This window comes from Urocitellus parryii, chromosome 15 (genome assembly GCF_045843805.1).
Source record: "Urocitellus parryii isolate mUroPar1 chromosome 15, mUroPar1.hap1, whole genome shotgun sequence".
NCBI lineage: Eukaryota > Metazoa > Chordata > Mammalia > Rodentia > Sciuridae > Urocitellus > Urocitellus parryii.
In genome coordinates, this window is record NC_135545.1 from 9,040,425 (window position 1) to 9,143,924 (window position 103,500).

Below are 103,500 nucleotides of genomic sequence, written 5' to 3' on the forward strand. Positions count from 1 at the left end.
GGACACTTACAAATGGTCAATATGTTCAGTTGTGCGTTATGTACATTTTACTACAATTTTTTTTAAAAGCAAAAATTTTTAAAAATGGATGGAGGTGACAGCCAGTGTGTCTGGATTTTAGTGGCTGAAGTACGGGTGCTGTTTCTCTTGGTTCAGACCCTGCCCTGCGTCCCTATTACTGGGCCATGTCGTGGGGCCTCCTGATTGACCCGGATGGTTCCTGTGGGAAGGGGAAACCCACAGACCACCACCAAGCTGCAGCTGCGACCCGCCAGCAAAGCTTATTTTGTGTGTTCATGGAATGGCAGCCGTTGCCTTCCTCTGCCCTGCGGCACGCAGTCACCCTTTCAGAACGGAGGCCCTGGAAATCACGGCCACCCTCTGAGTGTGGCCACCAGGGATCAGAGTCCTGTGATCCAAAACCAGAAGAGAGCCCTTCTCTCACAGAGCTTTATTCGGTCTAGAGCCAGGAAGGGAGCTAGCCCATCCCTCTGAGCCCCCATTTATCAGCTACCCACCCACAAACAACCCCACGGGCCTCTAGAGAAGATGGGCGTGTCTGACAGGTCCAGCCGCCACTGCCTCGGTCGCCTAGGCTGGCACAGTGGGCTTGGTTGCCACTCCCCCACCGCCCTTCCCCACTTGGCCGTCAGAGGGCGCCAGTGAGCCTCATCAGCTCACAGTCCTCCAAGGCTTAGAAGCTGGCTGTGGTCCCCTCTTAGAGGGAGAGCCAAGTCACCCCCTGGAGCACAAGATCCTATAGGATTAGGCTTCCTTTGTTCCCTCCTGACCTTACCTCTGTCTTCTGCCACTTACTTCCTGCGTTCCAACCCCACTGGTCACCTTGCTGTTGGCTGTTCCTTGAGTCTTAGATGCTCTTGGCCCAGAGATCCCTGATGTTTCCTGCTATATTTCATGCATGACTCTGCTTATATGTAACCTCCCTTGCCACCTGATCCTGAGACATGTCATGTGCAGTTGAACAGGCTGTTCATTGTACAAGTCACTGTGAATGGATGAGAGGGGGCTAGAATCCAGCTCACCTCCAAAATCCAGGAGGCTGCAGGAGAAAGGGGCACCATTTTCTAGTTTACAAAAAGGGGACTAGCGCCTCCCTTGAGAATGTCTGTTGTTGTAGGCCACCCAGTTTGTGGCATTTTGTTACAGAAGTCCAAGGAGACCAACACACTTTGATTTGACTCATCACTGTTTGGTAGCCAATCCTCAAGATGTGCGTCAGCCATATTGGTGAATCTGTCTACTCACCAAAATTTCTTTGAACACCTTAAATCAATACCCCTGGTACTTCCACGGGCATGCACAATAGGACAGCAAAATAGCAAGTCACCCCCACACGTGTTCCCAGGCAACGTGGAAGAGGAACAGGCGCCTCTGTGCGTTCCATTTCAGTGCTCATATTGCAAGCAAGTCCCTTTTATGTGGCACCACATTTTCCACATTCAGGAGCTTCTTGAGTGATTCACTGTTTAAAATGGCCCCTAGTGGAGACTGGAGAGCTGCCTTGGTCACCAAGCGCAAGGCTGTGTTGCGCCTCACGCGGGGGGATATGGATAAGCTGTGGCCAGGCACAAGTTCCATGCTGTTGGCTGAATTCTGAGCCAGGGAGCCAGTGGCACAAGGGTCCCTGGCTATCCTGGGAGACTGGCCCCAGGCCCCACCGTGGATACCTACATCCTTGCCTACTCAAGCCCTGATACAAAATGGCATAGTGTCTGCATATAATTATGCACATCCTGCTGTATGCTTCAAATCATCTCTAGGTGACTTGTCATATCTAATGCAATGTAAAGGCTAGATTATGGTTGTCATGCTGTATTGTTTAGGGAACTGTGACAGTCAAAAAACTCTGTACATGTTTAGTACAGATGCAGTTTTTACAGAAGCATTTTTGATCCTGTTGGCTGAACCCATAGATGGGGAACCCAGGGATGTGGAGAGCTGATTATATATATTAAAAAAGGTAATTTTAAACAGCAACATATGTTGGGTGCAGTGGTGCACACCTGTAATTCCAGAGACTCAGGAGCCTGAGGCAGGAGAATGGAAAGCTCCAGGCCAGGGACCTGGGGATATAGCTCAGGTGGTATAGTGCTCACCTCCTTTGCACAAGGTCCTGGGTTCAATGTCCAGACCAAAAAAAAAAAAAAAGAAAGAAAAAGAAAAAAGAAAGTTCAAGGCCAGCCTCAGTAATTTAGCAAGGCTCAAAACAACTTAGCGAGACCCTGTCTCATAATAAAAAGGGCTGGGGATGTGGCTCAGTGGTTAAGCACCCTGGGTTCAATCTCGGGTACTAAATAAAACAGCAATGAACATAAAACGAGCTGACATATGGATCAGCTGATGACAGCATCGTGGCCAGAGGCTGCCAGGACTCTTCTCCCACGGAGTGTTTCTGAGGATCATAGAATCTTACCCAGAATATTTAGAACGGCCTGCCTTGGGCTCAAAAACTGGTACGTGGTTAGTCCCTCCCGCCCTCGCATGCAGGCATGCAGGCCTAGCTCTTAAACCCCAACTCCAACCCCACCAAAGCAACAGGGCCAAAGGGGCTTGAGTACAGTTTTAAAAAAAAGGATCAGTTTTTAATTTACAAGAGTTCTAAATGTACAGAATTCTCCTTTAAAAAAATCGTTATACACAATAAATACAGTACAAAAAAATTTATCTTACAGTACTAGTTTTGTCTCCGAGATTTCAAAACGTGGCGCGGGCAGCTGGAGGCAGGAAGAGCAGAGGGAAGACCTTGGGGGAAGGGGGAGGCGCCCCCAGTTTTCTGTTGCTCAGATTTCAAAGTGGAGGGGTGGGAGCATGTGGGAACCTCTCTCACCTGCACGCGCGCCCACGCACGCGTACGCACGCGTACATACATACACACACACACACACACACACACACACACACACACACACACACCCCGAGACCAGGCACAGGGCTGGACACGCACACGCACGTCTGCGAGCCAGGCCATCTGGGACACTGGCTCCTGGCCTCTTCTCCGGTTTCCTTTTACAGCCAGTGGGGGGCGCTGGGGAGACGCTGCGCGAACCCGGGAGGACACCCCCAGCTCCAGCGCCCTGGGCCATGATCTGTGGATCCACACATTCAGGTACCTAGAGGTGAGCAGTGGGAGCCACCAGGTACCCCCATCCCAGGCAAACACTCGCACATGTCCCCAGACAGGGGCGGGCGGTGGCAGAAAGTGGGAAGAAACAAGAACTGACATACCAGGACGCCCCTCCTTTGGCTGGGGCCATTCTCCATTGCAGCCCCCTCCCCTAAGCCCACGCCCACTCTGCCCACTCTGCAGAGGCAGGAGGCGGGGAGGAGGCCTTTGTGACTCAAATAACTTAGGCAAAAAGAACTGTCAGGGGATCCCCGGCTCGGCTGTGTCCCCCAGGAGGCTATGGTCGGATGCCCAGCGGACGCCCTGGTGGCCGCGACAGGGAAGGGAAGACCAGCCGGTGTTATCTGTTCAACGTCCTGGCGCCGAGGCCGCCGTTGTGACTGGAGGGTGGGTAGGCCTCGGGCCTGTGCAGGGGCGACGGCGAGGTGGGCGTGACGGCCGCGGGGCCGGCGTGAGGGTACGGGGGTGCGGGCGTCCTGCCGGGGGCCTGCTGGAGGTTCAGGATGCTGTCGATGGCGCTCTGAAGGTGTTCGGTGAGCGTGTCGTCCTGCGGGCTGTCGCTGGAGAAGCTGGCCTGGTCCACATCGGGGGACTCGGACTTGCGCCGCTTGGCAGGTGGCAGCGGGGGCGCCTCCCAGGCGGCCTCCCCGCTGCCCCCGCCCTGCCCGGCGCTGGCTGTGGGCTCGGGCGGGGCCCCCTTCAGCATGCGCTGGTACAGCTCGTCCTCCACGGCTGCCAGCTCGCGGATGAGCCCGCTGGTGGCTTCGTCCACTTTGGTGGGCAGCGGGGCGGGACTGCCGCCCCGGGCCCTGCCTGTGCTCTCCGCGGCGCAGGGCGCCTCCACGTTCTCACGGTAGGTCTTCCGGAGCGGCAGGCGCGGGCAGTGCGCGGCGGGCACTGCGGCCTTGCGGTCGGTGGGCGGCGGGTGGTCCACAGTGCCGTTCATCTGGCCCGTGGGCGGCGGGGGCGGTGGGGGCCGTGGCGGGGGCTCGGCCACCTTGAGGGCGGCAGGGGGCGGCGGCGGGGGCTGGTGCACAGGGTCCAGGGCCGTGTTGTGCACGACCTTGCTGAGCCCGGCCTCCTGCTTGATCTTGAGCTTGAGGCCGATGCGGCTCCGGGCTTCATAGGTCTTGATAGGTGGGCGGTTGCGGGAGGGCATTGGGCCATCCTCGTCGGCATCCAGGGATGAGGCCGCAGAGGAGGAGGACGAGGAGGACAGGGAGGACGATGCCCTGGCCCAGGTCACCGACGGGGAGCCACCCGCTCCACCGTGGCGGATCACGAGCTTGGTGGGCAGGTGTGGAGGGGGCTGGGCTGAGGCCCCGGAAGCTGAGGACGATGGTGGGCCGTGGCCAGTCAGCCGATGACCCTCAGAAGAGGCTGAGACAGGGAGGCCAAGGGAGCGTGAGGAAGACACATACTCGTCTGCAAAATCAGAGGACAAAGAAAACCCACAGGAGTTAGGAGAGCGCGGAGGCCCCAGAGCAGAGCTAAGACTTGGTGTCACTGAGCACCTGCCCCAGGCAGGCTTCAGGCTGAGGCCTTGATTCTGCACATCCTCAGGGCACAAGGGCGGATGTGACCTATCAGCCATCCCAAGCCCTTCCTAAACTAAACCACACTTTCCCACAGGGCCACAGGGGCTGTTCAAGAGGTGAAAGAACTAACTAAAAGAATATAAAACAAAAGGCGCAGTTTCTCGGTCACACTGGCCACACCCGCCACACTGGCCAGCACCTATACAGCAGCGTCACCACCGCAGGTAGCTCTACTGGCCGCACTGTTCCGTTTGTGTATTTAATGTGGAGGGAGGAGGGTATTTCATTTGGTGGAGAAATCTGGTCTGAGGTGATGTGAGGGTATTTGTGGTCTTGACTACACAGTCCGCAAGCCCATCTCGTCCACTGCAGAAATCCTCACGTGTGTGTGCTCACAGGCTGCTTCCCAGAGACACTGTCCATGTACCGTGTCACAGGGTTTAGGATAAAGGACTGTATACCACTACTGGAACCTCCCACTTTACAGATGAAAGAGAGGTCCTGCGAGGGCAAGTACCTCGCCAAGGTCCCACGGCCAGTCAGTGCCAGAGCTGGTGTTGGAACCAGGGAGTTACGGTCTGCTTAGGGAAGCACCTCACCACCACGAGCTCCTGCCCCACTTCACCACAGCCACACCTCGCACCCATTTAGGTACCAGCTGCTACTTTTTTAAAAACTAAGGTTCATCACAACCCTCTGAGTTTGATTCCCAGCACCACACACACAAAAAGTAAATAACTAAAAATAAAAACAAGATCCAATCTAGCAGAATGAAAGCCCATGTTGGTGGCAGGTACAGGGACAGTGCTTTTCTCCAGGGAAGCACTGGAGGGGGTTAGACTAGAAGGTGGGTGAGGGCTAAGGGAACACTTTGGAAAACCATGGCTGGATTTGACTGTACCCTTTCCTGCATCGACTAGGGAGAGGCTTGTGAGAAGCAGTAAAAAGGCAAAAAAAAAGGGCCACTGGCTCTCCAGCAGGCACGGGACTGGCACCTGAGTGGGCACGGTCACTGCATGTTTTGTAATCCTGGAGCCCCAGTGTTTGCCTCTGGGTTCTCCTGCTCTCCTGGGGATGGCAGGATACTCCCTCACCCCAGGATCCAGGGGAGAAACCGACATAGGCATGAACAGTGTGAGGACAGCAGCGCCAGAGAGCCTGCCGGCCAGGGCGGACGCCACCTGGTGGTGGATTCAGGCAGGGGCCAGGTCAACGTAATCCTAAATCGCAGGTGGGTTGGGAGCGCCACTCCCTCCCCTCCTCTCTCACCTGGCTTCTCCTTGGCAAGCTGTTTATCCAAGGCAAGGGTGGTCTTCTCCTCCTGAATGAACATTCGGTCGATCATTACCATCTCAGCCGAGGGGCTCACCCTCTGGTGGGGTTGAGAAGAGAACACAGGTTAAGAAGCAAGACGGGGAGGGGGGGTGTCTTGTGATCTGACCTCCTGCCAACCTCTCTTCCCGCTAAGGGGCAGGAAGCCCTTCCCTTCTCAGAGAGGGGAAGGGAAAGGCTAGGGTCATAGGCGGGAGGGAGGGCAGGGAGGGGTGGCAGGGGGGTGTGGCCCTTACCCGGGACTCTTCCAGGAGCAGGAGCCTGTATTTATTAAGCATGGCCTGGGTGCGCTTCAGCAGCTGCGTGGAGACCGTCTCAAACTCCTCGTCCACTGCCAGGAAGACAAGCGACGGGGCCAGAAATGAGGGCTCAGACTGTGCTGGGACCGCAGGTCAAGTGCACATGCGCTGACCCGTCTCTATCCTTTGGGCCTCCTGCCCCTACCAGGGCCTGGGGGTCAGGGGACCATGGGGAGGCCTCACCTCTGTGGTAGTCGTTGGGGGAGGGGAGGGCGCCCTGGTAGACGTGGTAGGGCAGGAGGCGATGCAGGGCGTCCTCGAAGGAGGGGAAGGCCGTCTTGTAGTCGGGGTGCAGGACCGAGCCCTGGTGTCTGTGCAAATGCTCTAGGAAACTGGGGCAGGGAGGGGTGGGAGAGACCACACAGAGCAGGGTGAGGGCCAGGAGGGAGATGAAGGGCAAGGGCCCTGCATCGGGAGGCTATGGGCACACGTACCCAGCCTGGGCCCTGTTCCACTGACTCCCTGCCACCAGCCAAAGGCAGCAGTGCGACCATCTCCCCATTTTACAGTAGAGCAAACCGAGGCTGCGAAAGGTAAGGGAGTCGCTCCTGCCCCAAGTACACAGAGCAGAGCGCCAAGGAGTGCTGGACTGCAAGCTCACGCTCTGTGCTGTTCGGTCTCCTGCCACCTGGCAGCAGTGTCCCCCTGTTCCTGGCCCCACAGCCTCTGGGGAGCAGGGTGTTGTGGTGGGTAGGTGGCAAGATCCTGTTCCCTCCCTGGGCTGCCGCCTCCTCACAGCGCCTGCTACAGCGGTTAGGTCTCCATTATTAGGGACCGACCGCCTCCTGCCACTGGCCGGACTCCCAGCACACCTGGGGGCAGGGGCTCTGGTCTTGTCACTTTGGGGCTGCCAGCATGTACACACTCAGCACCTCATACACACTCGGTGGGAGGAGGACCAGCATCAGCGCCCACCACCCGAGCGCCCGCCTCTCCACCAAGTCTTTTCTGCCTCTCAAAACACGTCTACCCATGCAGCCAGGCACCCTCACCTGTACCCTTGGCTCTAACACCCACCTGCCCACAGGTTCCATTCCCTTCACCCCACCCTGTGCCAGCATGTCTGAGGCACTGAGGGAGACCCAGCTGCTGCCCCCCAGAAGCCAAGGCCTACTTGTCCCAGCCAACCCTCACCCCACTCTTGTCAGCACTGCATTCTCGGGAGGGGGAAACTGGGGGCCTGGAGGGTGCTGGGGGGGCAGAGACACTGCTGAGGAACACAGCCTTGGGGTGCAGGGGCAGGGCACAGGGCAGGCGGCACCCACTCACCAGGCCTCCTTGCTGGGCTGCAGCGTGGGGGGCTTCTTGAGGCTGCTCAGCTTGCTTTCGTACTAGGGGGGAAAGGAGGTGAGTGACAGCGTGATGGGGACCTTCCCAGGTGTCTGGACCTGCTCCCCTCCAGCCTGGGGCACAGGGAGGCAGGGGTCCTGGCCCCAGCTGCAGGGGAAATGTGGTCTGGGCTGCGCTGGGGACAGGGGAGAGGGTGACAAGCAGGCCCGAACCCTGTCCCCTGCCCAGGCTGGTCTCTGGGTCTGTCTGACTCAGGTCTCATGTCTCGTCCCTTCACCAGATGGCCCTGTACCCGAGCCACTGTCTGACATGTGGCCCCTCCATCTGCATGCTGTGTCTCCACCCACGTCACCCTCTTTCCCCTGCCTTGTCCTGTCTCCCTTCTGCCTCTGGCAAATCGGTCATCTCCACCTACTCTGGGGCCCTGGTCCCTCTGACCGCCCTCTCCCCAGCGTCTGAAGGCCAGTCTGCCTTACTTTGTCTTGGTGTCGCTGGCACCACCTGACCTTTGGGTCTGTCTGGAGTCCTGACCCTGTCCCTCCTGTCCATGTCAACTCCCATCTGGGACTGGCTCTCATATGTCACCGGCTGTCCTGGCACCTGTCTGTCCGTCTGGGTTTTGACCTCTAAATCTTGGTCAGTGGGTCCCATCTGCCCCTTCCTGCCCATCTGGCTGTTTCCAGTGTCCTAGTTCAGCCTGCCCCGCTGGCCCTGTCTCCCAGTTCCCTGATGACGCCCGGTCCTGCACTGACTCTGCTCTGAGGACCTCTTACCTGCAGCCCGGAGGACTTCCCTGGCCCGGATACAGTGGCCTTGGCCACACTCAGGGTTGGGAGGTTGCTGGCAAAAGTTTTGCTCTCGGCAGGAAGCAGAGGAGGGAGGCCTGGGCAGGGCAGGGAGACAGGTCCGGGGTCACTGGCACGAAGGCCAGCCGCACACATGTGCTCCCCTCTGTGCCCGCCACTCTCCTCCTGGTCCTCTGGCCTTGACAGACACAAGCCCTGGGTAGCCCTGGGCCAGGGCAACAAGCCCTGTCCCCTGCCTGCCTGTGGCCTGATGTCCGGGTATCGTCCTGGGCTGGCAACCCCACAGCTCTGCCCCAGCCCACCCCTTTGAATCTCAGCCCCCACCCCCCCTTCAGCCCGGGTCTCTCCTGTGTGGGCTCCTCCCCCTACCTGTGGTGGCCATGGGTGCCTGGGCAGGGGGATGGCTGGAGGCGGTGGGGGTCCCGGATGGGGCCTGCCCACTGACCAGCACAGAGGCAGTGGGGTTGGCGAGGGGCCCCAGGCTGGTGGAGGTCTGCGGGACGGTGGGGGCCCCCCCAGCCTTGTTCTGGAGAATGATTCCGGACGGCACCTGAAGAGGGGACAGGTGGTTGAGGGGCAGCGGCACGGGCTAGGCATGAGGGTGGCCAAATGCACCAGGGCCAGGGATGAAGAGCCGGGAAGCAGAAGGGATGGGCTGGGTGGGGCGGCAGTGTCCCTGTGGTCCATTACCTGGTGGAATCTCTCCAGAAGAGCCTTCGGCTGGGGCAGCGCTGGAAAGGGGGTGGTCACCATCTGGAAGGTCCGAGGAGGCGGTAGGGGGGGCGCCGTGGGCTCGGGGACCAGGTGGAGGGTTGGTGGGGGGGTGGGGGACTTGTGGGGTCCCTGGCCAGGCGGGAACTGGAGCTGGAAGTCGGGCGGCGTGGGGGCTGGCAACCTGGTGGGCATCTCGGAGGAGGCCGCCCCCGAAGAGGTGGAGGTAGGAGGGAGGTGGGGGGCTGGGGGCAGTGGACCCTCAGGTGGCTGGGACGGGGGGCGTACGGGGGGCTGGGGGGGGCCAGGGGCAGTGGGGGCTGGGGTGCTGGCTGGTGGGGGTACACCCAGCTGGTTCTGGATAACAAAGATGCCGGGCAGAGTGGGGGGCGCCTGGGGTGGGGGGCACGGGTGCAGGGCTGGCTCTGAGGGCGGGCGGGACAAGCTCTGGGGCTGGGAGGGGGGGCGGGAGTGGGGGCGGGAAGGGGGGCGTGACGGGGGCCGGGCGGGGTGCGGGGAGGGCAGGTGGGGGCTGTCTCCCAGAGGGGCCTGGTGAGGTAGTGAGGGGGACGAGGAGGGGCCCGGGCCCTTCAGTGGAGCTGCTGCTGGGATCTGGGCGGGGGAGGGAGGGAGAGGGAGGGGCGGGGTCAGAACAGCCTGGGTCCCACTGCTCCCAGAACTGAGGACCCAGCCACCCCAGCCCGAGCCCCACTCTGAGCCTACCTGAGTCCTGAGGAAGGACCCCACGTGGCTACCCTTCCCCTTCCACTCCGCCTTCTCCCTGTGCCACCTCATCCCCACTGCCCCCCACCTCCGCCTGTCCCCACCGTCTCCCCCACATTTCCCTGCCCTCTGACCTCCCTCTGCCTCCCCCGCCCTGGCCAGGTGAAGGCAGGTCCTGCAGGTTGCAGGTGGGCAGCAGCAGGGGAGCAGCGGCAGGCGGGGCAGCCCGGGCCCAGGGAGGCCAGGAGCAGGGAGCAGGGGGCAGAGCGGAGCATCCCGGCACAGCCAGGGCACAGCCAAGGGACAGCACAGGCACGGCTCTGTGGCCAGGGTGTGGGCGCGGAGGCTGGGGCCATGGAGCTGAGGGCAAGAAGCAGCTGTGGGAGCCTGGCCAGGCCTGTTCACAGCCACATGGGTGGGGAGATGCTGGCAGGTGAGTCCTGGGCCCCTGTCCAGGTGTCCTGAGCCCTGTCTGTCCACCTGCAGGGCCATGGCCGTGCGCCTAGCCGCACAGCCCTGATGAGGTGCCTGCACCCTTATCAGGCAGAGCCTGAGTCTGAGGACACAGGCAGCCCAGCACGTTCTGAATGCCACACAGCGACCTCCCCAAGCTGGCCTCTGCCAGAGCACCTCACCCCTCTGAAATCTCTTGCCCAAGAAGTCACCTGCCACCAACCCTGACATAGCAGCCACTATGCAGCTAGAGAGTGCCAGCCAGGAACCCAACACTGGCCCCACACCCTGACACCTGCAGATCTAGTGCACATGGCTGGGCACCCACACCGACACTGCCACCCCTCCCCCCGCCCCATGGCCATGAGAGCAGGGACAACTGGACACATTTCACAGAAGAGAAACAGGCCGGAGAGCCCCGGAACCACTGCCCAGTCTCCTGACGAGGACGGGTCAGGCTCGGAGGCCCTGACGGCGGCTCAGCACCTCTGCCTGACACCACTTGGCCACTGCCGAGCCATCTTCCAAAGCTGGCTGAGGAGGACCCAGGACCAGGGAGCTCAAGGGACCTGCCAAAGGCCACCCGATGTTGCCGTGCTCCAACGCTGGGCCTCGGCCATGGGCCTCCCATGTGGGGACAACGTGGATGCAAAAGCTCATGTTCCAGTGGCCTTGTCGGCTGAGAATCCTCCTCAGCATCACGGCAACTGTTTTGGAGTCACCACTAGCCCTGTCCTCCAAATCTGCGACCCTTCCAGCTCCGTACAAAACCTGGCCCTGAACCACTTCAGGGCAACTCAGAGACAAAACAATGAAAATAACCACACAAACACCTCCCTAAAGGATTACCACCCCTAGGAGAGGTCAGAGGGCCAGCCCCGCTCTCCACAGGACGAGGGGACAGTCCCCTAGGAAACCCTCCAGAAGGCAGCTTGGTCTGGGCCTTTGAAGGGTCATGACGGAACCTGGTCGATCTCGCTCCAGGATCTATGGTAAAGCACACTCAGCCGGAGCTCGGGTGGGAGGCAGAGGGGACAGGAACCGGCAAGGCAGGGGTGGGTCAGTGCCCTCTAGGGACGTTTATGACCTTGTGTGTCACTTTTAAAATTTGAGAAAGAGGAAGAAGGGCTAGGAGCGTAGCTAATGACGGCAGGGAACTTGCCTAGCATGCCTGAGGCCCTGGGTGGGACCCCAGTACCGCAAAAAAGAGGACAAGAAAGAACATCTGGCGCGGGCTTGCAGGCCTCCCACCGGGGACAACCCAGAGGACTGGGGACAACCCAGAGGACCAGCAGCCGGGAGGAGACCGGTGGGGAGGGACCACAGTGCCGCCCACTTACCACCCCAAATGCCTTCCCAGGGGATCAACAAACGGCCACACGGAAGTGCTGGAGAGCTATGTGGACAGGGAGGACGCCGCTGGCCATGGTGAGGGGGCAGCAGGTGAAACCAGACTGTGGCCAGCAGACTGGGTCCTGCAGTACATGCTAAGCTCACTGACTTGGATGACAGTCCAACAGGTGAGTACGAGAGTGCTCCTGTCCCCCAAGGCTGACCTATCACACTGAGATGTCCAGGAGTAAAGAGGTGTTGTTGGCGATGGGGTCTCAAGTGACTCCAAGGGGAGACGTGCCTACGGGTGAGAGCTCCGGATATGGCTAACAATGCAGAAGATTCACGGTGGGCGACAGGGTAGGCAACCAGCCTCCAAGTGGCCCCTGACGATCCCCTCCTCCTGGTGTTCAGTCACCTCCCACAAGGGACCAAGGCTGGTCTGTGACCAGTGCAATTTGGAATGGCAGGTGTGGTCAACCGTAGGTCACTTCCCAGATTCGGTTATAAAACAAGACTGCAAATGTCACTCTGAGCAGCCCCACCCGGCTCTCCTTCCACTGGGGAAGCCAGATGTGGCCTGTGCGGACCTGACCTTTACAGACCCCCCTCGGGGAGGCACTGAGGCCTCTGGCCAACAGCCACAGGAGAGCTGGAAGCAGACTCCCCAGCCTAGTGGGGCCCAGTGACTGCAACCCCAGCTGACACCTCGATCATGACCTCACGAGGGACGCAGAGGCAGACCCCCCAGCCCGCTGCTTCCAGGCCCTGACTCACACTGAGAGACACACTGACGCTTGCTGCTTTAAGCTGCTAAGTTTTAGGGGTCACTTATCACACAGCAACAGATAACTAACAAATGTGGTTAAAGAATAAAGAACTTTTCGGGTGCCCTGGCGCACACATGCCTGTAATCCCAGCAGCTCTGGAGGCTGAGGCAGGAAGATCCTGAGTTCAAAGCCAGCCTCAGCAAAAGTGAGGTGCTAAGAAGCAACTCAGTGAGACGCTGTCTCCAAATTAAATACAGAATAGAGCTGGGGATGTGGCTCAGTGGTCGAGTGCCCCTGAGTTCGATCCCCAGTACCAAAGAGAGAGAGAGAGAGAGAGAGAGAGAGAGAGAGAGAGAGAGAGAGAGAAATGCACATCAAAAGCAGCCCAGAGTGTCATGTTTTAACTCATCACTTTGAGAATAAGTCAAGTGTCCAGTAAAGACTTTCATGCACATTGTCCTCACTGGACAGTTGGCTATGACTCCAGAGGGGTGCAGTTCGCCCGCAGCGACTAGATCGCGAGTGCACATCCGCTTATTGCAGCAAACAAGCTCCCAGGAAGTGAACAGACTGCCGCGGGGGGAATGTGGCAGGGACTGGGGCTTCCTGCGGCGCCATGTGGAGCCTAATGCCCATCAGTAGCCACGTACCAGGGAGATGAACACCACTGTCCCCAGAGGAAGGCTTCCAACTATACTCGGGAATGAGGACACGTGCCCCAGGCCACCTAAACATATAATGCACAGTCTGGGAGCCAACGGGACAGAACGGAAAGCCGCCTTTCAGCACCCACACGAGGACCTGGAAGGGTGTACAAAACAAGTTGCCGTGGTTATCTGGAGGGGGACAGGTGGCAGTAGGCTGGGGAGGCAGGGCCAGGGTGACACACTGTGCCCTGACACAGAAGAAACCCACGATATTACCAACTGCACCCACAGGGTGCCATTACAGGGGATTTTTTTCCCTGTATCTTCTAAATTTTCTAAATAAGCATTAAATTCTTATGTGTATACATGTGTGTATATGTACATGTGTATACACACACCACACACACGTCCCTCATGGTGCTGGGGAGTGAGCCGCGGGCCTCGTGCATGCTCAGCAAGTGCTCTACTAGGCTGCACTCCAGCCCGATCAGTTTTGAAATCACTGCCACAGGAATATTTGTCAAGAGATTCTGGCCTGGGGACAGAGCTCAGTTGGTAGAGTGCTTGCTCTCTACATGTATAAGGCCCTGGGTTCAGTCCCCAGCACACACACACACACACACACACACACACACACACACACACACACACACAAAAGATTTCAGCTGTCCATGTGGATGGCAAGATGCTCGGCCTCGTGTATGATTAGAGAAAAGGACAGGGAACTGATGTTCTGTGGCCCAGGGAAGAGCAGGCTAGCTATGACCTGGTGCTGGTGGCCTGTGGGAGGAAGCCCTCGGTGGCCCAGCACCGTGCAGGGCAACCAGGTGACATTTATATAAAATGTTTGGGAAGCACTTTGCTCTGGAGCCCACGGTTCTCCTTCTAGAAATCTACCCTGCAGGTGTGTTCAACACGGACTCCAGTGTTTTAAGTGCTGTTGTTAGCCGTGACAAGGGACCACCTTGAGTATTCCTGAAGAGGGAACTGAATACATACTTCAAGGTGACTTCAAACAGCTGGCCCTGTGACGGCTGAATGGGGAAAGAGGTATATAAAGGAATTATGTCTGCACTGAGCACGTTCAGACATTTTTTTCTTACTATTCCCTGAGGAATACAGCGTGACAACACTCACATAGCACATTGTCTCAGGCACTGTAAGTCACCTATGAACAACCTAAAGCCCAGGGGAGCAGGTGCTGTCAGGGTGGGGCACTGCTGGACAGAGCCCTCGCCCAGCTCACACAGCCCTGGGTTCCAGCCCCAGCACTGTGAGAATCAACACTGGAAAATCCACGTGAGTTTACGGAGAGGCTCCGCAGCTACAGAGCCTCGGTGTCTGCGCGGGGGTCTTGGAACCAACCCCCCTGCAGGGAGGGAGGGATAACGATCATGAGCCACAACAGATAGACCTCAAAGGAGAGCACACCAAGGCCACAGGCCAGATCTGCCCACTGCCTGGCCTGGCCTACCGTCTTCTATGTCCCACAAGATAAGAAATGTTTTTACATTTTTAAATGATTGGGGGAAATTTTAAAGTAGAATAGTATTTTGTGACTCATGAAAATCATATGACATTCCAAATTTCAGCGTCTTGGAGTTTTACTGGAACATTCCAAGCTTGTTTGCTGTGGTTTATGCTGCTTCTCCACTACATGAGAGCTTAGGACCGGCACGCTGCTCATTATGGCGAGCTTGCCTGGAGAAACACATAACTAAACAATGGAGAAGGACAGAAGACTTGGCTCGGTTATTTTTGTTCCACAGTAAAACATACATTCTTTCCAGGCTCCCAACCCTGACCTAAGGACATTACATACATCGATTTATTTAGTCCTTGTAACTATAAAGTAGCTGCTATTATCCTTATTTTTACAGATAAGGAACCTGAGGCCCAGAGAGGCCAGCAACTTGCCCAAAGTCACAGAGCCAGGGGCCCAAGCACCCTTCCTCACAGTCCTCCCAGGCGTGAGTGCCAAATGCTCCCCGTGCCCATTCGCAATGACTCAAGTCACCCCATGGGCTGTGATCAGATTTACGAAGAACACAAGAGAGAGAATAGGAAACACTGGTGTGCATCATGCAGGGCACCGGGGAAGCTCTGTGTTCAGTGACACATACACACAGGTGTTCCCTGGGTGGTGACATTAAGAGGCACTCTGATCCAAGGTGGGTAGGGAAGTTGTCTGAGAGGCAGACTCCAACACTGTTGCTAAAGAAGCAAAGCTGGATGCACAACGCGGTTTGGGGGCTTCTGTCTGCACAGACATGAGAGGAAAATGCACATGTACACAAACACACACGCACACACACACGCATGCAAACGCATATGCTCGCATGCACAGTCAAGTCTACCTGGGTCAGAGCTCAGAGGCTGACAGCAAGGAATTACTGCTTGGATCTCATATGCTTCTCAAAGTGAGTGACCACATCGCTCCAGGGCACCCTTGGTGACCACTGACCCCCTCACTGCTCACTGACCACCACTGGAGAGCCTCCCACACTTCAGGCGTCATGGTAGGCAACCACTGCAAAGGGCCAAACCTGTGCACTGTCCCAGGCGGCCTGTGTGTGATGGAATCAGCTCACATCCCTACCTGCCGGTCCAAGTGCCCACAGGGTCACTACCATCCCTGGGCGCTAGCCTGTGCACAGCCACCGCGTGGTCAGTCGGGGGCCTCACTCCATTCTGCAGGTGAGGAAACTGTACTTCTGAGAGCTGACTACACAGAGCGGGATTCACACCCGGGCCTGTCTCTTGCCACAAATTGCCAGGGTTTGGATCCAGGCTCTGCCCTGACCAGCTGGGCAGCCTGGGCAAGCAAATTCATCTCTCTGGGCCTCAACTTCCTCATCTGTAAATGGGGGATGAACACCACCCACCTGAAGGAGGCGCCATAGGGTTTCGATGAGAGGCTGGCTGTGAAGTGTGCGGCTTGCACCGAGAGACGACAGAAAGGGCTGCCATCTGTGGAGTGATTGCCACACACCCTCTTCCTCAAGCCTCCAGCCCTTCAGCCATTTCCAAACCGTCCCCCAAACCCTTGCACTCCTCTCCCTCGTCTCTGCTAGCTCCCAGCCTGAGACACTGCCCCCTTTCCCTGGAGACCCCCCCAGCCACCTCAAGGTCTCCACTTCCACTCTCGTCTTCCGACAAACCATCTTCCAATAGCAAGTAACGGGAGCATGCCGCGGCCTGGCTGGGGACTGTACACCCCTTCTAGATCCAAACTTCTCGATGGCCCATGGGAGCTGCGGCTTCTGCGACCCATTCTTGCTCCGCCACTCCTCCCCACTGCCTCATCCCAGCCTGGGGCTCTGCAAATGCAGGGTCCCCTCAGGGCATAGGCCCTCCTGCACAGGGAGCGGTGCCCCTGCTGCATTCGCTGCTGCCACCACCGCCAATGCCCTCTCAGGGCTGGCTGCAGGACGGTGACGGGCCTGAGTCTCCCTCCACTTCACTGTGGTGGGCTCGACACAGAGCCGGCAACGGAGTGCTCCTGAGGCTAGGTGTCCCTCCATCCTGTGTTCCCATCCGCTAGGCACCCTCTACCTGCCAGGCACTTCTGGGCACAGGGGACTCATCCCCTGCCCTCCTAGAGCCTGGATTATGGCAGAGAGTGCGAGTTACTCAACAGAGACCGTGCCCTTTGGTCAGGAGGACACGAGCACTTTGGAGAAGGCAGGAGCAGGCTGGGCTGCAGTCTCTGAAGTGCCTGGGGAGGAGCAGATAGGGCCCTCGACCTGGGCTGTCTGGGACTTCGTTTTGCTTTTTGGTACCAGAGACTGAACCAAGGGGTGCTTAGCCACTAGCCACATCCCCAGCTCTTTCTATTTTATTTGAGACAAGGTCTCGCTAAGTTGCTGAGGCTGGCCCTGAACTTAAGATCCTCCTGCCTCAGCCTCCCAAATTGATCCAGGACTCTGTTTTAAAAGTGAAACTTTTTTTCTGCCATCGAGAGCTGAAGGCTGTACTGGTGAACAGGGAGGGCCTATTGCCTCAGGACGAGCAGGAGAGCTAGCACTCAGCACGCATCTTCTCATCCACAACCACCAAGGCGCAAGAGTGCACAGGTCTCCACAGTGCCCTCAGGAGGGCTCCCACACCCTAGAGGGGTGGCCTGGAGAGGAAGTCACCAGCCAGGCAGCTTCAGCTCATGCATTTTCAAAACAGGACCCCTCATCCCCCTGCCCCTTCCTGCCTTTCTCCCTGGGTGCCATCCTAACCCTGTGTCTCTTTGATGACTGTCACAGGCCCCAGGCCTCCTCCCATAATGACAGCTAGCAGCAATAATGACCTAACCATTTCTGGCGGATTCCCTCCTTCACTGCCTACAGCTGCTGCCCCTCCACCATCCAAGGGAGGCCTGAAGAAGCAGGTGGCTCAATGTCACATGGCAAAACCACAGCTGTCCAAGGCCAAAGGCCATGCTGATCTCTGCCACCTGGCCCATGCTGAGGCCACTCCCTCTTCTCTCCACCTGTCCCTTGTCCTTTTCAAAGACTGCACCATCCACTCCTGCAGAGCAAAGTGGCCCTCCATGACTTCTTATGTTTACATGACAATGACTCATATGAGATAGGAGCTCATTTTCCCTACAGGTAGAGTTTCTATAAATCAATAATAAAATGACCAGTGACCCAAACTTTAAAGCAATTTCGTAGAACAGAACTTACAAATAATCCTTCCTCTGAAAACTTGCCTGACCTTATTCATAATAAAAGAAATACGTATGGAAACAACATACGGTAGTTGTCGTCACCTATCAGCTTGACCAAGTTCAATGCCAGCGAGACTTCAGGAAAACAGGTACAAATCACATACTGATAATGAAGATCAAGCCGATTTAGACCCACAGAGGGCAATCTGGCCAAGGGCAACCCCCTGTAAGAACTCAGCCCACAGAATCATGGACACATTCATTCTCTACAGCTAACGACCAAGCCTGGCCGAGCACGCCACCACACAGCTGTAGAAAAGAAGAATGTCTCTAAGGTCACTGGAAATGATAAGATGCGACCAGTAGGCAGAGTACGTTGTGTTTGTAAAAATGGAAAGAATGCACGTGTGACTTTCCTCTAAGTACAGAAAAGAACTGCAAGACGCCACCCCAGGGAGCTTCAGAGGCTGAGGAGGGGGCTTTTCACCACCCCTTTTGGCATCTCCTGGGATGTGAACCCTCGGGGGCGTCACTTACTCCAGCGTGAGCCTGGCAACTTTAGGAATAACTCATTTCCCACTGGAGGCATCCTGTGTCCCTACCTAGAGTGTGGGCTCCCAGGGCTGGACCTGGTCTCACCGGTCCCCGCTCTCTGGAGACACTCACAAAATATGGACAGCTGGCGGCGGGGGGGGGGGGGGGGGGGGGCAGGGGGCCAGGGGGCACACCGAGTCAGCAAGACAGAGGCAGGCAGGGCAGAGCGGGGAGGAGAGCAGGAGCAGGGGCGAGGCTGGGTCTCAGCCAAGGACAGAGGCTGCTGGGGTTCATCTACCTGGGGGGCTGGAGCCGGGGAAGCCTGGCTGTCGGGGGCCTGAGGGCCGAGGCCAGCTCCTTTGGCGGTGGGGGTGGCCAAGGCTGGGTCTTGGGCGGGAGGCGGGGCGCTGACTATGACCGAGGCAGGCACGGAGAGGTGGGGGCCCTCTGTGGAGAGGGGCTGCTGGCTCCTCTCCTGCAACGGGCAGCCCGCACAGGGTCAGAAGACACCCCACGGACCCCCGCCCCCCCACCAGAGACCGCTGCTCCTCTGGGTCCAGAGAACGTGTGGTGGGCAGCCAGCGTTCGGGGCCAGGGAAGCTGCAACCCGGGCCCTGGCACCAGTCCATTGGGTGTCTTCCAGCCCCACCCACTCCCCCCTTCTGCTGTCTGTCTGTCTGTCCGTCGCCCGGTCTTGCCCACTGAGAGGTCCTCCTCCTTGTCTGTCAGTTGGCTAGCAGGTCCCTTCCCCTGCCTGTCCGTCCTTCCCCTGATCTGTCTGTCAGTCAGTCCTGCTCTCTGCACACCCGCTGGCCAATCTGCCAGTCTGCCCCTGCTGTCTCAGCCAGGTCCTTCACCCTGACCTCCTGGGGGTCAGCTGTGCCCACGGTACCTGTGCTGAGACACTCCCCCCTCCGCCGCTGGCTGCCTTTTCCACATCTGGTTTCGGCTGGGGGGCAATCCTCAACTCCCCCGCTTGGCCCAGTCCCCCCGCCTGGCCCAGCCCTGGTACCTGGGGCAGGAACATCTGCAGGGAGTCCTGAGTGAGGATGGCCGTGGCGGCTGCAGAGGGTGGCTGCCCCAGGACGATCTTCTCCGGGCTGGATGCCAGTCCTGGGCTGGGCTGGGGGGTGGTAGCCTGAGGTGGGGCAGCAGCCTGAGGGGTGGGGGCCTGTGGGGGTTGCTGCACTTGAGGCTGTTGGAGGCCCAGAGGCAGTGGCGTGCTGACCGCTGGGGGGACTGGGGGAGCGGGCTGCACCGTGAGGACCGGTGTGGCCTCCCCGGTGGTGGCAGCGGGGGTAGCCGGCTGCACCAGCCCATCGGGAGTATTGAGCATGGCCACGGCACTAGGGGGCAGCGTGACCCCCTGGAGGACGGTGGTGGCAGCAGGGCCAGCGGGTGCCGGCTGGCTCTGTGTGGGCAGGCTGCCGGCAGCGAGTGACACGGGCATCTGGAAGAGTGCGGGCTGGCCCACCTGGATGGGGGCGGCCGAGAGGATGTGGGCAGCACTGTGGGCCCCTGAGTGCGGGGCCAGCACAGGGCCCAGGCTCAGCGGGCCTGCCAGGTTCTGGTTGGTGAGGATGGGGTTGGCGATGAGTTGTCCACCTGCATGGGGGGCGGTGGCGGTCAGGATCTGTCCCCCCACGTTGGCCGGCAGGGCTGAGAGTGACTGGGGGAGCTGGACGGCAGGCGTGCCGGGCAGCAGGAACTGGTTCTGGCCGGGCAGCATGTGCTGGGCTGGGATGACGATGCTGCTGCCTTGGTTCAGGAGGTGGAGGCTCATGGACTTGTTCAGGGTCCCGGGGGCCGGGGATGGGGCTGCACCCGTGGTGGTGACAGGGGGCTGCTTGAAGACGTTGGCCTGCAGGGCGGGCGCCGGGAAGCCCGAGAGCACCACGTTCTGGCCTGCCTTGCTCGCTGCCATGAAAGTCAGGTTCTGGGGGGCCTTGGGCGGCTGCTGCAGGGTCCCTGGCTCGCCCTGGATGGTGAGCGTGGCGCCCGTGGGGGCGAACGGCTTGGGCGTCAGCTGGTAGAGCTTGGGGGGCAGCACGCCTGCAGGCTTGGGCTGGATGGGTGTGGGGGTGCGGTGCAGAATCACATTGGGTGCTGGCACCAGTGGCGACGTGCCGAGGCCGGGGGCCACTGCCAGGGGCTGTCCTGAGGGTGCCCCGCTGGCTGCTGCCGTGGCTGCCCCCGCCCCCGCAAACACAGAGTTCCCGTTGAGTGTAGTGGCTACGGCCGCCGGGAGGCTCTTCTGGATGACCAGGCCAGCCCCCTGGGGGGACACACCAGCTGAAGCCAGGGTCACTGGCTCTGAGGGCCCAGCTGCTGAGGCCAGGTAGCCGCTGACAGGCACCTGCTTGGCCAGCAGCTGGGAAGTGGGTGGGTTGAGCGCCATGACGGGCTGCCCCACCACCTGGATGGGTGCCAGGCCAAGGGTGGCCGCTGTGGTCCCCCCAGGGCTGCCATTGGGCAGGCCCTGGAGGCCTGGGATGGGCTGCAGGGTCACATTGCCCAGGCCTACGGGCTGCAAGAAGGGCTGGACACTCAGGGCCTTGTTGACCATGTCCTGGGGGGGGACCAAGGCCTGGTGGGTCAGCACAGTGGGTGGGGCCTGCAGCCCCAGAAGGTCGGCACTGCCTGGGAAGAGGGCCTGGGGTCCTGCCGCCACAGCGGCTGCCCCTGCAGCACCCGTGGGACCGGCCCCACCATCCGCGGGCTGCAGGGTGGGCAGTTGGAAGGGACCCAGGTCCAGCTCAGCCTCGGCCTCGAGCGTCTGCTCGGTGATGTTGGCTTCCTGGAGACTCTGCTGCAGGATGTCGCAGGGCTGGTCGGCGCCCCCGCCGCCCCCGCCGCCCCCTGTGGCGGGCGAGCCCAGAATGTCATCTTCCAGGAAGTCCAGGTCCACGCTAGGCGCCGGCTGGCTGGGCTCTGGGTTCAGGTGGTTGCCAGGAGCTTCTTGCACATGGAGCTGGGGTGAGGGAGGGGAAGGGGGAGAGCTGAGGTTAGTGAAGAGCACACCCGGCGTCACTGTCACTGAAGCCTGTTCAGGAAACTCCACGGGGCTGGGCTGCGGCTCAGCGTCAGAGCGCTTGTCTGGCACTTGCGAGTCCCTGGGTTCGATCCCCGGCACCACATAGAAATAAATTAATAAAACAAAGTATCATGTCCAACTACAACTAAAAAATAAATATTAAAACAAAAAAACGGAAAGAACACTCCAGCCAGAATGCAGTGGCCCTGCGATGTGACCCCAGCTCTGCCAGTGCCTGGGTGGCAACCTGGGGCTTGCTTAGTCTGACTTCAGTTTCTCACGGGTCCCATCAGCAGATGGTAATAAAAATGAATTTTTAAATAGTTCCTTTTTATTTTTTATTTTGAGTCAGGGTCTCACTAAGTTGCTTAGGGCCCCCCTGAATTGCTGAGGTTGGCCTCAAATTGCAATCCTCCTGCCTTGGTCTCCTGAGGTGCCAGGATTATCCGCGTGCGCCACCATTCCTTGTGAGTTCAACATTTCCAAAGCCCTTTTCAGCCTGAGGGGGACACAATCCAGGCTGCGCGTGTGTGAGCTGGAGCCCCACGGGCAGTACTTGGGCTTGGAATATGTCATCTTCACTAATCTTAGACCAGATAATGGATCAAAACCTGTAACTTGAAAGTTCTGAATGAACCCACGGAGGGCTTAGAGCAACGCCCAGAACAGCACGCGTGTGAGAAACAGAGCGGTTATTATTGTCCCTGTTTTTAGTAAAAGCCCAGCAAGAGGTGCTGCTACATCCTCCTTCCAAGCAGGGAGGCCACCTGGGCCCCAGCTGGTGAGGAGAGAGGAGGGGGCACCGCAGGACAGGGCTCTGTTTGGCCAAACTGAATGAGCACCTGGGAGGCCGCTGTGCCCCGGGGTTCTGAGGCCAAATGGTACGAAGTGCCAGCCTTAGGGACAGTGTGAGAACTCACCGACACCAGGTGTGAAATGTGCTAGGAACCCAGCCGGGGACCTCACAGGTGAAAGAGTGACAGTTACGATGGGAATAACGATCACAAAATAATAAAAGTACAGGGTTATCATCGTCTCAGGTCTATACACGTAACAACTCTGCCGGGACATGTTGTAGTTGTTTCTAAATGTAAACATTTATGTCATGAAAGGCAGATTACTCGGAATATAATATTATAGTCGCTGGAAGAACTAAATGGAAATTAGCATCCCCACCATTTGTACCTTAAGATACCGAGAGCCGGGCGCAGGGAACGAGGCCAGGGCAGGGGCCCGGCTGGTGCTCCAGTGCATCCCAACTTCCCCACTCCGAACTTTGTGGTCACCACACCTTCATCCCCCAGGCAGAGGCATGTCTGTGTGAGGAGGCCCCTCCCCAGGCCACCCAGGGCAGGACCCCTGCCTTCCCCCACCCCTCTCTCCAGAGCAGTGTCCCAGGGTGAGCCCAGCTCCCAGAACTGCTCTGCACCAGCTGGCTCAAGGACACGCTGGCCTCACACACGGTCAGGGAAGTCCAACCGCGTGGACTGCCCCACCTTGTTCCTGGTGACTGTCCCCTGCATTGGCTCGTCAAAGCCTCCAGGGCATACACCCAGGCTTTCCCTCTGGCCTTTGGGGCCTCCTCCCACTGCCTGCTTTTTGAGCAACTCGAGCGTGGACACTTACCCCAGGACCTTCATAGAAGGCACTTTGGGACTCCCCAGGGGCATCCAGGAGGTCATCGCTGTCCAGCTGCAACAAGACCCGTCCCCACCTGAAGTTAAAGGTCAGCAGGGCAGGCCCAAATTCTAGAGCAGTAACCCTGAAGGCAATCTGGGGTTATTCTAGACAAAAAGAGGAGGGTGAGGTGGAGGGTATAGGAACCTTGGCCCCAGAGAAAATGGGCCTGGTGGCCCACTCAGAACCCAAGGCAACCCAGGCCCAGGCCAAGCCCCAGGCTGGCCTTCAGGGCTCTTCTGGTGTGTCTTCCTTGGACTTGAGACTTCTGCCTCGGTGCCTGTGGCCAAACCCTGCCCCTGTCTTTGGCCCTCAGTCTCGGCAGCGCGTCCTTCGGGTGCTACCTGCTCCCGACCACTGCCCTTCCCTCTCACCAGGTCACCCCTTCTCCACACAGCTCACTACCTAACACACCACAGGGGCCTGTTTCTGAGAGGGTGAGGCCCGGTTCTGAGTTCCAGGAGCATCTCTGGTGCCTAGAACAGGCTCTGGCATCCATACTTAAGGGCCCAGTGTGGGTCTGTCCATGGCTGAGGACTTCTAAAATTTTCTCTCAGCTGAAGGTCTCTCCAGAACCCCAACTTGTATATCCAACATCCCACCAGGACTTCTGGAATCTGCCCTGAATTTCAATTCTTAGAAACACAGCACTACAATCCATTTAGTTGCTCAAGTCAAAATCTGGAAGTTGCTCGAGGCCCTCTCAATCCCCTGACATTAAATCCACTAGCAGTTCTATTAGTTCCACCTTCCAAACAGATCCTGAGCCAGCACTTCCCACCCCCCACTGCCTGAGTCGCAGCCAGGCCAGTGTCCCCCACTGCCTGAGTCGCAGCCAGGCCAGTGTCTCCCGCTGCATTTGCGCCAGCTCCAAGACTTACTCGGTACCTCTCCTCTCTAGCACGGAGCTCATCCCCTCCCTCTGAGCGTGGGCCAGGACTCTCTGCTGTGAATACAACATGACAGAAGCGACCATGCAGGACTCTGGAGACTGGGTCATAAAAGGTCCTGTGGCTTCCTCCTTGTTCTTTCAGATCATTCCTCCGGGGGAACCCTGCTGCCATGTCCTGAGGACACTCCAGCAGTGCCACGAAGAGGCCCACTTGATGAGGAACTCAGGCCTCCTACAAGCAGCCATAGGCAGGAGTCATGGCAAAAGGACATTTTCTAGCCCCAGAGAGCCCTCAGATGACACAGCCCCCGTCAATGTTTTGATTGTGCCATCATAAGAGTCCCTGAGCCAGAAACATCCACTTAAGCTGCCTGCAAGTTCCTAAGTATCACAAACTGTAACAGATGTCTCAAGTCATATGGAGATGATTTGTTGCAAGGCCAGAGAAAACTAATAGAGCTGCTCATAGCCTCACCCTTGCTCCAATCTCTAGGGTGAAAACTGAATCTCGGATTCTCTTGCTCAATAACCCATGAGGGCTGCTGTCACGTTCTGAATGAAGAATCTAAACTCCTTTGTCAGGGCCTCCCAGGCCCTCATAACCTGGTGACTTCTGTCCACTCCATCTTACGTCCTACTAGTTTCCACTTCAGTTTGGCCCAATCAGCTTTCTTTCTGTTCCTTGAACATGCCACTCCCTTTCCTACCTTTGTATCTGCCAGGAGCACTGTGGCTACCTTCAACGTCATCCTCTCTGACCACAGCAGCTAATGGAAACTCTTATCCCTTTCATTTTCTTTTAATTGTGTGTGTGTGTGTGTGTGTGTTTGTATGTGTACGCACACACACATGCAACACATTGCCAGGGAATGAATGAGGGCCTTGTGTGTGCTGGGCAGGTGTTATACCACTGAGCTACACTCCAGCCCAAACCTCTTTCTTGCGCAGAAGACATCATTATTTCTCACCATATTGTGCACAGTGGTTTCATATTACCTTTATTAATTATCATCTTCTTTGCTTAGCAAAGAGATACATGTGGTGTAAGGGCAAGAATTTATCATTTTGCTCATCAATATAACCCCAGTACCTGGCTTACACAAAGCACAGAGCAGACATCTATTGAATCAAGGGGACACATTTCACTGCCAATTAATTCCATAGCTCTCTATCTAGGAATGCCTCTCTCTGACCCATATTTACCTTCTCGGATCCATGCAAGAAGTCATTGAGGGCCTGAGGGTCACTGAAAGAGAGAAAAGGAAGAGTCACTGAGGAGGTGAGCTGGGAGGGGGAAGGGGAGTGGGGTGCTTGAGAGAGAGGGCGGGTGGGGAACCCATTACTCACCAAATCACGTCTAGTAAGCATCTCCCATCCTCATCATCCATCGCCACTGGATGGGGTGGGGTCAGGAAGAGGGCGAGGGAGACAAGGTTAGATCGTGACAGTTTGCTCAGTCCCCTCCCTTCAGGGGAGCCCCCTGGAGGGGTCAGAGTTTCTGCTTCCTTGAGTTTGTGGGGACAGATGAGAGCGGGTGCCCTCCCAGGCAGAAACTCCTGACCAAAGACAGCTCCCTTTCCTCATCCCCAAACTCCCCCAAACACCTGAGGATGACAATGACAGTGACATCAGCTGGGACCACACAGGCCCTGTGCTAAGTGCTTCAGATGCATTTAGCTAAATGAGTCCTCTAGGAAGCCTGTGTGTTGTGGGGGGGAGTGCTGCCACCTCTACTCTGCAGATGAGGAGCTGGCGGTGCCAAGATGGCTGCTCTCTATTGTGCAGCAAGCAGGTGGCAGAGCCAGGCCCTGAACCCAGGGCGCCCCAGGCCTGCTCTTCACCTGTGTGCTGCCTGCTCCCTGGAGAAGGGCCTGGCTCAGAGTGGCACGTGGTAGGGGTCTGCCCCGTGAAGGAGCAGATCAGGGAGGGAATTGGGGTGGGGCCTATGGTCCCAGGTCCCAGGCCCCCTGAAGGCCATGCGGTGTGGTTCTCAAGGAAGGGAAGGAGATGGGGGAACCAAGGTAGAGGAAGGGGAGAGGGGCCCATGGGGTGGGCTACCCTCGCTGTCGGAGTGATGAGGATGGCGAGGGCTAACATTTGCTGAGCGCCTGCCTCATGCCAGGCCTGGGCAGGTCACAAATGTTTGCCTGTCACCCCCGTGAGGAAGGGGTGTTCCTCCCCTGTCCCTCCAGACTGCCATCTTCCCATCTCTAAAGTTCATCCAGCCGCACCCCTCCCCCTAGACAGTGGACCCGCCCACCCATCCCTTCCTGCCCCCCCCCCCCCCCCCCGGGGTTCCTTCTACCATCTCCCTTCCCTAGGGACACAGCAAGGGAGACAGAGTCCTCGAGCAGTGGGGGCTCACAGTCAGGCCTGGGGGGCTCTCACCTGCTGGTGTGTGCACGTAGGGGAGGGCCCTGAGCCCACTGAGGGCTTGGTGACTGCACAGGCAAAGCCCCGTGCGTTCATGATCCTGCATGCTCTTTGTGGGTTCGCAGCCCCTCACCCCAGTACACCCTCTGGACGTGCCTAACAGCGACCTCCTCTGGGCACCCTGACCCACCAGCCTCGAGTGCTCTGGGATGGAAAGGAAGAGTGTGGGCCAGGGCCTCCAGTGGAGGCTAGGGCTTCTCTGAGAAGTGCTAGCGGAGGCTGATGAAACCCAAAGGCCTCTGGCCAGAAACATGCCCCAGCGACACACTGCATGTGCTCAGGGGTCACAGATGGCCCTCCTGCCACACAGCGCAGAGAGCCGCATAGCTGGGGCACTCCTGGGCTCTGCACATGGGTGGGGACACACGTTCTCCTGCCCCACCGCCAGCCCCCCGCTGTGCTTCCTTCTGCCACAAGCCCTGCCCTCCCCAACTAGCCAGGGCGGCCCACCAAGGCCAGAGCTGCGAAGGATCTGGAGGAAGGGGAAAAGGGGCAGTAAGGTCCTGTCTGCAACTGGCACGAGGCAGGGGGATGGCCCAAGTGACCTAGGCTGGAGCAGGAAGAGCGGAAGGAGGTCGCTAAGATAGATTTTGCCAAGTGGGAAAGTTCCTTCCTCATCCCACAGCCATGGTGGACCCAGGGAGGGGCACGGAGGGATTCTTCCCTGGTTACCTGCGCTACAAACGAATCATGAAGGGAAGGAGGGGGTGTCCGCTCCAGGTCTACGCGGGGCCCCCCGCTGGGGACTTGGAGAGTGTCCTTTCAGGGGCCAGCTGCAGAGAGAGAATGAGAGAGGTTGTGAGTGAGACAGAGGCGCAGGGTCAGGGATGGGTCAGCAGACAGAGGAGATGGCGAGGGCTGAAAGGGCAAGGCTAAAGGGGTCGCAAGGACAGCGGGGACGAGCATGAGCTGAGGCCATGCGGTTCCCAGCACACAACACCACGTGCCCGCCGCCATGGCGTGCACCAGGCTGCAGTGCGTGCACCAGAGGTGGTCCCGGGCAGGGCCAGTTCTCCTTCCTTAAGGCCACTGAGTCCCACAGAGTTGTCACAAGCACTGAACTAGTGAACATGGAGCCACTGCTCCTGGAGACGAGGGCAGGTTTCTGTCAACCAGCCCAACGTCCCCCAGGTTTCCCCGTTTCAGGACACCCCTCAGCAGAAGCTGTGGACACACCACAGGGAGCCGCGGCCTCCATGGTGCTTTAGCACAGGGCTTGGGGGCCATTCTAACTGGCAAAATTGTCACCAAAAAGCATAATGACATGAAAACATGGCACTAAAAGACTGAAAAGAGGCTACTATGAGCTGAAATGAAAAGGCCGGACACTGGGAACTCCAATTTTTCATCACGCTAGACCCTTTTGCACGTGACCAGGAAGGTACCATTTTTGCAAGTCAGTGAACTGCCCACAGGGAATCTGTGAGGGGCGAGGATGGACTGCAGCGATGACCGTAAGAGCGGGCCTACTGTGCGCCAGCCCCTGGTGTGGGCATCGGGGTGTTCACTCATCTCTCCATCTCAGTCCCTACGAGGCGGGTGCTTACCACCCCTATGTGTCGATGAGGAAACGGAGGCTCAGGGAGGGTGGCTCTCTGGTGAGCGGCCAGGGTGGACACCAGACAGCCCCCTCCAAACGCTGATTATCAGACTAGAAGCAAATACACGATTAGGAGGCGGCAGCGTGTGTCTGCGTCACTTGTGGAGGCCTGAGACACTCAGGGTTTGGAAAGCAATGGTGGTGCAGCAGAGAGGGACCACAGGCGCAGCCGGACGCTTACCCTCTTTAGATCCCAGGCCTCAGAAAGACGTAGAGAGCTCTGTCAAAGACCATGGAGCATGGCCCCTTGGCATCTGGAACCCAGGCACGCTGCCTGTGGCTGGAGGTGCTCCCCAGCTTCAGAGGGCTTGCAGACCTTCTCCCTCCCTCTGCCGCTGGTTTCCAGCCGGGACCAAGCTCTGTGGGCTTCCTGCCAGCAGAGTCAGGGGCAGAAGAGCATCCTGTGGGTGATCTCCAAATGGGAACTCCAAGTGATCTATGGGAGTTTTCTTTTTGAGATGGGGTCATGCTGTTGCCCAGGCTGGCCTTGAACTGCTGGGCCCAAGGGATCCTCCTGCCTCAGCCTGAGTGGCTGACACTACAGGTGTGTCCACTGTGCCTGCTTCTGAGAATTTTTTATTCATGTGTTTTTATTCCAATGGTAATATTAAAGAAAAGAACAGGGAATTTTCTGGACTGAGGAAAACATTCTGCATTGTGACTGGGCTGGGGATTAAGACAAACACCAGGGGTTGAAGGAGACAATCAATCTATGTGTCCCCTGGGTTTATGATGAAAATGAGGAATTGCGATGGAGATTCTAGGTGTCATTATGGCTTCGTGTTTTCCCTTTTGCCTTCCCTTTAAGAGACACCCCTCCAGCATCTGGTGGGGGCGGTGACAGCACCACCTAGTTTACTGTACACCTATGAGCTGTGGGGGCTCAGGGCCTACTGTCCAGGACTGGGCTGCCAGCCACCAAGGCTCCACGTGAGAAAGTCCAAGTTAGTTAAAGTCAAATGAAACCAGAGCAAAGGAATGAACAGGAACTCTCCAAAGAAAATACACAAGGTCAATAAACATAAAAAGATGCTTAGCATGATGGATCCTTAGGGAAAGGCAATCAAAACCACCAGGAGACCACCTCACACCCACGAGGGTGGCCACTTTCAAAAAAAAAAAATGCAGAAAGTAACAAGGGATGGCCAGGACGCAGCGGCGGAGCTCAGCGCCAGCACGAGTGGCAGGAATGTGGCAGAGTCCGGCAGCCCGGCAGCCCCTGCACGCGCTCAGGTTAGAATGACCACGTGATCCTGCAGCCCCGCCTCAGGACACACCTGCAAAGAGCTACCCGTGCACCCATGTCCACAACACCATTCACACACGGCAGCAACCAGCGGCCACCACGGAGGAATGGACACGCAGAACGCGGCACAGGCGCGCGGCTGGGCCGATGCTGGAGGAGGGAATCCCGCACCACCTGCAGGAGCCCGCGCGCATTGTGTTAAGTGAAACAAGCCGTGGGGAGCCCGGAGTGGTCACAGCGGTCAGAGGGGTTAGGGTGGTTGAAGCTTTCCACTGGAAGGCTGCAAGGCCTGGGGAGATGCGGCAGCAGCTGCGCGGTGCAAACACACTCGACGCCACTCTAATGCACACTTCTGACGGCAAGTCTGGGAAAGCTGGTGGTATGTGCACCTTTACCACCACAAAAAACTCTTAAGGAAAGGCAATCAGGAACATGAGTTCTAAATAAATAATATTTAAATAAAAAAGTTAAACAGAATTAAGCACAGTCCTCAGTTAAGCCAGGCACAGGGCAAGTGCCTAACTGCCACTGGTGGCTGGTGGCCTCCCCAGGGCAGGGCCCAGGGTTGGACACCACCCTTAGCAAGAAGCTCACCCATGAATGTGGTGGATGGAGCTGGCTGCTGGCCCTGGGGCTCTGCCTTTTATTATTCTATGTGGTATATATCTGAAGAGGTCCATCATGAAAAATTTTTAATTAAAATATACTTTAGCCAGGTGTGGGGTGCACACCTATAATCCCAGTTATGCCGGAGGCTGAGCCAGGAGGATGGCAAATTTGAGGCCAGCCTCAGCAACTTAGCAAGGCCCTGTCTCAAATTTAAAAACGGGACTGGGGTGGGGGTGAATCTCAGTGATGGAGCAGCTGCTGGGGCTTAATTCTCAGCACATAAATAAATAAATAAAAGAAACTTTGCTACCTAACATACTACGTGTGGTTGTTTACTGTCACTCCTACCAAAACATCAAGGAGAGGCTGTTGCCTGTTAAGTTTCCTGCATAGCAGTGGCACACAGTAGGGCCATAATAAATACTTATGGAATGAAAGTGTGAGCTCATGGGGGAGTTCAACAAAACCGTTCATTTATTTAAAGAGCAGCCTGGTAAAAACACATTCACTAAGCACCTACTGTGTGTCTGGCACGGGGAAGAGCTACGGACATCTTGAAGAGCTAATGCAGACCTAGTCCTTGGCTTTGGCAGCGTAGTCAGTAGTTGTGTACTGAAGATGGCTCTGGACAACCCCTGCCACGCCACCCTCCTGTACCCAGAAGCTTTTGCAAAGCAACGGGGCGGGGCAAGCTGCTTGCGTGCAGAGCTGCCACCCAGCACTGCCAGCGCATGGGGGCGGGGGCTGCTGTGCAAGACTGGCCCTCGACGGCCTGCTCCTGCAGGCATGGCCACATGACTTGAAATGAAATGCAGCATCCCTTGAGAGCAGAAGCTTTAAGAGTTATCCCGTGGTTCTGCTGACTCCCAGGACAGAGTGGAGAAGACTGGACGTGGGCAGAGGAGGTCTACCCGCAGCAGGCAGGCACACAGGTGAGCCAAGCCTTTGCCAAAGTAAGTCTCAGAGAGCCAGGGCTCACCTGTGGCCCAACCTCGAGCTGCGTAAGCCCAGGCACAGGGCACATGGGGCACCTGGGCATGTGGGGCCTCGTACCAACAATGTGCCCAACACTCCACTGTGAGGGAGGAATGGGGCTGACTCACACTTTATGGAAAACAGACTCAGAAGGGGTCAGGACTGGCTCCAAATCATACCGTGGGGCCAGAATTTGAACTCAGACCCTATGATTCAGAAAACCTCCTCCTTCACCACCACACTATAAAAAGCAGCTGGGCCAGGCCTGAAAACCACAGCCAGCCTGAGAGCAGCAGTGACGCAACAATGACAAAGTGTCCTTCCAGAAAACCGTGTGAATTCCTCCTCCACTTGTAATGCCATCGGAGTTCTGCGCTGTCATCAAGAGCTGTGCGGGAGCCAGGCGGCCTCGTAGGATAGGGAGCTACAGGCCCCGTCAGCTCCAGAACCCGGCTCCCTGTCACTTCCCAGTAGGAATTTTAGTACCTCTCCCATTCCCTGAAGGAAAAAGAGCAAAAGCCTAAGAAACCATGTCATTTGGTGTCACTTGTGGCGTGGCGTCTACCTGCTGCTCTCCCCACCTCCCCCCTGCGTGCTCGCAGAGCCCCACTGCTCGGGGGAACACACTTGCCAACTCCAAGATGTAAACAAAGCCTGCTCTGAGCCAGGCCTTTCCCAACTACGGGTCACGCCTTGGAAGGTTGTGAAATCAAATGAGCAAGCTGTGACCCAGAGTGTCTTCCACCAACAGCGTGCAGTCAAACCCACCAAGAGAAGAGAACACTCCAGTGCTCTCGCACGGGAAGGGCTGGTGTTTGGGGAACTTCAGATCACGTGCCTCTCAAACATACTGTGAGCTGTGGTCACACAGCCTGCAGGGAGCTGGACTAAGCCGGGCACTCCAACCTCCTTCCCCAGGTATCCACGCTCCCGCCTGCCTTGCAGCTAGAGTAGCCACAGAACCACAAATAACGACACCAGGTGCACAGGCCTGGCGTCTGCTCTGTGAGAAGGACGGGGACTCTGGCCGACTTGGACCGTGCTTCTTCCAGAATGCAAATCAGAGCTTTTCTGGAAGGAAGCTTTTTGCTCGCTGCTTATAGTTCTCGACAGAGCTGAGGAAAGTAGAGCTGTGGCAACTATCTTGAAACCACCAGAGGACAAACCTGAGGCTGACTGGTCACAGTGGTGCCCACCTGAGGCTGAGGGAGGAGGATCGCAAGTTCAAGGCCAGTCTCAGTAACTTAGCGAGACCCGCAGCAACTAATTGAGACCCTGTCTCAAAAATAAAAAGTGAGGGGGCTGAGGCTGTAGCTCAGTGGTAAAGTGCGTGCCTCACATGTGTGAGGCGCTGGGTTCACACATAAAAATAAATAAAGATACTGTGTGTTCATCCATAACTAAGTAAATATCTTTAATAAATAAATAAATAAATAAAACTGAGGGGCTGGGGTTATGGCTCAGTGGCACAGAGCAAGACCTGTGCATGTGAGGCACTAGGTTCAATCCTCAGCACCACATAAAAAATAAAATAAAATAAAGGTATTGTGTCCATCTACAGCGAAAAAATTAAAAAAAAAAATTAAAAGTGAAAAGGCCCAGATACAGCTGAGTGGTAAAGCATCCTTGGGTTCAATCCCCAGTTCAAACACACACCCTTGAGGCTGACAGGACTCCGCGGGGGGGCGGCTGAGAGGGGGGACAGGGCTAGCGCCTCAGTCGCTCCTCACAGAGTTTGCTTCCAAACTCTCAGCCCTCGCAGGTGAGGCCACTGTCTGGCTTTCCACTCCTGTAGGCAAACACAACGTGACGTCAAGGAGCTGGCATTTCTAGGTGTATCTGCAGTCCACGGCAAGGGCTCTCGGCTCTCGTCTGCCACGGGTCAAGGACGACTGCGAAATCATGACCGAGAAGAGAGGCTCAGGTGGCAGGAGTGGGCTGGAGGGAAGGGGCTGGAGCAAGGCCCGCTGTGGTCAGCTGCAAAGGCCGTCAGGAGGCCCCCAGCGCAGCCCTCCACAGGGTCTGCCGCACTCTGGGCCTGGGCTGCCTCCCCACTGGCCTGGCCAACAGCACGGGATGCATGTGACACTGTGTGTTTCTGAGCCTGGCACACTTCCACCCTTGGCCTAGCTGCCACATGAAGTAGCCCAGGCTAGCCCACAGAAGGATGAGGGACACACCTGTCACACACCCACCCCCTAAACAGCCAGCCACGCCCTAGAAGAACCGCCTGTGTGGCCACACATCAAGCCTGGCCAGGAGCTCTGGCGAGGCCCAGTCGAAGCTCTGACTGGGGGATCAAGGTTTGTGTGCAGCCACCAGGGCAGGGTGTAATTCCTGACAATGGCTGTGACAGCACTTTCAGGCCCCCACAGCCTGCCACCATGTGACTACTACTTCCCTCTCATCGGGGAGCCGGGGTAGGACGACTGTGACTGGCCTGGTGCACAGAAGTGTCACTCTGGCTTCTGAAGCAAGATCAGCAGAAACACGTCAAATTCAGCCTCTGCCCTGCCAGCTGTGACACTGACCCTGGAGGCCTGCAGCCCCAAGCTCAAAGTCCACTGTTCTGGGGCCACTATGCCCTGCGGGAGTCCTGGTGACAGTCCCACCTTCTCCTTATCCCAGCTCGGGAGCCACACATCCATGTGAGCGGGCTGTTAGCTCCTAGCCAGGGTCACTGCCAGCCTGAGTGTCATCCAAGCAAGGTCCCAGACAATGTGGGGCAGAGACCTGCTGCGCTGTGTCCAGTTCCTCCTCACCAGATCTGCAGCGGGTACCAGTGGTGCCTCGGAATGCCACGGGCACTTGGCAACACCGCCCAGGGCCATCTCAAGCGCTGGGCTGTTTGTCTTGCAGCACAGCTAACTGCTACAGCCCTCTTGGGGACCTAGGACAAGCCTTGTCCCCCACGGGCCCCTCTACTCTACCCTGCTCTCCAGGGACCGGCCTCCCCTCGGCTCTTCCCAACAGCTCCCAGCCTGTGCGGGGTCGGCTCAGTCACCACCGGCCGCACCTGTTGTCAAAATTCCTCATCAACTGGCGAATCAACACTGCCCAAGTGACCTGGCACCCCCTAATTCCTGCCCAGCCACAAACGTAACCCTACCTGGGATGCTGGCCAAAACCAGCCCGGCGTCAAGGGCATCGGATGGTCCTGGTTCTGTCCATCTACCCTCAGCTGCCACCACCTCCTGTGCGGTCCCCATCCACCAGAGCCAAGGCTACCGAGCACGTCCCCAGGCCCAGGTGCTGTTGGAGAGCTACACCCTCCTTCACCCTCTCTGTGACCACCAGCAAACAATCCCGTGCCACCTCCTGGTGAGGAAACCCTGGCAGAAAAGGGTGTGGAATTTACCCAAGGTCACTGGGAAGGCAGAGCCAGGATTTGAACCAGGTCCCCAGCCTCATATACCCGCGGGAACCACACGAGGAAGTCAGCCTGCCCACCACACCACCCCTGTGACACCTTCCTGGGCCCCACCTCCTGCAGTAGCCCCGCCAGGTCCTTCCCCTCGGAGTGTCCTGTCCAGCTCACACCCAGGACAGACGGGTGCCTCCGCGGCACCTCCGTGCAGCGCGGGGTCCATGTAACCCAGCATCCACAGGTTCCCTCTCGTGGTGCATCTCCAAGGACCTGCAGGGGCTGGAAGGCCACATGCACGGGTGGCCCCCGGGAGGACGAAGCTGCGCTTCTGCTTGCCCCCCTTCGCCGGCCAGGAAGCCGGGCTCTGAGAGGCTGGTGCCTTCTCGGTGCTGGAGTATGGGAGGCAGGGAGAACACTGCGAAAGGGCCAGAGGCAGGGCGCCCGGGCGGGTGGGGAGACGGAGGAAGAGGTTCCACTGACACCCACAGACACGGGTGGCCGGAGGCCGTGGCTCTGGGCTCAGGGCAGGCGGAGCCAGGAGAAGCTGAGAGAAGCCAGGGGAGACGCGGCCCTGCTGCGCACCTGGTGCCTGAGCTCCAGCCTCCACGGGAATCACCCTCACGGCTTTTCAGCCACAGAATCTGCATTTCCAACAGGTCCCGGTGATGCTGAGGCGGCCACATTCAGATTCACTCATCACTGTGCCCACCCAAGAGGACGAATCACAGTGAGGGAAACTTCCTTCCTCGGCCTCCTCTGCAGTGAGTGTGAACAGAGGAAAAGTTCACACTTGGATAGAAAAGCAGAGCCTTGCCTTGGAAGACTGCTTGCCCCCTTCCTTCCATCTGCTTGAAAGACCGCTGAGGGCCTGCGGACCGTGACTGGGGCTGCAGCAGCCATTTTGCATTCCTGAGAGGAAGGCCCAGAAAGTCCAACAGACACAGACCCAGTGGCCTGGCAAGCCTCAGCTGCAGAAGTCACTGGGATGGCTGTCTACCAGACACCTTGTTCCAGGGAGAATTTTTAAAAAACCTGATTGACTAAAGTGAAACACACATGATTCCAGGAGCCAGCAAGTCCACTCCAAGGGATTCACCAAGAAGCAAAAAGTGTGTCGCCAAAAACATTTGGTACAAAGTATCTCCATGATGGACTGACTCATAAAAGTCCCAAACTAGAAAGAGACCAGCATCAACACTGTCAAATGGACAACTGTGTGACAGCCACGCACGGCTCAGTGATAAAGAGAATGAACTTGGGCCACTTACGACAGCATGAAAGAGCCTCAGCTGGACTGAGCCGAGCAAGGCAAGGGGGTGCACAAGACAACACCCCACATGAGCCCATCTGTGCAAAGACATCAGAGGTGTGCTAGCCTCAGGAGAGGGGAGGGAGTACTGACTGGGAAGGGCATGACGGAACTTTCTGGAATGATGGAGATGCTCTGCACTGAGGCTGGGTGATGCTTACTTGGGGAATATTGGGCAAAATTCACCAGGCTGTGCTCTGAAGGGCTGTGCGATTTCTGTGTGTAAACCATGTCCTCCGAGAGCGCGGCCTCCTGGCCGGTCCTTGTCGCCCGAAGTCGGTGTGTCCATAGAGTGGGCCTGAATGCTGAGTCAGCAAGTCCGCAGGCTGCTCTGGGAGATGCAGGGTTAGGGTGCCAGGAGCCGGGGTGTCTGAGGGACACGTGGTCTGTGCATGTTTGTTTTCAATTAACACGGGCTGCTGCGTCACAGACCTCGCGGCAGCAGCACTGTCACCTCAGGGCTGGAGAGCTTAGCCAATGTGCCTTTTCTCCATAAGACATGCCAGTCTTCCTGTGCTTAGGGACACTAGCAGCACTATGCGATTTAGCTGTTTCAAGTGTCTTCCGCAAAGAATAGAAACGTGGGAAACTGGGTAGTAAACAGACCTTGGGAAGGGCGCGTGTGGCTGATACGAGGTGAAGGCAGGTGGAGCTGCCCGTTGGGCCTTGGCTGGGAACACGTGCACGGGGACTCGGGTTTCTCTCTGTCCCTTATGTGTCTGCAGACGCCCCACAAAGCACCGGCAGCACTGATCTGGGGTTATAAAGAAACCTTAGCAAGCAGATTCAAAACTTGCTATCCTGCGAGACTGCGGAGCCCTGCGTGTGGCAACCCATCTGAGATGAGTATGCGCCTGCCCAGTCTCCCCAGGAGCAGCCTGGGATCATTTGTGGAAAGGCATGCGGTGGGGAGGTGTTGGCAAGCTGCTAGGAAAGTACACTGGCACCCAGTGGAAACAGGGAAGATAAATGATGGGCCACCTAAAGGGGGACACTGCTGCCACTAAGAAAAAGAATGAGAGGATAAGTGGCCAGAGAGCACTGGAAGGGAGCTCGACAGGCCGTCAGGGAGATGCCCGTCAAAGCCACAGGAGGCACACTCTCTGGGGGGAACTACACGGGTGACAGGTGCTGTGACAACCCCCCTGGCAAGTCCTCACAGGGCTGAGCTGACAATGACACATGGCTCTGCCCTGCTGTTTACACCAAGAGACGTGAAGACCTAGGTCCAGAGACTCTCACGGGTCCCAGGAACCACTGACAGCCCAACAGATGAACAGGGCACACCCATGCGAGAGGGCACTGCTTGCCAGGGCGCCAGCATAGGCCACAGCACGGCAGGTGGTGAGGACACGAAGGCGTGTGAAGGTGCCACGCAGATGTCGCACTCTTCCACTCACAGGATGTCCAGAGACAAACCCAGAGGCAGAGGTGGATCAGCAGTTGCCAGGGGCTACGGGAGGGAGGGGTCCAGAGGGGCTGCTGGGGGCCCGGGCTGCACCCCAAACCACTGAACTGTGCCCTTTAGACAGGGGATCTCATGGCAGGTGAACTACACAGCAACAAGAGTGCAGCAGGAACAGAACAAGGGTGTCGTCTGCCCGCCACAGGAACAGGCTTCCCGGCTCTGTCACATGGACACTTAAGGCACAGAACAGCCCTGAAACGCTGCCATCTGCTGAAGAGGAGGGAGGAGGAGGCAGAGCATTTACCCGAGACGTACGTCTCCAGGACTCCAGGACTCCAGGAAGGCTGTGCAGGCCAGGGTTGACCACAAGGGGACCTGGTAGACGGGAACAAGGAGGAGGACTAAGGCCCAGGCACAGCAGTGGACTGGCGGGTGTGTGTTGGGGGTTCCACTTTGTATTTCCCAAGTTAATCTTTGATTCTGAAGCCATGCAAACGTAGTAGCCTTCCCAAATATTTACAATTTTTTTTTTTAAATCCATTGAAAACTTCAGGAGTCTCAGCCACAATCCTCAGGGAACAGTGACCAGCGGCTGAGCACAGAGACTAAAAAGCTACAGGCCTCCTGGATACCAAGGCCACCGTCAACTCCCAAGCCCTCCCTGGCCCTGCCTCTGGTGTCCGCAGGAATCCAGCAGCACGGGCTCTCCTGGGATGGAGACAACCCTCTTCCCCCCCTGCCACCATCTTTGCTACCAGACGCGGCCCGAGGCTTTGCCATCCCCCGAGTCCTCCACAGCCTCAGAGGGCAGAGCAAACTGTCCGCAGAGGCAGTAGGCTCATGCCCACCGTGGGGCAGGAGGAGCCGAGGTGTGAGGGCCAGGTGAGGACGAGCGCCCGGGCAGCTCCCACATTCCCTCCTCAGCCAGTCCCCAGCCATGGCACCAGGACCAAGCTTCCTGCTGATCTCACAGCCAGCACCTCCTGCCTCACTCCCCTGCTAGCCACAGGGACCTGCCAGGACTCCTGGGGCTCCCACCTCCTCCCCAGTCCCTTCTAACCCTATCCCCAAGCATGAATGCTCTACTCTTTTCCAGGCCATGTAGTTGCCCTTCTCAGGATTCTTTGCTGACTCCCTATTGCCCCCTAAAAATGCCAAATGCTTTATTGAAGGTGCCGGGGAGACGGCAGTGAGGAAAACAGACACCCCTGCCCAAGCAGGTGAAGGGGAGGCCAGAGGGGCAGTGAGAGCCTGGAGGGCCACGGTGAGGACCGCTCTTGTTCTGAGTGAGTCCAGAGCTGTGACCTGACTCCGGTTTGCACAGGATCCTTCTGGCTACTGAGCCGAGGATGGCCTGTGGGAGGTAAGGACTGAGGTAAGGAGGTGACAGTGATGCAGCAGGCAGGAAGCAGTGGTGGCCACAGAGGAGGAGTGAATTGGTCAGACTGTGGGTCCAATGGCAGAGCACAGGGGTTCAGAGGTGAGCTGTAGAGGGCCGTGGGGAGGACCAGAGCCAAGACCCCCGCAGAACCTGGGGGGTGGGAAGGTGTGGCTTGAGTCCTTAGTGAGGTGCACAGTCTCCTACCCCTCAGCTGTCACCTCTTCAGTTGTGACCACTCCTCCTATGGATCGGACGGCCCCCAACTACCAAGCACCTTATTAAGAGAGTTCAGTCACCTGCCAGCCCTAGACAGAGCAGGTAGGGCTGCTCAGAACCTCGGAGACAGAAGAAGAGAGGGAGGGAACAGGAGGAGAGGGGGAAGCCTGTGTGAGGACAGGACCTCGAGGCTGTCCTCCCAGCAACACTTCCTGTGTCTCCTTCCCACCCCAAACCAGAGCTTCCAGGCTTACAGCTGACTTTCAATCCTTCAGTGATCCTGGGACTGACGGGTGTGTGGTATGAGGCAGGAATCTGATTTTGTCTCCTTCCATTAGGGTGACCTGTTTATTTTTTGTCCTCCCTTCCATTTACCATGAGTCTTGTTTCCCCCCAGAGCTGACCAGCAGCCACTTTGGCCTCCCACCAGACATCTGTAAGTACCTGCCTCTCTTCCTGGGCTCTCTGCTCTATTACACTGGTAGAAAGTGTATTTCTATTTATTCCCAAATCTTAAGAGATAAAACAAATTAATGTGTACAGGTCTTCAATACATGGATTGAGGCTAGACAGAGGAGATCAGCAGATAAGGAAACAAGGCAAATCCAGGAAGGGCACTAGATCTCCTAGGAAATCCACTGACATTCCTTCCTTGATGACATGTATTAGCCAGCTTTTTGCTACTGTAATGAAATATATGAAGCAAGTTACTTTATAAAGAAAGGATGGGTTTATTTTTGCTCAGTTTGGGAAGCTGAAAATCCAAGCAGCACAAAAAAGACTCTTTTGAGGGTCCCCCGGGGGCTGTAGCACATCATGGCAGGAATGCATACCACATATCTTTGCATATGTGATCTATCTTTCCTTATAAAGCCACCAGAATTCAATCATAAGAACTCAGGACCTAGGGCTAGGGCTGTAGCTCAGTGGTGGAGTGCTTGCCTCGCACGTGTGAAGCACTGGGTTCAATCCTCAGCACCTCATACAAATGGGCAAATAAATAAAGGTGCTGTGTCCAGCTACAACTAAAAATAAAAAAAAAAAAAAGAACTCAGGACCTAATCTAATGAATTACTTCTAAACACCCTAGTTGGATTAAGTTTCCACTTCCTTAATGTCATTAACATAACACTTTGGGGATTAAATTCCTTCATAAGTTTTGGAAGGGCAAATCAGCCTGACACATTCCTGGTTTTTCAGTATCCATCCCATTGGGTCAATTTATATGCTATACTATCAACTTAAAATTAATCACCACAAGAAAGACACAGACCACACCAAAAAAAAAAAAGATTAAAGACAATAATGAATATTATAAGTACTAATAAAAATGTTTTAGAAAGATAATAACGTATAGAAACTAAAGCTCAAGTAACATGATTCCATCAATATGAAATGTCCATAAGGGGTAAACCACAGAAACAAAAATCAAAGTAGAGGTGGCCAGAGGGCAGGGAAGGAGGGGTGAGGACTGGATGCTCAGTAGGTACTGGATTTTTTTTTTTTTAAAGAGAGAGTGAGAGAGGAGAGAGAGAGAATTTTTAATATTTATTTTTTTAGTTATTGGCGGATACAACATCTTTGTTTTTTGTATGTGGTGCTGAGGATCGAACCCGGGCTGCATGCATACTGGGTGAGCGCACTACCGCTTGAGCCACATCCCCAGCCCAGTACTGGATTTTCTGATTAAAAATGTTCTAGACAGAAAAAGGGTGATGGTTGCAAAACACTATCATTGTAGTAAATGCCACTTGATTGTACAATTTAAATGGTTAATTTTATGTTGTATGAATCTTATCTAAAAAAAAAAAAAACAATTTAATGGAACCACAAAATAAACATGGAACAGATAGTTCCATTTCTATTCAGAACTTTTTATGAAACACAATACAAAGTAAAAGCAGGGATGTTTTTAACAGAATAGGCAAAAAAGTTGGCCAAAACTTTTTAATTATCAGAACATTATTGGAAATAATCACTACTGTTGATCACTGATAAAACAATGTTATTTAAGATTTTTTTAATCTCCCTCAATGCCTTTAAACTTACATTTGCATGACTGTTTTTTAATGTATTTAAGTGTGGTCATGTGTGTGAATAGTTTTAATAAACAGGTGACAATCCGGGAATAGTGATGCACGCCTGGAATCCCTTAGGACTCAGGAAGCTGAGGCAGGAAGATGACAGGCCTCAGAAACTTAGCAAGACCCTGTCCCAAAATAAATAATAAAAGGGGGGCAGGGGCTGAGGTTGTGACTCAGTGGTAGAGCGCTTGCTTAGCATGTGTAAGGCCCTGGGTTCGATTGGCAGCACCATAGGTAAGCAAATAATAAAGGTCCATCAATAACTAATAAAAATATTTAAAAAATAAAATAAAAAGGGCTGGTGGCAGCTCAATAGTAGAGCACTTGCCCAGCAGGAGCCAGGCCTTGGGTCTGATTACGGGCCCCAAAATGACAGCAACAACCACGACGAGGATGGTGGCCATGGTGAACGGCTTGGCCGGCCGTGGAGCCGGAGTCCGAGGGTTGAGTCCCACCTCTGCCTCCTCGTTGCTGTGCGTACCTCGGGTGAGGCTTTGACCTCCTTGTTTCCCTCTGTAAGAAGTTAAAAGCATGCTGCACACGTGAAGGTACATGTTCACCTTTTTTTTTTCTGCCGGAATTTACTGCCTTGGCCAAATGACCATGGTCAACGACACAGCAGGAAGCCATGCTGACCGTCACGTAGCCGTCATGGCCCCTAGCCCCTAGGCGCACTGGGCTCTCCAGGCGCCCACCCACTGCCCGGCTCCTGCCAGGAGACCAGGGCGAACCCCAGGGGTCAGAGGGCAGCCAGGAGGGGCTGGGACAGACGACCCAGGGCCAGGCAGCGCCCCGCCGGAGGCCGGAGCAGGGCAGCAGCGGGATTCTCGCGACGTCCGACTCCACGCCCAGCCTGGCCGGCGCCAACCTGCGGTGGCAACGCGGGCACCGGCTTCTTGGTCGGTGGGAACGCGAGGCTGCACCACGCCAGCGAGAGGAACGCGCCGGCCACAGAGGAACGAGCCGCAGTCACGCGCATCGAACGCACCACAGTGAGAGGAACGCACCGCAGCCACGAGACAACACGCCACGCTGACAGAAAGGAACGAGCCAGTCACGCAAGTCAATGCACCACAGTCCCGCGAGAGGAACGAACAGCAGTCCCGCGAGATTGCACTAGTCCCGCGAGAGGAACGCACCACGAGAGGAATGTGGGGCGGTCACGTGAGACTAAAGAGCCACAGTCGCGTGAGACGGTAACACTGGGAAAACCAGTGGTGGGTGTCCCAGACGGTGCCCTCTTCGTGACTTTTCCACAAACCTGAAACTACTCACAAGTAAAAAGTTTACCTTAAAAAAAAAAAAAAAAACCTGGGCGTGGGAGTGTGGGCGCAGGGGTAGAGCATGCGCCCAGCAGGCAGGAGGCCCTGAGTTCGCACACAGCCACTGAAATTTTTAAAAAACCCGATAAACTCAGCCTTATTCAATGAAACTGGAGAGAAAAAAAAAAGGTGCTGGCCACAGAACCTGATCTGCTACTTCTGAGAGGCACTGAGCCCCTGGGCCTCTGCCTTCTGGAATAAAGTCTTGGGCCTGCCCACCCTGTACAGCGCCAAAACAGCTTTGCTGCGTGGCCCCACCAGGTTTTGGCCCTTCTCCTTGCTCTTATTCCCTGCAATCTTGTCCTTGCACAGCAGCCAAAGAGATTCTGGTAGAACCCAGGTTAGCTCAAGGTTTCTCCTTTGATCAGAACCCTCCCTGGCTCCCACCTCACTCAAAATAACATTCCAGGTCCTCAATAGGCCACAGACCCTGCATGACCTGCCCCCACCCCTTCTCTTTCCTCACCCCCTGCCTTCTCTCCTCCATCTAGCCTCCTCCACATGCCTCCCAAACACTAGGACCTTCCTCAGGACCTTTACACATGCTGCTCCTCTGCTTGGAAGGCTTTTGCTCTTCCTCCCTTTTCTCTGCTGCCATCAGGTCAATAGACTCAACCCATCTGGATTTATAATTACAACCACTGCCCTAACCCAGCCCTGCCATCCCCCATCCTGCTCTGCTTTTCTTTAAAGCACTGATCACTATCTGACAAGCCATAAATGTGATTTATCTTTGCTCTTGCCTGTCTCCCCCAGGAGGGGTGAGTTCCAGGTCTCTGTCTGTTTTGATCACTTTGTGTAAATACTGACCAGATGACCCAACAGGGCTGTTCTCAGCAGCCACAGCTGGTGTTGAACTGGGGAGCAACTGGAACAGGCGTGGCTGGAGAGGGGAGAATATCCACAGGCTGACCAGAGATTCAGAAGCGGGGCTCAGAATGGGGGCCACTCAGAACTAGTGAGGTCCAAAGGACCCAGAGGAGAACTGCCATCTGGAGGTGGAGAGGAGGTAAAGGTCATGGGCCAGGTCACAGCCAGGGTGGCCACAGTGGCTTGGAAAAGCCCAGTCTGTGTGGAGGGTGGTGACACTGGGCTGCACAGAAGGCTGACCAGAGGGATGAGGGCACGAGGGAGCAGCAGCGGGAGACGGCCATCCCTCTTGGCTCTGAAGGACTCGCCCACCGGCCCAGGAGACTCTCAGACTGGTTGTCTACACCAGAGGTTCCTGCCTGCCAAACGCAGGGAGTGCCCCGGTGATGGAGAGAACCCAGGACTGGGGCGATGTTGAGGAGCTCACGGTGAGTTTCTCACATCAAGCCCCACAGCACCCCCCGCAGGGACAGGACCAGCGGCGTGGCTGAGGTCGGGACTGCCATCTTGTTTGTAGGCACAGGGAAGAGGGCACTTCTCAAGACCACAGCAGGGACTAGAAAGCCGAAGCCCAGCAGCAAGGACCGCAGGGAGGCTTCCAGACCTCGTCCAGGAGGGACACGGGACAAGGGCCACACAGGAGCCAAGCAGAGGGCAGCAATGGGGAGTTTTCCTAGAGCTGGGGTCGCTCTGTGTAACTTCGCCTTTTTGAATGAGACAATGTGGACTGCAGCACATTCCAGAATGTTCCTAGCACCCCCTGAGTGCAAGCAACCCGAGGCCCAACAGGAGAATCCATGACAATCACAAAGCAGTGCCTTTGTGCACCGCTGGGAATGTAAAATGTCTCAGTTGCTGGAGACAATCTGGCAGGTCCTCAAAAAATTAACCTGGAATCACCCAGAATTCCACTCCCAGGCAGACCCCCAGGAGGGGTAAGCAGTCCACACAAAAACCTCATAAAACCCTCAATAGAAGCAAACTGTGTCCACCCCCTGATGAAGGAATACACAAAAGGGAGTCCAGAGTATGGAATACTATTCAGCTAGTAAAAGGAACAATGTACCAATATATGTGACAACCTGGACAAACCTTGAAGATACTATGCTGAGAGAGAGAAATCAGCCAGAGGGGAAAAGGCCACGTCAAGTACGAGCCTGTTTGCATGAAAATGTCTGAAACAGGTAAATCTATACAGACAGACAGATCCGTGGTTGTCGGGGGCAAGGACAGATGGCAACAGAATTAGGGGGTGATGGCCAAGAGACGCAGGGTATCCTTCTGAGCTGATGGATTATGGTGACGGTGTGACGACTGAGGGAACTGCCCACGTGAGACGGGTGAACTGTACGATGTCCCAGTAGAGGTGTTTATAAGGCACTGTGTGTGCGAGGGGCTTCACAACTGCCAGAGGAATCTTCTTTTCACAATAAAAAGAAGAAAGGCTACAGGTTTTCTGTACTGGCCACACGAGGCACCAGGTCATTACCCCTCTGCAGACTGGAGACTGTGGCAGCCCCTCCACCAAGGGCACCAGGGCCACAGGGCAGGTCTGCTTGGAGCCTGGCTCAGGGGTCTGTGGTCGGGCCCTCCCCAGGCTCTGGAGGAGGCCAGGACGGGCTTTGGCCTCCAGAGAGGTGCGCACTACCATGGCCTCCTCTCCTGAAGGTCCAGCGTGGCACCACCATGGCCAGCACTGTGGGCACAGGTGGGCGCTGCTACACTTTCCCGCATGCCGGGCCCTGGACAGCCCTGGCCCTGGCCCTCGGCTGCAGCCCCTGCTGCTTTCTCTCCAGGGATGTCGTCCGGTCACTGTCCAGAATTGGCAGACCCCTCCCCTCCAGGCCCACGCTTCACCTGCCTCCAGTTGGCTCCCTGCCCCTGGCTGGTCCCCACAGGGACACTCTCGCAGGGTGGCTCTTTTCATTCAGAGGAAGGTCCCCACCGGGGCACTCACCTCCTCCACCTGCCCCCAGCTCACTCCCCTGGCCCCGCAGCGACCTCCTCCATGCTGGCTGCTGCCTCTGCCCGGAGGGTTCTCCCCAGTGACCGGCAGTCCATTGCTTTGGCTCCTTCAGCTCTGCTTAAATGTCACCTTTTAACTGAGGCCATCTCCGCCAACCCCACCCCCTGGGCCTTCCTCTCGAACACTGACCAGCATCTGCTCAGTGACTGACTCACGGGCACATTCACTGTCCTCTCTGAGGCAGATGCTTAGAAAACCCTCGGTCACCCCTGGGTAGCCACCTACAGATGCGCAGGTTCCCTGCTGCATAAGCCCGGAGAGGGTCCTGTTATGGTCTGGATGTGAGGTGTCCCCCAGAAGTTCACGTGTGAGACACCAGAAGGTTGAGGAGAAACGACTGGGTGGTGGCCTCAACCTGACCAGTGCATCAACCCTGACGGCGTAACCGAGCAGTGGCTAGAGCGGCTGGTTCTTTGGGGGCAGGGACATGGGATGTACATTTGATATCTGGAGAGAGGAGTCTCTCTCTCTGCCTCTTGATCGCCATGTGAGCTGGTTCCCTCTGCTGTCCCCTCCCACCATGATGTCCTGCCTCAACTAGAGCCCCGAGGTGTGGAGCTGGCTTTCTGTGGACTGAGACCTCTGACACCGTGAGCCCTGAAACTTCTCCTTCTCTACAGCTGTTCTGGTCAGATCTTTCAGTCACAGCAGCGAGAACGCGGACTGAAACAGGTACACTCTCACTTTAGGACACTAGAGCTTTGTACGTAGATGACCACAATGTTCTGGCAGATGGCAGTAAGGGCCACAAGAAAAGGTTATCTGTTTTGCTGTGACAAAACTGGAGGACTAAACCCAGGGGTGCTTCACCACTGAGCTACATCCCCAACCCCACTTACTGTGTGTGTGGAGACAGCGTCTTGCTAAGTGCTGAGGCTGGCCCGGAACTCTCCTGCCTCAGCCCCCGAGTCACTAGGATCACAGGATGCACCACTGCCTTCAGTGGGTCATCTGTTCCTAATTCCACCAAAGCACCATCCGGCTTAGGGTCGTCTGGTTAAACATAAGGCAAACTGCTTCTTCAGAGGCTGCCACACATACTGGACTGCTTGTGTTCTATCTCCTGCTAACACTAAGCAGCTCTGTGACTTTGGGTAGATTACTCAGCCTCTCTGTGCCTGTTTCCACCTCTGACAATAACATGTCACCATAACAAGATCATCAGGAGGATTAAATTAATGAATAGGGGAAATTCACGGACCAGGCTCACAGGATGTGAGCATTACTATACTAGTGGCTGCCATTCTCAAATCCCTGGGCTCAGGCTTCAAAACAACATGGGAAAGACATCCCTCAGTGCAGTATGGTTCAGCCTCGTGTGTAGGGCTGGGCAGGGTGGCACACACCTGTAATCCCAGCGGGTGGGGAGGCTGAGGCAGGAGGACTGCAAGTTTGAGGCCAGTCTCAGCAACTTAGCAAGATGCTGTCCCAAAATAAAATGGGCTGGGGGTGTGGCTCAGCAGCTAAGCATCCCTGGGTTCCACCAAAATAAAACAAAAAATAGCAACTCCTGTGCAGGTGAGGCACGGCCTTGGACTTGACTCGGGGTCCCATGCCAAGCTCATGGGGGCTGGCAATGCAGGGAGATCTTTGCAGGTTCCCTGGAAACATGGGGAGTGCTTCCTGCAGGAACTCAGCCCTGTTCACCTAAGGACCCGGGTATACGAGTCCTCCTCGGGGGGACAATAGTGTCTACTTTGAAGGGCAGAAATGCAGGGGACAACCCGCAGGGGCAGAGCTTCTTCTCCCAGGATACAACCACCGGCCTGTCCCCGCAGCCCCGGTGGAGCCTGCCCTCCTGCGCGCGCTTTCCCCCTTCAGCTCTCAGAACGTGCCCCTTATCAGAACCAGAATCGATGCCGCAGAGCGAGGGGAGAGCAAGTGGGTCCAAGCGGAGGAGGGTTGCAAGTCACTTTGGCATTCTCTGCACTTTTGGAAATTTGAATATTTCATTTTTCCCCTTGTCTTTCCTCTATTGTCCAATGAGCTTGGGTGATTTCTTTCTCACAATGTCAAGGATGTGTTTGTAACTTTTTCTTGAAATTACATGTCCCTCAAATGCACATACTGTAAGTGAAACAGACTGTCAGACAGCACGCCCAGCGCTGGACGAGGACAAGGACAGGCGGCCAGCCCTCCGGGAGGTTGACTCTGCAGTGTGAGTAGAGACGGACCCGGGTGCTCACTGCTGAGCCACATCCCGGCCCTTTTTAGTTTTTATATTGAGACAGAGTCTTGCTAAGTTGCTAAGGCTGGTATCAAACTTGCCATCCTCCTGCCTCATCCTCCCCAGCTGCTGGGATTACAGGTGTGCACCACGGTGCCCAGCAGGACGTTCTACTTTTAAAGGAAGAACCCTAAAGTGGTTAAGAACATGAGCTAGAAAATTCCAACCTTGGGTGCGTCACGTGCATCTCACTGTTAGCATCAGGCAAGCTCAAGTCCAAGGACATTCTACCAAACAGTGCCCTGGACTCTCCTAAAACATCAGTGTCAGCTGGGGACACGGCTCATGCATCAAGAAGCACAAAAGAGGCTGAGAAAACATTTCCGACGGAAGGAAACCTAAGGGACAAAATGCAAAGCGACTTGTGTGATCGCAGTGCGATTGCCCTGGGAGAGCCGAGAGGTGCAGGCCGCGAGCCAGGGCTCAGCTTGGCGCTCCGCTGTGGTCCTGAGGTGGCACCAGAGGACAGTTCACCAGAACCCAATGCAGAGGTGCTGGGGCAGAGGAGCACGAGCGCGCCCCCACTCTCCAGTGGCTCAGGAGAAGCGAGCACGTGCATGCACCGTGCAGCACCGGGCACCACGGCCCGGTTTCCAAATGAGAAAACTGAAGTCAGGGAACGCTTTGCTCTGCAGACTCACTGAGAGCGAAAGGGAGAGGATGAAGAGGGCAAACGCGGCAATGTCGAGAGCTGGTGAATCTCAATAAAGGATTCTCTATATTATTTTTGCCACTTTTCAATAAAACTCAAAATGATATCAAAATATGTAGGTTAGCCAGCTGTGGGATCGCACTGCCTGGATTTGCCCCCTGCTGTGCAACCTGAAGGGAGTTACTTCCCCTCTCTGTGCTCAGCTTCTAGATCTATAAAACAGACACAATAATACGCAGGCCGCCTCCTGGGCTGGTGGTGTTCTGCCTGACACACTGCGTGTGTCACGGGTGACCCACATTCTGACAGAGGCTCTGGGCACTTTCGTATTCTCCAAATTGCCCTGGCTCACGGGCTGTTGTGGGACTGAACGAGTCCACGGGTCTCTCCCAGTCACGCACTGAACGTGTTGTCACTCTGAGAGGGAACCAAGGCCGTAGGAACTGCGCCTCGTGGTCCAGCAACACCCGGCTGCTCCCAGCCAGGAGCCCCACTGCTCCCGCGCTCGGCTCTCCACTGCTGCCCAGCAGCGGCTGCTTCCCCAGTCCCTTGTCACAGCCTGTCATAATGCCAGGGACCCTGGTGACAGCCCAATAGAGACGCTGGCATGAGGGGGTGGCTCACGCTGGACGCCAGGAATGCTGTGAAGGGCCAGGTGGCCCAGCCAAGGCAGCCCCTCCAGGACTGGGCCGCGGCCACGACCCGGGAAGGGCCCGTCACCCATGGCTGAGCTCCAGAGGCCGGCTGGGCCTGGCCGGGACACCGAGGCCTCTGTGGGCCAACTTTTAGAAACCGGGAAAAATGCTTTGGGAAAGGGACCCAGGTGTCTGTTTTCCTTGAAAATCTGGAACATCCCGCCTACGAGAACCGAGCAGCCCGGGGCCATGGCCGGTGTCTCCACCACAGCTGGCTGGCCACCCACCGGGTCTGGGGTCCGGGTCGGCGCCCAGCCTTCTGCTCCACTGGCACAGACGGCAGGCCACAGATAGGACCCGCGACAAGGAAGAGAACTCACAACAGGACACGGGAGCAGCGACCAAGAGGAGGCACGAAGGCCCCGGGCCAGGGAGCCTCTGCGCACCTCAGCCACCAGGCGATCAGAATGACGCTGGGACAAGGCCTCACTGCGCACCCACTGCAGGCCTGGACGGGGCAGGGCGGGATGGGGCACACCTTGGGGACCGTGTGCACCTGGCCGAGCTGAACAGACCTGTCACCGACCCCGCCATGCCACCCTCAGTGTTCACCCAAGAGAATGACAGCACAGGTCCACCCGGGGACTGGCACGGCGTGCACAGCAGGGGCGCCCGCAGCACGGGCTGCTGCTCAGCGGCAGAAGCACTGGACACGGCTATGCCTTGAGGGCGGTCTCAATCCTGTGAAGGGAGCAGGACACCAAGGCGCCAGCTGTGATGCCCCTTCCACTCATCTACGGTGGCATCGGGGATAAAATGTGCGGGAACAATAGAGGCGAAGGACTGAGAGCTGTGACCTGGGAGCCAGTCACAGAGGACACAGAGAACGACGGCAGCCCGGGTTCTCGTGGCCAAGGCCAGAGGGCGGATGGCAGGACGGGTGACAGGTGCTGTCGGTGGGCGTACTCCGTGATTTGATGGCAGTGGTGGTCACACAAGGGTATGCACTTCTCAAACGGCATCCAACAGCACTTTTAGGTCGTCGCGTCCCCCATCCTTTCACCACAGCTGACCAAGTCCCTTAAGGAAGAACTCGGGCCACCCGACCACGCGGCTCTAGCCACAGCCGTCGCCCGTTTCGGAGGGACCTTCGCCGCCCGCCTGGGCCTCGGGCCTGGGCACCTGCTTCGGCTTCTGCCAGACACACCCCTCCTACTGGGAGGGACAGGCGCGCTCCCTCACTTCCTTCAGGTCTTAGCTCAAATGTCACCATTTTCACAAGGGCTGGTTAAAGCAGCCCTTCACACACCAGCTGCCGCCACCCTCTCTGCACAGCACCCAGCAGCCCGGGGAGTCCCCCTGTGGGCGCCCTCCCAGCAGGTCACTCCGGGGCAGGGACCTCTGTTTGCTACGTGGCACCCACACTCCCAGAGCCCAGTCCGGCCCGCGGCAGGCACCAGCGACTAAGTGAGCAGAGGGACGTCTGGTGGCTCCGGTGGCACGAACTGCAGAGAGGCCCAGCAACGTCTAAGTGAAGGATGGAAGAAGCCCAGGCTAAGACGGAAAGGGGACCACCCCGGGAAGGAACCGAGGCTCAGAGAGGAGAAGGTACTGGCCGCAAGTCACACAGCAAGGAAGAAGGGGGCAGGCACCCCTGACCAGCACCGCAGAGCCAGCGGTGCCTGCCGCCTGCACCCTGCGCAGGGAGGGAACCAAGCTGCACCCCAGCAGGGCCCAGGGCGGGGTCTGTGTACCCAGTCAAGATGGAGAGACCAGGAAGAGGGGGAGGAAGTTCAAGATACAGCAGTCAGACGGTGGCTCCCTCTCCAGTCTGGAAACAGAGCGGGACGTGAAACACACTTTCTCACCTGAAGCTGCTCAAGGCTGAGGCACAGCTCCGTGCTGGACCTGCCCGGCGGGTGAGGCCTGGGGTCCATTGCCCAGCACCACACCAAAAACACCCACCCGAGGACGAATGGACAGACAAAGCCTGTCCTGTCCAGACAATGGAATATCACGTGGCTGAAGAGAGCAGCTGGGAGCAGCGGGGCCCTCCTGGGACCCCAGCTGCTCGGGAGGGTGAGGCAGGAGGACCCAGGTCAGAGGCCAGCCGGGCAACTCATGAGACCTTGGCTCAGTGCCAGAGCGCCACGGGGTCCATCCCCAGTACGGGAAGGGAGAAAAGAGCCAGGGACAGACGCTGCAGCTCGGGCACCTTGCCAGGCCGTCGTGCTGAGTGACCGTAGCTGGACATGGAAGGCCTCGAGCTGCCTGATTCCATCTACGCAGCGTCCAGACCCAACGCCGCGTGTGAGAGAGCAGATGAGCGGCGGCCAGAGACCCGAATGCAGAGGGTGGGTGGCGAGCGGTGCCCGCCCAGGGGCAGAGCCTTCCCTGGGTGCTCAGGAGGACACTCTGGAGTCAGACGGGGCACAGCTCTGTGGGCCACATACCCCAAATGGCACAATTCAGGGGGGCGGTTCCTGGTCCTCAATTTGAAAACTGTAAAAAAAGTTTAAAAAGGCCCAATCTCTGGATCAAGCCAGAGGCCTGTGGTGTGGGGGAGACGCCACCCCTGGGCCGTGAGTACACACTGACTGCGTGGGTAAAGCTGCAGGAGAGCCGGGGCTGCACCGAGGACAAGAGACGCAGCACAGCAGCAGCCGCGTGCTGGTACACTGGAACCCGGGGACGAGCACCAGGTTCACTGCCCAGGGGCCTCCTGGGCAGCCACGACTCAGTAAGTCCACCTTCCAGAGGAGTACTAGGAGGCTGTGAAGAGGGTGCGCTTGAGGAATCCCTGCCATGTTCCTAAAAGGCAGAGGGCAGAAAGGTGTAGATCATCCTGTCACTAGTGCCTGAAGAGTGTGTGCACACGTGTGTGTAGGGGAGATGGGGGGGCACTTGAACCTCTCTTTCAAGAAGCCCCAGTGTTCTCACCTGGGAGGGATGATCTCATCAGACACACTTTGTCGCTCTGAGTGGTGTATCTGGGAATGTGTCCTCAGTTCCAAGAAAAATGACAAAAATCCATAAGATAAGAGTTTCCCCAAGAAGGGCGGAGACAGCCCTAGCCCTGCTCCTGAGGCTGGAGGAAGCTCAGCTGCGCCTTCCTGGGGGAGGGTGGCAGCCAGCTGAGGCCTCGGGGGACAGCGCTCTCTGGAAGCTGCTTCAGAAATCACAGTGCCAGGCTGTGGCTGGGGGGCGGGGACGGGGCAGCAAGTCACTGGAAATGGCATCTTCCATCCTGGCTGAAGGCAGGGCCCGAGCAGCTCTGCTCCATCCCTAGGCGCAGCTGACCAGCCACCCTGTGCTCGGTCCTGCCGCCCCATGGCTGGACCCGGCTCAGGGGGCCCAGCGACAGTAGGACCCCTGGGGTGCCCAGAGGGGCAATCCTGGGCAGGAGGCGACTCGGGGTGAGGAGGACCAGCTTTGGGGAAGCGCAGGCGGCTGCAACCCCGCCAGCCAGGTGCAGGGAGCCGGGTGCCAGGTGCCAGGAGCTGTCTCAGTGCGGCCAGTTTAACACCTTAGCAGGAGTATGTCGTGGGGGCCGCCCGCCACCACCCCACGGCGCCAATGCGCCACCCTGCCACCGGCTCAGGCTCAGCATTCCAACCCGATTTCCCTGATGGCATATCCTGCGGGCACCGCCCCTCCTGGGCACACCTGCAGCGTCCACAGGTGGTTGGGGCGGGCCGAGGTCACCCCGCGATGCTCCTTCTGTCCCCATTGGCAGCTCAGGGAAGGAGGAGGCACCAGCTCGGCTGCTGCCCAACCCTGAACCCGAAAGGCCGGCAGCCTTGGAACCCCGTGGAACCCCTGCGTACACACCTGTCTGCGGGACCTCGCTGTCCCGCCTCGCCGCGCCCACTTCAGGAGCAGACACCTGGACACTGCGGACAAACAGACTGGGGGTGGGGAGGATGGTGAGCCCGCCCTGCAAATGTGGTCCCTCGGGAGGCTGAGGAGAAGATGAGGTGAACCCAGGACGGACACCAAGCAGCCAGGAGAGCAGAGCCACACTGTTTCTAAGCAGATCTTTTATGAATAATGATCTGCAAACAAAAAAAACCCGAGCAATAAAAAGAAACGGCAGCGGACACGCTCTTGCTCTCCAGTGTCGCCAGTGGGCTCTGGCCCCAGCAGGCTTTGCTTTCCAGGCCCCACTGGGCCTCCAGCTCGACCCCCAGAACCCCGATTTGGAGAAGCCACTTTCCAGGTGCGCACGGCAAAACCAACACTGAGACCTTTGCTCAACAAACTTGAGCAGTGTCCACTAGGCCCCAGCCCTGATCCTGAAAAAGCATGAACTAGGAAACCAATCAGTTAATCCAGAATGCAGTATCAGCTGGTGTAAGTGGCCAGAACAAGGTGCGGAGGGGAGGTTTCTAGCAAGGGTGATGTTGGGGACATCACGGGAGCTATGTGAGGAAGGCAACAGTAAGTGCAAAGGCCCGGAGGCAGGAATGTACTGGGCAGTGGTTGTAGTGGTTGCGGGGGGTCACATGGCCACCGGGAGGGAGGTGGAAGTGACCGGAGGCTTTCACAAGGCACCTCCCCATCCCAAGGGCCCCTTCCTCAGCCGCGGGTGGGTGCCACAAGCTCAAGAGGCAGAGGCAGGAAGGGAAGGGGACAGAGGCTACCTGCAGGGGATGGCCTCACTGGCCTGAGGCATCAGGAGGAAACTGTCACCGTGCTGTGCCCCTCTGCAGGAGGGCTCACCTGTTACAATGGCTGGCATGACCTGAGCTGACAGTAGCCGTGGAGTGGTATTGCAGGCCCTGGGAGGTCCAGGCCAGCCCGAGCCTTGAGCCTGTCTCAAAACCACGCGGAAGCTCATGCAGCGTGCACAGGAGGGATACGGAGACAGCGAGCTGGGCTCAGGAAAGCCGGGGTGAAGCCTCAGGGCCACCTCCAGGGCCAGACCGCCCGCAGCACCCTGGGCACGGTAGGTTCTGAACGCCCACTCCCAACCAAGGCCGGACCAGCGTCTCCGGCTCCTTCTACAAATCACCACTGTCACCAGGGAGGAAGTGGGCTGGCCTTTCAGGACCACCCTGCAGAGTGGGCACCTTTACCACCACCTGACAGATGAGGGAAACTGCACCCAACGCGGAACAGCCCTCTGCCTCTGGTTGCGCCAGGGTGTGACAATCGCTAGAGTAAACAGGCTCTTTGAAAAACCCATCTTACAGATGAGGCCACAGGATCAGAGAGGGTGTGCCAGAAACCCAAGATCAACCAGGAAATGAGTGAGAGCTCTGGCTTCAGTCAAGATCTGAGCCCACACACTCTGCCTGCCCCTGAGCCACCCACCCCTGAAGCCCTTCACATGCAGTCCCTTTCTTTTGGGTCCCTCGGATCCTCCAGGTTCCTCTTTGGCCAACATTCACCTCCTCAGGGGCTAAGTGCTCAGCACACCTGCTACACGCAGGCTCTGTTCTAGGAGCTGAGGGGACTGGGAACAAAACCAAGGTCCCTGTTCCCTTTACACTGACCCATCTGACGAGGCTCAGGGTGGACACAGAAAAGAACAGTAAGACAACACATGCTATGGAAGGTATATTAACATATTTAATTTGCATGTATTTGATCCTGATGCAGATCTGTAAATACTGACATACAAACAACAGCACCCCAAATCAGTTCCCAGACTCGACAGACTAGGGCTAAACGAAAAGTCAACGCAAATGTGAACCAGATGGCAGCGGACACTGCTAAGTGCCAAGGCGGCAAAGCCCTGTGAGACCAGCCAGGGACCTGCAGTCTTCAGGAAGGCCAGGGAGGGGACCTACCACATTGCTGCGGTCAAGGCCACGTGCGCTCAGTGGCTACTGTGTGGGGCAGCAGAGGTCAGCCACCGTAAGGACCATCTTGATGCCAAGTGACAGGGGCCAGGGAGAGGTCTGAGCAGCGACAGGCAGAGGGGAGCAGGGGCCTAGGCAGTGGGTCCAGGGTGGGGGAAGCCTGATGAGGTCACTGTGATGCCCTGGGAGGGTGGAGACAGGGCCAACTGAGGTGGGCAGTGGCGGTGGGCAGCCAGCACAGCGCGGGCTAAGCTCGAGGCGGAAGTGAGGGCCGCTGTAGGCCGACGGAGAGCGAAGGCCCACGGGGGGGCTGCACACCTACTGACCAGGGATCAGAACGAATAAAAAAGTGAAACTTACTGGGTAGGTGGGGCCTGCAGTCCCAGGGACACAGGAGGCTGAGGCAGGAGGGTGGCCAGCCTGGGCAACTCAGCAAGGCCCTGTCTCCAAATGAAACTAACAGCCTGGAGCGCAGCTCAGTGGAGGAGCGCCCGAGCTCAACTCCCAGGGCTGCAGAATCGCAGAACAGAACTTCAAGAGGCTGGTGTTGAGGGCGAGGACCAAGTGGCTGGAGCCGACGTTCCTGGGCTGGTGACCACCTTGAGGGGGGTCCTCACTTCCTGGCTTCTGTCTGTTTGCGGGTGTTCTCAGGGGAGGACACAGCTGGGGACACAGTGTGGAGCCCTCTACGGAAGCCCAGCAGAGTGCTACCCGCTGGAGACACGTGCCCGTCCCAGCGGGGTGAGTCAAATCCCCTCCTTGGCACGGTCTTCCTGGACTCCCCTGCCTGGCCACCTGGAGGCCTGGCCTCCCTCTTGGTTCCCACCAAACTGGGTCTGGCCAACGAGGCTTCCCATGGCCCCCATGGCGTGGCCTGTGACAGGCAGGCCCACGCGCACTCCAGGTGCCCAGCCAGGGGAGGCCCGGTCCCCAGAGCTGCACTGCCCAGTCCTCGCCACCCTGCAAGTCCACTCCACCAAGGCCTGCAGTCATGGCTGCTGCTGAACCGCCTGGTGACGGCATGAGACACTGGGAGACACCGACGGTGTGCACCCAGCCGGGGACGCGGGGCAGGACACAGAACTGTGCTCCTGCGGCCACGGGCCTTTCCCCCAAGCCTGCGGTGAGACGTGTCCCAGTGTGGGGACTATCGGGCTGTCCGGGGACGAGGGTGCACTGGGGCTGTCACAGAGCACCCTGAAGTCAGGGGCGCTTCTGCAGCTGAAGGTAGGAACATTCACATGCAGCAGGACGCAGAAAGTCAAGCGCCTGTCGCCCTCGTCACCATGGGAGCACCATGGTCACTACGCTGCTGCTGGGACCTGGACAGCGGGTCTTGTTCGCTGGCTGTTTGCTAGACTGGGAGCGCCTGAGGCCAGGAACAGAAGCCCCAGAGCGCGGGGCCGGCCACAGATTCAAGTCCCCACCCGGGCAAACGGCTCCCTCTCTGGATAGCCGTCCGAGGGACCAGGACCTGGCCTGCCTACCAGCCACAGTCAGCAAGGACCAAGAGAAGACACCAGCATCGGCTCCACCACAGCTGGCCCGGGCCCCGGAGGCAGATTCTGCTGTGACTGGTCCACATTCAACAGAGGACAACTCGCCCGAGGAGAGCGAGCCCAGGCTCAGGCCAGGCTCCCCACACAGGCCTTGAACGCTGCCGTCCAAAGCCTGGCCTGCCCGGGCCGGCCGCCCCCTCCCTGCGACTCCAGCCAAACTGAAGCCTGGCCTTGGGTCCCGAGCAGACGCCCTCTTCCTTCTCACTGCACCCCCCCAAGCAGGCCCCAGGACGGGGCACTGTTTCACCCTCGGCTGTACCCACAGCTCCCGGCCACACCCTGCAGTGGTGCCAGGGCCACATGGCTCCCACCTAAGATGTGCCAGGCCTCTGCCACCCAGAACATTCTCCAGCTTCTCCTTTCTTAGCTCCTTGAAAACCCTCACCTTTTGGGGGATCAGAGGGTGGGACGCAAGGACCAAGAGTGGACGATCGGCAGACCCAGGCCGATGCCTGCAGTGTCCCAGAGTCCACCACAGCCTGGCGCCAAGCGGCCCCTCAAGAACCCCGCTGTTGTGTGCAGGGGACGCGGAGGCCTTTCTGGAATGCGACCCGGCGAGCCACCCAAGGCACACTCCCTCTGCCCGGCCACCCCTCTCCCGGGAACCTGGCCGTAGGAACTTTCTTGCGTAAGCGACCTAAGGTGCGGGTCTAAAAATGTCAGGTCAGGTCACTCCTAGCTTGGGACCTCCCCAAGGCTCCCAGCTCGGGCCTGGCCAGCCCTGTCCAAGGCAAGGTCCCAGCAGAGGACAGAGAAGGGAAACACAAGAACAAAGGGCGGGGCTCATCGGTGACAGTGTTGGTGGATGGGAGAGTGGCTCCAGCTCAAGGAGGAGGCGGGAGGAGGGGAAGAGGGAGAGAGGATGCAGAGGTCCACAGGAGAGGAGAGGAGAGGAGAGGAGAGGAGAGGAGAGGAGAGGGCCCTGCGTCGACAGCCACCATCACTGCGCGGCCTCACCCGCCAAACGTGCTATATGCTGGGGAGGACGCTCAGTGGGAGAGTTGGCCCCGTGTGAGTCGCCAGGTTCCACCCCCAGCACGTTCCACCCCAGGACGGCCAAGAACACAACAAAAGCAGAGCAAAGAGAAAATCATGGGCAGCAGCATCCCCACCACCATCATCAGCTCAGGAGAGAAGCCGTGCAAACCTCTACCATGAGCAGTGCGTGAGACGTGGAGCACTTGAAATTGAGTGAGTCACACTGAGGTGTGCTGGGATAACAGACACATAACAGACACCAGACTGAAAATTTAGGGTACAAAAAAGAATCCTATGTAACAAGTGCTGTTGAGGACGCGGAGAAGCTAGACCCACGCTCACTGTCAGGAATATAAAACGATACTGTGGCTGTGGAAAAGAGTATAGAGGTCCCTCAAAAAATTAAATAAAGAGCCAACTGACCAAAAGTAAGGACTCAAACAGAAGCTTCTACACCCACATTCACAGCACAGTGCTCATGACAGCCAAAGGGTGGATAAGACCAAAGTGTCCATGAGCCAAATGTGGTGTATTCCTCCAATGGAATATTATTTGCCCATAAAAAGGGAGATATCCAGCTGGCTGCTGGGCACACACCTATAATCCTAGCAATTCAGAAGACTGAGGCAGGAGGATCACAAGTTCAAGGCCAGCCTCAGCAGCCTAGTGGGACCCTGTCTCAAAAAAAAAAAAAGAAAGAAAGAAAAGGCTAGGGATGTCGCTCAGTGGTGAAACACTTGCCCAGCGCGTGCAAGGCCCTGGGTTCCACCCCCATCACTGAAGAAACAAGGATGGAAGGAATCCTGATGACATGCTCCAGCCCAGACCCTGAAGACAGCAAGCTTAAGTGAAATCAGCCTGACACAAAGGGCAGATGCTGCAGGATTCCACTGTGCAAGGTCTCCACAACAGGCCAACTCATGGGACAGAAAGTGGAAGAGAGGTTACAGTGGGGGGGAGCTGCTGTGTCACAGGTCTGGAATCTGTTTGGAACAAGTTCTGGGAATGCAGAATGGTGACGGCTGCCCAGCCCAGTGGCCGTGCTTACTGCCAGGGGGTCACATGACTTGTGCCATGGATCACAATGAACACAGATCTGCCTCAGATCTGCTAGCAAACCCCAAAACCAAGAGCCTGGGATCCTCCCTCGGCCTTGCCTCCCACGCCTCCATTCCATTCAGACCCTGGAAGCAACCCAGGAAACAGCCAGAAAAGCACTCTGCACTTCACTGTTCTGACGGGGTCCCAACCAGAGCCTCACGGGGAGCCCGGGAGAAACGCAGCCTCAGGCTGCCCCGACCAGCGGCGTCAGATCCCGCGTCTGACCAGGTCTCCAAGGGCCTGCGCCACGCAAAGTCTGAGAAGCTGTGGCTCTCGACAGGACCCCATCCACCTGCACACAGGCACAGATGGGGCTGGGAGGGACGGTGACAGCAGCAACAGCTGGCCAGAAGAGCTGTCAAGTGCCCATCGCCTGACCATACGTATCTCAATTAAACCTCTCAGGTAGATGCGCCCGTGGACCCCCAGTGTCTATCCTTAGGTGTCCCTCTTGGTTCCAGGCCACAGACACATGGGCTGGGAGATGCCAGTATGTGTGGTGCCGGGAGCTGGCGGCCCTGCTGGGGCGGCCATGGCGTCCTGAGCCTGCCCAGTCTGAAGCAGCATGGATTCCAGACACGGGACACGAGTCACGGGTCATCCCTTAACCTCCCTCCAAGGGAAGGCAGCAGGTTTCCTGATGGGGAGACCGAGGCAGAGTGGTAGGGTCTCCATCTGGCCCCAGGTGACGGCCAGACCTGCCTTCCCAGCTCCTGTCCTGGCCCTCCAACAGCCCCTGGGCCACGTGGCTCACAGCAGGGGAGCCGCTATGTTAACCAAGACCCCAGAGAGTAAGGAAGGCAAGGGGGCAGGGAGGGAGGGGGGGGGGCGCACTGGAACTCAGTCGCTCGGCAGCAGCCCTGGGCAGCAGCCCCAGTCAAACCAGTCAAAGTCAACCATGGGACAAGAAGCAAGAGAGGCCACTTCCCAAATGTGAGCTGGGTGCTTTCTGGTCATTGTCCCCAAACCAGTAGGCAGTGAGGCTGCTAAACACAATATGGCCCCAGGGCCAGGCCCCCCAGGGGCATGCCCACCTGCCCCGCAGCTGTGAGGCGCTGGGCAAGTCAAGCTCCTGCTCCAGGCCTCATTTTCTGCCTCTAGGGAATGGGGACGCTCCCTGCACCTCCTCGGGTTCTTTGAGTGAAAGAAGCCAATGCTTGCGAAGGGCCTGCGCAGGGCCTGGATGGGGCGAGCCAGCGCCAGTCTAGATGTCACCTTTGCTGTCCCTGACCTCCCTGTGACAGCTCTTCACCAGACTCACAACCCTCCCAAGTCCTTCCCCACATTTTGGGATGTGGACTCTCACGTGCGTTTCACTGGGGAGAGGTCTGGGCCTCCGGTCCGGGCCTCCAGCAGACTTCTACAAAGACCTGGGCTTCCCCTTCTCTCACATCATGAAGCACCAGGTCCATAAGGACACAAGAGACGGAGGCACCCCGCCAGCACAGGCAGGCCACCGAGGCTCCCCTCCACGAGCTCCAGTGCCTGGCCCCTGCCTCCCACGCATCCTCGAGCCCCTCAGCCCAACTTCTGCCTCACACCCCTTCTCCCAAGCCCGACCCAAGAGGAAGCACACCGCCCAGCCCAGACCACGCCCTCCTGCCTCCTCTTGACCTTCTTATTTCTTCTCTCTCCTGAGCTCAGGGTCTGCCCCTCTCCTCCAGGCTTGCGAAGGTCATGGGTGAACGCTGACTGTGCGCCCGGTCAGAGACGTGCCCTAACTGGGCACGGGGTGCTGTGCAGGAGGAGGAGGAGGGCCCCCACTGGGGCTCAGACACATCCAGGACCGGGGCAGCAGGCAGAGCAACCCTGGGCCAGGAAACCAGATGAGGAGCAGAGGCCAGACCAGGCTGACCTTGAAGGGCTGGGCGGGGGGCTTTCCAGCTGGGGGTGAAGACGGTGTTCAAGTCCCCGGTGCCCCTCTTCCGTCCACCCCTGAGCTGCTCATCTCTGTGTGGCCACTCACGTGTTCCAGGACGGCTCCTGCCCCTCCCCCACCCAAACCAGGAACTTTTCCAGAACACCGGTGGACCCAGGGCTGGTCTCGAGTCCGGCTGCGCTGAGACCTTCCTGGAAACCCCGGGTGGCCCTGGAGCCGCTGCCCGCTGCCCATCCTGCTCTCCTCCCACAGGTGTGCAGCCACCTGGAGCAGAGTGCTCTGGTCCCTCTCCTGGGACTCTGCACAGTGCTCAGCCTCTGCTCTCTGCCTCTCCACCAGCCGGGGTGGGGGGCCTGAGCTGTACCCCGGGACTTGTTCCCCACACCACAGGCGCCTCTACCTGTCACCACCACCAGCTGCCCAGGCCCAGCCCTAGCGTCTCAGACAGCCTTCCCAGGAAGCCTCAGCTGGCCTGTGGGGACATCTCAGGCTCCATGTGACTTCTCTCTGCGGGCCCTGCCTTGTACCCGAGGCTGGCCTCAGAAGCCCCCTGTGCTCTGGAAGCCTGACCCAGCAGCACCCAGCACTCTCTCAAAGCAGAAAAGCTAAAAGACAGACCTCACCCCACCTCCTCCGGCCCCAGGCCCCTGCCCCTGCCCCTGCCCGAGGCAGAGCTCTGGCCACTTACACCCCAGGGAAGAAGGCCATTAGCCCGCAGGAGGCGGAGCAATCCCAGGTCGCAGAGCAACCACTTGTGGCCTTGGGCAAGTCCCATCTCAGCTCTGCCACAGGGAGGTGGGGGCCCCTGAGGGTCAGGTCTGGGGAGAAGTGACATACAAGGGACAAACAGCAACAACGCAGCACCCATAGAGAAGCAGCAGGAGGAGCCCATGGTGAGGCCCATGGGGGGGAGCGACAGCCACGGGCTGGGCGGGATGGAGAGGGGACGCAGCAACATAGGGTGGTGGCACCCAAGGGGGTGGGAACGGGAACAAAGGGAGCCTTACCCACCAACGTACCTTCCCGATCACATGTGTGGTTTTGCTATACTTCTATTTCACGTCATTAAGTTATTATATAAACATAACACCTGGCGAGTGTACACAGACTCGAGTATGGACTCACATATATCTTATTTGTTTAGTTTTCGCAGTACTGGGAATTGAACCCGGGGTGCTTTACCCCTGAGCCACACTCCAGCCCTTTTTGTTTTTTATTTTGAGACAGGATCTTGCTAAGTTGCTGAGGCTGGCCTCAAACCTGCGATCTTCCTGCCTCAGTCTCCTGAATAGCTGGGATTACAGGTGTGCACTACCGCGCCCGGCTACGTAATACATTTTTAAAGCAGATTTTGTTAGAAACAAAGTTAAATGATGATCTCCCACATCTGCTAGAGTCTGGTCAGGAGCTCCTTAGGCCCAGAAGTTGGCTCAATGTCCTCAGGCAACAAACAGATCCTAGCTTCTTAAGACTTTAAAAATAAAGACACAGGACCACGGAAAGGGACATGCTCAGTGGGGAATATGCTCAAGGGGGGACAGAGGGCTTCGACAGCACTGGGGAACTCTGTTGGTCCAGGTACAGACATGGAAATTTAACAAACAGTCCTGCCCAGAACAGCCTTGAGACCTGGGTGGCAGACTGCAGACAGCCGAGGGACCCAGAGGCCACGGTGGCCAGGACTCAGAGGCATTTTGTCAACTCCGAGACTCACATTTCCACAGCCGCTCAGACCTGATGAACTGCGGCACATCTGCCTTCCACTCCTTGCTGGACTGTGGGGCAGCACCTGAGGATCCCCAGGGGCAGGGGCCACTGTTCCCTCTGACATACTCCAGGCTCACACCTGGGCCCTGGGGAGGTGGCCAAGATCAGGATGGCCTCTAAGACAGAGGCCAGGGCTACTCCAGCACCCTGCAAGGGGCCTGCAGGTTTGCTTTGCAGACGGGCTAGGACTCCGAGGATGGGCGGCCTGCGCAGAGGCACTGTGCCAGGACAGGGCTCTCTCACAACACTGCACCCCAGACACCAGGACCCCAGATGGGTCTGGGAGGGGCGTTTTATTTACTTGTTGGGGGGCAGTTACTGAAGACTGAACCTAGAGGTGCCCTGCCACGGAGTTACGTTCCTGACCTTTTTCATTTTGACACAGGGTCTTGCTAAATTGCTGAGACTGGCCTTGAACTTGTGATCCTCATGCCTCAGCCTCCTGAGTTGCTGGCATTACAGACATGTGACATGACACCTGGCTTTGCAAGGGGGAGTTTAAAAAACCACCTCTGGTTATCTGGAAGCAAATGGGCACTTTTTGGAAAATGGAGAGGGACTCTGAACACCAGTTCTCTGCTCTACTTTCCCCAACCCTAAGACATGCCTATGGTTCAGTCATCCACTCATTTATTCATTCAACAAACATCTAAGAAGCCCCTACTATGCGTCACAAGCTAAGAGCACATAGAATGCAGCCCTCAGTTTGTCGTCTCCTGCACTTTAGAGTCTAGTGAGACGCCAGCATGGAAGAAATGCTCCTGGGCAGGGTGCCGTGGCGCCCACCAGTAATCCTAGAGACGTGGGACAGTCCCGAGTTCTAGGCCAGCCTCAGCAACTTAAACAAGACCCTGTCTCCAAATTAAAAATAACCAGGGCTGGGGATGTGGCAGAGTGGTAAAGCACCCCTGGGTTCAACCCCCAGTACAAAAAGAGAACATAAAGGGTGCTCCGAGAAGAGGGACCTTTCCCGAAGCCTCCTGGGGTGGCAGTGAGCTGGGAGCTCTTCCTAGACTAGGGGCTTGGGGCCGCGGAAGGGATCCAGGGGAGGGGTGTGGAATGAGCCTTCCTGGGCCAGGAGGGGCCCGAGGAGGAGGAGCAATTCCATCCCCAAACCCCTATGCTGAGCAAAAGCAAGGGCTGTGGAGTCCGACTGCGAGAGGGGTCACGGCAGTCAGGGGCTGCTGCAGGAGGGTGGCCACGGGGCAAGGCCACCAGGGAACTGTGGGGTGGTGCTGAGAACCAGCCGCATCTTGATGGGACGTGAGTTCCACAGGTGCACACACTGGTGAGACTTGTCAAAAAGCAAGCTCCGACGCTGCGCGTTTTGTTGTATATAAATTATGCCTCAATGAGAAGAGATCAGCAGGAAAAAACACACTGCAATCCCCCCCAGCCCCGTCCTTTTTTATTTATTTTTATCTTTGGTGCCTGGGATTGAACACAGGGGTGCTTAACAACTGAGCCACATTCCCAGGCCCCCTCCTTTTTTTTTTTTTTTTTAAATTTTGAGACAAGGTCTTGCTAGGTTCTCAGGGTCTCTCTAAGGACCTCCCTAAATTGCTGAGGCTGGCACTGAATTTGTGATCCTCCTGCCTCAGCCTCCCAAATCACTAGGATTAGAGGCGAAATGCTCTGAGACCTCCCAAGGATGCCAAAACCCTCCCTAGCTGAGAGCCACGCCCTCTCCAGACCCCCCCCCCCCAACACACACCCTAGACACAGAAGGAAGTCAACCAAGGACACAACAGGAGATGGCCTGAGGGACTGTTGGCCCTTTAAACCTCCTGCTACCCTCAGTTTCCTGAAACTGCAGGTGAGGGGCTGCTGTTGGTAACCAAAGCTTGCCAAGAAAATGCAGCATGCACCCAAAAGTAGGGGCCACCAGGCACGTCCTAAGGAGGGCATGATGTCACCGTGGTGATGGCTGCTGAGCCCAGGGGAGCCCTTCCTAGGAAGACTCCGTCACCCACACTGGGCGCTCAAGTTCTAGGTGCCGGGGGAAGGGCAGAACTGGCACAGCCACCTAGAGGGGCAGGGGTGTGGAAATCCCCCTGCCTGCGTCACACCGCAGCAGAGGGCTCCAGGGAGCTTCCTCTGTGAGCATCCTGGGACATGGGGCCACTCCACCTCCAGATTAGGGAGGCCACAGGCCACCAGGGGCCCCCTCAGGGGCCCCCAGGGTCATTAACCAGGATCCCACAGCCTCAAACAGATATCCCTGCCCACTCCGCCCCAAGGCTGCCCAGCTGGGACACAGGGACATGCTTCAAGGGGTCACCCAGAACTCAGCAGCCCCATCCACGCACAGGAAGCCCGTCGACAGCAGAGGGCAGAGTGGGGGGCTCCAGGGGCATCAGCCTCCTCTGAGACTCCCACATCCTAAAAGCCTTCTTCTCCCCACCTGGGGAGGGGACACCCAGGAGCAGTGACTAATGACACTAACTGCTGGGCGCTTACCCTGGGTCAGGCACTTGCGAAACATTTTCCAAGTAAGACCTGACGAACAGCAAGGCCCTGAAGGAAGCACCAGTCCTAGTCCTGAGCTTTGCCTGCTCGAGCCTGCGCTTAGACAAGGGACTAAGAAGGCACCAAGTCACCGGCTAGAGGGTGGCCGACCCAGTCCCCCTCACCTCTGGGGACATGTCCCTCCACGCTCCTGCTGCTGGCCTCACTTGACTCCCCCTGAATGGGGACAATCTCAGCACAGCACATCAGAACCCACGTCCCACACTGCCCGCATCCAGGTGCGAATCCCAAACCCATGGAATCAGAAACATCCCCCACAGTGTGAGTCCTGTGTGGCCAAGAGAGGGGACTCAAAGGTCCCAAAGGGGGACCTTTCTCCAAAGAAAAAGGACAACCCGGCCAAAGTCTCCACCTTTCTGCCTCAGTTGCTCCAATTAGGGAGTAATGTCACCTCCCAGATAGAACAGCACGGTCCCTGCAGGTGGTGAAAACTGCTTGGATCCCAGAAGCAAAAAACTCCACTAGGAACAACAGGAACACAGCTGAAATGACCGAGGGCTGGAATTAGCTTTAAAGTTTTTCCAGCAGGATGGGGCACTCGCCTACAATCCCAGCAACTTGGGAGGATGAGGCAGGAGGATCCCAAGTTCAAGGTCTGTCTCAGCAACTTAGTGAGACCTGTCTAAATAAAATAAAATACAAGGGGTGACTAGGGATGTGACTCACTGGTAGAGGAGCCCTGAGTTTGATGCCCAGAACCAAAACAAATTAAATTAACAAATAAACCTCCAGCAAAAAATGGGAGGGTGTGCAGGGTTGGGGAGGGAGTAACAACAACAACAAAAAATCAGCAGAAAACTGTTGGAGAAGACACAGGCGGCACCGCCGTCCCTCGGCCCTCAGTGTTTCGGGAGGCAGCAGAGGGACCTGGGCCCCTTAGATTCGCCATAAGAAAAACTTCAGATGATAATAGCAAAACGAGGCTGCAGAGCAGGGCCTGTCATAAGGTCTTCTGCAACTCAGTCACCTGAGCTTCGCTGAGGCAAGTTCTGCACAGATAAAGAGACGGAGCCGTGGATGCTGCCCTCTTCGAGAGGCCAGTGCTGGGCCTGGGGTGTGGCTCAGCGGCCAGCACCCCCCAGCCGCTGGGAGGCCCTGGGTCCAATCCCCAGCACCAAGGGAACCCCAGGTAACAGAATGCCAACACTGACCGAATCAGGAGGACGAGGCCCTGGGGGCTGACCCCGAGGAGACCGTGCCCCCTGATCAGCAACCACACTCCCGCTGCTACCTTCCTCGGGCTTGCCGGCGCCAGCGCCGCCTGGAGCCCTGACAGCGTACGAGCACCCCAGGGTCTCCCCCGTGCTCCTCTTTTCAGGCGAGGAAACTGAGGATTGGGCCTGATGCACGAGAGTCTGCTGCGCCTTTGGCGGCCACACAGTTTAAGAGAAGGCCAACATCCGGCCTCCTGCGACCCTTGGGAAGACAACGGGCACCTTCCAGAGTGGAGAGCTGGCAGGGATCTCACAGTAACTGTCGTGAAAATAACATCAACGTCAAAACCCACTGCAGGCCCAGCTTGGGACGGCACTTTTTGGTTTGGCCGTCACAGCAGACCCCAGGAGAGGCGGCACGGCCCCGGGCCACAGACACAAAAACGGAGATGCAGAGAAAGGACCGCTCGCCAAGGTCGGGCCACAATAAAGTAAGATGAGCGTTCCACCCCATGCCCGTTCCTGAGGGGGCTCACAGCCCGGCTGAGTTGAAAAGCACCACCCCCAGGAGAAAGACGCACCTAAGACTGACACACCACCCCCACAGCACAAGGCCGCCTCTGCCTGCGCCCTTTTTAGGTGCCATGTAACCCTCACAACCACCTGATAAAGCAGGTACCAAGATAGACCCATCTAACAGAAGGGAAACTGAGGCCCAGAGCCAGCAAGTCCCTTGCTCATAGCCGTCCAGCCAGCAAGTGGCCAGGGCGGGATTCAAACTGACAGCCGTTCCAGAGCCCATGCAGCTGACCTCCACACCAAGTGGCAAGCACGTGATGCAAGCCTCGGGCAGGAGGAAGAGGCGAGGAGGTCACCGGAGGCAAAGACGCGTGAGTTGGCAATGCAGGCTGCCAGGCTGGGACTGGCTGGAGGAGGCTGATCCGGGCAGAGAGCAGCGGCCTGCTGGCTGCAGCATCATGGTGTCTCCAGGAGCCACCAGAAGACAGAGCAGGCCCATATCCAGCAAGCCCACTCCCATAAGGAGTCCAGGCCCGCTCACTTCCCAGGGAGATGTGGACACCTGCCTTCCTGCCCCAGACACAGCAGCATGGAAACACCGCCACACCTTGATAGAAACCGAGGTCTGTCCACCCACGAAGCCGCAGAAAGGCTGGAGACCCAGGTGCAGGGCTCCCAGGGAGCCAGGGTGAGAACGCACAGGCAGAACAGGAGGGACGCACCACCTGGGTGCAACAAGGGCTTTGGAAGACACGGTCCTCATATAGACGTGCACACAGAACTTCGGAACTGAGAGGTGTTCCTGGGGAGAAGAGCCAGGGGGGCCAGGGAGGTCTGGTATTTTAACTCTGTCCCATGTGCATCTATCACTTAGAAAGAAAAGCAGCCACAGAGAAGTGGCTTCCTCCTTGGGAGCCTTCTCAGGCCACCCAGACAGAATTAATCAAATCCCACAGCAGCTGATCCAGCATTCCTCCCCTCCTCCTCCTCCTGCTGGACTGGGTCCCAATATCATGACTGATCCTCAGGGCCCTGGCACACAGTAGGCCCTCAGGAAGTTTAATTGGGAACAATGAAGGAAACAAAGGCTCTCTCTGCTTCCCCTGCCAACAGCCAGCCACCTACCCCCCATGAACACAGACACTCATACACAAAACTAATTGTCACCAAACTGGAAATGCCTTAGAAAGCTCTCCCTCCCCAGCGGGAAAACTTGCATGTCACTGAGACACAAAGGCTTCAGTCAATTGGGACAAAACTCAAATGGGGGTGCTGTAGGCCAGGGAGAATGCCAAGGAGGACCAGGGGGAATCCCTGGGGACCATTCAACCAAACTCTTCCCATGTGGCTCTGGTGTGGTAAACTCAATGTTGCTGGGGAGCAAACTCTGGCAAGAAGGGGGACAAAACACCAGAGGAGAGGAAGGGGTGGGTGAGTGGGGCAACTCGCTCTGCTGGGGAAGGCGGGAGCAGCGACCAGAGCAGACAGAGGCCCAGCTCAGGTGCCAGGAGCTGCAGCCACTGTAGGGAGGTGCCCGGGGCAGGGGTCACACAAAATAGTCCAGGACAAGATAACAGTGCTCCCTGCCCCCACCCCTCCCCTGTAGGGTGGGAGAAGGGAAATGGCAGCCCCTCACGTTTCCCAGCCCAGGCGGCTGCAAAGGAATGCCAAGTTTTCCTGTTTCCAATTAGCCCCCAGCAGCAGCCCTCTGCATTCTTGAGACTGGGAGTCAAGGCAGCCTGGGGTGGGGGCCCCGGGAAGGCTGGCAGCTGGACCTAGAGGTAAGGAAACAGCCCTCTGCCCCATGGCCCCAAGGCTTGGCACTGACCCCCTGGCCCTTCTTAGCCTTAGGACAGACCCCACATCTTGAGGAAAGATTGAGGAAGGTCCAGAGGCCTCTGGAAAGGAAGTTAGCAGGTGGGGGGTGCAGGAGTGCCCCCCACCTGGCCTTTCTCCACATCTCCGACCTGCCCCAGAGAGCAGCTCCCCTCTTCAGAAAGCTCCCACCTCGACCTCAAGAGACTGCTCCGGATGGCTCTTCTCCCGCCACCCTGAAGGTTAGTATTACTTATGCCTGTCATGTCATGTCACCAAGGAACATCAAGGAGAGGACAGTGGCTGGGGAAGCAGGGGACCTGTCAAAGTCCCTTAGATCAGAGCCTATGAGGTGTGGCCTCCCCAGCTCTGGTGACAAACACGGTGCCCCCTCCCCAGCATCCCTGGCAGTCTGGCTTAGAGCCTAGCTCAGCCCGGAACACTCTCCCGACTCGGTCTCCTCATCTGTCCAAGGGCATCACTCACATGACCTCCCTCACTGGTAAGTGGGGTCCGACCAGCCCCACCCCTGCAGCTAACCGTATGTGCAGCAGCGGTTAGTGCGCAGGGCTGGCGTCCCCAGTCACTAGAGCTAGAAGGGCAAGCATCACTGAAGTGGAGTTTATTCAGCTGCCTTTCCCCTACCGCAGGGAATTCTGGGGCAGAGGCCTCCTGCCACTCACCTTAGCACCCAACATGCCTCCCCAGTGCCCGTGGCATCCATATCCTTCCTGCTGAACGGTGAATATAAACCACACATCTGGATGATGCTTTCACCCACCCAGAAGTGAGTTAAAGGAACTGTAATTATCCCCACGTGCAGATGAAGAAACTGAGCGAGCCAGGAAAATGACCTGCTTAGGGTCACAGGGTGGAACAGCGGTGGACACTGGAGTTTTCTGCCAAATGCATGAGGTGCCATGATGGGTGACAAGTCAGAGGGCCATCAACGGCATCAACAACAGCTCCAGTCAGTTCAGCCACCTCTCTCAGCAGCAGTAAGCAGGCCAAGTTCCCGCTCAGACGGCAGATGAAGAAGGGGGAGAGTGACATTTGCGCCAGCTCCCAGGTCTGAGGCTCCCCCTGCCCCACTCACACCTCCAACTCTCCATTCCTGAAGGCAAGTTGCTCTGACCTAGCCACAGCTCAAATATCTCAGCCTCAGCCCACTTCCAGATGCTTCTAGCCCTTGCCCAAACCAGCCCTCACAGAAAGACATCTGGTAGCTCCTTCCAGGGATTATCTATATTTAAGACCCAGGTCCACTTAAATCAAAGAAACAAAGTGCCACGAAAAGTACAATAGTTTTGAGTTAGGTTGGAGAAACTCTTAAGTGGTTCCCCATTGGGGCTTGGTGTGACCCAGGACTGCACAAGCCCTTTAACCTCTCTGGGCCTTAATGAACCTGTCTGGGAAATGGGAAAAATAACTGCCCCTACTTCCTGCTCGGATGGTGGCCAGCTGCAATGCACTTAGCAGTAGCCAATCCATAGTACTCCCTGGGTGGGGAGATGTTGTTATTTCCGGCTTCTGGGAGATGGGGGAATGTCTGGTGGGGGGGGGGGCAGAGAAGGTGAACCTGCTGGTTGTTGAGTCCTGTTAGGCAAGGGAAAGGGTGGTCCCTGAACTGTCTGCCTCCCATTTTCCTTGGAGAGGTGGGGGTCAGAGCTGACAGAGCCCGGACCCCCAGCTCAGGTGTGGAAAGGGTGAAAGCACAGTGCACTGATGATAAATCTCAGGCCTTGGAGTCCTAGGTGTTTCCAGTTTCCCTAACAGGTGCCCTCAGGAGGTGCAAGGGAAATGCAAACGCTCATTACATCCCCAGATTTTTATTACACTAAGTGGGGGGGAGTTGACAAAAGGGGATGAGGGTCTGCACTGGAGCTGAGGAGGAACCGCAGCCCACAGGCTGGGGACACCAGAGAGCTGGAACCTGTCACCGGGGGCCTCCCCTAGAAAGCTGACCCAGCGGCCTCTGACCCCACCTCCGGGGAGGCTCAGCTGCTCAGAACCACAAAGCAAAACAAAGGGGCGCGGAGAGGAAGGAGCCACCGTGCCTTCCAATCACCGCTGGCGGCCGAGCCTGAGTCCGCGCCCTCCCGCGGCTCCTTGCCGGGTCCTCCGGCTGGCGGTGGACCGGGGCTTGGGCGGCCCCTGGTCCCTTGCCTCCCCGCGGTCTCCCGGTGACAGGAGCCGGGGAAGCAGCGGAGGGACAGCGAGGGATGGGAAAACCAGATGGCTCCATCCCTCCACCCTCCTCCTCCATCCCTCCCCGGTGCCCGCCGCCTGGCCGCCCTCCGCAGGGGCCCGGGGAGGCCGCGGCCCGGCTCGTCCGGGCTCACCCCGGGGAAAGGGTTGCCTTTGTCTAAAGGTCACCACCCGAGCGCGGTGCCCGGGCTGGGCCTGGTGCCTCCCATTTCCAGGCCGACGGGGTGGCGACCGGGGGCCGCCCCAAATCTCGGGAGGTGACAAGAGCAAGCCTCACCTTCCCCCCAGCCCTCTGTGACCGCCCCCTCGGGGACCAGCCAGCTGGGGGGCGGGGGTCAACTCCTTTCTTTGCTGGGGCTGGGGGTCCAAGTCAACTCCTTTCATTGTTTAGGGGCGGTGGGGAGGGGGAGACCCTGTAGCCTCCTTCCCCATCCATCCCTCCCCAGCTTGCGGAGGCCCCACTTCTGCCCGGCACCACTGGGAGGGATTTGGGGAGGGGGCGCAGGGGACGGACGAGAGGGGGACGTGAAGGCTCGCTGCCTCGGCCGGGAAATCGCTACCCGCTGCCCCAATGCCCTCGCCTTCCCCGAAAGGCGGGGAGCAGGGCGGGGGAGGGGGCGCCGAGGCCGGGGGGGTCTCCCCGCCCCTCCCCCCGTGGAACGTTAGGTCTCGTTTTTCCGCCGCTCCATTGTATCCCCGGCAGCCGGCGGGAGGGCCGGAGCGGCACCGGGCGCCGGGCTTGGGCAGGGGAGCTGCGGAGGGGGGGTCCCCGTAGGATCGGGGCGGCGGCAGCGGCGGGAGAGACCCGGGGTGGGGGGTGCCGGTGGCGGTGGGCGCCGAGCAAAAAAAAAAAAAGAGAGAGAGAGGCAGCGGACGCTGCGCCCCGGCTGGGGGGCTGAGAGTGAGAGTGTCGGGGGGGTGGGTTCGGCCCCGGCTCCGGCTCCCCCCACACACACCCTCGCCGCCAACCCCCACTCCCCCCTCGCTTTTGCGCCCTGTCACAGCCCCGACTCGCAGGTAGAGAGAGTTAAGAGATTTAAAGAGAAATTGCTACATTGTGAGAAACTCACCCTGATGTTTGAGCAGCCGTCGGCGCGGGGTCTCCGAGACGGCCCCGCACGGGCTGCAAAGGGAGGACCCAGAAGGGGCCGACCGGCCGGGCCGGTCAGCGCACTGCCTGATCGCATGGCGGCCGCTCGGCTGCGCGCCGGGCCCCGCCGCCGCCCCGCGCCGCGGCCCGCGCGCCCCGGGCCCGCGCCCGCTCCGGGGAGCGCCCCTCGGGTGTGCAAAAAAAATTTTTTTAATTAAATGCAAAAGAAAAAAAAAAACCTTGCAGGTTTTTGTGTCCCGCCCCCCCTCCTCTTCCTCCTCCTCCTCTTCCTCCTCCTCCTCCTCCTCCCTCCGCCCTCGCCGGGGGATGGGCTTGAGGGAGGCCCCGCCCCGCGCCTCCGCTAGCCAGCCCCGGCCCGGCGGCTCCGAGCGGCGGGCCCGGGAGCGAATGGGAGGCTGCGGCCGCCGGGTAGGGCGCCCTGCGCACGGCGCCGCCCCTCCCCCAGCCGGCCCGGAGTTTGGGGGTGCGCCTGCCCGGGCTCCGGCTGTGTCCGCTCCCCGAGCTGCGCTCCGGGTGGCAGTGGGAGGGAAGCCGAGGGGCTTTGCCGCCCAGACCCCGCTTCTGGCCCGCCTAGAACGGGACACCGTGCACCCTGGCGCGCCCCTCGAGGCGGGGGGCGCTGGCGCGGCGGGACGACGCACCCAAGGGGAGCATCGAAGGTTCGAAAAGGAAACGGGAGTCTAGCATGGAGGAGGAGAAGATGAGTCCCCGGAGGAGACCGCGAAGGGATCCGGAGTCCGAGCCGATCAGGTGGAAGGCGACCGCGTCTTTGGGGTGACCTGCCGGGCCCCCCGGGCGTGGCTAGATTACTTACCGAGTCCGTCTCTGTCGCGGCGGAGCCGAGGACGCTGGTCTCCCGGAGGCCTCCCGGGCCGCGCTGATGGGATTCCCAGAAGCCCCAGGACGCCTCCGTGGTGTCGGGTCCGCTTCCGCCCCACCGGGCCGGGAACGCCTCGCCGGCCCGACACTTGGATTCACGCGTTCATTTGCGGATCGCCTGGTGAGCGCCCACTGTGTGCCCTGAGCGGCGCAGGGGGCCCAGCGGGAACCGCGACTGCCCAGGCCTGCCCTCCCGGGACGGAGGAGCCCTAGAAAAACTGGTGCATTCAGTAGGTGCCCAATAAATAGGTGCTGAATAAATGAGAGATTGAGCCATAATATATGCGTTTTAAGCCTTGGCATTCTAATGTCTTGGCGGTACTGCCTGTAATATTAAGACATACATTTTTAAAAGTGTATTTTTAAAAATTAATTGTGCATGGCCCTGACTCAAACCAGTCAACTCCTTTACATTCTTCTCCTTCCACTTTGCCGTGTGATGTTGGGTAAATTACTTCACCTTTCTGGACTTCTATTTCCTCATCTCTAAAATGCCCACACGGCTCAGTCTGTTAGGAAACACAAGTAAGCCAATAAGTCACTTAGTCTCAGTTGCCCTTCTTGGTCTTGGCCTACAGATCTCAGGTTTCTTTGGTAAATTATGGTATATTTCTACCCCTATAATGTGCCCAGCGTTTAGTGCTCAAGAAAGATTTGCTGAACAAAGAAACAAAACCTACCTTTCCCCCCTCCTACACACACCCGACCTCTTAGGGGTGACCTTAACATCTTGCCACTTGGAATGAGCCTGGCTGGGTTTGGAGGAGCCAACAAAAGCCCAGCCCCAAATCTAGTCATGGCTGCCAGTCCATCTTCCCTGCTCTGCTCTGGCCCCTGACATCCTTGAAATCCTGACCAAACTTCAGAGTTGATGACAGGTGTTGTCAGGGCTGCTCTAAAAGCAATGGGTAAGGTATGAGAAATGCCCCATGGTGAGGAGCAACCAAAGGGATGGCCAAGGGCCTGTGTTGGGCCCAGTAGGGGTCCTGATGAACTGAGATCCACTGCCCTTTGAAAGTGACACCCTTTTCCTTTGAGAATTGGAGGCATGCTGTGAGTCCCGGATTAAGCTTTGGTTGTGAGACCAGACAGGTTCTGAGACTTGCCCCAGGCTACCCTATGCAGGGCGGGAGCTAATTCAGTACACCTGAGTCACCGGATGATTTAGAGACAGGCGGCTCACTTCTCCAACTCTTCCATTTTCTTATCTGTTCAACGTGAGTACATAGTGAGACACCCAAATCTGCCTGAACCCCAGACATTTTGTTATGAAAATGTCTAACATGGAAGAAGCAGAAGAAATATTACGGTGAAATGCTAAAAATCCACCACTTGTTTATTCGTACATTACTTGCTTTACCACACATCTGTGCATCTGTGTCTGCCAAACCCATAGTATTTTTTGATGTGTCTCAAAGTAAGTTGCAGACATCTGTTTACCTCTCCTGAACGCATCTGTATATGCATATCATTAACCACAGAACCATACCTGCCACCTCTCACCATTATAATAACCCCTGGGCCAGGCACTTCAACCTCAGTTCTATCCTTATTCCCATTTGTGAAAGATAAATGGGTTCAAAGAAAGTCACAACCAGAGATTCAGATTTAGCTGTCTCCATATTCCAGACTTCCTTGAATGCTAACTTGAGACTCAGTCCCACACAAGTCTCTGTATTCCCTGTCCTGACGCAGGCTGAGGGCTGGGCAGGTGAAACACACCTCACAAATGCTTGTTGAATAATAAAGGGGCCCAACCGAGATTACTGTGAAACAAGCGGCCTCCCCTATAGGCCCTGCAGCCACTCAACACTAGGTGTGGCTCCAAGAATGAAAATCCTGTCACTGCAATGAGTGTGGGTTTTTTTTTTTAGTTGTAGTTGGACACAATATTTTTATTGATCTTGGCCTACAGATCTCAGGTTTCTTTGGTAAATTATGGTGCTGAGGATCAAACCCAGTGCCTCACATATGTGAGGTGGGTGCTCTACCACTGAGCTACAGCCCCACTCTGTAAGTGTGGGTTTCTGAGTCCCTCTCACCATTTTGTAGGTTATTGTAATTATAATGGTGCAGTTGAAAAGGAACAACAGGAAATCCCTTTATTTGGTGTGGAGGGGTCCAGTGAATTGGAGAGCTGCTCTTCCACAACCAGGGCACTGGCTCCAAAAACCCTTTCCTCTCCCAATCCTCCAGCTCAGGGAGCGCCCCTTCTCCCATCCACTCGCAGGTCTAGCATGAAGTGGACCACGTCCGAACTCCCTTCATCTCTAACTGAGCCCTGCACCTCCAACCCACCCATCAGAGCAGTTTCCACGCAGCAGGACCACTATGGCTGATAGATCACTACTCCCATAACGAAAGAAGTGTTTTTGTTTTGTTTTTAAACAAGTACTTTGTACCTCTGAAAGTCAAAATAATGTCCTTCACGGCTCATCCGCTGCACTGGCGACTGTAGTCTTAAACTTAGCCAACCCAACTTGTTTCTCTCTCTGGGAGGATGCCAGCATCACGTGCAGTTCTAGTTTTCAGTCGAGCAGCACACACGTTAGTGCATTTTTTCGTATGTACAGAACACTTCAATAACAAGGGAAAACAAACGAAAACTTTGCCCAGTCCTTAAGCACTCCTGTGGCCCCTCCAGGTTTCGTTCAGTGGGGTGAGGAAAGAAAGTGTCCATCAAAGACCGTTCCTTGATCTGGGTTTCAGCCACTAGGCAGAGGTAGAAAGGGAGGGAAATAAAGCATGGATTCCAGGAAGATTTCTGCTCTTGACCGGCCCTTTAAGTGTGGCTGTTACAGCGGAGTGCGCTGCCTCACCTCCCTGCCCCGTTGGCCCGCCGGGAGCAGGGACCGCGGGTGGTGACAAAATCAGGCAGCTGCGAGCCCAACCCGGCCTCGGGTCCTCAGCGCGGCAAGTGCGGGGGGAGGAGCCTGATCGCCTATTGGTCCTTGTTTGGGGCGTGGTTACAGCTCAATCCCGCCCCGCCCCCCGGCCGGGTTAAATGGGTCTCGCGCCGGGGCCCGGGAATTATTCATCGGGGGTGGGGCCTGAGTTTGTTTACACGCTGCGATTGGCTGGATTTGAATCGGGCCGACAGCCGGTGGGCCGCGGGGCGGGGCTCCAGAGGGCGGGGGGGGGGGGGCCGGCGTCTGACAGCTCCAGTCAGGCAGGGCCGCGCCGACGTGCAGCCTGAGAGCTCGGCGACCCTGGCAATGGCCAAATGGCCAGTACCCGGAGAGGGTTGGGGCACTCGCTGGTTTCCCAATGAACGTTTACCAAGAGGGGAGGGTGAGTAGCGTTGTTTTGTTTTAATAAAAGTTCATAAGGAAAATCAAAAAGGGTAGACACAACCTAGTTGTCCATCGATGGGGGACTCTACATCTTTGTGGTCCATCCCACAAGGGGACAGGAAGTAGCTGTCGAGTGAGGAAGTGATTCATGAACTGACACAGAACAACCTGTGTATTCAGACCGACTGGGGGAGGGAGCAAGCAAGGGAGCAGAGTATCTAAAATTGTAAAAAGTGAGGATGAGAAAATAACAGGCTTAGAAACAAGTCATAGGAGCCATAGCCTGTGGGGAATGCGACAGGGATGGGTGGGTAGATGCTTATATATCTTTGTAAACTTTGGACCTTGCAGGTTCAGCACAATAAGAGATTAACAATAATAACTAATGATAAAATAGAACAATTATTACAGTGTACTGTAATAAGCCAGGTGCAGTAGGCACACCTATAATCCTAGTGATTCTGGAGACTGAGGAGGCAGGAGGAACAAAGTTCAAGGTCAATGTCAGTAACTTAGTGAGACCTTGTCTCAAAAAAACAAAAAGTGCTGGAGTTGTATCTCAGTGGTGGAGCCCTCCTGGGTTCAGTCCTCAGTACCAAAAACACCCCTCAAAACAAAGTCAAACTTCCCTCAAGAAAACAACAACAATACATGGGAATAGAAATTATTTAAAACTAATGAATTAGTTCAGGAATTTTTCCATTTAACATTCTGGTTAACATCATGGTTACTTGTTGGTGTCTGAAACTGCAGAATGTCAAACCCTGGATGACAGGTGACCACTGTATTTTAACTGCACTGAGGGGCCATTTCCTTGGCAATGCTTGAGAGAAGGGGAGTTGGAGAGACCCACCAGGCGCTCCTAGGAAGGAGGAGAGAATATCAAAAGCAGGACAGGCCCTCTTTAGGGAGCTGGCCTGTGGTCACCATGATAGGCAGCGGAAAGAGTTGATGGGATTTGACTCTTGTTATTACTCTCTGTTCCCAGAGATCCCAGGGAGAGAATGAAATGGTCTGCCTGCCGCCAAAGAGACTGGATTCTTGGTTGGGTCCAGATCTCTCTTGTGAAGTCCTCCCCCATCTGAGTTTGCACCAGGATTTGTGCAACCTGGTTCAGATGGCCATGGAAGTCGCCCCTGGCTGTAGTGAAAATTTGCCAGCTCCGAGATGCTATAGTTACAAGCAATGCTTAACCCACTGGTACTACCAGGAGGTGGTGGGTGCTCCTGTCATCTCTGGTTTGCAGATGTGGAAACAGGCCACAGACAGGTGACCAAATTGTCAAAGTCATGTTTGCAGGGATTCAAACCCAGTGGCCTTGCTCTGAAATTTGTCCTATCCACTAGCACTTTACCTGTGGTACAACCACCCCTAAAAATCTTTCTTTTGATGTCTAGTTTTCAGAGCTGAGGGTGCTCTACCACTGAGCTACATTCTCAGCCCAGTTTATTTTTTTGTTTTGGGACAGAGTCTTGCTAAGTTGTCCAGGCTGCCCTCAAATTTGCAATCCTCCTGCCTCCTCAGCCTTCTGAGTCACTGGAATTACAGGTGTGTGCCCCCATGCCCAACTTCAAAATTATATGAAGCTTTAGGAAGATTCTTTTTTTTCCCCTGGTACTGGGGATTAAACCCCAAGTCTCTAGCATGCTAAGCAAGTTCTGTGCCACTGAGCTCCACCCCAGCCCTCGTTCATTTTTTAATAAAAGAATTTCTGTTTTTCCTAAAATCTTATACCAGAGCAAACACTTCTATTCTGAGCACCTTCACAGTGGGAAAGCTCTCCCCTAGGCCTTCTTTCCCCTCTGCCCTGCTAAATGGTTACCTGACACTAACTGGGTGCCAGGCACACGTTAAAGCCTTTATATACACTGAATCTTCATAATGGCCTTGAAGGAGGAGCTGCTGTCCTCATTTCACAGATAAAGAAATAGGCGTAGGGCTGGGGATGTGGCTCAGAGGTAAAGTGCTCGCCTAGCATGCGAGAGGCCCTGGGTTCGATCTCAGCACCACATGAAAATAAAATAAAGATATTGTGTCCACCTATAACTGAAAAATAAATATAAAAAAAGAAACAGGCACAGAGAAGTTAAATAATTGGCCTAAGTTCTCTCATTTCTCTCCAGAGAAGGCACAAGAAGATGAAGAATGGCTGGAGAAGAGGAAGGTGTCATCTTCTGAGAGGGAGAGAAAAGAATGGGAATTCAGTTCTTTTTTCTTTTCTTTTTCTTTTTGCATACTCGGGGCTGACCCCACGGCCTAGTGACTTGTGAATGTGGGAATGGTGGTTCAGGGAGGTGGTGGGAGCTGGGGTCACATTGCAAAGGTGGTGAGAAAATAGCCAAGAAGCACTTGAAAAGATGGACAATTCAAGTCAAAACCACCATGAGATACCACTTCACGCCCACGAGCATGGGTAGGATCCAGAAAGGGGAAATCAGCAACTGCTTGCTGGCCAAGATGTGGAGAAGTCACGCCCCTCTTTCCCTGCCACTAGAAAGTGCTGCTGCCACTCTGGAGAAGAGTTAGTTGGTTCCATGATAAATTACACCTAGAATAACCATATTACCACTCAGGTGTATGTCCAAGTAACTGAGCACAGGTGTTCAAGCCATCTCTTTTCACAAATGTTCGTGGCAGCACTGTTCACAATGGCCAGAAGGTGGAAGCAACCAAACTGCCCAACTATGGAGGAATAGAAGAATGATACTTGGAAGATACCTGTGAGGGAATATTATGCTGCCACGTAAAGGAAGGAAGTGCTGACACACCCTGCAGTGAACCTGGAGAACTTGATGCTTTAGGGCTGGGGTGCTTGTAGCTCAGGGGCAGGGTGCTTGCATAACATGTAAAAGACCCTGGGTCCCATCCCGAGCACCATGGAAGAATAAAAATAAAAAGGACACTTACTGAGTGACTCCATTTAAATGAAATGCTGGAGGAGGCTGATGCTTAGAGACAGAATGAAGATTAGTGGTTGCTAGGGTCTGGGGGACAGGGAAGGAGTGGGAATGATCTTAGGGGATAGGCAGCTTCCTTCTGGGGTAGTGGGAAAGGTCTGGATTTAGACAGTGGTGAAGATCATCCAGCATTGTGAAGGTATTAATGCCACCCGCTTGAACACTTTAAACTGGTTGAAATAGTAAATTCATGTTATGTGTATTTTACTACAAAGAATTTTTTAATGTTGTATGTTTACATACCTTTATTTTTATTTATTTATACGTGGTGCTGAGGATCGAATCCAGTGCTTCCCATGTGTGAGGCAAGCCCTTTACTAATGAGCTACACAGCCCCAGCCCCTAATTTATTTACTTTTATGTGGTGCTTTGAATCGAACCCAGTGCCTCATATGTGCGAGGCAAGCGCTCTGCCACTGAGCTGCTACCCCAGCCCAATAAAAAGAACTTTAAAGAAGGGGGTGAGGAAGCAGAGGCGTTGCACATGTGTGGTTATTTCTTTTCTTTCTTTCTTCTTTTGAAACGGAGTCTCACTCTATTGCCCAAGCTGGTATTGAACTCCTGGGCTCAAGTGACCTCGCCACCTCAGTCTCCTGAGTGCTGGGACCTCAGGTGCTCGACACTGTGCCTAGCCAAGTATGTGTTTTGCTAAACTGCTGAGGCTGGCCTCAAACTTGCGGTCCTCCTAATCTCAGCCTCCTGAGTCACTGGGATTACAGGCATGTGCCCCTACACCCAGCCCAATTTATTTATTTTTCTTCTTTTGTGGTGCTGAGGCCTTGTGCATGCAAGGCAGGCACTCTACCAACTGAACTATGTCCCCAGCCCTTATTTTTTATTAAATGATACAATATATGGCAGTGTTTGCAAGAAGAGCAACAAAGACCTGGGAGGGGCTGGTGAAGGACCAGAATGCCACGGTGTGGAGGTGGCAGCTGGATAAAGTCCAGCCACACTCTGGGTTTCTTAGCACCTGCTCCAGGATTCCTAAGAGACCCTGGACCCACCTCACAGAGCTTCGGATCTGTGGAACTCTGTCTCAGAGTGGATGGGGCTGGAATGGGGGACTTGGGGTTTCGGGAGCTGTCACCTGACCAGACGTGGGTTTGGGAGGGCTTCCTGGAGGAGGAGGATGGTAGGAAAGGCAGGGTGGAGAGGGGTGTGGAGAGGGAACTGGGGATTCTAAGGTGTGGCTCAACCCGACCCCGAGGTGATTAAAGCCCTCCGGTGGCTCCCAGGTGCCACCAGACAAAGTCCAAGCTCCAGGGCTTGGTTGCCTGTTTTCCAGCACATTTGCCTGAGGTGCCCGCCCTGGAAGGGCAGCGCTAGGAACATGCCAATGACCAGGCAAGCCCAGCCCTGTTCTCACAGGCTCACAACCAGAGAGAGAGAGAGAGAGAGAGAGAGGGAGGGAGGGAGAGAGAGAACATATAACCAAGCCTTGCTCTGGAGTCCACACAAGCCCTTTGGCTACACGGAGGTCAGGCAGAGTTAACGTCCCTGGAGCTTCCTGCCGTCTCTATTCCTAAAGGACCACATCTCAGTTTTGCAGATACTGCCTTTTCTGTCTGTGCCTTTAATTTGTTCTTTCAACCAACTTCTTTCTTTTTCCCTGAGCAGGTTCCCCCAGGGCTCCCCCTGAGCAGCACCCGCTGTGAACTCACAGGCCCAATGGGTGGGTCTTTCTTTGTGAATTAAAGTCAATGCATGGCCATTAGGACCGGCCACCAGGGAACTCTCAGGTCTGACCTTTGGAGCAGCAGCGAGGCTGGAGTGGGGGGTGCTGGAGCCCCCCTGAGGGAGGTCCGTGCAAGACTTGCCAGATGGAGAGGCAGACAAAGGGGAAGGTCGGGCAGGTGCTGAGGCCCAAGGGTGGCAGGTTGGCTGGAGGGGACAATATGTGGGAGCGGGGAGAAGAGGGGAAGCAGGAAGCCCAGTGAGAAAGACGAAGCTCACAGGAAGAGAAACAGGAGTTAGTTGAACCCCATTATTCAGGAGCCTCTCTTATGTCTTCAGAAGAATGGGACTAGGAGCTGGGTGCAGTGGCACTGCCATGATCCCAGTGGCTTGGGAGGCTGAGGCAGGAGGATGGCAGATTCGACGACAACCTCAGCAACTTAGCGAGGCCCTGTGTCAAAATAGAAAAGGTAGAGCCCCCTTGGGTTCAAAAAGAAGGATGCGGAGCAATCCCAGGCTGCAGGAGCGGTCCCTTTTTGGTCCTGAGAACAGACGACCTTTCAAGTAGGTTTGATCCTTCCCGCTTCACGGGGGAGGAGCAGAGGCACAGGGAGACAGTCAGTCCTCCGAGGCCCCGGTGGACTGAGCCACTGTGGAGTTCTTCTCCGTAATTATTGTCATTATTTTCTGTCCTGCTCTGTGAGTTGGAATTTCTTTTTCATAATCAGACTCTAAATCGACAAGAGACATGGAAGAAGAGACAGAGGGTAGACAGTTCTTTCTGGAAGTTTGCATAGGAAATGCAGGGGGAGTGAGGCCAACGAGGGGGGATTTAAAATCATTTTTAATAAGAAGATTAAATATATATTAAAATAAAAGGGCACCATTAATTTCACATAACTGTCACTGGGTCTTGCCAATGATCAGCTCCATGTTATCTTATTTCTGGAGTCTCCTGTTAACCTCCACTCTCACCTGCTGGATGACAGTTGTCCCCTGGTACCCAAGAGGGATTGGCTCCAGGACCCTCTTAGATACCAAAATCAGGGGATACTCAAGACCTTTGAATAAAAGGGCACAATATTTGCACGTAATCTACCCACATCCTCCCAGGTACTTCATAATCATCTCTAGCTGACTTACAATACTTAGTCCAAGGTCAATGCTGTGTAAATAGTTGCTACCCTGCATTGTTTAGGGAATAATGACAAGAAAACTATCCACATGTTCTGTGTAGGTGAAGTTTTTTTTTTCAATCCATGGTTGGTGGTTGGGGATGTGGCTCAGGCGGTAGCGCGCTCGCCTGGCATGCGTGCAGCCCGGCTTCGATGCTCAGCACCACATACCAACAAAGATGTTGTGTCCGCCGAAAACTAAAAAATAAATATTAAAAAATTCTCTAAAAAAAAAAAATCCATGGTTGGTGGAGTCTGCACTCTCGGATGTGAGGGCCAACTGTATTTTGATTCCTTCGTTGATTTTTTTTTCTTTTCTTTTTTTTGTCTCCTCGGTGCTGGGGATTGAACCTGGGGCCTTGTGCATGCTAGCCAAGCTCTCTGCCACTGAGCCACAGCCTTGCTCCCTGACTGCATTTTAAAACACATCTCAGACATCACAATATTCCATTTACTTTTCATATCTCTGAAGGAAAGCTCAGGGTTTTTCTTTTTTAGTTGTAGTTAGACACAATAACTTTATTTTATTTAATGTGGTGCTGGAGATCGAACCCAGTGCCTCCCACATGCCAAGCATGCACTCTGCCACCGAGCCACAGTCCCAGCCCAGAAGGCCAGTTTTTAAAAACATAACTACAGTCCCATGCTCCATCTAAGAGATGCCCAGGATTTTTTTTTACATCATTGAATATGCAGAGTTCAGCTTTCCCCTGTCCTCTTCTTTTAATTATTATTATTGTTTTATCACAATCAGAATCCAAACAAGGTTCTTGTTTTGCATTGGGATTTGTTACGGGAGAGGCAGGGATATTTGGGGACGGGGACAGGTATGGGCTTTGTGATGGTTGACCTTGGTGGTCAGCTTGACTGCATTGAGAGGCTCTGAGAATTGGTAAAGCACCATTCTGGGGGTGTCGACAGGTATTTCCGGAGAAGATGGGCATGTGGGTTGCGAACCGAGTGGGGAAGTTCGGGAGTGGGTGGCACCGTCCCACAGGCTGGGGGCCTGGGTGGAACCAAAAAGCCGGAGGGGAAGCTTGCACCTCAACCCTTCCGGAGCAGATGTGGTTTTTGCTGCTGCTGCTGGTGAAATCCAGGCTCCAGATTCTTCAGCCTCTGCGGGTGGACTGTCCCCGGGGCTCCAGGCCTTCAGTCTCAGGCTGGGGCTCCACCATTGGTCTCTCCTGTTCTGAGGCTTCCGCTTCTTGGCCTGGGCAGCAGCTGGTCTCTCTGGCTCTCCAGCCTGCAGACTGCCCTGGTGGGACTACTGGTCTCTGATTGTATAAGCCTTTTTAATAAATCCTCTCATATAATATTCTACTGGTTCTGTCCCCTTAGAGAAGCCTGACTCCTACAGTCTGGCAGAGGGGAAGAGAGGTGAGGAAAGGAGGAGGAGGAAGGGGGCCGCACCTAGAGGAAGGAAGGAGGGAGGGAGGGACCATGGCCTCTGTCCTTGAGTGAGAGGGTGGAACCCAGGAGCTGTTGGCTAGAAGAGCCTCCTTCAGGAGGCAGCAATGAGAGAGAAGAAGGGGAACCGTGCTCTGGGGTGGGTGGCAGGGGGTTTCCTCTCCAAAGGCTTCTGTTTGCACAGGAAGCAGGGACCTGGTCATCATCTGGAGGGCAAGTGGGGAAAGCTCAGCAGAGACCCAGGGAGATGGCCCTGTGCTGGTTTTGTCTGATTCAGGTAAAACCCGTCAGGCTGGCTGGGTGGTTTCCTCCTGCTGGTCCAGCTGGCTGGGAGAATACAGATGGCTGGACCTTGGCCAGGTGAGTATTTTGGAGGATGAGAGTCATGAGGAGGCTGAGAATGCTTGAAGAAAGTGATTCAAAAGATGACTCATGGAAGTGAGGCTGAGCAATGCCTAGGGGGTGAGGACAACAGGAAATGGCAAATGAGAGGAGGAGCCAAAGGTCAGGGTGGACCCTTCCCTCCTGGAGAACATCTTTTGCCTTGGCTTTGTTGGGGCTTCCCTTTTATTGGTTTTCCTTCCGCTTCCCTGTTTCCTCCTCTTCAATATTATCACTGGTTGATTCCCCAATGCCTGCACTTCTCATAGGACAGATCTGGGCCTCCTCACCTATTTTCTGCCTTGTTTTCCTAACAGGATCATCAGTTTGAGGATCATGGCTAACTTTCTTCCTTAAGGGAAATTTCCTGTTCCTAGAATGGTGTGTATGCAAGCACATGTGTAGGGGCAGTGTGCTGAGAGGACCACAGGGGTGGTTTGGCCACTGCTGTCCCTGGAGAGCAGGATGGAGTTTCCACTTTTGACAGGTGGGTTTCCCTGCAGCCACAGTGGGGATCCCCACTGGTATCACCAGGCTGGCTCTAACACAAAGCAGTGGCCACTCGTGTGCCTGATGGACTCCTTCAGAGCCTGGTACATGGGGCTGGCTGGCACCCGTGCCACACCGTGGTGTTTGGAGCTGCTTGGATACAGTGTGGTCACCCCAAGGAGAGAGGCTCCTGGGGGACTGCGAGTCCACCATCCCTATCGCCTCCTCCTTTGCAATTAAGAGTAGGACAGTTGGGGAAATCAGGACATGAAATACAAAATCACAGGATGAGTTTTGTTTTTGTGGGTGTGAAGCTGGGGGTGGAACCCAGAGCACACACCTGCCCCTCCTGCCTGCTGGGCCCGTGCTCTCCCCTGAGCCACTAAGCCCTGGCCACAGCCCCCAGGCATAAATCCTTTTCTTTCTTTTTTTTTTTTTTTTGGTACTAGGAATTGAACCCAGGGGCGCTTAACCACTGAGCCCCATTCCCATCCCTATTTTGTATTTTATTTAGAGACAGGGTCTCACTGAGTTGCTTAGTGCCTCACCATTGCTGAGGCTGGCTTTGAACTCGCCATCCTCCTTCCTCAGCCTCCTGAGCTGCTGGGATTATAGGCGTGTGCCCCTGTGCCTGGCCAGAGAGAAATCGTTATGTTACGTGGAGTTCTCTTCTAGCCAAGCCGGACCCACCACACACGGAGGGGAGCTGGCACTGAGCAAGATGGCTCCAGCTTAGCGGGGCTGTGACACGGTGAAGCCAAGGCCGACCTGCGGGACCCTCGTGTAAGTGCCAGTCACACTGTTCCCTCCTCTGTGGTGAGCCCTGGCTGAATCCAGCCACCTTCATGCACCGTCCTCGCCAGGGCCCGGAGGGCCTTGCACAGCTCTGGAGTCAGCAGAGATTAGTCAATACTCGGCTGAATCATCTAGTCATTAAATGGCTGAACATCAAATTTCTTTTTTCTTTTTCTTTTCTTTTGTCAAAATGGGGTCTCACTTTGTTGTACCGGCTGATCTCAAACTCCTGGTCCAAGTGATCCTCCTGCCTTGGCCTCCCAGCAGCCAGGAGTGCAGGTGAGGAGGAAACACAATCATTCTGTGAAGTCCTAAATTGAGTTACAGGAGGATGGAGGCGGGTGGAGGCCAATCTGCTCAGGCCCAAAGCAGAAACACCTGGAGGCCGTTTGCATTCCTCAAGGTTATGAAAGGCTCACCCAGACCCCACGCGGCTCCCCTGGGTGCCGCCAACCCAGCTCACAACCTGCCTGTCCAGAAGCAGCCAGAGCCTCTCCTGGATGGTCCTCCTGTCCCAGCCTCCCCATCCCTGCGTCTGCCTCTTTGGCTGGTGCACTGCAGCGTGACCCCTCATGCTTTCCTTCCCCACATTTTTGTTATAAAACACACTTTGCGGAGCTCTCCTTGCTGTTTTCCCACTGGTGCCTCTCCTCGCGACTGGAAGTTGCAGGAACTTGTCCCGTGACCTGTCTTCTAGCTAATTTCTGAAGTGACTCCATAAAACCTTGTTTCTGAGATTCCTGAGTCCCCAGAGTTGTGGTTCAGCACGTGCTGGTGGTTCGTTGCCAGGCAAATGCCACCTAACCCTCCTTCCCATCCCTGCCCGCTCTTACAATCACCCACATCCCTCTGGACACAAACCCTGGGGAGAGGAAAGCACTGGTCTGGGAGTCAGGACAGCTGCCCCCAACTTGCTGTGTGACTTGAGGTGAGACCATTCCCCTCTCTGAGCCTCCATTTCCAGATGTGCAGATGAAGTAGCTGGGCCACACGCCGTCCCTGCTCCTTTCCAGTTCTAACATCCTGTCTCCACCTTTCTAAATGGAAGTGATCAACTTGGCCAGATTGGGAAGGCAAAGTGAGATCCAGCATCTCAGCCCTGTTTCGGGGTGCTGACAGGAATTGTGGGTTCGAGTAGAGGAAGGATTGGGGCAGGGTGGGTGGGGAGAGGGCTGTGTAATTAAGCAGTCACACTGTGGTCTGGTTGATTGTCGCAAGCCATCCTTGGGCTGTGTGTGACCTGGGCGCAACAGAGCTCTATGAGGGGACAGGTCTGGCGGTGGGCTAACTGGGCTGAGCCTGGAAGTGCGCCTCTCCTCTGGCTCTGCCTGTGATCGCACAGCACCTAGGATGGGTGTGACTTGCTAAGGTGTCAGTCAATCTGCTGACCAAGACATTGCAAAGCAAAACCCCACCTTTGAAATCTTACCCCTGACTTATTTGGTGAGAACATTCCATCCAATCTCCTTTATGGGTCCCCCTATAAAAATAAAGGGATTCCGGGTGCACGCTGTCTTTCCTAGCCGACCCTCGGGGTCGCAGAGCCCTACCTCCATCAGAGACTCAGTTCCGTGTGTTGCGTGATTTCTTCACCGTTTTCTTATCTTAGGGTTGCAGCCAGCTCTTGGGAACCCTGCTCATCTCATCAGGGCGGGCAGCTGGCTAGGGCTGGTCATCTCAGTTCTGCTTCTGGCGAGGTGGCTGCTGGAAACTTCTTATCTCTGGAGGGCCAACTTCCACCGCTGCTCTGCTCGGGATGTGTCTCTGTCGCCTCTGCAGGAGGCACCTCGGTTCCCCAGGTTCCCGAGGAAACCCCTCCTCTCAGCGGTGACGGTGACATGTCTGCGCGTCTGCGAGGCTCCGCTGTGCAGAGCCACTGCAGACATCTGGAACAGGAGGCTGCAAATCTGCTCCCCAGTCTTTAAGGGGGACGAGAGGTTAGGTAAATTTAGGGCTAATAAAACTTTTACTGCTAATTTTTAGATCAACACTCCTTAAATGATTAACCTGACTATGTGCTGCTAATAGGGAGCTGATCGTAAGTTTAGGGTAATCAAGGGGATGGCACAGAAGGAAGAGAGCAAGGCCAGGCTTCATCCTGCTCTTAGTGACCCACTGGGCTTCTGCAGGACTGAGTAAAGAGTCACTGCCTTTAGCGAAGGCAGCTCCTCTAAGTCCCTGTTACATTGAGACAGGTCCTCAGGGTAGGTCCCCCAATCAAGCAAGCAACCCAGGTAAACCAGGATCACTGGAGGAATGCCTTGCCCTGTGGCCACCAAGTCATGGCACATTAACCAAGGGCCAGAAGGAAGAAGACTGCTCTGGAGGTGTCCAGGATCCAGGGCACAAACACACCGCACCCTCTGCCTCCCACAGCAACCTTAGCCCAGCCACCGGGACTGCTCTGCCGTGGGACCACGGGGCCTTTGCTCAGCCTCGCTCCCTGGTGTTTAACCATTACCACATGCTCAGCAGTCGCAACACGGTGAGGCCTTCCTGAGCATCTTCCTGTTTGTTTCTTGGTGCTTCCCAGTGAAATGGTCATTACTCCCCAGTCTATGGGGCAGAAAACAAGGTTTGGAAGAAAGTGGAAGGAGCTGGGAGTCAGGATTCAGAGAGAGGCCTTTGGATATTGACGCCTCCATTTTCTTAGTCTTTCTGTACCTCAGTTTACTCACCTATAAAATGAGAGTAATAATGGTATCTGCTTCATAAAGGGCCCATATGGATTCAACAAGTTAAGATGTGTAAAACACAGTAAGGGGGATGCTCCTGAGGTTAAATTTCTGAGTCCAGTTTTCACCCTTCTTCCAAATATTTAGTGAACCCCAGAAAGGCGACCTAAGTTGGTGACCAAAAGAATGAGCTCATTCAGACCACTGCCTCTTCTTAACTGAGAAAGTTACTTAACTTCTCTGAGCCCATTTCCTCATCTGGAAAATAGAACGATGATAACATCTTATTTCATCAGGATATTGTGAGGGGTAAGTTAATCTATGTAGAGCTTGAAAAATATTAGTTATTTACAATAGTATGTATTACAATTAAGGGGACCAAGTGTACCAGATTGGTGGGATTGAGGAGTTTCTGGAGACATGGAATTTTTAGTATTAAAGTCAGGTAAGTTTTGTGCAAACCAGGGTGAGTTGGTCATACTGTTACTAATAGTGTACATATGTGTGCATATATATGTATATACATTTTTTTAATAATTATTTTTTAGGTGTAGATGGACACAACACAATGCCTTTATTTTTATTTGGTGCTAAGGATCCAACTCGGGTCTCACCCGTGCTAGGCGAGCGCTCTACCGCTGAGCCACAATCCCAGCCCGTACGTATTTTTTATTTTATTAGTTTTTTTGCAATACGGGGGATTGAACCCAGGGATGCTCTGAGCTATATCCCCTGTCCTTTTTAGTTTTTATTTTGAGACAGGGTCTTGCTGAATTCCCAAGGCTCGTCTCAAACTTGCAATCTTCCTGCCTCAGCCTCCCAAGTGGCTGAGATACAATCATATGCTACTATGCCTGACAATAATAGTATTTATTATTATTACAGTCAATATCTTGCCAAGTGCCATGGAGCTACACTGTTAAATGAAAGTTCACTAGGGTTTCAAGGAGCATAATATGGTAGGAAAAGGAAAGACCAACAAAATATAACCCAAAATAGAACACAGAATATGTGAAATATACTTTTATAATATATAAAATAGTTAGAAAAATTCCTCTCGCCAGGCACAGTAGTGCAGGCCTGCAATCCAGCAGCTCAGGAGGCTGAGGCAGGAAGATTACAAGTTTGAGGCCAGACTCAGAAATTTAGCAAGGCCCTAAGCAACTTAACAAGAACCTGTCTCAAAGTAAAAAATAATAATAATAAGAGCTGGGGATGTGGCTCAGCAGTTACGCACCCCTGGGTTCAATCCCTGGTACCAAAAAAAAAAAAAAAGGATTTTGAATGTTTCACCTCAAGGTAACTATAAATGTTTTAGGTGATAAATATGCGAATTACCCTGATTTGATCATTCCCCAAAGTATATATGTATCAAAAGGTCACATTGTACCTGTAAATGTGTGCAATTACTGTGCATCAAAAACCAAACCACCGCCAAGACATTGATTAGTGCCTTCAAGATGCTGAAGCAGAGGCAAGGGCCTTGCGGGAGGGCCCAGTGCTTACCCAGCTACCACAGTGTCCTCCAGATCACCACCAGCGACTGTTTGCTCTAGTCCACCAGGGAAATGCGGTTCCATTTCTGGGCGAGTCTTGTTTCTTTGCTTGTTTGGAAATGGAGTCTCCCAGGCTGGTATCAAACTCCTAGACCCCAGGGACCCTCCTGCCTCTGCCTCCCTGGAGCACTGGGAGGAACCCCCTTGCCCACTAATCAGTCACTCCCCTTCCCTATCTGTCTCTGGATTTGCCGTTCTGGCCATTTGATATAAATGGAATCGTTCATACCATCTGTGGTCCATCTGTGGCTGCTTCTCGTCTTTTCAAGGTCATGGCATTCTCTGTACCCAGTGGCGACACGCTTCATTCCTGTGTGTGGTGGAATGCTATTCCCTTGCATAGATGCACCACATTTTATTAATCTCCGCCTGTTGATGAGCGTCGAGGCGTCCACGTTTGGCCATTCTGAGCCTCTTCTTTTCAGAAGGGCTGTCTTGATGGGAAACTCCACACACAAACCTTAAAAATAAGGCCTTATTAATTCCTTCCCTGGGTTTCAGCTCTGTCTTGCTAAATGGACCCCATCTTCCTTCTCCAGAGCCCCCTTCTTCCTTAGCCTTGCCCCCCCCATAGAAAAGCATCTCACCAGGGTGGGCCAAAGGCAGACCCTCGATGTTTGCCAACAGAAGAAAGGAAGGCTCCGTGTTTGAATAATTTCCAGGGTGAAATCCTACTTCCCCCTGGTAGATTCCCTGTGGCCAAGGTCCTATGTCTTTATTTTCTTTTCTGCCTCCAGCTCCAGTGAGGCACATGGCAGATTCTTAGTCTTTCTTTAAAAAATAAATAAATAAAAGAAAAGTTTGGTTTTTTGAGAGAGGGTCCTGCTAAGTTGCTGAATCTGGCCTTAAATTCTTGATTCTCCTGCCTCAGGCTCCTGAGTCACTGGGATTATAGCTGTGCACCACCCTGGCTGGTCTCTGTATTTTTAAATGTTTGTTAAGTAGAGGAAGGAACAAATACTCAAAAAAATTGTTTGTGGGATCAAAATCCTGTCTCTAATTGTGCCACCACCTCCTTGTTCCTGGTGTCCCCTCTTCCTTTTATTTGTGTCTCCCTGAGAGGGTAAAACCAAGGAGGCTTTTAAGGATTGGGAGAGGTTGGAAGGAACTACCTGATTTTTTTCTCAGAGGCCAAAGTATTGCTTTCCTGGGGCTGTGGATGTGGCTCAAGCGGTAGCGCGCTCGCCTAGCATGCGTGCAGCCCAGGTTCGATCCTCAGCAGCACCACATACCAACAAAGTATTGCTTTCCTAGCTTAAAAAAAATATTTGCTTTGAGTTAAATATAGAATAGGTAGATTTTTTCGTTTGTTTTTGTACTGGGGACTGGGGTTGAACCCCTCGGAGCTTAATCACTGAGCCACATTCCCAGCCCTTTTATTTTGAGATGGGGTCTCACTAAATCACTTAGGGTCTCACTAAATTGCCGAAGTTGGCCTTGAATTTGTGATCCTCCTGCCTCATCCTCCTGAGCTACTGAGATTACAGGCATCTGCCACAGTGCCTGGCTCAGAGCAGAGAGTTTTTAAAAACCCTCATATATATGTTATAAGAATAAGAACAAAATGAACAACTGTGATCCCATGACACAGTTTAAGAAAAAACAATTTCTATTTTCTTTGAAGTCCCTGTGTGGGCCATTCTCTCATCCCTCCAAGGTGCTAAACTCTGTTTTATCTTTTCTCATGTTTTTTTAAAAAATAATTTTTTCATAAAATCATTTCCCAAAAGTATATGTTGGTTCATTTTGCTTGTTTTAAAACTTTATAAGTAAATAGGAGCCCGTCTCTGTTGTATGTAATGGAAACAGACACATATTCACTGCTGTATAGTATTTGGTTATTAAGTATGTCACGTTATGTCCAGTCCCATGAGACATTTCTTTCCTTTTCATTTCTAAATACTTTCAGAATAATTTTGATTTGTAGAAAAGTTAAAAAGATAGTACAGAATCCTGGCCCCCTCACCCAGCGTCCCCTGATGTTACAACTTATTACAGTACATTTGTTGAAACTCCACAAACAACTTATATTACTACTGAATTTCAGTCTTTTTTTTTTCAGTCTTCAGATCTCACTAGTTTTTCCACTAATGTCTTTTTTTTTTCTTTTTCCATGATCCAGGGTCCAATCTAGATTTTCTTCCCTATTATAAATATCAGTGCTCATGCACATCTTCTGGGGCACATAAACAAGAATTTCCCTCAAGTTGACCTTCGGGTGTGGGGTTTGTTGGGGCATGGGACATGTTACATCTTTCATGTGTTTAAAAAGGCAAACTTGGGCTGGGGATGTGGCTCAAGTGGTAGCGTGCTCGCCTGGCATGCGTGCGGCCCGGGTTCGATCCTCAGCACCACATACCAACAAAGATGTTGTGTCCGCCGAGAACTAAAAAATAAATATTAAAAATTCTCTCTCTCTCTCCCCCCTCTCACTCTCTCTTAAAAAAAAAAAAAAAAGGCAAACTTGTTTTCTAATGTGGCCGCACCAATTTCAACTATTTCTGATACCTTGCAAGAAGTTCCTTTTATCTTACCTGATAGAAAAATAAATGTAAAAATTTGCCAGACTGATGTTTCACAGAATCTGGTTTTAATTTGCATCCCCTTTGTTATATGGTTAGCTCTCATTTCAATTTCCTCCTGAATGAAGTCCTTTTTAAAAATTTTTTTTTAGTTGTTTAGAGATTTATTTTTTGTGGTGCTGAGGATCAAACCCAGTGCCTCACACATGCTAGGTAAATGCTCTACCACTGAGCCACAAGCCCAGCCATGAAATCCTTTTTAGTATATTTTTATTCTTTTAAATTAGGTTGCCTCATTTACGTTAAGCTTCTTTTTTAATATTTTTTAGTTGTAGTTGTCCAACACCTTTATTTCACTTGTGTATTTTGGTATGTGGTGCTGAGGATCGAACCCAGGGTCTCGCACGTACGAGGCGAGCGTTCTACTGCTAAGCCACAACCCTTGCCCCAACCTTTTATTTTTTTAATCTTATTTTTTAGTTGTAGTTGGACACAATACCTTTATTTATTTATTTTTATGTAGTGCTGAGGATTGAATCCAGAGCTTCGCTGCTGCTAGGCAGGCACTCTCCCACTGAACCACAACCTCAGCCCCTACTTTAAGCTTTTAAAATAAATTCTAGGGGCTGGGGTTGTGATTCAGTGGTAGAGCACTTGCCTAGCACAGATGAGACACCAGGCTAGATCCCCAGCACCACATAAAAAATAAAAATAATGTGTTCATCTACAACTTAATTCTGAGTGAATTCTTTAATATATTTTTTAGTTGTAGATGGACACAATATCTTTATGTTATGCTGAGGATCAAACCCAGTACCTCACATGTGTGAGGCAAATGCTCTACCAGTTAGCCACAACCCCAGCCCCTGAATGTGAATTTTTAAAAATATTTTTAGTTGTAGATGGGCACAATATCTTCATTTATTTATTTTTATGTGGTGCTGAGGATCGAAGTGCTCTACCACTGAATAGCCCCAGCCCTGAATGTGAATTCTTTGCATTGCAAGTATCTTCTGTCTGCATCCTTAAAAGGGTTGAATGTTTGTCTAAGAACTGAGAATTGTTAGTTTATTTCAGGAGCTTAAATCCTGTTCAACTTTTTAGGTGGTGCTGGGGATTGAACCCAGGGCCTATGTGAATGCTAGACAAGCACTCTACCAACTGAGCTATATCCCTAGCCCCTAAATCCTATTTTTTTATAGCACTAGTGTCCTTACTTCCTCCATGAGGGGAGAGATTACAGAGCTGAAATTATTTTTTAAAAATGTGTCTCTCAAGACACTTTTGTGTGTTTACTTCCTGCCTTAGCATGACCTACAAGGCTCTACATGATGATTATCCCTAGTTTATTCTTTTATTCGCATGGTCGTAACCATTCTGGTCTTCTTGTTGTCTTCAAAGGGGGTCTTTGCACTTGCTGTTCTTCTTGTCTCCCAGGAATTTCTATAGTTTTCCTATTTTCTTCAGGTCTATATTTATTTCCTTTGGAGAGGTATGCTGTCCAATACCAGAGCCACCAGCTACATGGGCCTATGCCGCCCTCCACACACGGTCAGTCTGAATTAAGATGCCCTGGGAATGTGACATACCCACCAGATTTAAAAGATGTAGTCCAAAACATTTTCTAAACTATTTAAAATTTGCGTATTGATAACAGTGAGATATTATTTGGAGTCAAATATATTAAGGGTAACTTCACCCTTTTAAAAAAGAACATGGCTAAGGGAACCTGTGGCCAGTGCTCGGGAATTGTATTTTATTTCTATTGAACCTGTTGCTCTACAGCATGCCCCAGACGTTATCTCAGCACCTAGAACATAAATTCCGTATTTGCCCAATGAAGGGATTCAAAACCAGGGTAGCAGTTCCTGTCCTTTCCATTCTGTCGTCTCCCCCAGGGAGCAAAGGTGGGGGGACACCTTAATAAGGGGTAATTTACACGTTACCCATTTTAACTGCACACTTCAAAGATTTTTGGCAAATATGCCGAGTTGTGCAGCCGTCACCCGAGTAGGGCCCCAGTGCTCTTGGTCGTGCCCCTTCCACCGCAGGCCGGGGTCTCTCTACCCCGTGCCTTCAGTTTCGAAGCACGGGACTCCGGTCAGTGGCTGGAGATTCCAACTCCTTGCCAGGGAGCGCCTGGGCCACTGCGTGCCCATCACCGCCGGACCCGCGTCTGCCAACAGTAGCGGGTCGCGGCCAGGTGCCCTCCGAGGTTCGCAAGCGCCCGAGTCCCCACGCCTGCGGCAGCCGGCCTCAGTGGCTCCAGCCCTGGCTCCGCCAGGCCCCCACTGCCGGGCTGAGCACCGCGGGCGCAAGGCCGCTGTGTTCTAACGCCGGGCTGCGGGAACAATGGCCAGGCGGCTGGACTCTCGGCCTCGGTGGGTGTGTGGACCGTGGGGCCGGCCCCCTCCCCCTGCAGCCCCTCCCCAGCCAGGCTGGCACCCTCTCCAGCCCTCAACCGCCCGCCTCCCAAAATGGCGACCAACCGCCTTCTTTCCCGCCTGCGGCGGGTCATATGACCGACAGGCCCCGCCCCCCGCGGCCCCGCCCCTCGCCGGAGCCGCCCGGGCTGCGCGGTCGAGCGGCACGCGCTGGGAGCCCAGGCGGCGAGAGGATGGCTCGAGGCCGCTCTGGGCGACGCGAGGCCACGCACGCGCGCACGCGCTGCGGGGGATAGGGGAGCGCCGGGCGGGCCGGGCTGCGCGTGCGCGCCGGGCGGCGGGCGGCTCGCGGCCAGGCGGGCGGCCGCTGCGAGGCCCGCGAGGCGCGAGGCGCGAGGCCCGGCGCGCCAGCCCCCGGGGTCGGGTAAAACCCGGTTGCTGCTGCCCTTGCCCCCTCCCCTTTCCCCCTGCCCCCCTTTCCCGCCCCTTCCTCTTATTTCAACCCCTCCCCCCTTTTACAGCCTCATTCGTGTCTGTATTTCTTTTTTAGGGGGCCCACCTCCCCTTCGAGGGGCGCCCCTCACCCTGCGTCACGCACGCACCTTCTGCACCCCAACAGCTCCAGGCCGCGCTGCATCTTCTCCCGGGGAGAAGATTCTCCTCAGGGCCCCGGGTCCGCTGCACCCCCTTTTCTCTCCTCCCCCGCCCCCCAGGCCCTAACTGCCCCCTCGCACCTCCCCAGCTCGCGCCGCGGGCCCTGCCCAACCTCCGCACCTCTGCATCTCGGCCTTGCATTTGCCATCCCCTTCCAGGCCCCTTCTGCTAAGTCCCCCCTTCCTCCTCAGTAGTCCCGCATCAGGGGACCCAGATTCTCTCTTTGTAGATTCTTCCAGCAAAAACAAAAGCCTGTCCCATCTTCCTCCATTACTGCCCTCTCCATACTTTTAGGAGCGTCCTCTAACAAAAACTATTTTTTTTAAACCCAAATTTCCCCCCCTCTATTCAGGATCTCTTTCCAGCAAAAAAATCTTTATTTTCACCCAGAATTCCTCTTTTTGGAATACTTTCCCATTTAGAACAAACCAACTCAGTTTCTCCAGTTTCTCTTTTGTCTAATATTTATTTCTCCAACCTTCTTCCCCTCCCTACCTTTCCAACAAAAATTCCTTTTTATCACCAATTTCACCCCAATTAGGCTTCTCCCAGCAAAACTCTCTAGTTCCCTTCCCCAGGGGGAAATAAGAAAAGAAAAAATAATTTCATTTTTACCATAAAACTTTTTTTCTTTACTCTATCTCCCCAGTTTAGTATTCCTTTCTTCTTTCTTCCAAAATTGTCTTTCCCCCATATATCACCTTTGCCCTCCTTTCTTTGGGGGCAGAAGTTCTGACGGCCCCTTCCTTTCCACCACCTGCTTTCAGGGCAAAAGAAATTGGATGAGTGTCCTGAAATTACCACTCAGCATTCCAGGAAGAAATAACCAAGGTCTGCTTGTCACTTGAATCCCCTCCCTGAGGGACTTAAAGGGCCCTTGTGTTCCCTGGAGATCCACTCCCTTGCTCCTCTGGTGAGTTTCCTCCCTTTGCACTTGTCCAAAGACGCTTACTTTGTCACTTGGATCCTTCTTCAGAAGTGTTTCTAATCCAGGGTCTTTACCAACTGTGAGACCATACAAGTTGTTGCTTTGAGAAGTCAGAAAATGAAGTGCTATTTATTATGCAAGTTGTCCTCTTTGGAGGAATGCAGATACTTACTAGATTGATGAATATTTCATTGTTGATGTTTACTGCAAAAAAGATTTTTGTTTCTTTAACACAGGGTAGCAATTCAGGTCCCTACAGAGATGGGCAGATGAGGGATTATGGTGAACCAAAGTGTGTGCCTCATCAAGTAAAGCCAGCCAGTGGAAATAGCTAAGTGGAAATGCCAAGCCAGTGCTGCCACAAATTTTCATTTTTTTGAGAAAAGGCCAGAAAACTATGTGAAACCTTCTGGTTTGTAAATGCTGGCAATGAATTTAATAGTTTAAGAACTGAGTAAGAAAGCATGAGAGTCTTATAAAATAGGTGTGCCAGCCACCAGTTTGGAATTTTTGGTTTAGGGTTTTTTTTTTTTTTTTTTTCCTGTCCAAGATATACCCTCCTGGGCACATGTGTACACACAGGACTTTTGCTCTTTCAAACAGCAAGCAGTTCTCTAACTTGATTTTAAGATTCCTTTACACCTACAAATTATTGAGAATCCCATGGAGTTTTTGTCCATGTAACCTATAGCTACTGATATTTGTTGTTAGTTTAATAAACTATTATTTTTTGCAGTGCTAGAGATTAAACCTGGGACCTTGTGCACGCTAAACAAATATTCTACACTGAACTAATTTCCCAACCCCAATAGTTAACTTTAAAATAACAGTAATAAGGTACTGGGAGTGTGGCTCTGTGGTAGAGCACTAGCCAGATCCTGGGTTTGATCCCCAGCACCACACAAAACAATAATGAACCCATTACATTTGAATACAATTGACTCTTTAAAATGTATGCAACTAAGTGAAAGGAGCTAGTCTGTAAAGGCTACACACATTGCAGTTGTTGTTTTTGTTTGATTGAAACCCAAGGTGCTTTACCAATGAGCTATATCCTAAGGCCATTTAAAATTTTATTTTGAGAAAGGTCTCACTGAGGCTGGCCTTGAATTTTACAATCCTCCTGCCTCAGCCTCCACAGTTACAGGCATGGGCTACCACGCCTGGCTCTAATTGACACATTTTTATTTAAAAAACTATTTCAAAAATTTAGTAAGGAGAATGGTATTGATTTACATTTTTATGGTCATCTGCATTCTCATATCAATTTCTGCATTTAGCCTCTTGAAATATCACATGGTTTGTAATCTCTGGGAAGCTTCACTGAGAATGAAAAGGCTTCAATATTATCATGAAAGTGGTTTCGATTTTACCCACTCCCTGACAGTTGAGAGCCCCTGGAGTTCCCCTGCATCCGCCTTACTATGAAAATTGCCCTTCCAGAGTCTAATGCTTATCTGCCATTTCTACTAGGATCAGCTTTTGGAGAATAAGAAATTTGGGTGTCTTCTTTATTTAATTCTATGTAAAGATTTTCTCTTTTAAGTAACCTTTTGATTTCCTATTTCTCTTTCCCATTGAAAACAAATCCACTCTTTGAATGAGTGATCAGAGTAAATGAATTAACCATCTGGTTAAAATTATACATTGGTTATATGGCTAGAAGAGGGAGTCTTCCTTGATTGTTCAACTTAAAAATGTATATGCAGAATGTAGGGCAGGCGTCCCGATCTCAAGTGTGTAATAATAGCATAGAGGAGTGGTTAGATATAAAGGATTTGAAATTGGACTACTCAGGGCTGAATCTTAATTCTGATTTTCAGTAGATTACTTAACTTCTCTGGGCTTTACTTACTTAACCCATGGAATAGAGTTAATAATATAGTACATGCCTCAAAGAGGTGTTATGGGAACTAAATAAGATAATGTGTAAGTGATTGCACTAGTACTTGGCATATAATGAAGCCTTTAAAAAGTTTGCTGCTGTTATTGTTATTATAATGATAATTATTATAAGAGCCAGGCAGGAAGATAAGTGAGGACTGTGGGGACTGAGGCCAAGAGCCCTCTTCAAAGATGACAGTTTTCCCTCAGCTCTGTTCTATTGTTAACTGCCAGGGAATATCAAATCTTAGAATTTTCAAGAGAAGCCAGAAATCCACCTATGTGGATGAAATCTCTCCATTGAAAAGAAATGTTGATGACTAATTCAATTTGTAAAAACACTGTGTAGGCCAAACACAATACAAAATGGGTGTGTCATTTACAATAGTTGTAAATAAAGTGGAAGTATAGGGAAATAAATAGCATAACTAGGGCGAATAAATAGCATAACTAAGTCTTTCCTGTCTCCCAGCTCTAACCTGGTGTTACTCTGACTTGGTTATTCCCTGGTAATGGGATCAGAGACAGAAAGGAAAAGAAGAGAAAAAAGGCTGACAGAACAACAGGTTGGAGTTTTTCAAAGAAGAAAAGAAATGGCATGATGGAATCCTGTCACTCATCAGGGTAGAGGGGGCTGAGAGCCTTCTGTAATCAAAATTCTGTGCCAGGCAATATGCTGTGCAGAAGCACAGACATTTAAGACAGAGTTCCAGCCATCCTAGAGCTGGTAGCCTGGGGAAAGTAGGAGAACCTGAGAGATTATTGCTTTCAAGGCCCTTTAGGATAGGTGTTAAGTGGATTTTCAGGCAAATGCTTATGAGAGCTCAAAGGAGAGAGAAATCTCAAATTTTGTTATGTTGGGAATGTTCTCTACAGTGGAGGGGGCCTGTAGGCCTGGTTTTGAAGAGTTTCATCTGGCAGAGCTGAGTTAAGAGGATTTGGTTACAGGAACTACACTTAGCAGGGTCAAAATTCAGATGTCTCCAGAGGACTAGCAGGACACATAGAAGAGTGAAGTGGGAGGGTGTTAGAGATGGGGAGTGGGAGGGAGGGATTGAGGCAAAGGCTAATGTCTAAAGTCAGCTCCAGCTTCTCAGCCTCAGCCAGTGGTGGCCTTGAAGAGTGTGGACTCAGTGTTGACAGAACTTCAGATTTTTTCTTTCAGATTTTAAAACGGAAGTAGGAAAGCCTAATTTAAAAAAAAAAAATATGGAACACCTCACAAATTTGCGTTTCATGCTTGAAGTTAGCATGAAGTGAGTATAGGAAAGCCTAACTTAACGAAAAACTCTAGATCTTGTAGTGTCCAATGTGGTGACCATTAGCTACTCATAGTTATTTAACGTAAGTTTAATTAAACTAAATTAAGAGTTTAGTTCCATAGTCACATTTCTACGTGCTTAATGGCTATATGTGGCCAGTGACAATCATGTTGTACAGTGTAGGTTTAGAACATTTCTATCAGCAGACACTTCTTTTGGATAGTGTCACTCTGTATTTTTCAACTTGATAACTAATTGAAAAAATTTTAAATATATTGCAGGATAAGTACAATATTTTTGAAGACCAAGTAGACATTTAAGGGCTGGGGATGTGGCTCAAGCGGTAGCGCGCCGGCCTGGCATGCGTGCGGCCCGGGTTCGATCCTCAGCACCGCATACCAACAAAGATGTTGTGTCCGCCGAGAACTAAAACATAATAAAAATTCTCTCTCTCTCTCCTCTCTCACTCTCTCTTTAAAAAAAAAAAAAAAGTAGACATTTAAATGGTTCCTCCAAACAATGTGACAGTGAATTTTGTTTATCTCCTGTGAATTATTTCTGTAGTTTGAAACCCTATTATAGAATTCTTTCCCTGGCTGGGGATGTGGCTCAAGCGGTAGCGCGCTTGCCTGGCATGCGTGCGGCCCGGGTTCGATCCTCAGCACCACATACCAACAAAGATGTTGTGTCCTCCAAAAAAAACTAAAAAATAAATATTAAAATTCTCTCAAAGAATTCTTTCCCCAAAAGTTGTAGCATTTCATGGAAGACAATCCCTTTACTCCTTTATATCTATTAGTAGTGAAACAATGGGCCTTTTTTAAAAGAAAAGATATTGGAGGGAGCACTGGCGATGAACCCAGAGATTTTTGTCACTGAGCTACATCCCCAATCCTTTTCATTTTTTATTTTGAGACACAGTCTCACTAAGTCTCACTAAAGCTTGAGGTTTCTCTAAGTTGCAGAAGCTGACCTTGAACTCATGATCCTCTTGCCTCAGCCTCCCAAATCTCTGAGATTATAGGCATGTGCCACCTTGCCTGGCTAAGAAAAAAATTTAAATTTTTGCTTTGGATTCCCAGTGTTGACTTAAATTGTTGTTTAAATTATTAAATAAGGCATCAATGATGATACAACAAAGCCGAAGAATCTAAAGTGTCACAAGCAGTCTGTGGGCTGTGTGTGTGGGCTATGTTGCGCATAGTAGCCTCCTGAGGGGATAAGTCTGGCATTGGGGAACTCCCTAGAACCCCCCCCCCATTGACCACTTGATACAGGTGAACTTCCCCCTCAAGGGAAAGTTCAATTAAGCTTTGCCTAAGATCCCACAAGCACCTGAGATGGGTGTGACTTGCTGAGATGTCAATCAACCTGCTGAATCTCAGCAATCAACCTGCTGAATGTAAGACATCAGGAAGCAAGACTCCACCCTTGAAACCTTATCCCTGCCTTTGATGTACCCCTCTTAAATAAATCACCAGAACCATCTTTTCTTTATCTAGTTCCAGCATCCATGTGGACTAGACTGGACTAGATCTATCAGGGGCTTCGCAGTTTGTAAATATATTTCTGAGTGTGTTTTATTATTTGTTAATTATTTGAGATATTAAGATTTAGTGTGAGGGCTGGAGATGTGGCTCAGTGGTAGCGCGCTCGCCTGGCATGCGTGCAGCCCGGGTTCGATCCTCAGCACCACATCAAACAAAGATGTTGTGTCCGCCGATAACTAAAAAATAAAATATTAAAAAAAAAAAAAAAAAAGATTTAGTGTGGCTTGGACTCCTCCGGGCAGTAACAAGACACTGGTCACCTTTGATCCGAAACTAAACCTCATAGTTCTTGTGTAGCTCTAAAGCCAAAATCAATTTGCAAATGAAATGCAAACAAGACAAACCAACTAGTGCAATTCAAATTACAAACATTAATTTATTGAGAGGGAGGCTATTTTGCTGAAACTTCACTGCTCCTTGAAATGGTTACTCAGCTGACTGCATGCTAAGCCCTTTTGGCTTAACTAAAACCCTGTGATGACTCAGTTCTCCATCCCTTTTCCATTTGATCTACATGCTGCAAACCTCCATTCATATCACTATGTCAGTTGGCCTCAAGTTGATCCCGAAGGGGTTATTATGAGCTAAATGCACTTCTATCCTCTTCCCTTTAGCAGGTGGCAATTAAAGCAGTTCTTTCTGGAATGAGTGCAATGATAAATTCATCCAGGCATTTGACACTACTTTGATTTTAAGGTGATCATCCAATGATATACATATACTGTGTTATTTTTTAAATAGATTATCCTGAAAAGGAAAGTAGAAACTTATTAAATTCTTAGAAAGAGTATTCAGGCCCTGGGAATATCTACAAAGTTATCTGGGATCATGAATCCTGCCCCATGGGGAGCTGGGAGCTCTGTATATAGAAAGTACTAAAACACTTCTTGAATTTCTTTGTTAATAGAACAAGTTCAGTATCATCTTGGGATCTTGTGTTGTTATATTTGGAAAATGTAAATATCAAAGCATGGCCTTGAACTTTGGTCTGGCTCTTCTGGGGTTGTAACCAGATCAGTTTGTTCTATGGACTATGTGAGTATGTTAGAAAGTAGGTGATTAGGCACTTGGGAAGTCTAGACACATTCTCTTTCTCTCCCCACCCTAATTTATAATTGGAACAGTGTGGTGTACAGTTTCTAGAGAATATGTTCTGTATAGGGTAAGAACATAGACTCCAAAGTCCAAATATCCAGACTTAAGATCTGGCTTAACCACTTGTTAGGTGTGTCACTTTGCACAAATACTTATTCACATTTTTCTTATCTATAAAATAGAAGTAATAATAGAATCTTCTCCAAGTTGTTACAAGGGGTATGTATTAATGCATATGATGCTCTTGGCACGATACTTGACACAGAGAGAGTGCTTTGTAAGTGTGATTACTATGACCTTGTTTTTTTTTTTTTGAGAGAGAGAGAGAGAGAGAGAGAGAGAGAGAACTTTAATATTTATTTTTTAGTTTTCAGCGGACACAACATCTTTGTTTGTATGTGGTGCTGAGGATCGAACCCGGGCTGCATGCATGCTAGGCGACCGCGCTACTGCTTGAGCCACATCCCCAGCCCAACGACCTTGTTTTTACTGACAGTGAGTTGTGGTTACAGAAGCAGCACTGGAATTGGTGGACAAATCAGTTTTGCCTGCCTGTTCTGGTTTTTGGAAACCCAGAGAGCCCTGAGAATCATGAGTTGTCTCAAATCTCAAAAGGTTTTTATTGCTGAATAATATTCTATTGTTGGATAGATCAACAATTTATTCATTCACCTACTGAGGGAATCTTGGTTGCTTCAAATTTTTGCAGTTATGACTAAAACTGTTGTAAATATTTGCATGCGGTTTTTGCTTAGACATGCATTTTCACATCCATTGGATAGACAACTAGGAGTGCAGTTGCTATATCACATGATAAGATTAAATTTAATTTTGTAAGAATGCTAGTGTGGAAACTTTTTAAAGCTCTTATTCCCCAAACATCTGACTCCCAGCTTTTCTTCTCTGGCTTTTGGCAGGTCAGTTGTTTGCCCCAATCAATCTCCTTTGCCCCAGGTTGCAATGGCTGGTCCATTTGCTTGTAATGGTTTCAACAAACACCCTTCTCAAGCCAATGTATGTTCTGAGAAGTTTCCAAGTTAGGCCACATAAAGGCAAGACCTTGATGTCAGACCTTCAGGAAGCCATTGACAGGTCATCCAGCCTCAGTTCTTTGAGAACAGAATCCTCTGTTTCAGCACCCACACCAGATACATGGGCCATATCTTTAGGACCATTACTAAGACAGGGAATGGGGATAGAGCCAGGGTAAGCTAAAGTGCCAAAAGCTCTCCTGCCAGGTTCCAGTCACCTTTTTCTTAATAAGGGCTCATTTGGTGGCTGTAAACCTTTGACAGTTTGCCAGAGTTTTGATAAAGTTAAATTTTTGTTGTTGTTTCTCTGGTGGGATAGATGGTTAAATCTTTGTATTTGTTTGTTTTGAGATGGGGTTTGTATGTTGCCCAGACTGATTTTAAACTCCTGGGCTCCAGGAATTCCCCCTCCTCAGTCTCCCAAGCACTGGGACTACAGGCTCATGCTGCTGTGCATGGCCTACTCATTTCATTTCTTATAGGTGTATTCAGTTATTCTCCTTTATTTTTTATTTTTTTGAGTCCGTTTTTAGTCACTTATATCTTTGTAGGAATTTACTCATTTTATCTATGTTCTGGAATTTGTTGTGTCTACTTTGGATAACTAAGTTTAACTTATTTATGTAACATATCTAATTTGTTAATAAGTTACCTAAATATAATTATTTATAGTATTATTTCATAATCTTTTTTATTTTTGTAAGATCATTTTTATGTCCCCTCCTTAATTGCTAAATTTTAGTTTGTGTCTTTTCTCCCCCTTTTTTTATTTTTCCTTCAGTATGTTAAGACAAATCTTGCTCCCACCCCCACTATTTAGATAAAATTCTACTAGTTTACATATCATGTAGTTTTTTCTTTCCTCTTAGTAATTACACTCAGATTCTTTTAGTGTGCAAACTTAAAGTATGATGGCAATCATCTCTTTTTTCTATCAATTCTTTGTCTTTTTCTCTTTTGGTACTGGGGATGGAACCCAGGGTCTTGTGCATGCTAAGCACATGCCTACCCCCTGAGCTACACCTCTACCTTTTTTCTGCCTCTACCCTGAGCTATACCTCTTTCTTTTTTTTTTTTTCTCCAAATAATTCAAACCCTTCACTCAGGTCTATTAGTGCACCCTCAGGCCATGTCTGTGAATATCTGTAATGCTCCCTCCCTGGTGAATGCTGGCTTTCCTTTGTATCAAGCTCTGTGCTGACTCATGTTGTCTTGCTTTGTTGAGGGCATCTTCTTGCCTAGCTGCATTGCTCTTAACAAGCTTGCCATCCAGCTAATTGTCATCCATTTGGAGGCTGCCAGCCTCTTTTTTGTGGTAGACTTGAGGGCTTGCTCTTTGTCTTTGGTGTTCTACAGTTCTGCTGCTGTGACATCATGGAGTGGATCCAGTTGTATTTATCCTGCCATCACCTTGAAATACTTGGTCATTACTTACCATGAACCTTTAAGTCTGGATTTGTGTGTTTCTGCAGTTCTAAAAACTCTCCCACTACTGTCTTTTGAAAGATTCAATTTCTCCTTCATTCACTTTCTTCCTTCCTTTTGGGACTCCATTAGGTCTATGTTAGACTTTTGAGTTTGCTTCTCCTTTCATACATTTTCTCTATTCTTTGTTTCTTCATTTTTCTTCACTGAATTCTAGGAGGGTTTTCTCAGATTGCCCTGCCTATTCATCATTTCTCTCATCAGCATGGTTTAATCTGTTGTTTGACACTTCCAGTGAGTTTTTAATTTAAATGTCTTTCATTTATAGAAGTTTCTTTTAAAAAATGTTTATTCTTGTCCTATAGTGACATGTTCTGTTCTTATCCCAGTCTTTTCATCTCCCATTATTCTGTAGTTTTCTAGTACTTGGGGGCATCTACTGGCTTGTGAATAGAGCTTTTCATTTACTTAGTTTTTCTATAGGCTCTTCAAGAATCCCAGGGCTTCATTTTCTGTGAGCTGAAGGCTCAAAGTTTTCTTTTCCCATGTATCTATTACAACCCCAAGTTCCAGCTCCCAGGGTAGTATTCTTTAATAGAAATATGAATCATGTATAATTTTAAAATATTCTATAAGGCACATTAAAAATGAAAGGAAATGGGCTGGGGTTGTAGCTCAGTGGTAGAGCGCTTGCCTAGCATGTGTGAGGCACTAGGTTTGATCCTTAGCACTATGTAAAAATAAATAAATAGATAGATAGATAGATATAGGTATTGTGTCCATTTGCAACTAAAATATTTTTTTACAAAAGGAAGCAAATAAAGTTTATTTAGTAACATATTTAGCCC

At 54.1% G+C, this 103,500-nt stretch overlaps 1 protein-coding gene across 4 annotated transcripts; it reads right to left on the minus strand.

Annotated features, from left to right (window-relative positions):
• Nucleotides 1–2,605: 2,605 nt before the first annotated feature.
• Nucleotides 2,606–70,707, minus strand: Bicra (BRD4 interacting chromatin remodeling complex associated protein). 4 transcript variants are annotated; one of them, XM_026410458.2, is made up of 15 exons: nucleotides 70,593–70,707; nucleotides 26,952–27,052; nucleotides 25,194–25,239; nucleotides 25,050–25,092; nucleotides 22,904–22,969; nucleotides 19,256–21,214; nucleotides 18,542–18,718; nucleotides 9,101–9,274; nucleotides 8,780–8,960; nucleotides 8,378–8,487; nucleotides 7,584–7,645; nucleotides 6,498–6,646; nucleotides 6,252–6,346; nucleotides 5,953–6,055; nucleotides 2,606–4,570 (listed from the first exon to the last, which is right to left on the minus strand). In XM_026410458.2, the coding sequence occupies exons 3-15, from the start codon at nucleotides 25,232–25,234 to the stop codon at nucleotides 3,486–3,488; spliced, it is 4,245 nt and encodes a 1,414-aa protein (XP_026266243.2). In that variant the 5' UTR covers nucleotides 25,235–25,239; nucleotides 26,952–27,052; nucleotides 70,593–70,707; the 3' UTR covers nucleotides 2,606–3,485. The 4 variants fall into 4 exon arrangements, with proteins under 4 accessions (XP_026266243.2, XP_026266241.2, XP_026266242.2 ...); XM_026410456.2 differs by having other exon boundaries at nucleotides 9,101–9,733; XM_026410457.2 differs by lacking the exon at nucleotides 70,593–70,707 and adding an exon at nucleotides 28,061–28,187 and having other exon boundaries at nucleotides 9,101–9,733.
• Nucleotides 70,708–103,500: the final 32,793 nt, after the last annotated feature.

Bases quoted from the DNA above. Each gene is read 5' to 3' on its own strand.
- Bicra (XM_026410456.2), bottom strand. From the start codon at position 25,234: ATGGATGATGAGGATGGGAGATGCTTACTAGACGTGATTTG. The intron at 8,961-9,100 runs GTAATGGACCAC...TCCCCTCTTCAG, and splicing joins TTCTGGAGAGATTCCACCAG to GTGCCGTCCGGAATCATTCT. The intron at 6,347-6,497 runs GTGAGGCCTCCC...TCTTCCTGGCAG, and splicing joins CCCCAACGACTACCACAGAG to TGGACGAGGAGTTTGAGACG.